This window comes from Pongo abelii, chromosome 4 (genome assembly GCF_028885655.2).
Source record: "Pongo abelii isolate AG06213 chromosome 4, NHGRI_mPonAbe1-v2.0_pri, whole genome shotgun sequence".
NCBI lineage: Eukaryota > Metazoa > Chordata > Mammalia > Primates > Hominidae > Pongo > Pongo abelii.
Window position 1 is genome coordinate 43,951,357 of NC_071989.2, and position 144,179 is coordinate 44,095,535.

Consider the following 144,179-nt stretch of genomic DNA (forward strand, 5'->3'; position numbering starts at 1 on the left):
ACCTGTATTTTTGTATTTTTATGCCCCGCTAATTTTTGTATTCTTAGTAGAGATGGGGTTTTACCACAATGGCCAGGCTGGTCTTGAACTGACCTCAAGTGATCAGCCCGCCTTGGCCTTCCAAAGTGCTGGGATTACAGGCACGAACCACTGCACCCAGCCTTCAGTGCTTTATTTTTAGATTGTAAATAGCCCATATTAAGAGGCAGCCCATGTTATACTGAGTCTGTATAGAGGCTTAGCTGCCATGCCTCTAACCTCTGAAGTTCTTGATGGGAAGTGTACACAGCTACAAGATACCAATTAAAATCTGGGAGCTTTTGGATTCAGCTCCCAATTATCACCTCTAGGAAGAAAGGCAAACCTGATCATGCCATTCTCAGGCTTAAACCTTGCGATGCTTCTGCATTGCCTCAAGGTAAGTTCCTAAGTCCTTAAAAGGTATACATGGTTCTCCAGGACCCAGTTCTGGTTAGCTTACCGACTTCAACTGTTGTCACTCTCCCACCTCAAACACTCTGCTCCTGCGTTTCCTACAACCCCACTGACCAGCTGCCACTCAAGGCTTTTGTAAATGCTATTCCCTCTACCTTCAGGGAGCTTCTCAGCAGTTCTCCATCACCTTATTCACTTTCACCTGAAGACCTCTGTCTCAGCTATTGGTTCTCAGGGAGCTTCCGTGTCTGCCCTAGGGGGACCTCCAAGCCCCTGTGCTTGACCTGACTGCAGCACTACCACCCTATACTGAAATGTCCTGTCTCCCTATCCATCTTCCAAATAGCCTAGGAGATCTTTTAAGATGGGGCCTTGTTTTTTCCACCATTAGAATATTAGTTTTTAATAGAAGGCCTGCTACATAATAGGAACACGTTAAACATTTGTTCAATTGCTAACTGAACCAGTATTCTGTGAGGGCAAATATTGTATTCATTTTCATCAAAAGGGCTATGAACATTCAACTGATAAGACTTTTTTTTTTTTTTGGCAACGGAGTCTCACTCTATCACGCAGGCTGGAGTGCAGTGGCATGATCTTGGCTCACTGCAAACTCTGCCTCCCAGGTTCAAGTGATTCTCCTGCCTCAGCCTCCCGAGTAGCTGGGATTACAGACATGTGCCACCACGCTGGCTAATTTTTGTACTTTTAGTAGAGATGGAGTTTCACCATGTTGGCCAGGCTGGTCTTGAGCTTCTGACCTCAGGTAATCCACCCACCTCGGCCTCCCAAAGTGCTGGGATTATGGTGTGAGCCACCACGCCTGGCCCTGATAAGACTTTTATAAATTAAAAATTTTTTTCATGGAGAATAGAGAAAGGGTTTTTCTAAAGATGCAGTAGTTCTACATGGAGAAAATAAAGGAAAAATACAACCAAAAGTGTTGATATCGAGGGAGAAAAACATATCCCAAGAATGAACTTAACTGACAAGGCAAGTTGCAGGCCATTTCCCCAGAATTTGAGGAGCCCCAGCATTACTTGGACAAACAGCTGGAGAGTATAAAAAAATAGAGCAGGAAGGAATCTTGGGAAGCATCTGGCCTATCCCTCGTTGGCTTAGAACAGATGAGTGACTTCTCCAAAGACACCACGAACACAGCGATGTCCAGGGCATAGTGACTTCAGAAAGTGGTTTCAGGAGTATGGGAGGTGGCCCACCAGCTTGTATTAAACAAACAAAACCACTAACAAACTACAACAACCAAAAATACTGAAGCAATCATAGCAGGTAGAATATAGTAATGGCCTCCAAAGATTCATCCCAGTCCCTGGAACCTGGCAAAAGAGGCTTTGTAGACATGATTAGAACCTTCAGCTGAGGAGATGATCATGGATTATCCAGGTGGGCCCAGTCTAATCACATGGGTTCTTAAATCAGAGAACCTTTCCTGGCTGTGGTCAGAGGAGGGTATGACTATGGAAGGAGGATCAGGGAGACGTGATATGAAAAGGGATTGACCTGCCATTGCTGGCTTTTAAGACAGAATAAAGGGCCACAGGCGAAGGCCTGCAGGTTGTCTGAGTCAGTTTGGGCTGCCATAACAAAGTACCATAGACTAGCCAGGCGTGGTGGCTCACGCCTGTAATCCCAGCACTTTGGGAGGCCAAGGCGGGTGGATAACCTGAAGTCAGGAGTTCGAGACCAGCCTGACCCACATGGTGAAACCCCATCTCTACTAAATACAAAAAATTAGCCAGGCATGGTGGCATATGCCTGTATTTCCAGCTACTTGGGAGGCTGAGGCAGGAGAATCACTTGAACCCAGGAGGCGGAAGTTGCAGTGAGCCGAGATTGCACCATTGCACTCCAGCCTGGGCAACAAGAGCGAAACTCCGTCTCAAACAAACAAACAAACAAAAAAACCAAAACCATAGACTAGGTGGCTTATAAACAACAAAAATTTATTTCTTACAGTTCTCAAGGTTGAGTTTCTGATGAATGTTCTTTTCTGAGTTGCACACACTGAATTCTAACTATAACCTCCCAGGGTAAAAGAGGCAAGAGAGCTCTCTGGAGTCTCTTTGATAAGGGTACTAATCCCATTCATGAGGGCTCTGCCCTACAAATGGCCCCACCTACAAATGCCATCACAGGGGGATTGTATGCATTTTGGGGGGATACACTGAATCTATAGCACAGGTGGTATCCAGAAGCTGAAAAAGACAAGGGAGCAGATGCTTCCCTAGAGCCTCCAGATGGACACTTTCCTGCTGACGCCTTCATTTTAGTTCAGTGAGACCTGTGTTGGATTTCCGACATACAGAACTATAAGATAATAAATGTGTCTTGTTTTAAAGCACTAAGTTTGCAGTCATTTATTACAGCAGCAAATGAAAAGTAATACTGGATACACAGACACAAACTCATACCCTATAACCCCTAAGCAGTCCAAGTAGGCAGAATTCCCCACTTCCATACTTCCTTTCCACCCTTTTGTAGTTTTCAAAGATCCCTTGAAGTTGATTTTCATCTGATCTCACCTGGATTGGTATGTGGAGAAGGAAGCAGAGGGCTTGCAGAGTGGTTTGTCTTAGATGTCACACCCTAGGAATGGGAGAGCCCTTTCCAGGATTTGCCTGGGGCCCAAGCCATCCTCTCTGGAGGCCACATTGCACAAGAGCAACCTATGCCAATCATTTTAGAATCTAGAGAAATGCCAGAGTCTCTGCTGGCCAGGGAACCAGGCCTACCACTGAGAGACTATTGTCAGACATTGAGCAATCAGCTGTGGACCTCCAGGAAGAGGGAACTGTGGTATTTACACATAGCTTTCCAAGAGAAACAGGGCCTCTGCAGCACACAATGTGTTCCTAATAGTACTCTCAGGAATACTTTACAACTGTCATTAAGATATGTTATATATGCCTGTTATGTAACCACTGTCTCACATTTTAGACTTTATTTAGTATCACCCAGATATTTAGGGAAAATTTTCTCTCTGCCTTCCAGTTTATGTGCATGCTGTCAATATCACTCACCTGGAAACTTGGGCAGTGCTCAATATAAGACCAATTAATACCAAATGAGTAAGGGGGTGTGAATTCAGATGACCACCTTCTTTGAAGGCTCACACAGAGGTCTTAGGAAGATCACGATATGTGCTAGACCTCTAAACTGACATTCCCCTCCTATTCAGGCAATTGTGGGGTTGATGGAATTGGAATGCTGCCCAGACCTTGAAGCAACAATATTAATTGCGATACTGGATATGTAAGTCAAACTGACTCCTTGCAAAGTCAGAAGAAATGGTAAAATGCTTCACACACCCTTTCATTATTATTGTTATTTCTGGCAAGTAAGGAAATGCCAAGGAGATGCAGGTGGCAGAACCTTTGATTTATGCAAAGTGCAAAGTAATTGTGGAGACTGATTATTAACATGAGTTTCTCAGATCAATGAAATGGCTGTGAACCTTCTGGCTTGGAATAGATCTTGGTACGTAGCTGGAGTCTGATGAAATAACAAATTAAATAATAAGGACAGCTATGTGGGCTTAATGGAGGTGCTGAATCCGATGTGGAAACAGAGTAGCTTATCAGTAGCTCGGCTCACTGACCCACCAGAAAAATCAGCACCAGTCTGAGGTGTGTTGCAGGGAGAGTCAGGTGCCGGTGTCAGGCCAGACCTGCTCCGTAGACTGAGAATTGCATTTGTGATAGCAAATGGAGATACCTCTATGTCATATAAAAGTATACATGCTTATTGTAAAACATGATACAATATATAAAGTAAAAGCAGAAGTTCCTCATGACCCACTCCCCCAACTCCTGAGGTGACCATTGTAAATTGCCTGGTAGCTAGGTTTCAGAATTGTTTTCTACACTACACACATGTATATGCCTATTTTACAAAAATGGAATCATCTTGTTTTATTACTGGCTTTTATTTTTAAAATATTTCATACAGACATTTTTGCATATAATTACATATATCTACTTCATCCATTAAATGATTTAGCCATTAGTATTCCATTGTTTGCACAATAGCTTAGGCTACTAATCCTCTAGTCAGACTTTCAGGTGATTTCCAGTTTTGTCTCGTTTTATTTTTGCCATCTGAAGCAACCAATATAAATCCCTCTCCTTTGTATACTTACTTGTTTCTTAGAATAAATTCCTAAAATAGAATTTCTGAGTGAAATTGTTTGTACTTTTAAAACATGTTACCAAATTTATCTCTAGCAAAAAAGTGTGACTTTATTGTTTTACCAACAGTACCCATTTCCTTACACCTCTTGCCAATACTATTATCAATCTTTTTAAAATGTACCAAACTGAGAATTTTAAAAAACCCTTGTTGATGTTTTATTTTGCATTGTAGTTACATTAAATATCTTGGGATTTACATTTTAATAGATTGTTTCTATAACACAAAAATTACAATACTTGTAATAATTTGCAATAATCAGAAATAAGCATTTCTTTCTTTCTTTCTTTTTTTTTGATGGAGTTTTGATCTTTTTGCCCAGGTTGGCGTGCAATGGTGCAGTCTTGGCTCACTACAACGTCTGCCTCCCGGGTTCAGGCAATTTTCCTGCCTCAGCCTCCCTAGTAGCTGGGATTACAGGTGCCCGCCACCACGCCTGGCTAGGTTTTTTTTTTTTTCTGTATTTTTAGTAGAGACGGGGTTTCACCATGTTGATCAGGCTGGTCTCGAACTCCTGACCTCAGGTAATCCACCTGCCTTGGCCTCCCAAAATGCTGGGATTACAGGCGTGAGCCACTACACCTGGCCAGAAATAAGCATTTCTTGATGTAACTGAGAAGTTAAAAGTACTCCAATCACAAAATATCTATAAATTCATAACAAAACTAGGTGAAAATCAACCTGTTACCACATCTGCAGATTCCATTAGAATTAACTTCAGTATGTCTTTTCATCACATGAAACAGACATAATGAGTCACATAGAAGAAATTACTAATTAAGATATTCCTTAAGGGCTCTAGCTTTAGAACTTTTGTGAATAAAATTTAGATCAACATTTTCTTTTTTTAAGGTCATGATTTGGGCCCAGAGGAAAAACCATAGGAAAACAAATAGAAAACTTTTGACAGACACATTATTATTATTATTATTATTATTATTATTTGAGATGGAGTCTGGCTCTCGTCACCCAGGCTGGAGTGCAATGGCATGATCTCGGCTCACTGCAATCTTTGCCGCCCGGGTTTAAGTGATTCTCGTGCCTCAGCCTCCCAAGTAGCTGGGATTATTAGGCACCCACCACCATGCCTGGCTAATTTTTGTATTTTCAGTAGAGATGCGTTTCACCATGTTGGCCAGGCTGGTCTCGAACTCCTGACCTCAAGTGATCTGCCCACCTTGGCTTCCCGAAGTGCTGGGATTACAGGCATGAGCCACCGTGCCTGGCCCAGACACATTATTGTTTGGCCATATGTGTATTATATTTTGTAGTTAGTGCATCACAGACCATCTAACATGACAGACATTTGGCAGGATACTCTGGCACACTAGTAAAATCCCATTAAATTCCTCTTTGTCTCCCCCACATGCATGTGTGACAACATTCAGAAGAGGGCACAAAATATATAAAATAGTGAACACTGCTTGCCAAATGATGCATAATTGCTTTCAGTCCCATACATTTCCACTGAGATCCAGCCGTATATGGCGAGGAAGAAACCAGCACAATTGTCAAAAGTGCTTGCTCATGGTACCTAAACTCCTCAGCATGGCACCCACACCAGCCATCAAGGAGTGAGAGTCACTTCTATGCCCCATAAATCAGAAGACTTTACTGGTTTCTAATTTGTGGGGTAGACATTTACTCATCATATTTGCATTTTACTGCTTCATAATCTGGTATATGAAATAGATTGCTAGGTGGCTAAGTTTGCTTTTCAGGGAGAATTTAAAATGCAACACAATATACATCATTATCCACGCTCAGGAGGCCATGGCACTTAAAATATGGCACAGTTATATGTGAAAGATTCTACAGACGTCCACACTAAGAGGTTTGAGTATGTCACCTACTCCATCATCCTGATGTTTTGCATTGTTGCCATAAAATTGTGCAAGGTGCCAATGAGCCTTATAGTTCTATCACAAATCAGACTGTATGTGCAGACTATGCATACAGACAATGTGGAAAAAAAAAAACCTTTGTGTTTTCTTTGGAGCAGGATATAAAAAGCAGAAAGAATCTGAAATTCTCTTGAAAGCTGTAAAAGTAGGCTTGACAGTCACTGGGCTCATCCAATTTGAAGGCAGAGCACAGGACTGAATGACCTCACTCATCATTCTGTAGCTCTGGGAAACGGAGTCCATCAACTGAAACTCTTAGTAAAAAAGTATATCCTTCAATAAAAGTCCATAGGATGGATTGAAAAATACCCCCAGCTTTCATATAAGTTGAAAACATAAGCCGGGTGCAATGGCTCACACCAACACTTTGGGAGGCCAAGGCAAAAGGATCATTTGAGGCCAGGAATTTGAGATCAGCCTGGGCAACACAGTGAGACCCTGCATCTACAAAAAAAAAAAAAATTAAAAAATTAGCTTGGCATGATATTGCACCTGTAGTCCCAGTTACTCGAGAGGCTGAGGTGGAAGGAGTGCTTGAATTCGGGAGGTCAAGGTTGCAGTGAGCTGCAGTCATGCCACTGCACTCCAGCCTGGGTGACACAGCAAGGCCTTGTCTTAAAAAAAAAAAAAAAAAAAAGAAGAAAAGAAAAAAAAAAAAGGCCGGGAACGGTGGCTCATGCTCGTAATATCAGCACTTTGGGAGACCGAGGCGGGTGGATCACGAGGTCAGGAGATCGAGACCATCCTGGCTAACATGGTGAAACCCCGTCTCTACTAAAAATACAAAAAAATTAGCCAGGCGTGGTGGTGGGCGCCTGTAGTCTCAGCTACTTGGGAGGCTGAGGCAGAAGAATGGTGTAAACCCAGGAGGTGGAGCTTGCAGTGAGCCGAGATCGGGCCACTGCACTCCAGCCTGGGCGACGGTGCGAGACTCCGTCTCAAAAAAAAAAAAAAAAAAAGGAAAATGTAAACCTTTACCAGTTCTGCATACTTTGTGGCTTGTGCTGTCTGCTTTCTCTTCTCTAAGGTTCTAAGGTGCTTTCTCTTCTCTAAGGAATTAGTCAAAACTTCTTTATCAGGCCATCTCCAAAGACTCTAACCTGCTGTTAGTTGGCAACACTTGGGTCAAGGGTCAAGGGCACCCTCTTGTGGTATGTCAGTGTGGGGGAGGGAAGAGAATAGAGTGGGGTCATGAAGCCAGTATGATCAGTTATGCTTAAGCACCCACCCAAGTCTATGCCACTATCAGAAAGCTGTGGTGTAGCAGACATTCCGTGTTACAATATTACACTACAATGTTCAGTAGTGAGCAACACATTATCAAGCACCTGGCTGAAGCTAGATTGCATGAGTTGTAGTAAGCCAAGTCAGCATGCTTCCATAACTACTTCAAAGACATATGGCCTAAAGTAGAACTGGGAAGAGCCCTCTACATAGACTATTCTGGATTGACTAATTGTATGATACACGAGGAAGTGCACAGTAATTTACACTGTACTGTATATTGCACTGATGGGTGACTGAACTTATACCACTGTACAGGTAGGGTCTTGGCAGAGTTAAATGTACCCAGCAGAGGGCTGATGGACTTGGTGATGAGGGACATTTAAGAAAAATTAAAGATATCGATAAGGCAGAGCAGCTGGCTCAATTAAAAAAAGAGAGATGAGGAAAATGAAGTTAAAGAAGCAGGATGGGTCTGGAGTAGTGCTCTTCAAAATATCATTCCTGAACAGCAGCATCGACATCAATTGGAAATGTGTTGGAAATGTAAGTGATCAGGACCTACCAAATCAGAACTCTGGGGATGGGTCCCAAGCAGTCCAGGTTTTAATAAGCCCTGAATGTGATTGTGATGTATGGTAGAGTTTGAGAACTACTGGTCTAGAGAAAGGAGACAAAGCTTAAGATCTCAGAGGTGACCAGTATCATCTAAGAAGGAGGTACAGGGGCCCACTGTACTGATAAGTGGCTGATGTGATGTGGCAATGAGAGTAGTGGCATAGAATAGGGGAATGCACAAGTCCAGGTTTCAGGCAGGTTATCTGCAACTGGGAAAGATAAAAGCAAGGGTTGGAATAAAAGGAAAAAGGGGATCCTTTTTGCTCATATCATCGAAGAAGGGGAAAGTGAGTCTTAGAAGGTGAGGAAGATTTGAAGTGAGCAACATAATGAGCTATCAAATGAAAAAAACTGAGAACTCTGACAGTGGTGAGCAAAGACCAGTTGGTTAAATGGGCCAAACTAAGTAATCGTTCCACCAGCCAAAAGAAACAGGAGCCAAGGGTGTCTACCTAAGGGTCAGTGTGGGAAGGCTGCTGCCTCAGAGAAAGGGCCAAGTTAAAGAGGTGAAAATAAAACGGGGAGTTTTGACCGGGCACGGTGGCTCATGCCTGTAATCCCAGCACTATTGGGAGGCTGAGACAGGTGAATCATTTGAGGTCAGGAGTTCGAGACCAGCCTGGCCAACATGATGAAACCCCATCTTTACTAAAAATAAAAAAATTAGCCGGTTGTGGCAGGTGCCTGTAATCCCAGGCTGAGGCAGGAGAATCTCTTGAATCTGGGAGGCAGAGGTTGCAGTGAGCTGAGATCATGTCACTGCACTCCAGCCTGGGCGATGGAGAGAGACTCCATCTCAAAATAAATAAATAAATAAAATAAAATAAAAAAGGGAGTTTTTACCCATTCACAACAGGGATTCTTTTTTTTTTTATTATTATACTTTCAGTTCTAGGGTACATGTGGACAACTCGCAGGTTTGTTACATATGTATACATGTGCCATGTTGGTGTGCTGCACCCATTAACTCGTCATTTACATTAGGTATATCTCCTGATGCTATCCCTCCCCCTCCCACCACTCCACAACAGCCCCTGGTGTGTGACGTTACCCACCCTGTGTCCAAGTGTTCTCTTTGTTCAGTTCCCACCTATGAGTGAGAACATGTGGTGTTTGGTTTTTTGTCCTTGCTCAGAATGATGGTTTCTAGCTTCATCCATGTCCCTACAAAGGACATGAACTCATCCTTTTTTATGGCTGCATAGTATTCCATGGTGTATATGTGCCACATTTTCTTAATCCAGTCTATCACTGATGGACAGCTGAATTGGTTCCAAGTCTTTGCTATTGTGAATAGTGCCACAATAAACATACATGTGCATTGGTCTTTATAGCAGCATGAATTATAATCCTTTGGGTATATGCCCAGTAATGGGATGGCTGGGTCAAATGGTATTTCTAGTTCTAGATCCTTGAGGAATCACCACACTGTCTTCCACAATGGTTGAACTAGTTTATGGTCCCACCAACAGTGTAAAAGTGTTCCTACTTCTCCACATCCTCTCCAGCACCTGTTGTTTCCTGACTTTTTAATGATTTCCATTCTAACTGGTATGAGATGGTATCTCATTGTGGTTTTGATTTGCATTTCTCTGATGGCCAGTGATGATGAGCATTTTTTCATGTGTCTGTTGGCTGCATAAATGTCTTCTTCTGAAAAGTGTCTGTTCATATCTTTTGTCCACTTTTTAATGAGGTTGTTTGACTTTTTCTTGTAAATTTGTTTAAGTTCTTTGTAGATTCTGGATATTAGCCCTTTGTCAGATGGGTAGATTGTAAAAATTTTTCTCCCATTCTGTAGGTTGCCTGTTCACTCTGACGGTAGTTTCTTTTGCTGTTCAGAAGCTCTTTAGTTTAATTAGATCCCATTTGCCAATTTTGGCTTTTGTTGCCATTGTTTTTGGTGTTTTAGTCATGAAGTCCTTGCCCATGCCTATGGCCTGAATGGTATTGCCTAGGTTTTCTTCTAGGGTTTTTATGGTTTTAGGTCTAACATTTAAGTCTTTAATCCATCTTGAATTAATTTTTGTACAAGGTGTAAGGAAGGGATCCAATTTCAGCTTTCTACATATGGCTAGCCAGTTTTCCCATCACCATTTATTAAATAGGGAATCCTTTCCCCATTTCTTGTTTTTGTCAGGTTTGTCAAAGATCAGATGGTTGTAGATGTGTGGTATTATTTCTGAGGGCTTTATTCTGTTCCATTGGTCTATATCTCTGTTTTGGTAGCACTATCATGCTGTTTTGGTTATACTACAAGGTTGTAGGGTTGTAGTATAGTTTGAAGTCAGGTAGTGTGATGACTCCAGCTTTGTTCTTTTTGCTTAGGATTGTCTTGGCAATGCAGGCTCTTTTTTGGTTCCATATGAACTTTAAAGTAGTTTTTTCCAATTCTGTGAAGAAGGTCATTGGTAGCTTGATGGGGATGGCATTGAATCTATAAATTGCCTTGGGCAGTATGGTCATTTTCACAATACTGATTCTTCCTATCCATGAGCATGGAATGTTCTTCCATTTGTTTGTGTCCTCTTTTATTTTGTTGAGCAGTGGTTTGTAGTTCTTCCTTGAAGAGGTCCTTCAAATCCTTTTTAAGTTGGATTCCCAGGTATTTTACTCTCTTTGTAGTAATTGCGAATGAGAGTTCACTCATGATTTGGCTCTCTGTCTGTTATTGGTAGAGGAATGCTTGTGATTTTTGCACATTGATTTTGTATCCTGTGACTTTGCTGAAGTTGTTTATCAGCTTAAGGAGATTTTGGGCTGAGACGATGGGGTTTTCTAAATATACAATCATGTCATCTGCAAACAGGAACAATTTGACTTCCTCTTTTCCTAATTGAATACCCTTTATTTCTTTCTCCTGCCTGACTGCCCTGGCCAGAACTTCCAACACTATGTTGAATAGGAGTGGTGAGAGAGGGCATCCCTGTCTTGTGCCAGTTTTCAAAGGAAATGCTTCCAGTTTTTGCCCATTCAGTATGATATTGACTGTGGGTTTGTCATAAATAGCTCTTATTATTTTGAGATGTGTTTCATCAATACCGAGTTTATTGAGAGTTTTTAGCATGAAGGGCTGTTGAATTTTGTCGAAGGCCTTTTCTGCATCTATTGAAATAATCATGTGGTTTTTGTCTTTGGTTCTGTCTATATGATGGATTATGTTTATTGATTTGTGTATGTTGAACCAGCCTTGCATCCCAGGAATGAAGCCCACTTGATCATGGTGGATAAGCTTTTTGATGTGCTGCTGGATTAGGTTTGCCAGTATTTTATTCAGGATTTTTGCATTGATGTTCATCAGGGATATTGGTCTAAAATTCTCTTTTTTTGTTGTGTCTCTGCCAGGCTTTGGTATCAGGATGATGCTGGCCTCATAAAATAAGTTAGGGAGGATTCCCTCTTTTTCTATTGGTTGGAATAGTTTCAGAAGGAAGGGTACCACCTCCTCCTTGTACCTCTGGTAGAATTTGGCCGTGAATCTTTCTGGTCCTGGACTTTTTTTGGTTGGTAAGCTATTAATTATTGCCTCAACTTCACAGCCTGTTATTGGTCTATTCAAGGATTCAACTTCTTCCTGCTTTAGTCTTGGGAGGGTGTATGTGTCGAGGAATTTATCCATTTCTTCTAGATTTTCTAATTTATTTGCGTAGAGGTGTTTGTAGTATTCTCTGACAGTAGTTTGTATTTCTGTGGGATCGGTGGTGACATCCCCTTTATCATTTTTTATTGCATCTATTTGATTCTTCTCTCTTTTCTTCTTTATTAGTCTTCCTAGCAGTCTATCAATTTTGCTGATCTTTTCAAAAAACCAGCTCCTGGAGTCATGGATTTTTTGGAGGTTTTTTTGTGTTTCTATCTCCTTCAGTTCTGCTCTGATCTTAGTTATTTCTTGCCTTCTGCTAGCTTTGGAATGTGTTTGCTCTTGCTTCTCTAGTTCTTTTAATTGTGATGTTAGGGTGTCAATTTTAGATCTTTCCTGCTTTCTCTTGTGGGCATTTAGTGCTATAAATTTCCCTTTACACAGTGCTTTAAATGTGTCCCAGAGATTCTGGTATGTTGTGTCTTTGTTCTCACTGGTTTCAAAGAACATCTTTATTTCTGCCTTCATTTTGTTATGTACCCAGTAGCCATTCAGGAGCAGGTTGTTCAGTTTCCATGTAGTTGAGTGGTTTTGAGTGAGTTTCTTAATCCTGAGTTCTAGTTTGATTGCACTGTAGTCTGAGAGACAGTTTGTTATAATTTCTTTCTTTTACATTTGCTGAGGAGTGCTTTACTTCCAACTATGTGGTCAATTTTGGAATAAGTGTGATGTGGTGCTAAGAAGAATGTATATTCTGTCGATTTGGGGTGGAGAGTTCTGTAGATGTCTATTAGGTCTGCTTAGTGCAGAGCTGAGTTCAAGTCCTGGATATCCTTTTCAACTTTCTGTCTCGTTAATCTGTCTAATGTTGACAGCGGGGTGTTAATATCTCCCATTATTATTGTGTGGGAGTCTAGGTCTCTTTGTAGGTCTCTAAGGACTTGCTTTATGAATCTGGGTGCTCCTGTATTGGGTGCATATATATTTAGGATAGTTAGCTCTTCTTATTGAATTGATCCCATTACCATTATGTAACGGCCTTCTTTGTCTCTTTTAATCTTGTTGGTTTAAAGTCTGTTTTATCAGAGGCTAGGATTGCAACCCCTGCCTTTTTTGTTTTCCATTTGCTTGGTAGATCTTCCTCCATCCCTTTATTTTGAGCCTATGTGTGTCTCTGCAGGTGAGATGGGTCTCCTGAATACAGCACACTGATGGGTCTTGACTCTTCATCCAATTTGCCAGTCTGTGTGTTTTAATTGGAGCATTTTGCCCATTTACATTTAAGGTTAATATTGTTGTGTGTGAATTTGATCCTGTCATTACAATGTTAGCTGGTTATTTTGCTCATTAGTTGATGCAGTTTCTTCCTAGCATTGATGGTCTTTACAATTTGGCATGTTTTTTGCAGTGGCTGGTACCAGTTGTTGCTTTCCATATTTAGTGCTTCCTTCAGGAGCTCTTGTAAGGCAGACCTGGTGGTGACAAAATCTCTCAGCATTTATTTGTCTGTAAAGGATTTTATTTCTCCTTCACTTATGAAGCTTAGTTTAGTTGGATATGAAATTCTGGGTTGAAAATTCTTTTCTTTAAGAATGTTGAATATTGGCCCCGACTGTCTTCTGGCTTACAGAGTTTCTGCTGAGAGATCTGCTGTTAGTCTGATGGGCTTCCCTTTGTGGGTAACCCGACCTTTCTCTCTGGCTGCCCTTAACACTTTTTCCTTCATTTCAACTTTGGTGAATCTGACAATTATGTGTCTTGGAGTTGCTCTTCTCAAGGAGTATCTTTGTGGTGTTCTCCACAACAGGGATTCTTAAGCTTGCCATTAAAGAAAGTTGGGCTTGGGGATGAGTAGAACATAGTTCAGTGGCAGAAATTGTCCAGAAGCCAGCATGAATAACACAACTCAAGAAAAGAGAATGGTAGACTGGGAGGTTGGATCAGTGAAACAGCAAAGAGAGAAACACGAGGTGAAGGAAGTTAGTCTAGAGGATGGAGAAAAATGCACACGTGCAAATAAGGTACAATCTAACTTTCAAACACAACGTTGTATTGACACACATTCTTTCACTAGAAGCAAAAACAAAAGTGCGGGCATGGGGAGGTGGTTGCTGGTTTTCCAGACATTACAATCACAACTTCTGGGGTCCATTTAGAGCAAGGGTCCCCAACTCCTGGGCTGTGGACAGGTACTGGTCCATGGCCTGTTAGGAACTTGGCCACAGAGCAGGAAGTGAGTGGTGGGTGAGTGAGCATTATCACCTGAGCTCTACCTCCTGTTAGATCAGCTCCAGCATTAGAGACCCATAGGAGCAGGAAACCTATTGTGAACTGCGCATGCGAGGGATCTAGGTTGAAAGCTCCTTATGAGAATCTAATGCCTGATGATCTAAAATGGAACTGTTTCATCCTGAAACCATCCGCACCCCCACCCCGCCCCTGCCATCTGTGGAAAAATTGTCTTCCACCAAACTAGTCTCTCCAGTCTCTGGTGCCAAAAGGCTGGGGACTGCTGATTTAGAGGACAAGGAAGATTTCCGATGGTAGAGGTAGGAACCAAGATGAACCCACACATAAAATGTGCAGTATTGTTTAAGCAAGGAGTTATGTTCAAAAGTGAATTCTCATTCTAATAAAGGAAAGTTATGACAACCCAAAAAATGCCTATGTAGCATTCTTATTTATTTATTTTATTTTTATTTTTTAAGACAGTCTCCCTCTGTCACCCAGGCTGCAGTGCAGTGGCCCCATCTCAGCTCACTACAACCTCCGCCTCCCAGGTTCAAGCCATTGTCTGCCTCAGCCTCCCGAATAGCTGAAACTACAGGTGCACACCAGCACGCCCAGTTAATTTTTGTATTTTCAGTAGAGACGAGGTTTCACCATGTTGGCCAGGCTGGTCTCGAACTCCTGACCTCAAGTGACCTGACTGCCTCGGCCTCCCAAAATGTTGGGATTACAGGCGTGAGCCACTGTGTCTGGTCACTATGTAGCATTCTTAAATAAGGCCCTATATTTTTAATAATATTTATTTGTTTAATATGAAGAAAGAAAAAGTAGAAAAGGTTTTGCAATTTAGTCAGGAATTGTTACACAAGATACAGACTTTATTTCCATGGATTTCTGAAGCCAGATGCTTAAAAAAAAACTCAAATCAAATTTACCCCCACTATATAATATTTACCATTATACCAACCAAACTTATACAATAATTACTCTTGAAAAATAAGTAGACTGTAATATCTAATCAGTTGCAAAATATAATAGATTGCAACCAATTTGTTAACAACAAGAAAAAAAACTCCCCTAAAGAGCTTGAACCTTCACAATAATTTACAGAATTCTGTTTAACTTAATATACAAGAAAATCTGCTGTGGATAAGGCATTGCTTTATGAACCCTCCATCTTTCCTCAGAGAATAAGGCACCGATCACTAGCATTATAAATCACAAAACTGTAAGAAAATCTGAAGACAGCAGATGCCACATATGCCACAAAGAAAAGCAGGTACCTTTAGGGCACTGACTTTAATAAACTGTGCAAATATAAGATGTATAGCAACTAAATTTTCCTTCTCTAATAAAGAGGAATCATTTTAATAGAAGATCAACCTGAAAGAAAAAGGAAAAAGCAAATTTCCTAAAACTTTATTTTGAAAAAAATATATGCTGTCTTTCAGTATCAGGCAGAGTAAAATATTTTAGAATAGTATATAAAATAGTATATAAACAAACTGATAGCAACTAAAACAATTTTAATGGTACATTCAGGAATTTACATTTGAAATGACATTTCTGGTCTTTTTTTTGCATGAATTCAAATGTTATGGTTATGATCCAAATATCAATATTTTGTTAATGTTACTTATTAACAAATATTACATTTAGTTATGTTTTTCAAAACAGTTAAAACTAACACACGAGATTCTAGGCTACAGATACTAAAAAATACTACTTCAGTAAAGTGTAACTGTAGCCAACATGTTTTAATAATTATTTCCTAAATTAATTTCTGAAATAATAAGCTAGATTTAATGTTAGCTACTGGATATTATAATGATGTGTCACAAGTGCTCTGAAGGTTTTGCCAGTAATCATAACTCATAAAGCATTCTGCAAATTAAATTTCACTCAGGATGAACATATATGAAAATACATGTTAGCATTAACTATACATTTGTATAGTTAAATTATTCATATCATTTATTTGGCGATTTCACTATTTCAATAGCTCAAGAAAATTGGATCCAAATATAATGTTAACTCTTTACAAATTAGTTACCCTAAAATTTGAGCTGTTTTTCATTAGGAAATGGACTAAATTCCAGGTATACTTCCAGAAAATGAACTGGATGTTAATCTAAAAGAACTACTAGTAAAGCCAGATAAACAGAAAAAAACAATAAAAATATATCGTGGAATAAATGAAACTCTAACATTGCACTAGAGTTGTCATAGAAGAGAGAAGTAGAATAATAACAAGTATAATTTTAAAAAAAGTTGTACATGCTTCCTGAGCAAGGGGATTCCAGAATTATAATAACTAAATAATATAAACACCTAACTGTATTTTTAAATATTAACTTTAACGTTGGCTACTCTTAATTATCATCATGTGAGCCATTTGCTTCTCTAAGACTGCCGTGTGGTTACCTCAGACATCAATACGAACTCCATGTTTTGAAGACATCATTTGTCTGGTTCCTGTTAAATACATAACGAATGAACAGATGTGAGGTAAAGATGATGTGATTATTACATAAAACCAGAATGGCAAAGGAGAAGTTTTTCCAAATGGGCATATCCACAAACCATGACGAATCCCATCTCGGATATGATGTGAAGTCCAGGATATAAATAACATCCAGGGAAGAAAGCACCATGAGTCTTTGAGCTTGAAAAGGTGCATAGTAAATTTCAGGGTAAGAACCACAACGGGTATCACAGTAGAACAGTGAAGGAAAGGTCTTCGCGGAAGAGTCAAAGCAGCCTGAGGGAGCAAAGTAATAGCGAGTATCATTTCCTTTCTAGCAAAACAAAACTTTATACACGCTTCTTAATATTTTAAAATATTTTCCAGAGTCTATTGGACATGCAAAACAAACATGTTCTATGCCACTTCAGAATACATATACCAAAATTATATATACATAAAAGAATATAAAAGTGTGAGCAGGATATCCTTTACATTAAAAATAAAATCAAGGTCTCAGGAATACGGTGATTAATTTTTTAAGTTTCCCATTATTTGCTTAGAAAATTCACAATATGAACATAATTTATAATCTAAGTGTACGGTTTGTGTAATTTGGAGGTTTATATAATTATCCAGGGCCTCTAAGAGCACTGTAAAAATATCTCACAACCAAATAAAACATTCTTTTGTTAAGGCAAAAGAGGGAAACATTTTTGTTATATCCATTTTATATTAGCTATAAACACTTTTGGAATTTATTTACAACACTTAGAAAAATTATATTATTTTAAATACGTATTCTAAAATTGAGTTAAATAAACTTTAGTAAATTTCTTTTTTTTTTTTTTTAGGTGGAGTCTTGCTTAGTTGCCCAGGCTGGAGTGCAGTGGCACAATCTCGGCTCACTGCAATCTCTGCCTCTCGGGTTAAAATTCTCCAGCCTCAGCCTCCCGAGTAGCTGGGATCATAGGCACCTGCCACCATGCCCGGCTAATTTTTGTATTTTTAGTAGAGACGGGGTTTCACCATGTTGGCCAGGCTGGTCTCGAACTCCTGAACTCAGGTGATCCACCCACCTTGGCCTCCCAAAGTGCTGGGATTACAGACGTGAGCCATGACGCCTGGCAAACTTCAGTAAATTTCTAAACCACTACCAAAATGTATACTCAATATCTGAACCAATAAAAATTTCAGGCTTAATCCCTGAATGATTGATTCATGAGTAGGGTTTTGTTCTCACCTGCTTTAAAGACTAATTTGCAGTGAGATAATCCCTAAACAAAAATAAAGCTGAGGATAGTTATGATTGTCTAAATCTGAATCTCTGCACATATCCTCTAAAAGTTTATAAAACATGAAGGACAAATAAAACTACACAAAATCTCAAACCCTCAGCATAAACAGAAGCCAGAGAATGCCCATATTTGAAATTACCCATAAGTATTAAACTAAACACCAAATCAGTGGGTTCTCTCTCTCACACTTCCATTCAAGTCAGGAAAAACTATATTGAAGAGAGAAGAGGGGAAACCTAAGATTGATGTAAAATTACCACTAGGAAGTTCAGTTTAAGTGTGAAAATACTGAAGAGTGTCCTAGTAGGTCAGAGCACTAACTGCAGGGAAAGGACTTAAGAGTGGACCTTCAAGACTCTGAAAGGTATTGATTCTGGGGGAGACAATGGTAAGAAAGGGAGAGACACCCTTTGGAGATTGGATGGTGAAAAGGAAAATAAGTAGTAAAAGGAAGAAATGTAGTTTCCTGTCCAAAAAACACAAACAAAAATCAGACAATGTTCCGACCACATGAAAAAAAGTTACTTATTAAAGAGACTCTACCTTGTCCCACTGTCAAATCAGACCACCCTTGAACAAGGAATCCTATAAACCCTCTCCTCAAACAAGTATTCTTTAACTCTCACCTATGGTCTGAATATCAAAGAGTTTATTTTACGCTCCTCTTTCCCTGCCTTCTCCTCCACATTTTGTTTGACTTCTACTTCATCAGAGAACATGTACCATTTCTGTATTATTATTCTACTTTTGTCTTCACCTTTGTTTTTAAATTCTATATCCACAATATGTTAAGTTCATCATCAGTCCTTTTGCTAACACTGCCTTAATCAAGAATATGTTAGAATAAAGAATCATGTAATATCATGAAATAAACTGATAAAATATAACAAATCTATAAAAAGCTAGTATACGAGGAAAATCAGAAATAGAATAAAAATATCAGGCCGGGTGGGGTGGCTCACGCCTGTAATCCCAGCACTTTGGGAGGCTGAGGCGGGCTGATCACCTGAGGTCAGGAGTTCGAGACCAGCCTGACCAACATGAAGAAACCCCATCTCTACTAAAAATACAAAATTAGCTGGGCATGGTGGTGCATGCCTGTAATCCCAGATAATTGGGAGGCTGAGGTAGAAGAATCGCTTGAACCTGGGAGGTGGAGGTTGAGGTGGGCTGAGATCATACTGTTGCACTCCATCCTGGGCAATAAGAGTGAAACTCTGTCTAAAAAACAACCCCCCACCAAAAAAAAAACAAACATCTCTTGAACCCTGTTCCTAGTAACAAATACAAAACAAAAAAAAAATTTTTTAAACTACGTAAAACATAAGAAAATTATATCACAAGACTCCAAAGTAAGTTAAATCTGAAACAACCATATGGGGACATAAAAAAATCTTGAATCAGAAATTCAAAAATGGAAAAAAAAAAGATTAAAAAAAGATAATAATTGATTAAACTCAGTGTGGAGAAAAAACAAAAACAATCTAATAAATGACTATATTGCAATGTATCCAAGGGAGAATAGGTCAAATGAAAGTTTAATAAGGCACATTGAAAAAATTAATACAAAAATTAGCTGGGTATGGTGGTGCATGCCTGTTATTCCAGCTACTCAGGAGGCTGAGGCATGAGAATCCCTTGAACATAGGAGGCAGAGGTTGCAGTGAGCTGAGATCGCACCACTGCACCCCAAACTGGGCAACAGAGTAAGACTCTGTCTCAAGAAAGAAAAGAAAAGAAAAAATGCAGGAAACCAACCAAGAGAATAAAAATGAAATGAGGAAAAAAGTAAAAACAGTCAGGTAGAAAATAGCTGAAATAGAATACAGGCAAAAAGAAACAACATATATATAACTGAAGTCCCTAAAGAAGAAAAACAAAGAAATAGAATGGAACTAGTATTTAAAGCTATGATCCAAGAAAACTAAAAATAAAAACGTGAACCTATTAAAAGAGCCCATCTTAAAAAACTGACTCAATGATAAGCTTCAAGACAATTTAGTACAGCTATTACTGTAATAATGATAAAAAGAACAGTTTTTAAGCCCTCCACGCAAAAGATAAAATAACTTGCAAAGGCAATAGTATTACACTGGCATCAGATTTCTCCCCCCAACAAAAGCACTTTTATGTACCATAGTAATAAAGGTTTAGTTTGTAATCCATATTAGTAAAGTATAAATCATAGAACTGATTGGAAAGACTGGAGACACCTTTAATAGGAAGTACAACATTTTCAACAGGATGGGATTAAGGAGCCTATGGCAATCACTTCTTGCAAGAAAGCAATAACCTGATGTTGAGTTATGCTCTGGATATGTTTACAGCCATACTGATTCTTTACACTCTTATTTGTGAATTAACATCTATTTATATTAATAGCTGCTAAAAAAGAAACTGGAAATTCTTGTTGTTGGCTGATGTCTAAAATGTCAATGTAGCGTTTTTTTGTTTGTTTGTTTGTTTGACGGAGACTTGTGCTGTCTCAAAACCCAGGCTGGAGTATAGTGGCATAATCTTAGCTCACTGTAACCTCAAACTCCTGGGCTCAAGTGATCCTCTTGCCTCAGCCTCCTGATTACATGGAACTATAGGCATACATCACCATGCCTGGCTAGTTTTTTATTTTTTGTAGAGGTGGAGTCTGGCCCTGTTGCCCAAGCTGGTCTTCAGCTCCTGGCCTCAAGTGATCCTCCCATCTCAGCCTCCCAGTGTTGGGGTTACAGGCATGAGCCACTGTGCCTGGCCTTTGATTTTTTTATTAATAGAAAAACAATGAATAATGAAAGAAAATGGAATTATCATAGAATCATAGAAGTAGAAATAGATCACTGTCATGAATACTTATTCAGTTTTGATATTTATTACTGATAATCACATACCACCTTATGGTGGATGTAAAATATTTTAATACTTAATTCAAAAATAATGATTAATACTAGCACTATGCTGTACTTTATGTGCACTATCTCATTTGATCCTTATAACAACTCTGTATGGTAGGTAGCATTTTACAGCAGAGGAAACTGAGGCAGTGAGGCTAGTTACTTCCCCCATACTGTGCAGTTAATGAGTGGCACAGCTGGGATTTGATCCTGGGTCTGTCTAACTCTATAGTTCATATTCTTAACAATAGTGCTTCTAAGTGAAGTAAAGGATAAATACGTTATGCAGCCTAAATGCTTTTAAAAATTATAATAAATTCTAGATGAACACATTTATGAATCACATATTTTATAATGTTTCATAGCTTATCCCAATCTCTAACATTTATTTATTTATTTATTTATTTATTTTTGAGACAGAGTTTCACTCTTCTTGCCCAGGCTGGAGTGCAATGGTGTGATCTTGGCTCATTGCAACCTCCACCTCCCGGGTTCAAGCAATTCTCTTGCCTCAACCTTCCAAGTAGCTGGGATTACAGGCGTCTGCCACTATGCCCGGCTAATTTTTTTTTTTGTATTTTTAGTAGAGACGGGATTTCACCACGTTGGCCAGGATGGTCTCGATCTCTTGATCTCGCCTCAGCCTCCAAAGTGCTGGGAGATTACAGGCGTAAGCCACCGCACCCAGTCCATTTACTGTTAATATTTACCAGGCCATGTCACTTATCATGCTTACTTAATCCTCACAACAACCCCACAAGGTAAGTAATGTTATAATCCACATATCACAGATGAAGAAATTAAAACTTAAAGAAGAAAAGGGAACTTAATTAAACTAAAGAGCTTCTGCACAGCAAAGGAAATAATCAATAGAGTAAACAGACAACCTACAGGATGGGAGAAAGTAGGGTTCATTTGAAAAAGGGCTCATATCCAGAATCTACAAGGAACTCAAACAACTCAACAAGAATAAAACAAATAACCCCATCAAAAAGTGGGCAAAGGACATGAACAGACATTTTTCAAAAGAAGACACACAAGCAGCCAACAAACATGAAAAAACGCTCCATATCACTAATAATCAGAGAAATGCAAATTAAAACCACAATGAGATGCCATCACATACCATCAGAATGGCTATTATTAAAAAGTCAAAAACCAACAGATGTTGGCAAGGATGCAGAGAAAAGGGAACACTTATACATTGTTGGTGGGAATATAAATTAGTATAACCTCTATGGAAAACAGTATGGAGATTTCTCAAAGAGCTAAAAATAGAACTACCTTTTGATCCAGCAATCCCACTACTGAATATCTTCCAAAAGGAAAATAAGTTATTATATAAAATTAATCATTGCCAGGCACAGTGGCTCATGCCTGTAATCCCAGCACTTTGGGAGGTTGAGGCAGGAAGATCACTTGAGCCTAAGAGTTTCAGACCAGACTGGGCAACACAGGGAGACCCTGCCTCTACAAATAATTTTTTAAAAATTAGCCTGGCATGGTGGCGTGTGACCATGGTCCCAGATACTCAGGAGGCTGAGGTGGGAGAATTGCCTGAGCCCAAGAGGTTGATGCTGCAGTGAGCCGTGATCACACCATTGCACTCCAGCCTGGGCATCACAGCAAGATCCTATCTCAAAAAAAAAAAAAAAAAAAAAGAAAAGAAAAGAAAAGAAATCATTATATAAAAAAGATACCTGCACTTGTATGATTATGACAGCAGTATATACAATAACAAAGTCATGGAATTAACCTAAGTGTCCACCAGTGGATGACCGGATAAAATGCGATTGATATATAATCACACCATGGAACACTACTTGCCCATACAAAATAATAAAATCATGTCTTGTATAGCAACATGGATGGAACTGGAGGCCCTTATCCTTAGTGAGATGATGCAGAAACAGAATGTAAAAAACCACGTGTGTTCTCACTTGTAAGTGAGAGCTAAACAACGGGTACACATGGACATACAGAGTGGAATAATAGACACTGGAGACCCCAAGAGGGAATACTACTTGGCCATACAAAATAATAAAATCATGTCTTTTACAGCAACATGGATGGAACTGGAGGCCATTATCCTTAGTGAAATGATGCAGAAACAGAAAGTAAAAAAACCACACATGTTCTCACTTGTAAGCAAGAGCTAAACAACGGGTACACATGGACATACAGAGTGGAATAATAGACATTGGAGACTCCAAGAGGTGGGAGAGTGAGAAGAGGTGAGAGATAAAACACTATTTGTACAGTATTAGAGTGATGGGTACACTAAAAGCTCAGACTTTACCGCTATGCAATACATGCACGTTATACAACTGTGCTTGTGGCCCTAAATCCATAAAAATAAAAAAAATAACTAAAAAAAAGAAAAGTACTCTACTAACACCAAACAACCAGGATTCAAACTCAAGTCTTCTCATTTCAATCTTAAACAAAATGTTATGCTAACTCTACTTATAGCACAAAAGTTTGTCTTTAATTAGCAATTACTGATTCTTTACTGATTAAGTTTCTAAATAAGTGAAACAATTTCTGAGAAATACCTGGTACTTGACGCCTAATAGGAAAAAGTGAATATTTCTCATTCATTCCACAAATATTTCCTGAATATCTACTAGGTAAGCCAGGCATTGTTCTAGGCCAGGGGTGAATGAAACAGAAAGTCCTTGCTCTATGAGTTTAGATTTATTTCCTGAAATGTTTATAGATCATAAACACGTAAAATGTAGGCAAATCTTCTGACATTTAGAAAATATTATCTGAACCAACATTTTAAGTTTAGTTCATTTGTGAACTATATAACTGAACTCCTGAATGCCTCAGTGAAATTCCTCAGTTTCTCCACAAGGGACTGTGTTCTAGCCAGTCCAATTGAAATACATGCCTTTCGCCCCAAAAGGGACTGGGAGAATTAATCTGTTCAAGTCATTCCTCAGGACTGGGAATCATCTTAAAGCTATTCAACTTTTATGGAGTACTTAGGAGCTGCATACTAACTGTAAAACATAAAGAATAAGGGGGAAATGTTAAGTGTGCTCCTGAAGAAAGTACACTGATACAAAAAGAACTAGGACAGCCTTGAGAATCACCCCTGTTAATTTAAACCGGTTTGCTAATACTTTCTTCAAGACCTGGCTAAACACATCCTCTGTAAGCCAGCACTGAACTCTTTAGGTACAGTTCGTGGGTCTTTGCTCTATGTGAATCCGTAGCAGTTTGTGATGGCAAATAATTTGATTAGTAACATGTCTGTGTGCATCTTTAGGGAAGTACTAAGTGGTCAAAAAGGTTAAATGAATGTGCTTTCCTATTTTAAGACAAATCCTCTCTAGTTCTAAATGATGCTATAAAGATCAGCAAAATAGTGCTAAGGAAATTAAAGATCAGAAAAATTAAGCCTATGCTTTTTACCTTTAAAGACATGGATCCAGCTAGAAAAAAGTGGTCTACATCAATTACAGAGGCTAAAAATCCAGCTAAAATGATTTCTCCGAAGTCAGTCTTCTTCTTGATTCCAATGACTACCGCCCATGACCACATGCCAATTACACAATGTACTGCATTATCTGAGAGAGCACGAAGCCAGTCATTTTGCTGAATTGTGGAAAACTGAAGAAGTCTGTCAGCTACGAGGCAAAATACCCCCAGACCAAGGCTGGAAATAAGAGATTCAGTGCTACAAGTCTGCAGTAAAGCATGGGTCTTTTCAGTCTCGGATGCCATGACAAACAATATGTTAGTACAGACTAAAAGCCATCAGGAATGAACAGTCTATTCTTGTTTACATTTCCAGCACCCTAAAGGAGAAAGTAGAGAAAAATATGAATGAAGATTATGGACTACCATATAATATTTAAACAAAACAGTATCAGCAATAATTTCACAAGCATAAAACCAAGATGTAAATATTGGCAACTTTTACATGTTATATATAATATGCCACACAGCCCAAGGAGAATAGTTTTTTTTTTTTTTTTTTTTAGGAAAAGCAGGGTACATGGCATGTATCAAGGAGAATTTCAGAAAGCCCACCAACTGCAATCTATTGCTTTAAGGTCATCAAATAGTTCTGTCTCTCAGCTGTGTGTAGTACATGGTGGTGAATATCCGTTGGGTTTGTGTACCCAACAACTACTTTCCATACTTCTGACAACAGTAATCCCTTCCTTTGGGAAAACTTTCTCACATTAAACTCCAGAGCTCACCAGTTAGAGTTTTCCATTTCCCTAATAATGGTGACTAATTTAGTAATGAAAGTGGCCCAGGCTGAGCCAATCAGATTCCTTTCCAAAATTTGTCTTGTGGTAGAGAAAGTTCGTCTTCTTGGAGGCTATGGGCTCCACTACATGCAATAACCTAGGAAAATAAAATCCCAGAGAGACACAAGGAGAAAGGCTAATAGAATCATGACGACAGTGAGTACTTATGTCCAACGTCTAAAGGTTCTCAGAGCTACCTTAGATCTTGCAGCTCCCCCTCCACTTCAATGAGCTACCCCAGCATTTTCCCAATAAATCCCCTTTACATTTCTGTTGCCTTGAACCAAATAACCTTAACTGATATAAAAATGCAATCATAATTCTATGCTGAGTTCTCACATGGCACAGAATATTGACATTATTTACCTAGCTAGAAAATATCTGTCTACCTAAAGTGTGACACATGAAATTTTTTCTTTTACATTGTTTTGTTTTAATCCTGAGACTAAAGAATAACTGATTTATTGATAATGACTCAACTTCTATTCTGCAATAAAAGCTATACATAGCTCATTATATATATTCTAAAACTGCAGAGGATCTAGAAGAATAAAACAATTTTGAAAAAGAGAAACTAAGTTGGAGGACTACTTATACTATCTTATTTTAAGTTTCATTATAAAGCTACAGTAGGCTGGGCACAGTGGCTTACACCTGCAATCCCAACACTTTAGGAGGCTGAGGCAGGAGGATCACTTGAGGACAGGAGCTCGAGACCAACCTGGGCAACATAGGGAGACACTGTCTCTACAAATAATAAAAAATTAGCCAGGCATGGTGGTGTATGCCTGTAGTCCCAGCTACTTGAGAGGCTGAGGTGGGAGGATCACTTAAGCCCCGGAGGTTGAGGCTGCAGTGGGCTGTAGTCATGCTACTGCATGCCAGCCTGGGCAACACAGAGACCCTGCCTTAAAAAAAAAAAAAAAGCTACGGTAATCAAAACAATGTAGTATTGGTATAATGACAGACATACAGACTAACAAAACAGAATACAGAGTGGGATCAGAAATAGAACCAAACATACCTAGTCAATTTTATTTATTTATTTATTTATTTATTTTTTGAGATGGAGTCTCACTCTGTCGCCCAGGCTGGAGTGCAGTGGTGTGATCTTGGCTCGCTGCAACCTCCGCCTCCTGGGTTCAAGCAATTCTCCTGCCTCAGCCTCTCAAGTAGCTGGGATTACAGGTGACCACCACCATGCCTGGCTAATTTTTTTGTTTGTATTTTTAGTAGAGATGGGTTTCACCATGTTGGTCAGGCTGATTTCGAACTTCTGACCTCAAGTGATCCACCCACCTCAGCCTCCCAAAGAGCTGGGATTACAGGCATGAGCCACTGTGCCCAGCCAATTTTTTTTTAATTTAAGACAGAGTTTTACTGGAGTGTAGTGGCATAGTTAAGGATCACTGCACCCTTTACCTCCCAGGTTTAAGAGGTCCTCCTACCTCAGTCTCTTGAGTAGCTGGAGCCACAGATGTGTGTCACCATGCCTTTTTTTTTTTCAAAGAGACAAGGTCTCCCTATCTCTAGAGAGGCCTCGAACTCCTAGCTGGTCTCGAACTCCTGGCCTCAAGTGATCCTTGGCTTCCCAAACTGCTGAGATTACAGGCATGAGCCACCATGCCCAGCCTGGTCAATTAATTTTTGATAAAGGTGCAAAGATAAATCCATGGAGGAAGAATATTCTTTTCAACAAATGGTGTGAGAACAAATGGATATCCATATGCAAAAATCATAAACCTGAATCTATATCTTACTCCATATACAAAAATTATCTCAAAATGAGTCACAAATCTAAATGTAAATAAAACATAAAAAGATAAAATTTCTGGAAAAAAACATAAAGTATTTTTGTGTCCTTGGGTCACGCAAAGAGTTATTAGATACAATACCAAAAGCTTGATCCATTAAAAAATTGGTAAGTTGAACTTTATCAAAATTAAAAGCTTCTGGTCTTTGAAAGACAATGTTAAGAGAAAGAAAAAACAATTTTTAAATCTTATATCTGATAAAGGACTTACATCCAGAATATATAAAGAACTCTCAAAACAGAGTAATAGGAAAACAAACCAATACAAAAATGGACAAAAGATGTGAAAATGGGTACCTTACCATTGATGATATTCAGGTAGCCAATAAGTATAAGAAATATGTTCATCACCATTAATTATTAGGGAAATGCAAATTTTAAAAATGAGATATCACACACTTGTTAAGATGGCTAAAATTAAAGACTGACAATCCCAGATGTTGACAAAGACGTGGAGCAACCAGAACTCATACACTGCTGGTCGGAATAAAAAACAGTATGACTATTTTGAAAAAACAGTTTTCCAATTTCTCAGAAAGTTAAACGTACTCTTACCATATAACCCAGTCATTCCACTTCTAGGTATTTTCCCAAAAGCATATGTGTACACAAAGGCTTACACATGAATGTTCATAGCAGCTTTATCTGAATTTGTTCCAAGTTGGAAACAACTCAAATGTCCATAAACATGTGAATAAACAAAAGGTGGAATAAAAAGGAACAAACACGTGATACACATAAAAACATGAATGAATCTTGAAATGATTATAGTAAGTGAAAGAAGTCAAACAAACAAAAATTACACAGTTAAAACCCATAGAACTGTGCAACACAAAGGATGAACCCTAATGTAAAGTATGGACTTTAGTCAATAATAACATATCAATATTGGTTCCCTACTTGTATCAAATATACCGCACTATTGCAAATGTTAATAATGGGGAAAATGTATGCAGGGCAAAGGGCATCTATAAGAATTCTCTATAATATTGGCTCAATTTTTCTGTAAACCTAAAACTACTGTTTAGGTTTATGTATTAGTCTGTTATTGCATAGAACTACCTGAAACTGGGTAATTTACAAAGAAAAGAAGCTTAATTGGCTTACAGTTCTGCAGGCTGTACAGGAAGCATGGCTGAGGAAGCCTCAGGAAACTTACAATCATGGCGGAAGGTAAAGAGGAAGGAGTCACGTCTTACGTGGCCAGAGTAGAAGAGTAAAGTGGAAGGTGCTACACACTTTAAACAACCAGATCTCATGAGAACTCACTCACTATCATGAGAACACCTAGGGGGATATCTAGGTGTTCATGAACCAGTCACCTCCCACCAGGCCCCTCCTCCAACACTGGGGATTACAATTTGACATGCGATTTATAAACCATATCAGTTTATAAAGTCTATTAATTAGAAAAATTTACAAAAACTTAAAAATAAAGTCAATTTATTTTTAAAAATTAAATAAATGAACTGCCAACAAATATTACAAATTTAGGTAATAGATGTACTGTAGTTCATTATATTTTTCTCTATTTTTCTGTATGTTTGAAATTTTCATTTAGAAATGTTTTTATTAAATTTATTTATTTTGAGGACAGGGTCTCACTGTGTTGCCCAGACTGGAGTGCAGTGGCTTGATCTTGGCTCACTGCAACATTGACCTCCTAGTCTCAGGTGATCCTCCCGCCTCACCTCCTGAGTAGCTGGGACTACAGGCATGAGCCATCATGCCTGGCTACATGTTTCCATTTCTATTTATTTAATTTAAAGAATTCTTTCTTTCTTTATTTTTTGAGACAGGGTCTTGCTCTGTTGTCCAGGCTGGAGTACAGTGGTGTGAATATGGCTCACTGCAGCCTCTACATCCTGGGCTCATGAGATCCCCCTGCCTCAGCCTCCTGAGTAGCTAGAATTACAGTCACAGGCCACCATACCTGGCTAATTTTTAAATTTTTTTGTAGACATGGGATTTCACCATGTTGCTCAGGCTGGTCTGCAACTCCTGGCCTCAAGCAATCTTCCCACCTCAGCCTCCCAAAGTGCTGGGACTACAGGCGTGAGCCACTGAACCTGGCCTAGAAATATGTTTTTAAAAAGAGTACATAGTATAATTCTACTTATTTAAAATTCTACAAAATACAAACTAATTTATAGTGACAGAAAGCAGATCCATGGTTTCCTGAAGACAGTAGAGGCAGGAATGATTAAAAAGGAGCATAAGGAAACTTTGGTAAGGGACGCATATGTTCATTATCTTGACTGTGGTGATAGTTCCACAGTTCAAAGTTTCATACATATGTCAAAACATATCAAACTGTATATTTTAAACATATACAGTTCATTACATGTCAATTATACTCCAACAAAGATGTTAAAAAGTTAGGAAGGTACACTTCATTGATTATAAAACAGCAGGCTTTTGTAAAAAAGGAGAAATATGAAAACAAGAAACTATGGAAATGAAAAAGTTGATTACCCAAATAAAAACTCAATGCAAAGTCTACTATGCACTGAAGCAATGCACAGTGGCGTGAATCTTTCAAACATCAAAATTAGTAAATGAGAACATTTGCAAAGAATTTTTCCAAAGCTTAAGGGGAAAATATAAGACAAAGAGTTGGGCATTGAAAAAAATTTCCAAAAATAAAGAGAAAACCTTTAGAGTTTCTATGTAAAAAAAAAAAATTATCTTCAAAAGAAAGAGAATGTGATTATCATCAACCCTAAATGTCAGAATATTGTGAGGTAACATTTACAGAACTCTGAGAGAAAAAGATCATAGACTGTAGCATTCTACACATAGCTAAATTATGACACCTATGTAGCAACTGTGAATTTTAAAAGTTTTGCCTTAGAAATTATACACCCATGTATGATTTTAGGGGGTAGGGGAAACTGAGCAGTAGAACTTCTCAATCTCTAGCAGGAAGGAAGACAAATAAAGAAAATTTGATCAATACAGCAAGACAGAAAAGAAAAAAAAGAAAACCTTACTTCCCTCCAGCTCACCCCCACCCTGCAAAAAGCAATAGGGACCAAATAAAATACAAATGCCACAACAAATGTGAATGTGTTAAATTTCTCTATAAAGAGACAAACAATCAGATTGGGGCAAAAGAAAACATCAATAAATTATTGCTCAAAACAAAACACCTCAAACAAAAAGTCTTAACAATATAGAAAATAAAGAGATGAGAAAATATATGTCTAAGAAATACACACAAAATTAAGTAGCAATGGTAATATTAACTGCAAACACAGAATTCAAGGTAAAAATGATTAATTAGAACTGAAAAGGATAAAATATTCACATCACAGTAAAGTTCTATGGGGTAAGAGGATGCTTACATGTCAAACAACATAGCAGTAAAAAATTAAGTGGTCAATAAAAGGCATAATCTGAATAATATAATTTATAAATGTTATTTCCTACTCAGGTGTACAACTTCATATGCTATGAAGCAGTGGTCCCAGTCCTTTTTGGCACCAGGGACTGGTTTTGTGGAAGACAATTTTTCCATGGACTGGGGAGGGGGATGGTTTTGCAATGATTCAGTACATTACATTTATTGTGTACTTTATTTCTATTATTATTCCATTGTAATATATAATTAAATAATTACACAACTCAACATAATGTAGAATCAGTGGGAGCCCTTAACTTGTTTTCCTGCATCTAGAGAGTTCCATCTTAGGATGATGGGAGACAGTAACAGATCATCAGGCATTAGATTCTCATAAGAAGCACATGACCTAGATCCCTCGCATGTGCAGTTCACAATAGGGTTCACTCTCCAATGAGAAGCTAATGCTGCCACTGTTCTGAAAGGAAGTGGAGCTCAGGCAGTAATGTGAGTGATGGAGAGTGGCTGTAAACACAGATGAAGCTTCACTTGCTAGCCTGCCATTTACCTCCTGCTTTGTGGCCTGGATCCTAATGGGCCACGAACCCATACTGGTCCATGGCCTGGGGGTGGGGACTCCTGCTATAAACAGTACACATTCTTTTCAAATGTTCATGGAACCCCCATAAAAGTTAACCACATATTTGAATTAGGGAGGCAGAGCAAAATAGCAGAATAGAAGGCTCCACCAATCATCCCCAAACACAAGTTAACAACTATCTACGCAGAAAAAAAACACCTTCATAAGAACCAAAAATCACGTGAGACTCATAGTACCTGGTTTTAACTTCACACCACTGAAAGAGGCACAGAAGAGATTAAAAAACAAACACAAAAAAGCAAAAAACAGTCCTGAATCACTAACACCACCCCTCCCCTACACCCCAGAAGTGGCAGAGTGGGGCAGAGAGTATCTCTGGGCACTGAGGGAGGGAGAACACAGCAGTTTTGAGGCACTGAACTCAGTGCTGTCCTGTTAGAGCAGAAAGGAAAACCAGACTAAACTCAGTTGATGTCCAGCCACGGAGGGAGCATTTAAATTAGCCCAAGCCAGAGGGGAAATGCCCATTCCATTGGTCCAAATTTGAGTTTCTGCAAACCTCGCCACTGAGGGCTACAGTGCCCTCTGTCTCCAGGTAAACTTGAAAGGCAGTGTAGGCCTTAAGGACTGCAACCCTTAGGTGAGTCCTAGAGCTCAACTAGACCCAGAGACAGTGGACTGGGTGGGCACATGACATACTGAGACCCCAGTTGGGGCAGCCAAAGGCGTGCTGGCATCACCCTCACCTAACCCCATGCTGCACATCTTGAGGCTCCAAAAGAGACCCCTTCTTTTTGCTTGAGGAGAATAACAGCTGAACCACAGCAAGACAGGACACTGGTCAGAGTCATGAGGCCCCCATTCCAGGCCCTAGTTCCCAGATGTCATTTCTAGACATACTCAGAGCCAGAAGGGAAACCCCTGCCTTGAAGGACAGGACCCAAAACTGGCAGCATTCATCACCTGCTAACTGAAGAGCCCTTGGGACCTGAACAACCAGCAGTGATACACAGGTACTACATTAAGGGCGTTGTGTGAGCCTCTGAGACTTGCTGGCTTCAGGTGAGACTCAGAACATTATCAGCTGTGGTGGCTATGGGAAAAAACTCCCTCTGTTTGACAAAAGCAGAGGGAAAACTAAAGGGGACTTTGTCTTTCACCTTAGGTACCAGCACAGGCATAGGAGGATAGAGCACCAAGTGAGCTCTTGGGGTCCCTGATTCCAGGATATGACTCTTGGATGGCATTTCTGGACCTCCCCTGGGCCAGAGAGGAGCCCACTGCCCTAAAGGGTGAGTCTTAGGCCAGGCAGCATCCACCACAAACTGACTTAAGAGACCTTGTGCCTTAAGGGGCATCAGCAGTGTTCTGGCAGTACTCTTTGTGACCTGGGGTGGTGGTGGCTATGGAGTCAGGCTCCTCTATCTTTGGAAAGGGGAGGGAAAAGTGGGAAGGACTGCATCTTGTGGTTTGAGTGCCAGCTCAGCTGCAGTGCAATAGAACATCAGGTAGACGTCTAAGGTTTTTGACTCTAGTCCCTGACTCCCAGATGGTACCTCTAGACCCACCCAGGGCCTGGGGGACCTCACTGCCCTCAAAGGAAGGACATAGGCCTGGCTGGCTTTGCTACTGATTGTAGAGTCCCAGGGCCTAGAGCAAACATAGGCAGTAGCCAGGAAGTGAATATAGCAGGCATTGTGTGAGACCAAGTGCCATGCTGGGTTCAGGTCTGACCCAGCACAGTCATGGTAGTTGTGGCCACAGGGGTGCTTGGGTTACTTCACCCTAGCTTTAGATGACTCAGAACACAGAGTGAGACTCTTTGTTTGAGAGAAAGTAAAGGAAGAGAACAAGAGTCCTTGCCTGGTAATGCAGAGAATTCTCCCATATCTTGTCCATGACCATCAAGGCAGTACCTCTACGAGTCTGCAAGAACCACAGCATTACTGGGCTTGGAGTGCCCCCTAAAGCAGATATAGCTTAGATTATAACACCAACGTCCTTTCAAATATCTGGAAAACCTTCCCAAGAAGGCCGGGTACAAATAAGCCCTGACAATGAAGACTACAATAAATACTTAAGTCATCAATGCCCAGACACTGAAGAACATCTACTAGCATCAACACCATCCAGGAAAACATGACCTCACCAAATGAACTAAATAAGGCACTAAAGACCAATCTTGGAAAATGAGATATGTGACTTTTCAGACAGAGAATTTAAAATAGCTGTGTTGAGGAAATTCAAAGAAATTCAAGATAACACAGAAAAGGAATCCAGAAGTCTATCAGATAAATTTAACAAAGAGATTGAAATAATTAAACAGAATCAAGCCGAAATTCTGGAGCTGAAAAATGCAATTGGCATACTGAAGAATGCACCATAGTCATTTAATAGCAAAACTGATCAAGCAGAAGAATTAGTGAGCTTGAAGCCAGGCTACTTGAAAATACAGTCAGAGGAGACAAAAGAAAAAAGAATAAAAAACAATGAAGCACACATACAGGATCTAGAAAATAGCCTGAAAAAAGCAAATTTAATAGTTATTGGCCGTAAAGATGAGACAGAGGAAGAGATAGGGGTAGAAAGTTTATTGAAAAGGATAACAGAGAACTTCTCAAACTTAGATATCACTATCCAAGTACAAGAAGCTTGTAGAACACCAAGCAGATTTAACCCAAAGAAGACTACCTTAACGCATTTAATAATAAAACTCGCAAAGGTCAAGGATAAAGTAACAATCCTAAAAGCAGCAAGAAAAAAGAAACAAATAACATACTATAGAGCTTCAATTATATACATCTGGCAGCAGACTTTTCAGTGGAAACCTTTTCAGGCTAGTAGAGAGTGGTATGACATCTTAAAAGTGCTGAAGGAAAAAAAACTTTTATCTTAGAATAACATATCTGGCAAAAATATCCTTCAAACATGAAGGAGAAATAAAAACTTTCCCAGACAAACAAACACTGAGGGACTAAATCAACACCAGACCTGTCCTATAAGAAAAGCTAAAGGGAGAACTTCAATCAGAAAGAAAAGGATGTTAATGAGCAATAAGAAATAATTTGACGGTACAAAACTCACTGGTAATAGTAAGTACACAAAAAAACACAGAATATGATAACACTGTAAATGTGGAATGTAAACTACTCTTATCCTAACTAGAAGGAATAAATGATGAGCCAATCAAAAATAATGCCTACAGCTTTTCGAGACATAGTCAGTACAATAGGACATAAATAGAAACAACAAAAAGTGAAAAAGTAGGTGGGGGGGATAAAGTTAAAACAGAGTTTTTATTAGTTTTCTTTTGCTGTTTATTTGTTTATGCAGACAGTGTTGTTATCAGGCAAAATAATGGGCTGTAAGAGTATCTACAAACCTCATAATAACCTCAAACCAAAAAACATGCAATGAATACACAAAAAATAAAAAGCAAGAAACTAAATCACATCCCCAGAGAAAATCGTTTTAACTAAAGGAAGACAGGAAGGAAAGAAAGAAAGAAGAGGTCAGACACAGTGGCTCATGCCTGTAATTTCAGCACTTTGGGAAACCAAGGTGGGTGGATCATTTGAGGTCAGCAGTTTGAGACTAGCCTAGCCAACATGGTGAAATCCCGTCTCTACTAAATATACAAAAATTAGCTGCGTGTCATGGCACACGTCTGTAGTCCCAGCTACTTGGGAGGCTGAGGCAGGAGAATTGCTTGAACCTGGGAGGTGGGGGTTGCAGTGAGCTGAGATTGCGCCATTGAACTCCAGCCTGGGCAACAGAGAGAGACTCTGTCTCAAAAAAAAAAAAAAAAAAAAAGAAGAAAAGACCATAAAACAACCAAAAAAATAAACAACAAAATGGCAAGAGTAAGTCCTTACTTATTAATGATAACATTAAATATAAATGGACTAAACTCTCTAATCAATAGCCATAGACTGGCTGAATGTGTGAAAAACAAAGACCTATTGATCTGTTACCTACAAGAAACACACTTTACCTATAAAGACACACATAGACTGAAAGTAAAGGGATGGGAAAAGATATTCCATGTTAATGGAAGCCATAAAAGAGCAGGAATAGCTATACCTATACTAAACAAAATAGATTTCAAGACAAAAAGTATAAGAGACAAGGTCACTGTATAATGACAAAGATGTAATTTCAATAAGAGGATATAACAATTTTAAATGTATGTGCAACCAACACTGCAGCACCCAGATATATAAAGGAAATATTATTAGAGCTAAAGAGAGAGATAGGCCCCAATATAATAACAGTTGGATACTTCAACATCCCACTTTTGGCATTGGACAGATCTTCCAGACAGAAAATCAACAAAGAAACATCAGACTGTGAAAGGAAAATATCTTGGGTCCTTTCAAGCTGGGAACCACTCAGGGCAAATCTGCCTCTCATTCTATTCAAGTCATCCCTTTGCTCACAGAGATAGATACATATTCTGATTGTCTTCTTGGGAAAGACTTATCAGAAACTCAAAAGAATGCAACCGTCTGTCTCTCACCTACCTGTGACCTGGAAGCCCTCAGTGGGGGGGGCCTTACTTTGAGTTGTATCTGCCTTTCTGGATGGAACTAATGTACTTCTTACATATTGATTTGTTGTACCCGAGCGAGTTAGAAAAACACCACACTTTGAGACGAATTAAGAGTCCTTTATTAGCTGGCGACCAAGAGACAGCTAATGCTCAAAATTCTCTCGGCCCCGAGGAAGGGGCTTGATTAACTTTTATACCTTGGTTTAGGAAGGGGAGTGGCGGGGGTCTAGTTAAAACAATTTTACAGAAGTTGGCAAAAAGTTAAAAGGATAAATGGTTACAGGAAAGTAAACAGTTCCAGGTGCAGGGGCTTTAAGACTATTACAAGGTGATAGACGCGGGGCTTTGGGCGTTATCAATCAGATGAATTCCTGGGAACTGCGGATATAGCTTGCCACAGTATCTTATCAGTTAATTGGATTCTTGGATGTGCTGGGAGTCAGCTTGCACAAGTTAAGTCCTTGAGGAAGGGGCTGCCAGTGAAAGAGCCAAGATGGAGTCTGTCTTGTTCTCTTAGCTAAGGGAGAGTCCATTCGGGTGGAAACAAGGCTAAGTGATTAAAGGAAAAAGGGAGAGTCTAAAAACAGGGTTAGTAAAAATGAGGTTGGGCATTACAGATTGATGTCTTATGTCTCCCTAAAATGTAAAAAACCAAGCTGTGCCCTGACCATCTTGGGCACATGTCATCAGGACTTCCTGAGGCTGTGTCATGGGTGCATCCTCAACCTTGGCAAAATAAACTTCCTAAATTAACTGAAACCTGTCTCAAATTTTCGGGGTTCACAAGACTTAACTACAGACCAAATCGATCTAATAAATATTTACAGAACATTTCATCTAAGAGCTGCAGAATATACATTCTTTTCCTCAGCACATGGATATTCTCAGGGATAGACTATACAAAACAAGTCTTAAAACATTAAAAAAATTGAATTAATATCAAGTATCTTCCCTGACCACAGTGGAATAAAACTAGAAATTAATAACAAGAGGAATTTTGGAAACTATACAAATACATGGAAATAAAACAATATTCTCCTGAATGACCAGTGGGTCAATGAAGAAATTAAGAAGGAAATTTAAAAATTTCTTGAAACAAATAATAATGGAAACATAATATATCAAAACCTATGGGATATGGCAAAAGCAGTACTCAGGTAAGTTTACAGCTATAAATGCCTACATCAAAAAAGAGGAACTTCGTATGAACAATTTAACAGTGCATCTTAACTAGAAAAGCAAGAGCAAAGCAAGCCCAAAATTAGTAGAAGAAACAAAACAATAAAGATCAGAGAAGAAATAAATGAAATTGAAATAAAAAAATACAAAAGATTAATGAAACATAAGGTTGTTTTTTGGAAAAGTTAAACAAAGACACACAAAAAAAGAAAACTAAAGGCCAATATCGCTGATGAATATTGATGCAAAAATTCTCAATAAAATACTAGCAAACTGAATTCACCAATACATTAGAAAGATCATTCATCATGACTAAGTGGGCTTTATCCCTGGGATGCAATGATGCTTCAACATATGCAAATCAATCAGTGTGATACATCATATCAACAGAATGAAGGACAAAAACCATATGATCATTTCAATTGATGCTGAAAAAGGGCTAGGTAAAATTCAACATTTGTTTTAAAAACCCTAAAAATAACTGGGTATGGAAGGAACATACCTCAACATAATAAAAGCTGTATATGACAGATCCATAGCTAGTATCATACTGTCAAAGGAAAATAAATGTCGGGACCCAGAAATCACTAAGTCAAGAGAAAAGTAAACTTGGGAACTATGTCAGGTAAACCTGCCTCCCATTTTATTCCCAAATAAGATAGCTACAAAGATAAAAAGCTACATACCTCCCTCATAATTTGCCCAGAAGGAAATTCCTTGTGGATCTCAAGATCTTTACCCTGAAACAGTTACACTGAATTTCAACCTGGCAATGTAAACTGATGGCTTATCTTCACAGGTGCAGGACAGTAAATCATCCCCCTGCTCACCTGAGACAAATGGATATCTGATTGCTTCCTTTGCCCTAATTTATGTAAAAATGCAGATTCACTGAGCCAGACAAAATTGTGTATTCAGTAAAAGGCTGGGCCAGGACTCAAAATAATGCAATCTTTTGTCTCTTATCTACCTATGACCTGGAAATCTTCCCTTTGAGTTGTCCCGCCTTTCCAGAAGGAACCAACATACATCTTTTTTGTTTTGTTTTTTTTCAGATGGAGTCTCGCTCTGCCACCTCAAGGCTGGAGTGCAGTGGTGCAATCTCAGCTCACTGCAACCTCCACCTCCCAGGTTCAAGTGATTCTTGTGCCTCAGCCTCCCAAGTAGCTGGGATTACAGGCACACACCACCATGCCCAGCCAATTTTTGTATTTTTAGTAGAGATGAGGTTTCACCATGTTGGCCAGGCTGGCCTCGAACTCCTGATCTCAAGTGATCCACTGCTTCAGCCTCCGAAAGTGCTGGGACTACAGGTGTGAGACACCATGCCCGGCCCCAACATACATCTTACACATACTGATTGATGTCTCATGACTCCCAAAATGTATAAAAGCAAGCTGTACCCTGACCACTTTGGGTACATGTCATCAGAGCCTCTTGAGGCTGTGTCACGGGCACATCCTTAACCCTGACAAAATAAACTTTCTAAACTGATTGAGAGCTGCCTCAGATATTTTATGTTCACAACACCGAATGGGGGAAAATTGAAAACTTTTCCTCTAAGATCTGGAACAAAATAAGGATGATGCCCATTGTCATCACTGTTATTCAGCAGTAATAGACATCCTAGCTAGAGCAATCAGATAAGAGAAAGACATAAAAGGCATCCAAATTGGAAAGGATGAAGTCAAATTAGCCTTGTTTGCGGATGATATGATCTTATATTTGGAAAAACCTAAAGACACGACAAGAAAACTATTAAAACTATTAAACTAGAAAAGCATGAGCAAACCAAGCCCAAAATTAGTAGAAGAAAAGAAATAATAAAGATCAGAGAATAAATAAATAACATTGAAATTAAAAAATACAAAAGACCAATGAAACACAAGGTTGGTTTTTTTAAAAAATTAAACAAAATTGGCAAAACTTTAGCCAGACTAAGAAAAAAAGAGGGAAGATAAAAGAAGATAAACAACTTCAGTAAAGTTGCAGAATACAAAAGCAACATAAAAAATCACTAGCATTTCAATATGACAACATTGAACAATGTGAAACAGAAATTTTTAAAGTAATTCCATTTATAATAGCCACACATAAAATTAAATACCTAGGAATTAACCAAAGAAGTGAAAGATTTCTATAATGAAAAGTATAAAACAGTGAAGAAAGAAATTGAAGAGGACATCAAAAAATGGAAAAATAATCCATGTTCATGGACTGGAGGAATCAATATTGTTAAAATGTCCATACTACCCAAAGCAATCTATAGATTCAATGCAATCCCTATCAAAATACTAATGACATTCTTCACAGAAACAGAAAAAAAAAATCCTAAAATTTATATGGACCCACAAAAGACCCAGAATAGCCAAAGCTATCCTAAGCAAAAAGAACAAAACTGGAAGAATCACATTACCTGATTTCAAATTATACTACAGAGCTATAGTAACCAAAACAGCATGGTTCTGACATAAAAATAGACACATCAGCCAATGAAACAGAACAGAGAACCCAGAAACAAATCTGCACACCTATAGTGAACTAATTTTTGACAAAGGTGCCACGAACATACACTGGGGAAAACACAATCTATTCAACAAATGGTACTGGGAAAACTAGATATCTAAATGCAGAAGAATGAAAGTAGACCCCTATCTCACACCATATACAAAAATCAAATCAAAATGGATTAAAAACTTAAATCTATACTTCAAACTATTAAACTACTACAAGAAAACATTGGGGAAAATCTCCAGGACATTAACGTGGACAAAAATTTCTTAAGCAATCCCTCAAGCACAGGTAACCAAAAAAAAAAAAAAAAACAAAAAATGGACAAATGGGATTACATCAGGTTAAAATGCTTCTGCACAGCAAAGGATACAATCAGTAAAGTGAAGAAAAAAACACAGAGAATGGGAAAAAATATTTGCAAATTACCCATCTGACAAAGGAATAATAACCAAAATACATAAGAGCTCAAACTGCTCTATAGGAAAAAAAATACAATAATCTAATAAAAAATGGGCAAAAGATTTGAATAGACATTTCTCAAATGAAGACATAGAAATGGCAAACAGGCATATGTAAAGGTGCTCAGTATTTTTGATCATCAGAGAAATGCAAATCAAAACTATAATGAGGTATCATCTCCCCCAGTTAAAATGGCTTATATCCAAAAGACAGGCAATAACGAATGATGATGAGGATGTGCAGAAAAGGGAAACCTTGTACTCTCTTGGTGGGAATGTAAATTAGTATAGCCACTATGGAGAACAATTTGAAGGTTCCTCAAAAAACTAAAAATTGAACTACCATATGATCCAGCAGTCCCACTGCTGGGTATATACCGAAAAGAAAGGAAATCAGTATATCAAAGAGATATCTGCATTCCTATGTTTGTTGCAGCATTGTTTACAATAGCTAAGATCTGGAAGCAACCTAAGTGTTTATCAACATATGAATGGATAAAGAAAATGTGGTGCATATTCACAATGGACTACATTCAGCCATAAGAAAGAATGAGATCCAGTTATTTGCAACAACATAGATGGAACTGGAGAACATTTTGCTAAGTGAAACAAGCCAGACACAGAAACACAAACATCACATGTTCTCACTTATTTGTGGGATCTAAATATCAAAACAACTGAACTTGTGGACATAGAGAGTAGAAGGATCATTACCAGAGGCTGTGAAGGGTGGTGGGGGGTCTGCAGGGTGAGGTGGGGATGGTTAATGGGTACTAAAAAAATAGAAGGCCGGACGCGGTGGCTCACACCTGTAATCCCAGCACTTCGGGAGGCCGAAGTGGGCAGATCACAAGGTCAGGAGTTCAAGACCAGCCTGATCACCACAGTGAAACCCTGTCTCTACAAAAAATACAAAAATTAGCCGGGTGTGGTGGCGTCTGCCTGTAATCCCAGCTACTCAGGAGGCTGAGGCAGGAGAATCACTCGAACCCAGGAGGCGGAGGTTGCAGCGAGATGCGATCACGCCACTGCACTCCAGCCTGGGCTACAGAGCGAAACTCCATCTCAAAAAAAAAAAAAAAAAAAGAAAGAATGAGTAAGACCTAGTACTTGATAGTACAACAGGGTAACTACAGTCAGTAATAACTTAATTGTACATTCAACATAGTTCTGGCCAGGGCAATCAGGCAAGAGAAAGAAATAAAGGGTATCCAATTAGGAAAAGAGGAAGTCAAATTGTCTCTGTTTGCAGATGACATGATTGTATAATTAGAAAACCCCATCGTCTCAGCCCAAAATCTCCTTAAGCTGATAAGCAACTTCAGCAAAGTCTCAGGATACAAAATCAATGCATAAAAATAACAAGCATTCCTATACACCAATAACAGACAAACAGAGAGCCAAATCATGAGTGAACTCCCATTCACAATTGCTACAAGGAGAATAAAATACCTAGGAATACAACTTACAAGGGATATGAAGGACCTCTTCAAGGAGAGCTACAAACCACTCACTGATCAAGGAAATAAGAGAGGACACAAACAAATGGAAAAACATTCCATGCTCATGGATAGGAAGAATCAATATCATGAAAATGGCCATACTGCCCAAAGTAATTTACAGATTCAATGCTATCCTCATCAAGCTACCATTGACTTTCTTCACAAAATTGGAAAAAACTACTTTAAATTTCATATGGAACCAAAAAAGAGCACGCATAAATAGAAAAGACAATCCTAAGCAAAAGGAACAAAGGTGGAGGCATCACGCGACCTGACTTCAATCTATACTACAAGGCTACAGTAACAAAAACAGCGTGGTACTGGTACCAAAACAGATATATAGATCAATGGAACAGAACAGAGGCCTGAGAAATAACACCACACATCTACAACCATCTGATCTTTGACAAACCTGACAAAAACAAGCAATGGGGAAAGGATTTCCTAGTTAGTAAATGGTGTTGGGAAAACTGGCTAGCCATATGCAGAAAGCTGAAACTGGATCCCTTCCTTACACCTTATACAAAAATTAACTCAAGATGGATTAAAGACTTAAACGTAAGACCTAAAACCACAAAATCCCGAGAAGAAAACCTAGGCAATTCAGGACATAGGCATGAGCAAAGACTTCCTGAGTAACACACCAAAAGCAATGGCAACAAAAGCCAAAATAGACAAATGAGATCTAATTAAACTAAAGAGCTTCTACACAGCAAAAGAAATGATCATCAGAGCGAACAGGCAACCTACAGAACGGGAGAAAATGTTTGCAATCTATCCAACTGAAAAAGGCCTAATATCCAGAATCTACAGAGAAACCAATTTACAAGAAAAAAGCAAATAACCCCATCAAAAAGTGGGTGAAGGATATGAACAGACACTTCTCAAAAGAAGACATTTGCCAGGCACGGTGCTCATGCCTGTAATCCCAGCACTTTGGGAGGCTAAGGCAGGCAGATCACCTGAGGTCGGGAGTTCGAGACCAGCCTGACCAACACGGAGAAATCCCATCTCTACTAAAAATATAAAATTAGCCAAGTGTGGTGGCACATGCTTGTAATCCCGGCTACTCGGGAGGATGAGGCAGGAGAATTGCTTGAACCCAGCAGGCAGAGGTTGCGGTGAGCCAAGATCACGCCATTGCACTCCAGCCCGGGCAACAAGAGAAAAACTCTGTCTTGAAAAAAAAAAAAATGAAAAAAGGCTCATCATCACTGGTCATTAGAGATATGCAAATCAAAACCACACCTCACACCAGTTAGAATGGCGATCGTTAAAAAGTCAGGAAACAACAGATGCTGGAGAGGATATGGAGAAATAGGAATGCTTTTACACTGTTGGTGGGAGTGTAAATTAGTTCAACCAATGTGGAAGACAGTGTGGCGATTCCTCAGGGATCTAGAACTAGAAATACCATTTGATCCAGCAATCCCATTACTGGGTATATACCCAAAGGGTTATAAATCATTCTACTGTAAAGACTCATGCACACGTATGTTTATTGTGGCACTGTTTACAATAGCAAAGGCTTGGAACCAAATGCCCATCAATGATAGACTGGATAAAGAAAATGTGGCACATATACACCACAGAATACCATGCAACCGTAAAAAAGAATGAGCTCATGTCCTTTGCAGGGACATGGATGAAGCTGGAAACCATCATTCTCAGCAAACTAACAGAACAGAAAACCAAACACCGCATGTTCTCACTCATAAGTGGGAGTTGAACAATGAGAACACATGGACACAGTGAGGGTACACAGGGAGGGGAACACCAGGGCCTACAGGTGGGTGGGGGGCTAGGGGAGGGATAGCATTATGAGAAATACCTAATGTAGATGACAGGTTGATGGGTGCAGCAAACCACCATGGCACGTGTATACCTATGCAGCAAACCTGCACATTCTGCACATGTACCCCTGAACTTAAAGTATAATTTAAAAAAAAAATTCAGAAACAGTATAGCTATTATAACACTGTTCTGGTGGTTTTAATCAATGTAATGAGGAAAAAGAATAAAGGCAGGAGAGGGAGGGAAGAAAATGTATCATTACATTATCAGGAAGGAAAAGATGATTACATTAGTTTGCAGGTAAAATGACTGCCTACCCAAGAGAACCAACAGAAAACTGTTGGAATTTAAGTTGAAAAATGTGGTTAGTTCAAGATATGAACTAAAACAATTTTTCAATATAATAGCAATAATCATAAGAAGATGGGAAAATGAACATTCACAACAGCAACTCAAAATGCCAAGAATTAAAATAGCAAGAATGAAACAACAAAACTCTATTAAAAGATGAAAAAGATCAATTAACTAGAGCTCTAATGGCTTTGTACTGTATCAACTCAGCTAACTCGGACTTAAAAACATTTCCCAGAATTCCCTTCCTTATATTGTTCTGGGTACTGTTGGCTATAGGAGACATTATATGGAACTCACAAATGAAGCAAGTCATATTTTTTACACCGTGAAGGTCAATGCAGAGCACACTGTGAAGCTTGCATGTGCTGCTGATCTGTTAGCTCACCTTGCTGGCATGGGGAAGAAGCTGGACCTGCAGCTCCTTCAATTCCCATCAGACCTTCTCTCCACTTCTCCAAATCCTGGGCCCACAAGTGCAGCTCTGACATGAAAGTGTCATCCTCTCCTGCAGGTTACTCAAGCATCAAAACTAGGGTTGGTGAGAGGCTGATGCAGGTTCCGTTTTGTCCCCAACGGTTTCAGTTTGTCCTTTCTCTCATCTACAACCAGTATCCCTGTCTGACTGCCAGTCTAGTTGATCTGCAGCAACTTCAGGCTGAACAAGAGACTCAGAGGCAAGTCTGCAGACCACTCTACCACCTCCCACAATTCCATAGGTCTTTAGCTCACAAAGTGGTTCTGCTCCTTTGATGGATCCTAACTGATACACAAGCCAGACCTTTTTTTTTCTTTTTTGCATAAGAAGACAACACTGATGGTGTTATTCTCTCCAAATTAATCTACAAATTTAATGCAATTTTAATCAAAATCATGAAGGGATTTTCTTCTAGGAACTTCGCAACATAATTTTAAATTTCATTTGAAAGGGTACATGCTAATAAACTTTTGAAAAAAAAGTAGCATAATGTGAGTACATAAAGGTGAATACAAAATCGAGAACCAGACCCAGTATGTATATGGTGGGGAGAAATGTGTACATAGTTCTGAATTGGTAGAGGAATGATGTAATATTTGACCCAGATCTCGTTATCAGCTATGGTTCCAAGTGCAAGGAAGGGCAAAAACGGTTTTGTATTAAGTAAAAAAAAAAATTATTAAAATGTTTGAGGCCAGGTGTGGTAGCTCACACCTGTAATCCCAGCACTTTGGGAGGCCAAGGCAGGAGGATTGCTTGAGGCCAGGAGTTTGAAACTAGCCTGGGCAACACAGACTGTACTAGAAAAAAAAAAAAAAATAGCCAGGCGTGGTGGTGTACACCTGTAGTCCTAGTTACTCGGGAGGCTAAAGTAGAAGGATCACATGCGTCTAGGAGTTCGAAGCTGCAGTAAAGAACTACGATCGCCCTACTGCACTCCAGCCTAAATGACAGGGTGAGATCCTGTCTGAAAAACAACAACAACAACAACAAATAAGGAAATTGGGAAATCACAGACTTGTCAGGTTTTGAAAACCAGGCTTCAAAACTAACCCTCAAGAACAAGAACTTCAGTTAAAATGACACCAGACACAGGCCGGGGGCGGTGGCTCACGCCTGTAATCCCAGCACTTTGGGAGGCTGAGGCAGGCAGATCACGAGGTCAGGAGTTCAAGACCAGCCTGACCAACACCGTGAAACCCCATCTCTACTAAAAAAAAATACAAAAAAATTAGCCGGGCATGATGGTGTGTGCCTGTAATCCCAGCTACTTGGGAGTCTGAGGCAGAAGAATCGCTTGAACCCAGGAGGCGGAGGTTGCAATGAGCAGAACGCACCACTACACTCCAGCCTGGCAACAGAGCGAGACTCCGTCTCAAAAAAAAAAAAGACACCAGACAACTGGTCTGATGAAGATCTCCCTGCCACCAAGCCCAGCTTGCACTGCCCAAACTCCTGTCACCAAGTATTTCCAATGGCATTGCTGCCAGTCCTGCCCTGTCTGCTGCTGCTATAAAAGATTCTTGGCAGTATTTGTTTCCTTGCTCTCAATACAAAATTCGGAGCGGGGTAAGGTATGTGTCTGATTGGCTAAGTCTAGGTCATATGACCACACTCAAGCTGCAAGGCTGGAGAAGACAGAACAGTATGTGGCCTTTTCAGTATATACAGATGGTTTCAACCTACGATGGTTCAATTTATTATTTTTTTGACTCTACAGTGGGTTTGTGGGCGTTAATGTATTTTCAACTTATGTAATTTTTGACTTACGATGGGTTTATCAGGACATGGACACCATCATAAGTAAACGAACATCTGTATAGAAGAACATGGGTTCTATCTTCCTTCACAATGGATTTGAAGAGGAACCTCCCAAATATATTACATTGAACAGGAAATGACCTGTCCATACTGGTAATCAGTAGGTAGAAAAGGCTATAATTACTAAATACCACTGAAGAAAATCAATCATCAGACAAAACCTAGTTTGGATAACCAACTTTCAGTCTGTATAATGTAATTTTATATAAACAACTTTAGATTTTAAAACGTCACACCCCATGTTTTACAATATAGACTATTTCTCTGATTAAATTAAGAAAGGGAATCAGTTTGGTTGACTAGCTGCCTGGAAAACTTCCATGGTTAGATAGCTTTTGTAATCAACTGGGTTATCAAATTTAGGATATTTATATGAATTTGTCAACAGAATTCTACATAGTCCAGCTAACTAGAGGAGCTCAAAAATATTTTTAAAAATCTGATGGGCATGACTATACAATAATGTGAAGCTTTTAGCTAGAAGAGCTCAAAATTATTTTTAAAAATCTGATAGGCATGACTACACAATAAAGTTTCTGCATGGCAAAGTTAAAGACAAATAAATGGAGGAAATTTAGAACATTTATGACAGAGAAAGATTAGTAGCCCTAATGTATTAAGGGATCTTAAAATTAATACAGAAATAAGCATCCCAATAATAATGTGGGCAATGTACATAAAAAGACAATTTGGAAAAGAAATACAAATGGTCAAAAAATATGAAAAGATTTCAATTTTATTAGTAATCAGTTGAATTCAAATTATAACAATGAGATTTCAACGTAAGACTGACAAAAGATTACTAATACTCTGTGATAGTAGGAGTAGGGAAATACTGATCACTCTCAAAGGTTATTGGCAAGAGTGTAAATTGGTATAAACCTTCTCGTGGTCAATTGACTATGTATCAAAAACCACAAAAAATAAGCAAACACTTTTGATGCTACATTTCCAATTCTAGGAAAATAAGGAAATAATTAGATAAATACGAACAGCTATATATGAATGTTCAGCATAGCATTGTTTACAAGAAAAATTTTAAAATAATGTATATGTATGAAATATGGCACTAGTGAAATAAATTCCACAAATATGCAGCCATTAAAAAATACTTATTCTCATATTTACTGAAATAGAAAGATGTTCATTAAGTATTAAAATGTAAAAGATAACCTACAAAATAATATGTAAAAAATTACATTTTTGTTAAAAAAATATATACAGGTCTATTAAAAAATCTGGAAGACTGTTCATTTGGTTTGTTTCTCAGTGGTGGCCTTACAAATGTAATCATTATTTTTCCTTTTTTGAATTTTTGAAAAATTTCAATGTCTTACTATTATGACCATAAAACCAATAAAGCTACTTTGAAAAGTTAAAGCCAGAAGTAATTAAACAACTCATACTTGATTGTTAAAGTCAGCCTCTTAAAAGTGTAATTTTAAAAAGGTAATAAAAAGGTATAACATTATAAATATATATTAATATGCACATTAAATATATAACACTAATTGGTATTAATAAAATTACATCCAATCTCATAAATCAAATTTATTGTATAACATAAAAACAATTTGTTCATTGTTATGTAATAATAGACACAAGAAATAACTTATGCAGATTCCTTATGTGAAGCATACTTACTTTGCAGATAACAACTATTTTTTAAATGATAATGGAGTCTACAACAATGCTCATTCTTGATCATTTGCAATAATGAAAATTGTTCTCTAAAGCATTAAGATGGATTATTTTTTACAGATTCTTCCAGGATCTGGAAATAATGATTTCCAGGTACTCTCAACCAAGAGATGTGACCAAAATACAAAAAATGCAAAGCATACCTCCATTACAAAGTCATGAATCATTTCTATAAACCTCAGGATTTACAGTGTCACAAATTATGAATCATTGTCTCCTTTAGAAAACAAACATTCAACACCTGAATGGATAAAGAAGTCAACATATTTAAATATTTAATGCATATAACTTTAAAGTTGATAAAATGTCCCTTTCAACTAAAAATAAATGCCCTTATCCACTTAGCTGGACTGAAACAGGGACAATGAAAACTTGAATTAATGGCCAACCCAGAGCAGCAGCAGCAGCAATATTCCCCTCCTTCAGTAAAGTATGGCCTGTAAGTTAGCCCTAAGGAGAAAGAAGACCATTCAGGTATGAGAAGAACCTAGGCTGGGCACAGACTACACAGACGCCTAACACAAAAGCTCTGCTGCCACTCAATCTTTGTTTATATATTATCACAAATTTTCTTTTCTTTTTTTAGAGACAAAGTCTTGTTCTGTTGCCCAGGCTGGAGTGCAGTGGCATGGTCCTAGCTCACTGTAGCCTTTAACTCCTAGGCTCAAGCAGTTCTCCTGACTCAGTTTCCTGAGTAGCTGGGACTACAGGCAAGTGCCACCAAGCTTGGGCAATTTTTTCTTTTTTTTGAAGAGACAGGGTCCCTCTATGTTGTCCAGGCTGGTCTCAAACTCCTGGCCTCAAGTGTTCCTCCCGTCTCAGCCTCCCAAAGCACTGGGATTACAGGACTGAGCCACTGAGCCTGACCCAATTACAAATTTATTTTCAACCCTCATTCCAGAAGGAAGACAAAAATAAAAAGCCAATATCCACTTAACTGCAAATTTCATGATGTCCTTATAAAGCCAGTGCATTATATTTTCTTTCACTCATGAAGCAATTTTTAATAATCACAATATATATTTAAATGTTAATAACCTTACTTTTTTTTTTGAGATGGAGTCTTGCTCTGTCGACCAGGCTGGAGTGCAGTGGCACGATCTCGGCTCACTGCAAGCTCTGCCTCCCGGGTTCACGCCACTCTCCTGCCTCAGCCTCCCGAGTAGCTGGGACTACAGGTGCCCGCCACCACACCCGGCTAATTTTTTTGTATTTTTACTAGAGACGAGGTTTCACCATGTTAGCCAGGATGGTCTTGATCTCCTGACTTTGTGATCCGCCCGCCTCGGCCTCCCAAAGTGCTAGGATTACAGGCGTGAGCCACTGCGCCCGGCTTTTTTTTTTTTTTTTTTTTTTTTTTTTTGACAAGGTATCTCTGTTGCCCAAGCTGAAGTGTAGTGGCACGATCATAGCTCACTGTAACCTTGAACTCATGGGCTCCTGCTTCAGCCTCCTGAGTAGCTAGGACTACAGAAATGCACAACTATACTTGGCTAAATTTTTGTTTTTAAAGTGTTTTGCAGAGATGGGGTCTCACTGTGTTGCCCAGGCTGGTCTTCAGCTCCTGGCCTCAAGTGATCCTTCCACTTTGGCCTCCCAAAGTGCTGGGACTACAGGCAGAAACTACCACATCGAACCTACTAACCCTACATTTTACATGATGAGTTCAGATTTTAAAAGGATTAGTTTGCTAATAAAGTGTCGTGAGCAAAGTGAAAAATCAAAAGATTACTTGAAGTATTTACATGACGATCCAAATTTAAAGCGACCTCAACAAGCAAAATTTACTGTTTACAAATAACTGTATCACGGTTTACGAATAGGAACACATATATTATACATGATGGGTATAATGCGAATGCATTTTATCAACGGAAAGTACAAAACAGCTTGCTGATGAAAGAGGACGGAAAAAGCTCACAGTGAACTTGGAAGCAGATCCTTCAGCCCCAGTCAACCCTTCAGATGTCCGCAGCCACTGCTGACATCCTGACTGCAACTTCATGAGACCCTGGGCCAGAACTGCCAGCTAAGTCTTGACCCCACAGAAAGAATGCAACTACTGTCTTTGTTTGTTTGTTTGTGTTTTGTGTGAGATGGAGTCTCGCTCTGTCACCCAGGCTGGAGTGCAGTGGCATGATCTCGGCTCACTGCAAGCTCCGCCTCCCGGGTTCACGCCATTCTCCTGCCTCAGCCTCCCGAGTAGCTGGGACTACAGGCGCCCGCCACCACGCCAGGCTAATTTCTTGCATTTTTAGTAGAGACGGGGTTTCACCGTGTTAGCCAGGATGGCCTCGATCTCCTGATCTCGTGATCCGCCCGCCTTGGCCTCCCAAAGTGCTGGGATTACGGACGTGAGCTACGGCGCCCGGCCCCTACTGTCTACTGTTTTAAGCCTCTAAGTTTTGGTGTAATTTATTACACAATAGATATGTAGAAGAGTACTATTTCTATTTTTAAGGAAGGTATAATTGCAGTTCCAGAACCCCACATTTCTGGCATCTATTCTACTCCAACTTTTGGTGCAGATATTTAACATCAGAGTCTGAGTATTAGAAAAAGAGAAATTTACTAAGTGTTCCTGTATTACTTATTGTCTCTGAATAATACACCTAAGGGTACCCATTTTTCTTCTTAAACTTTTTATTTCTTAACTTTTCTTAAACTTTTTATTTCCTTTTCCACTTCCTATTCCTCACCCTACAAATAACACGGACTCCCGAACCTCCTAAATTCATAAGCTTTATTTTACATATTCACTTTTGTTGATAAGGTTCCTTAAGAGTAGTGATCTCTTTTAAACTTGTCATGCTTAAAATCCAATGTGCTCAAGGTATTTAATAAATATTCCATTTTACTAATACAAGAGATAATCACATAATAAATCCTCAGCCTATGAACTAAAGATACTGTTTGGGATAGCTTCTCTGACATAACTGACATATCATAAATTCCTCCCTATGACTCGCAGAAGCCACTTTCTGCAATGCCCAAACTTTGTCACACCCCATCCCCCTTATAGCAAATACCACTAACTTTGGGGTCTTCAGAGTATACATAGCAGTACTTTTCTCCTTCCTGAATTCCACAAACATATAATTAGCTGGTCACTTTAATTATACGCTATCAGGTATTGTTTGCTAATAATCTCTTAGACATTATTTCTGTCAAAACAAATAAGAGCTGATACATTCTCTAAGTAAGTGTCATCTGTTTTAACTTTCCCTCTTCCCCACCAACCTTACATATTATATGCAAAAACCCAAGGTCAAAACACGGTCCAAATTCCAGAAACCGCCTTTATTATGCTTTACCAGTAAGTCCTCTTCACTGAACTGTAGTTGCTGTAAACTTAATATATTTAATTTCTTTAATGGAAAAATAACAAAAGCAGATGCCAAATCTGATGCAACTAACTGACAAAGAAAGGAAACACAAATCTTGCTTACTTTCACTGAAACTTTTTATAGCCATCAGATGTCTGCACTTAAAATGTTTAGTTCCTACGCCCATTACGAATAAAACAAAATCCTGTATTTCAACATGTTTCAAGCCTCAGAAGTTCCCAGACATCCTTTTCTGAGTCTGGTATGATGCAATAATTTTTTAAATGTCATTTAAAAAAACTGGCCAGGCTGCAGGGAAAGGACCATGTCACACTCTCAACATTCAAGCCTCAAGAGCTCCGGGGCGCAAAAGGCTCTTACAACCGGTTAAGGACGGCAATGGGATCCTTCGGCAGGACTCCCGGAACCCTATCCTGGGCCAGAAAAAGGCCAGGGGCGCGGAGCGTAGGCGGAGGGCTGGGGCTCTAGGGATCTAGAAAAAGCGCGAAGCCGGAGGGCGGCGCCAGGGCTCCTCGCAGACCCCAGGGCCGCGGGACAGTGCCAGCTCGTGGGTCACACGCAACCAGCAGGCTCCTGGCTCCCGCGTGCCGGCTGTTCCAGCACGCCGTCCGACCCGCAACCGGACCCTCCAGACATCAGACTCAGTGGTCCCCACCTCCGGTCTCCCACCTCAGGACGCAGTTCCGCGGCGTCCACCCGGCCCCCTCCCCTCAGTCCCTCGCAGCGGCTCCGCCGTACCCACCCCGGGTTCTCTGAGTTCAAACCGGCAGCAGCTCGAGCAGCGGCCCCGCCCCTGTCCTCCGCCCCTCGGTCGGAGCCATAGAGACGTCGGCTGCCGGCCAGAGTGGCTTCAGACCGCAGCGTCGGCCGAGAGGACGCCGGGATACTGGCCAGCTCCAAGTCGAAAGGAAGCGACGAATGAGTACTGTTTGGTGCGGTGGGTAGATACTTCGAGTTTCTCCTCGCCCACCGTAGGCCCCGACCCCTAAAAAGGAAACTTTTGGGACGTCAGAGTGAGAGGAGAAAAGTGCCTTTTTAGTTTACTTTTGTCAAACCTGAGGATTCGTTTTTCAGTTTAGCCGGAGCCGTGCCGCAAACGTAGCTGCAGACATCCCCACGATGCACCCAAGTAGTGGCCCGGAAGCTGGGGACAGAAAAGTGGCCTCACCGAATGCCAGGCACACAGGCCTTACTACCAGAAGCTTGAGCTAAGAGCCTCGGCCTTCGCGTCTCTAAGGTGCAGCGATACTGCCAGCTTCCTTCTGCGAAGCCCTCAGGGTGGGCAACGGAGCTTTTCGCCAGACTGAGGGACCGGGCGACCTGGCCGACCAGCGGCTCATCACCGCCCCCTTGGGGATTTCTTGATAATTCTTTGCCACGATGCGGGCGGATGTTGTGGAGCTACTGTTTGTAGATCGCAGTAGCGTGACAACACTTAATCATGACTACTAAATCCTCAGAAGTCGAAAAAGCAAGTCCATACAGAGTAGTTTGACCCTAATTAAGTCGCGCTTACAAGATACAGTTTGTTTACTGGGACTTTCGCTAGGTCCCATCCCGTATCTGCCTCAGAGTGGTGGTTGCTCTCTTAGCACCAAGGAAATACCAGCTTGACATCTGACTCTAGGAAGCACAGGCCCAAAAGAAGAGGCCCAAGGAGGGACATTCTTCTTTCCCTTTCCTACCTACAGTTTCTCAAACCAAGTGTCAGGTGAAAAGCAAGGGGTGGTATCATCGTAATTATACAGTTGACCATAGAAAATAAACTTCAATCTCAAAGTAAACTCCTAGGCCAACCCCAGAATCTTAGAGTTTCTCAATCATAGAACTAATTTCTTGTCACACTCTTGGTTCTTAGCCAATGTAAAAGACCCAACTGACAGGGAAAATTAAACACCTTTTAACTCCCACATACCTTAAATGAGAATTTAAAGTATCTCTCAGCAAATGTATTTATAATTTTGAGTGCTTTTAGCCATGTTAAGGACAAATTTTCTCCTTCTGAATGCAGTAATAATTTGGCATTACCCTTTTGGCAGTGTGGTACAAAGTCTTATAATCTAGGCCTTATGGAGCTATTGAGGAACAACATAGATGGCTTCATGCAAACCCAAACAATGTAATAGTAGTTCTTTTCTCTGTAGTCAGTCTACTGCCTGTAGATCCTTATTCTTTTTTTTTTTTTTTTTTTGAGACAGGGTCTCCCTCTGTCACCCAGGCGGCAGTGCAGTGGTGCAATCATAGCTCACTGTAGCCTTGACCTCCTGGGCTCAAGGGATTCTCCGGCCTCAGCCTCTGGAGTAGCTGGGACCACAGGCACATGCCATCATGCAGGTAATTAAGTTTTTTGTAGAGATGGGCATCTCACTATGTTGCCCAGGCTGGTGTTGAAGTCCTGGGCTCAAGTGATCCCCCCTCCTTGGCTTCTCAAAGTTTTGGGATTACAGACGTGAGCCACTGTGCCCAGCTAACTGATTCATTTATACAAACAAGAGTGCTCTCAGTGTGCTACAGAATGACTATGGAGCTCAAGTTCTAGTGGAGGATGTGAGCCACAAGGAAACAAGCTGGACAGATTGTAATAAGTACTATAAAGGAAGTAAATAGGGTGATGTAATAGACTTGGGAGATGCTAACTTTAGTCAGGTAGTAAGGAAGGCCCTTATGAGGAAATGGTACTTGTTTGAGAATTGAAATGTGAAGGAATCCAGTGTCAGAGGAACTAAAAAAAAAAAGGCATTGTGCCCCTTTAACTTAGTGACATTATCATTCCTGATCTACACTCTTCTCCCCATTTTTCTCGTTTTCTCTGTTACTGCTTCCCGTTTATTTGAAGAGCCAGGTCTTTTATAGAAATCAGAAAATTAGAACATTTCTGGTTGTGTTTGGTGTAATCTTGACGTCTTTATAGATACGTGGTTTTGTTCTTTCCTAATAGACAAGCTTATAATAAATAGCACTTTTGGTGAGCTCATTTCTGTTAAACACTGCAGCATAAATCTTCCTGTGTTCAAAAGAAAGTATCTGGTTCATGAGACAGTTTAGATATACAGTCTTTGCCAAAGTGCCTGATTTTTAGTTTACAATGTTGCTTGTCTCCGTTTTTGTTTTTGAGATCTAGTTCTTGTCTCATAGCTCTATTGAAAAATACTTGGAGTAAAGGGACCAAATAGCAAGTGAATAAATGCACAATTCTGCATATTAAAAAAAAAAGAGGCTGGGTGCAGTGGCTCACACTTATAATTCCAGCATTTTGGGAAACGGAGGCAGGAGGATAGCTTGAAGCCAGGAGTTCAAGACCAGCCTGGGCAAGATAGGGAGATTCCTGTCTCTACAAAAAATATTTTTAAAAATTAGCCAGGCGTGGTGGTACATGTCTGTGGTTCCAGCTACTCGGAAGGCTGAGGTGGGAAGATCCCTTGAGCCCACAAGTTCAGGGCTGCAGTGAGCTATGATTGCACCACTGCGTTGCAGCCTGGGTGACAAAGCAAGACCGTATCTCAAACAGTAAAAACAAACAAAATGAAAAAACCTGAAGATTAATAGTGAATGTTCCACAAGATAAAAACAGCAACAACTTTATAATGTTACAAATTTTTTTCTTGTTAATCTGAAATAAGAATTAAATGAGAAAGTTCAAAACTTCAAAATTGTTATTATTAAAATATAAATACATATTTAAAAATGTACAAGTTAAATAAAAATACCTTCAAAGTTAAATGTCAGTTCTTTCACAATCATTATGCAGGGGTAATACATACAATATCTTGGCTTACTAGTAATTTTATACCAGTCACTTGAAACAACATCCTTAAACTGTAATAATATGTTGTAATAATTCCATTTTTCACTTCCTACAGTTTGATAGAAGACAGTCAATATCGTGAAGGATTTCAGAGGTTTTTTTCAATGCTATTGATACTCTATTTTCATTAACTTCCCCTAGCAAGGTTTCTGAAGATCCTGGTTTATAATGATCAAAAGACTGTTCATTTTTCTTGTTAGAAATCTGGTTTAGGATACCACTATTCTCTAGTAGCACTAAGTTGCTTAGTTAAGGAGGTTTTCCCCACATTTTTCACTATATAAATATCTTTATATACAGAAAGCATAGGTTTCATATTAAAATATTTCTCAGCTGGAAGACTTCTTGGATTCATAATAGAGTTGGAACTGCAAGGCTTATCAAGTCTGCTCCTTGTAGATGAAGAAACTAGTTACAGTATAAGGGAGGGGGAAAGAGAATACAGTGTGAATGTGTGTGTTTGGGTGGAGGTTTGGTGGTAAGGCGGAAATGAAAATTTCAGTAACATTTCTTTAAGTGAAGAAATGATATGAGAATTAAAGAGTAGGATGACAGGATTATAAGGAATCTGTGTAGTGTCTATTTTTAATTTAAAAAGATTTAGAGTGAAAAACCTGTTCACTACAGAACTAACTTATTTGAATAAGATTAGAGAAAAACCACAAGAGAAAACAAATTTAGATGAATTGGGTGAGAATGTACAGAATGAAATATTTCATTTAAAAAAAGAGGTCTTAAACAGTTATAATTTTATAATATAATTATGTAAGTGAAAAAGTCTCCAAAGGAGACCTTAACCCTAATTAACTGTTCTTTGCCCAATTTAAACTCAAAGAAAAGTATAAATGTTAACATGCTATACCTTCTATGGACAAGATCCATCTTAAATTACAATCTTAGGTATTTGCTGACTCAATAAAGGTTAGCAATATATTAAGTATAGATTAATATTCACAAAGTACTGAAGTCATGAATTAAGCCTAGAATGAAAGTAATTATGTAGGACAGTGCATTCTGTTTAAAGGATACAGTTAAACTTCTGTATCTTTTCAAGTTCAGAAGCAACAGACCTGTCCAAGGAAAAAGAAAACATTCATTCAGTTGTCTGATTCTTTTGTATTCATGATATTTCAAATAAGCATACCTTTTTTTTTCATAAAGGTTAGAATTTTAAACGGAAGAACGCAGAAGAATTCTCTTTATGTTACCTTTATTTAGCAACAAATCAACTTGACTGAAATGATACTTACTGAGTGCCTTTAAAGGTAAGTGAATAAAAGTCTACCCCTTGTAAATCCACTTCAAGGAATTTGTAATCAAATATTGATGTATGAGGATAATGGGCCTTCCTGTTACTTCTTAGTACTAACCTAGCATACACTCTACTTTCCTCCCTAAAGTTTATTCCAACTTTAAAAACCTATTAAAATCCCATTCCTTCTGTGAAAGAACTGCTCTCTCCTTCCTTGAATTCCTGTAGCATATTAATTAATCACATATTTATTTGTAATATCTTCTCTTGAACTATTTAATATTTAACTTCCTGCTCTTCCTACCTAGATTGTTTCTCTCAGAAGAAAGGATTTTTTATTTTTCTGTACTTGTGCATATATTAAGACCTCATTTATAAGGAACTCTTTGGGAATGGATGGTATGGGAGATCGAAGTTTTTAAATAGTTGAATTACATGTCAAAACAACTATTTTTTATTAAATTCCTTCTGGAATAGACTACCTATTTATTTCATTGTTTTTTTTAAGCACAGAGGGTTAACATGATGAACATTAGCTCTTACCATGTTCTATAGAAAGATAGTGGGACAACTGGTATGGAGTAGAGGGCTAATATATACATCTCCAGCAGAACCCCTAAGTGTGTGTTCTTTATCCTTTTTCTTATCAAGTTAGAATAAAATATGAGCAATGGCATACAGCTGCAAACTGTAACTTGACTAGCTCTCTGCAAAATTAATGAAAACATTAGTCTAAAATATTCAAGTCACTAGAAAAATCTTCACAGTTCGTAGTAGGGTGTGTGACTTGTCTGCTTTATTGGCTTTACTACAACAGATCACATGCACCTCCTTGTCAGCTTGTACTTTTTTCCCTTGTACTCCAGCCTATGGATGGAGAATGAAAAGAAATATTTCATAATTTTAAACACCTGTGGCAAAGAACTTGGATACAACTTACTCCAACAACCAGCTGATTGTTCATTATTGCAAAATATCTTTTTTTTTTTTTTAAAAACCTGACACATTTTTCTGGATGTAAGAAACAATACAACCTTTATTGTTATTGCTCATATAATGAACAAACTTTTTATGAAACATGTACTATTTGTTGACTAAAAAGTTAAATTAATAAGCTAATAATGGAAGGTGTGGCGGAAAAAAAATACTAGAATACAACTTAGGTAGCTTTTTATTGTACAATCTTGTTTCTTCCTTCAACCTACCCTCCTTGATAAGAAAAACCGAAGTGGAGATACCTAAGGCTTTATAGGGGGAATGGAGCTACTCCTCAATTTCTTTATCTTGCCTCTGCTGTTCCTAGGTGCTTTCACCTTTAGCTGCTATCACCAATCTCTACTTGCAGTTTTTAGTGTGTATTGACAGCCTCTTCTCAGCTTTCAAATAAAAAGGCTGATGATATTTTACAAACTGCCAGCTAAGCAATGGTGAAGTGACGGTTTTATACACAAGTACAATTTTCCTTCCATCACAATTGTTTTTTGCTAGTTACTTTAGCAACTTTTCTGCTTCCAAACAGGCTACAGCTAAAGGATGAGGGATCTGCAAAGCTGGATCCTTAGATACCTGAGATATTCAAATAATGCTTACTGATATGATTTGATTTGTTATAAGAAAGGACTTAGGAAAAGGTAACAAAAATTGGCTTAATGTTTACATTTTGTTTCACTACACTATGTTAGGTCACCTCACAAAACTTACTTAAAAAGCTTCCCAAATTGTTCCTGGTATCCCTGTCTTCCCATATATTCAGGTTAGACTCTCAGTGACACTAATCTTCTAATGACCTTTCTTCCTATCATTTTTCGATTTAGGACCTTCTAATTCCATCAGGTCTGAGCTCCTATTTATTATAAGATCCATTCCTAGGCCTCAAAACTCATACTATATACTAATAGATAGCATATGTTTCATAAAAACTATCTTCTATCTCCACAGGCTAAAATATCCTTTTTACTTCTGCCCTTATTTCCTCCCTAAAATGTCTTATATTTTCACAAAAAGTTCCCTTGAAGCCCAGTTCTAGTACCCTGCACACTGAAAAGCACACAGGAGGGACTAAAATACTTGCTTTATTTGATCTGCCAGTTAATTTGGGGGAAGTAACTAATATGACAGAAATTATTTAAAAATCAATGTTTTCTGAAAGCTTATGTTATTAAACCTTTTATTTCCTTCAACATTACTAAAAATTTAAGAATCCCCTTTAAATTTTTCCATAAAGTTTTCAGGATGAATTTGTCACATAAAAAGAGCCACTCGTTTTCATGTTAAGTTTTCAATGCAAGGTTTTCTTACCTTTAGGTAAAATAGAATATGATGAAATGTAATAAATTAGATGTCTGATTAGAAATAAATTATTTTCAAGCTTAAGCTATCAAAAATACTTTAGGAGTTAAACATATTCAAAACTAAGAAAGTTTTTTTGGGGAAAAAAGTCTCAGTTTACCGTTTGACATTTTAATTTTTTTTAAAGTATTAGCTCTTCTAAACAGATTTAAGTTTAAAAGAAAAATACCAATTTTCTTGGAGAACAGAAGATGACAAATGAGTGGGCATCTCTCTGGGACTAGTCTGGGTCAGTCTCCTGCACCATGATGTTACTGTTGTCACATATCTAAAGTGAATACATTAAAAGAAATACTTGAAAAATGAACTTGAATACATTATAAAATTATAAACAAATGTAAAAATAATTAAGACAATTTGGGAAAAAAGGATAAAGAAAAAATGTTAAAGTGAAGCATTTACTGGGCAATTCTCAAAATATTTTTCACTGGTAATAGAAAAGCCAAGTTTTTTGCATTATTCATCAAGAATAAAATGATTTACTTATATTTGTGATTAATACAAGTGACATTTAAGAATCAAAATAAAGGTGATATTTGGATTTCATTTAAAGTTCAACTTTAAATGTTCTAATTCTTTTAGTTTTTCAAAGTAAAATGCGTTTAAGTTTTATCAAAAAATATCGACACATAATAAGACTAAGTAAGCATTTGCTTACTAAAATTTAAACCAAAAAACACCTGCTAATGCATATACACATATGCTTGTATGCATATGTATAATTATATGTAACTTACTACATATCTAAAACAAGTATCAAGTTTAATAAAATGAATGTTCTGAAATGATTGGCTGAATCAACAGAAATGTTTGCTAAAGAAACTATCTTTTTTGAGGCAAATCATTAATAGCAATGAATGAGCACTTAGACTGAAACACAATAAAACCCAACAGAAAAATACATTCAAGAGGTAATAAAAAGCAATTCTTTTGTGAATATTCTCAAGTAAAATCACTAAAATGTGAAGACTATCACAAGTAGAATTACTGTAATAAATTAGATAAACCAAAAGAAAAAACAATTCATAAAAAGCTGAAGAATCTTCCCCATTTTAAGAGTAATCATTGGGTAATTTTATCCACTTTATAGAAATATACACAATTTTAGTTATTTGTGGTTGCAAACCTTATTTCAGATTGGCTAGAGGATTAGTTAATTGTTAACACAGCTGACCATATCCAACCTCCACAGCAAATCAGTATGTCTATAACATGTTTCATTTTGAAAAGTTACTTGAATACAAATGAAATGATTAAAGCTGACCTGAAGGCTGGGCATGGTGGCTCATGCCTGTAATCCCAGCACTTTGGGCAGCCAAGGTGGCCAGATCACCTGAGGTCGGGAGTTCAAGACAAGCCTGACCAACATGGAGAAACCCCATCTCTACTAAAAATACAAAAATTAGCCGGGCATGGTGGCACATGCCTGTAATCCCAGCTACTCGGGAGGCCGAGGCAGGAGAATCACTTGAACCCAGGAGGCAGAGGTTATGGTGAGCTGAGAATATGCCATTGTACTCCGGCCCGGGCCACCAGAGCAAAACTCTGTCTTAAAAAAAAAAAAAAAAAAAAAAGCTGACTTGATCTATTTAGTTATGCTAAACACAAGTACAACTATCAACTCTGAAACGACTGAAATGCCTTCATTATTATCCACATGGAAAAACTAAAAATATATATAACACTTAAATAATGCTTATTGCTTATTCTCTGTTAGTTAAAAGTAAAACATAAAAATAATTTTTAAAATTGCTTTTCAGTACCTTTCATATGGTTCAGGGTGTTCAATTTGAATTAACTGATCTTGTCCATCAGGAAAAGTTAACTTACACCACCCTAAGTTAAGATCTTGATTTACCTTAAGAAGTGGAAAGATAAGTTTTAGCATTTTAGAACTGAAAAAAAGAACATAAACAACTTATTCTAACTTCATTAACTTAAAGAAATAAGTAGAGGAATCATTAAAGATGCAACAGTTTAAATGTTGTTTACATGAGATATGGGTGTTATTTAACCACCACTCATATAGGTAATTATCAAAGCAAATGAAAATACTAATCCCTTTCTCTATAATCAGTTATCTTTAGAAAAATGACTATTTGTCAAATCATTCTGATTTTTGCTAGGAAATCCAAAGAGATCAGTAAAGCTTCTTGACAGATTTATACTTCAAAAAATGAACTGAAATAGTGTGGTACTTTATTTTCTTTGTTCTGTTTTCCACAGATAACCAATAAAAAATAGATCTAAGTCTGAAATATACCCACCTGTCTCTTCTCAATAGGAGAGCTGAAATTCCAATTTAGGGTTAGAGTAATGCCATCTAAAAAGACGGCATGTACTTTGTCATCAGAGTAGGCAAGAAATCTTCCCACGCTGGGTATGAGTGACTCTTTCAAAACCAAAGGCAGTATATTGCTATCATTTATCCCAGGTACCTAAAACCAAGTAAATAAAAATAGCAGGAAATAGAGTTATCTAAGAACAAGATTTAAATGAATATTAATGACTCTAGGGCAATTTTGGATACTTATTCAGAAGTCGAATATTGTAAAATCCTTATATTTTAATTTTTCCAGAAGTGGATACCCAAAACAGTCTTTTTTTCAAGCAGATTCAGTTCTAATATCTTTGTAAAGTCACTGTTCTGCTCTGAACTTTACATCCATTATAGACAAAAATTAGGAGCTTATAGATTTGTAATTAAATTAATATAGATACAGAAATCAAAGTCTGAGAATCACTTCCTCCAAATCAGCATTAAGGAATTTTATTTTTATGGTTATGAAAATATAGAACCTATAATATCATGGTTTATAATGACTAATGTTTTTACATACTTCAAATCCAATCAGTTCCCCTATCCTTTCCTCTTCATGAAAAACAAAAACCATATACAATAAAACTATAACATAAAAGCCTGAACTTTCAGTGTTTGTCTACTAGGTAGGTATTTTTCTGAATAAACCAACATTAATGTTACAAGAATTTCTCACATGACTTAGAGGAAAACTGTTTGAACTCAGAAGTATGGATACAAACAATAAAACAATTTAAAAATATCTTGCTTTTAAAATAATTTTAACATACCATTTTCCAGCAGCATATACGATAGTTATGGCTTAAAGAAAGTCTCATCTTCACACAATGTTGAAGAATTCTGTGAACACAAAAAATACTACTTAAACATTTGCAAATGACATTTTCCAATTCTAGCAACCCATTTTCACCGCCATACAACATTTTAGATGATCAGTAAATCATTTCCACTGAAATGTGTTGGGAACTCTTTTTTTCTCCAGAAATCCTTAAGCCCCTAGAAGGGAACTACTGTTGCTTCCCTTTGTGCTAATCTTACCTACTTAAGGCTATTCTTTTAATTTTTAGCAATGAAATGATTCCATGGACAGAATTTTCAGGAACTCCTTTTTAAGAGGTGATAGATTCACACTGCCTGGAAAGTTTCACATAGCCTAAAAATGGTAGGGATGTGAATCAACTATCCCTAGGAAATCAAATTACAGAATATGCTTCTTCAAATCTGTTTTGGAAACTGCTTGTACATAAATTTATAAAAAGAAACAATAGTCCACTTGCATTTTTCTGGGTGTCATAGATTGAGAGAATTTTAAAAACATATGAACCAAAGAACCAATCTATGCTTTATCATTAGTATATTCTCAGAAATCTATTACTCTGAAGATAATAAAGAAGTATAAAAATTTTAAATGTAACATCAAATCTCCAACTTGATTTCAAGGAACAATAATGATGCCACACTTATGCAGAGAAAGGGCACTTACTTCCTCTCAGCACTTGCTCACCATATATGGATATTTCTCCATATTTAAATTACAAAGCCAGAAGTACTCTTAATAAATGACATAAAAATTACCTTATTTTATAAATTATGACACCAAAAAAGTTGACAAATTTTACCGAAGGCATACATTTCCATTGTACCTGCCAATTCTTAATCTTATCCTTAATCACAAGAAAATGTGCCAAGATGTTTAGACACATAACATTTGATTCAATTGAATGGGAAGAACTTACCTTGTTGCCTGTTTAATTAGAGAACCAACAGAGAATGGACTTCCTGGTCTATCTGGAGGAAGGTTATTTACTGAGTAAGTTTTCTCTTCTCTCTGAAAATTAGTTAAAATGAAAAATTTCATTAATAATAAATTTTGGCCTTTATTACTTAGCTGTTTTTCCTTGAAATATGTTTTTACAATAGTGACAAGATGAGTAGTTATTTTAACAAAATAAAGCCCATAAAACCATGGTATTTTATGATGCTTTTTCATTTTCCCATTTTTTTTTTCTCATTAAACTTTTTTAATGGGCCTCAAAATTCTGTGACCAATTTTTGGTCAAGTTGTTTCCATTAAAAAGTACTGATTTTAAAAACTAATAACTTAAAACTGCCACATGCAAAAAAGAAAACCAAAGTGGTCCACAAAACATTCTCCTGAAGGTTTTACGATGCATTGTTATCATTAACCAGTCTTTTACTACTAAACTTAAATGGCCAATTGAAACAAACAGTTCTGAGACCGTTCTTCTACCACTGCTTAAGAGTGGGGTGGCAGGTATTAGGGATAATATTCATTTAGCCTTCTGAGCTTGCTGGGCAGACTTGGTGACCTTGCCACCTCCAGCAGCCTTCTTGTCCACTGCCTTGATGACACCCACCGCAACTGTCTGTCTCATATCACAAACAGCAAAATGACCCAAAGGTGGATAGTCTGAGAAGTTCTCAACACACATGGGCTTGCCAGGAACCACATCAACAATGGCAGCATCACCAGACTTCAAGAATTTAGGGCCATCTTCCAGCTTTTTACCAGAACGGTGACCAACCTTTTCCTTCAGCTCAGCAAACTTGCATGCAATGTGAGCCATGTGACAATCCAATACAGGGGCATAGCCAACGCTTATTTGGCCTGGATGGTTCAGGATAATCTCCTGAGCAGTGAAGTCAGCTGCTTCCATTGGTGGGTCATTTTTGCTGTCACCAGCAACGTTGCCACGACGAACATCCTCGACAGACACATTCTTGACATTGAAGCCCACATTGTCCCCAGGAAGAGCTTCACTCAAAGCTTCACGGTGCATTTCGACAGATTTTACTTCTGTTGTAATGTTGACTGGAGCAAAGGTGACCACCATACCAGGTTTGAGAACACCAGTCTCCACTCGGCCAACAGGAACAGTACCAATACCACCAATTTTGTAGACATCCTGGAGAGGCAGGCGCAAGGGCTTGTCAGTTGGACGAGTTGGTGGTAGGATGCAGTCCAGAGCCTCAAGTAGCGTGGTGCCACTGGCATTGCCATCCTTACGGGTGACTTTCCATCCCTTGAGCCAAGGCATGTTAGCACTTGGCTCCAGCATGTTGTCACCATTCCAACCAGAAATTGGCACAAATGCTACTGTGTTGGGGTTGTAGCCAATTTTCTTAATGTAAGTGCTGACTTCCTAAACAATTTCCTCATCTCTTCTGGCTGTAGGGTGGCTCAGTGGAATTCATTTTGTTAACACCAACAATTAGTTGTTTCACACCCAGTGTGTAAGCCAGAAGGGCATGCTCTTGGGTCTGCCCATTCTTGGAGATACCAGTTTCAAATTCACCAACACCAGCAGCAACAATCAGGACAGCACAGTCAGCCTGAGATGTCCCTGTAATCATGTTTTTGATGAAGTCTCTGTGTCCTGGGGCATCAATGATAGTCACATAGTACTTGCTGGTCTCAAATTTCCACAAGGAGATATCAATGGTGATACCACATTCACGCTCAGCTTTCAGTTTATCCAAGACCCAGGCATACTTGAAGGAGTCCTTTCCCATCTCAGCAGCCTCCTTCTCAAATTTTTCAATGGTTCTTTTGTCGATGCCACCGCATTTGTAGATCAGATGGCCAGTAGTGGTGGACTTGCCCGAATTTACGTGTCCAGTGATGACAATGTTGATATGAGTCTTTTCCTTTCCCATTTTGGCTTTTAGGGGTAGTTTTCACGACACCTGTGTTCTGGTGGCAAACCCGTTGTGGAAAAAAAAAAGCCATTTTCCCATTTTTTAAAAATATAGAATTACTCCTATTCATTCAAAAGTTTTTTTTTATGGTTTTTTTTTTTTTTGAGACAGGGTCTCACTCTGTTGCCCGGGGCTGGAGTACAGTGGCGCAATTACAGCTCACTGCAGCCTCTGTGGCTCAAGGAGTCTTCCCACCTCAGCCTCCCAAGTAGCCAGGACCATAGGCATATGCCACCATACCAGGCTAATTTTTTAAGTTTTTTGTAGAGGCGAGGTGTTACTATATTACCCGGACTAGTCTCAAACTCCTGGGCTCAAGGGATCCCAAAGTGCTGAGATTACAGGCATGAGCCACTGTGCCTGGCCCACAAGTTACATTCTAATAACTTATAACTTATTGTGCAATTTAAATATTAGCTATATTTACATTAACATGGTAACCAAACTAATTTTCCCACACATTAGCAGGAAATTTATAATGAGCCACCCCTTTCCCTTAAGACAAAAAGAAATGGATATATAGATTTAAAAAAACTATTTTAATTGAAAGAATATACCATTTTGCTACATTAATGGAAGAAATACTGCTACAGTTTGTGGAAGAAAAAATTATTTACAGGCTGAGGTTACTGAAATTTGAAAAAAATTGTTATTTTAAAATTCTTTCCGAATTTCCTCTTCCTCAGACTTGCTAGTGTTTCCCAGGACTCTGTCTCCAGCCTTCTCTTCTGACTTCTTGATTTCTTTTTAGATAATCCTAAAAGAGTACAAAGCTGTGTTCACATTAAATATCATAATAGCAACAGCTAACATTTGTGGAGCAGACACTCTGCTAGGCACTATCCTACTCACTTTACATGGATTATCTCATTTATTCCTCAAAATAATTCTGAGATAACTATTAATGCTTGTTTTTCAGATGAGAAAACTGAGACTGAGGGCTAAGAAACAGTAGAGATCTGATTTAAACCACCAAGAGAGTGCAGTTCATACTCTTTACCATTAGGGGAAGAAGATGGGCTTCGAAGTCAGACAGATGTGGATTCAAATCACAGGTCTGCCTCTTACCAACTATAATGATGGACAGGCTATACAACCTTTTGTAAGCCTCAGTGCCTGCAGCCTGTGAAATGGGGATACTGCCTACCATCCAGATTTATCTGAGGATTAGTGATATAATATACATATGAAGTTCCTGGGACAGAATTTAGTATATAATAGGTACCAAACAAAAGTCTTTGTCCTTTTATTTTGGTCTACAGACCTGACTATCTAAATCTCTATTGGGCTTCTCTTTTGGCTATGAAAACAGACACCTCAACATCACCATGTTAAAACTGGAATTAGCATCATTTCAAAATTTGCACTTTCACTTTCTCTACGCTGTATTTACCTTTGGTATGTCATTTATCACATTGTTCCCTCTACCTAGAACTCAGTTCCCTCCTCCAGCACCTCCCTTTGCCTGGCTAACACCTGTTTTTCCTTCCGTCTCAGGGAAGCCATTGCAGAGGTCTCATAGACTAGGAGAAATCCCCTACTTATGTCCACAAGCACAGTTCCCTCTAATCCTGCCTCTTGGTCTTAATTACAACTTCAATTTAATACTTTTTACTTAATGTCTGTTTTCCCTGTTAGAATGCAGCTCCATGAAGGAAGGGGCTGTGTCTGTTTTGCTCATGTCTGTATCATTATCATTTATTAGCAGAGTGCTTAGCACATGGGAAGCACTCAAAATACCATATTTTAATTATTTATGTCTTTCTCTACTGGATATTGAGTTCCCTCTGGGTTCTTATTTCCAAGACCCTATTTCATCAACTCTAAAATGCTCATTTTTCACAATGTAACCTCTGAAATCTGGATCCATCTTACAATTAAGAGTGTCTTTATAATCTATTAGGCAGGTAGGGTTGAGATATAGTTGAATTTTAATAATCTCAAATCCTTAATTGACATCTCATGGTAGGCGCAAAAGAAAAAAAAAGCCATCATCAAAAAAATTTAGATTTGATAAAAATTTTGGTTTCACACAGTACCGGGCACCACCATTCACTGATTAATAATCTGGCATCCCTTTCAACTCCTTCCTCATCCTCAGTGTCCAGTCAGCAATCAGTTCTGTCTCCTTAATATTTCTTCTCATTTTTCCTACCACTGCCTGGCCTTCACTTGAACTACTACACATGTCTTCTGACTGGTTCTACAGCTTCAAGTTTTACCTCTTTCCCACCCAGTTCATCTTCCTCTGAAATAATCTAACAAAAATCTGATGTCACTTCCCTACTTGAAATCCTTCAATGGTTCCCCAAATGCAGTAAGGTTACTCATGCTCCAGTTATGAGCTGGCCATCTTAGTGATCTGGCTTCTTCTCTGGACATTTCCCCCAGCATCCCATCTATGTTTTGGCCTACCAAACTACAACATTTTCACTTCCTTCAACACTCCACACTTGCTCCAGGCTCTTGTGTCCAGTTAAGTGCCATTTATAAACTGTTCTAAGAACCAGCAATAATAATGTGTTGAATAAGATAGGGCTTAACTCTAGTGTGGCTGATAATGAACAAACATATATCATTAAGAAAATGTCACCCAATTTTCAGTGCTTTGAAGAAAAAAGATGACAATGTCATGATAGGGAGTGTCTTGGGTAGCTTCTTTAATTTGAATAGTCAGGAAAAGCATCTGAGAGGAGATGACATTTAGATACAAATCTGAGTGACAAGCAGCCAGCCATGCAAATAATTGAGAAAGTAAATTGTTCCCTTAGCTATATGCTCCTCCTACCTCCATCTGTCTTTTGTACAACTCCTCCTTTGGAATTATAGATCCTAGCTAAGCCAAGTTTTCCTTCAGGAGTTGTTTCTGGAGCCTCAAACACTGGGTCAGGTGCCCTTTCTTATGTGGTCCCAAAGCACCAAGTTCTTATCTCCATGGAAGTACTTACACTGTGAATACTTGTCAGTCTTTCCTATTTCAATTTTTAATTACACAATAAATAATACATTTTTGTTAAAAAAAAGTTCAAAAAGTATGAAAATTGAGTCCTCTCAGACTTCTCCTCCCTCACAAAATCCCAAACTCTTTCCCAAACGTAGCTACTTCAGTGTGTATTTACCCAGGATCCTTTCTTGTGCTTGTGCATGTGTATTACAGAAAGTACTATATAGGTATAGGGTTTATTTTTTGTTCTTTACACAAAAGATATCATTGTACGTGTTCTAACGCAAGTTTCTTTATTCACTCAACAACCTGATCTTTGAGATCTTCCAGAATCTATTACTCTATGCATCAACATCTACCTCATTCTTTTCAACTACTGCACACCATTCCCGTAATTTGATAATTACAACTTATTTTACCATTTCCCTATTAATGAACATTTATTTAGGTTGCTTCTGATTTTTTGCTGCTACAAATAATGCCACAAAACACACCCTTGGCCATGCTTCTTTGAACACACGTGCAAATATTTTTCTAGGCTAGATACTGAGAAGCAGAATTTCTCATCAATTTCATTTGATGTTATCAAATTGTCCTTTAAGAAAGCCGAACCAATTAACACTTCAACCAACACTATGAAAGCACCCCTTTTCCCACACCCTTCCCAGCAGATGTCATCAGTCTTTTTTAGTTATTGACAATTTGGTAAGGGAAAAATGTTATGTCATTGATATTTTAATTTGCATTTCCCTGATGCAAGTAGTGAAATTGAATATGTTTTCAAATATTATAACTTTTTAATTTACATTATCTTTTCTATGGCTAAATCCATTTTTACCCTTTGCCCATTTTTCTATTAGGGTATTTTGGTTTTTTTGGTCTATTACTGATTTATAGTGTGGAATATCTTCTGGGCCTTTGCTTATCTTTTTAACAGAACTTCTGAAATTTTTCTTTTAATTAAAAAATTTTTTTGAGACTGTCTCCTAGACTGGTGTGCGGTGGTGTGATCTTGGCTCACTGCAACCTCCACCTCCCAGGTTCAAGCGATTCTCATGCCTCAGTCTCCCAAGTAGCTGGGATTACATACAAGCACCACCATGCCTGGCTAATTTTTGTATTTTCAGTAGAGACGAGGTTTTGCCATGTTGGCTGGGCTTGTCTCGAACTCCTGGCCTCATGTGATCCACTAGCCTTGGTCTCCCAAAGTGCTGTGATTACAGGCATAAGCCACTGTGCCCAGCCTAAATATTTATAATTTAACATAAGTTTGAAGATTTCAAGCTTGTCAAACTTTTCTTTTATGCCTTCTGGTTTTCTGTATTCTACTTAAGAAGGCCTCCTTTACCCAGAGATTTTAAACATTGTTCTTCTGTATTTTCTTCTAATACTTATAAAGTTTGGTTTCTTACATTTAGCTCTTTAATTCATCTGAAATTTATTTTGGAGTCTGGGTTAAAGTAAGGAGAAAACAACTTTATCCCCAAAAGAGGGTCAATTGTTTCTAAACCTTTGCACTAAAGCAGACAGAGAAGGGTGAATGTGTTGCACACAAAGGTTGGAGAGTGAAGCCCAAGGCAGTCTACCACAAATGCGTTCTAACCCAAAAGCTCATGCTTCTACTCCATGATATATTTGCTTTAGTATAAAAATTATCACCCCCTCCCGCAACAGCTTTGAGTAGAATTGAAGCTCCAGGAAGATACACTCCTTTTTATCTTGCAATTTTGCAAACCCTCTGATATACGGCAGTCAGCAATGTGACTATGCATACCTACTCTATTTGCTTGCTCACTTGATTGTCTGATGTACTATATACACACACATACACACATATATACGTATACATGTTACTGGGCATGCTTGTATCTCATTTGCTTGTTTGCCTAACTGAACACAAGACTGTGAACTCTTGAGGGCAGGAACTCTTCTTCGTCTTCATCCTTGTCAGTGCTTACCACAATGCCTGCCAAAGAGTTACTGTTCAATTAATATTTATTTACTAAATATTTTCCTAGAAATAGGCCCCCGTTGGGAATCTGTTCCAATATATACTAAAGTATTTATGAAGAAAACAATATTTGGTTGGGATTTACTTAAAAATAAACAGGGAGTGGAGGGAGCAGCAGGAAGTATAAATGAACAAGATGGGTGATGGGTACATAGGGGTCCATTATATTTGTCTACTTTTGTATATGTTTGAAATTTCCATAGTTAAAAAAATCTCAATTTTTAACTCTATTCCCTAGGGATTCTGATAATCTGATTAGTATTTAAATACCCCACTCTGTAATGGAGAGAGAAAACATACTTATTTTGTTCTAGCATGCAAAGTAGTGTGATACTATAGTGATTGCTGTGAAAGGGTGGATGTCAAATATCAGAGGGGCAATAAGCAAATTAAAACTCATTAACAAAATATTGACATTATTAAGACTATGGGCTGGTAATTATACCATGTTATATTTCACTGTTTTCAGCAACAGAGAACAATCTTGTTTAACTGTCTAGTTGTACATAAAGATTTAGAAGTTAAGGTGCTTAAAATACACAATTACATGGTAGGGAAAAAAGAATGTGCTTTTGCTTTTTAATGTACAAATATTAATTCAAAGTAGTTTATTAACTCAAAGTCCTGGTTTCAGCATTTTCCATCAATAAAGTCTATGACAAAAGAAAGTTTCTAATTTAAACACGAACTGCTTAGGCAAATGGAGATAGCAGGTGAAAATACAGTAAAAATAAGGTGGTTAATAATTACTGTACCAATGCTGACAGTAAGATTATATTAATTCTCCAGACTGGGGAGTAGGAAGCAATGTTATATAATGACCAAATTTCCCATATATATTTGGAATTATTTAGAAAGAGCTATACAGCAAAACTCTTCTTGAGTTGAGTTCGTTGTTGGCTTACCTCTTCTGATCCTTCTTGAATGGAATAATAAGTAAAATAGTTCCCAAAATAAGGCCCTTCTGATTTGAAAACAGATCCATCCCCAGAATAAATCTCTATTGAGTTCATATTTTGATGGGTAAGTCTAAGAAAGAGAAATAACCATTAAAATTTTTTTTCCACTTGAGATTAAAACATGCTTGGATAGTCATCAAAAACCAGTAACAACAAAATCTAAGCAAAACAGCACAGTCTTTTTGCCTGTCCAGTGAAGCAGATAATTTCATATTCTGAACCCAACCAGCTAAATTAACTCTTTCACAAAAAGATAAATAGAATTGGTTTATGCATTTATTTCAACAACTAAACTAAAAGCTTCTGGAATTCAGGCATCTTGTCTTATCATCTTCTTGATAATCCCCACTGCTAATCACAAGGCTGGCACATAAGGGTCACCAAAGCAATGTCTATTGCATAGGAGTTAAATACAACATTTCCAGAGCCTGAAAATAAATAGATTAATGAAACTAGTGGAATCAATATTTTATGGATAAGATTAGCCGTCTGCACAAGGGGCTATCCCTAAGAAAAGGTGGCTGTACCTGGAGGAGCCAGGTACAATCAAGGTACTGGGTATATAACAAATAGAAACTTAAGCCAAGTTAATTTTATTAACATATATGTTAGAATATGTTGTTAGAAGGAATAGGTCTTCACATAGGAAAAGGAGAGCCCCCACGCTCTCCAAAAATTTAGCAGTGCTCTTTTAGCATTTTTCATGGAAGTGAAACTCTCAATCTGCTAACACTAGTATTCTAGTCACTAGAAGGGTGTCCTTTGTTGTGGGGTAGGGATAATTCAATAGAACAGTGCTGGCCCAGAGCGGCCACTCAATGAGTATTTGCTTTGTGAATGAAGGCTAAAATCTCCCTTAGGTGATTTAACTTCTCTAATTCCATGCTCAAGCAATTCTGTTTTGACTATTTCAAACAACTTGATCCTCCAATGCTTGGAAGGGGTATCCTAAATAACTGATATGAATGTTACATTCACTAGCAAACCAATCCCTCATTGGCTGTGGAGGTACCACATAAGTCTTATAAAAATGGTTAATGTGAGTGAGTCACAAGACCCTTGTGTGCACTAATAACATTAGTTTTGAGACCTGTAAAACTCAGGATCAAACACAGGAGCACAGTTGGCCCGACAGAACTGTGTCCTCTTCTGAGAGTCTGTCTACGAGGCTAGTCCCATCTTCTCTGTGACATCAATAAACAGCTCTAACTCCAACATAGAAGCCAACATAGGTGCCTTACCTATATGTAACACCTTTGTACCAAACCATTTTCACTAGTTCAGGATAGGAATATTCATCAGATTGTCTCTGTAAAAGTGAATCACAAAAATTCCACCTGTGAAGGATAAAATACAAGCTATTACTTCTGGTTGCTCAATATAATTGCCTTTAGAAGTCAACAAAATGGTGCTACTGTAACAGGATTAATTTCTTGTTTAACTCACTAGATCAAAGAATAAAAATTAATATGAAGGTAATGAAATGTAAAAAGCAAGTCTTTTTCCATGTTTTTTCAGTATTTTCAATAATCTCATTATTGAATCTCAGCACAATTACAGAAATTAAGAGTTTTACTAACATTTAAAATTTAGCCTGGATTCGCTAGGAACGTGGCTCATGCCTGTAATCCCAGCACTTTGGGAGGCCAAGGCGGGCGGATCACGAGGTCAGGAGTTCGAGATCAGCCTGACCAACATGGTGAAACCCCGTCTCTACTAAAAATACAAAAATTAGGCATGGTGGCACGTGCCTGTAATCCCAGCTACTCAGGAGGCTGAGACAGAAGAATCGCTTGAACCCAGGAGGCAGAGGTTGCAGTGAGCTGAGATCGCGCCAGCCTGGGTGACAGAGTGAGACTCCATCTCAAAAAAAAAAAAAAAAAAAAAAAATTTACTAAAATATCTATAGTGGGCCAAGCACTGTGCTATACACACTGTGGATATAACAACCAAAAAAAGGCAGACATGGTCCCTGCCCTCAGCAGGGACGTTAAATAATAAACATTGAGTGTAAAGAAAAGGCAAGTACTGTATGCTATGGAATTGTATAGGACTTAACTTGTTTAGGGTCTTCAGGAAAACCACTCTAAAGAAGTTAGGTTTAAGCTGAAACCTGGAAATGAGCACAAGTTAGCCAGTTGAGAGAGAGAGAGAGCGCTCCTGCAGAGTAGGTGCAGTGGTCACAGAGTGCTTGAGCAAGCATTTTAGGGATTGCTAAAGTCCAGCTTAGCAAGAATAGAGAAAGCAAGGGCAAGAGTAGTGACAGAGTTGAGGATTACAGATACAGGAAGGGACCAGATCACAAAAGACCTGGTAAGCTATGTGAAGGATCATGGATTTCAACCTAAACATCATGGCAAGTTATTGAAAAATCATTACTTTTGAAGCATAATTCCCTTTTGACGTGTACTCATAATACTTGATTCTCATTTTAACCAGATAATCATGACAAGCCTAACAGTCATTCCCATATTTTTGTTTTAAATAACAAATGTATACTCAGAGATGGCCTGAGATCAAATCTCACTTTTACAAGTACTAGCTGTGTACCTTTCCTCAAGTTATTTAACATTTCTGTGTCTCAAGTTCCTCTACATATAGGGATGATACGTTTTTTAACTTCATGGGAATGCTTTGAGAATCAAACGGGTGAAGTCCAACAGTACCTGGCACATAAATGTTTTGTGTTAGTTTTTATCATTATTATTTGCACTGTTTATGCAAAGTTGATGTTACAAATCTACAATCCTTAGTGGAGTTAAAAGTTTTATACTTAGCCTTACAGAAGCCACTCCATGTGTACCCCTTTGGGAAACAGACGTATTTATAGTCAGTGAACCAAAGATGGGGTAGCCTCTGAAGCTAGGTATGGACAAAAGAACAGTGTCTGATACACACTCCAGCAAGCAAGGTCACGGGCTCCAGTGAGTGGCAGCAGATGCTCCCCTGGGCCCACAGAGCCCTGTGCGGACTCCTGTCCCATCATTTAGCATACTTTAAAAATCTTTTTAGGTACAGTGACCTTCACTAGATTCTAAGTTGCTATAAAGCAGGGACTGTGTCTTAGTCATCTCTGCAGTTACTGGACTTAGCACAGTACCTAGTGTAGAGTCAGCGTTCTACATTCAATGCATGGACACAGAGTAAGAAACATAAGCAACACATTTGCTAGGGAAATTATTTACTATCAGTTAAAAGCAAAATTTTGGATGAGATAAACTTTCCTTGTGAATGGTATCAGATAAAAAGAAAATTATCCAGGTTAAGACTGGTTCTGATAAAAGCTTCATGACCAATAGCCATTACTGCATTACCTGTGTAGGTGTGGGACTGGACAGTTGAGTGACAGGGCCCTGGGAAGAACAGAAACCACTTTTCCTCTTTCCTCTGAAATATCAGAAGTTAAAAATCTACTCTGAGTTATATGTGCATCAATTTTAGACATATTGCTGATTTTATTATGAAAATGAAGTGCTAAAGACAAAGGATATTTCCATTCCTCTGGACAGGCGGCCACAGACCAGCACTGCTTGACCCATGTGTATACGCATGTGTGCTTTGTACCAGGCGAAGCCAGCTCTTCCCTCCCTTCAGTTCCATTTACACAACTCATCTTCTTTAAAGTTTCTTTGGATTTCATGATCTGGCAATGAAACTCATTTTCTTTATTCTTCAGTCTCTGTTCTGGTAAATTTCCACGTATACAGATTTTGCCAGCTTTTTCAACTAGTTTATCTTTTGGGGCTTTATTATTTGTTTCTGACAACACTGCAGATGAGTCTGACTTCTGGCTAACTTTACACAAAAAATGTACTGTAAATTCATGCTGAGATCTGGGCAGGCAGAGGTATGCATGACCATCTAAAGATGTTATCTTCACAATGCCACTCTCCATATATATCATGGTACCATCTGTATCAAGACTAGGCCATCTCACTTCTGTTATGTCAGTGAAGATACGCTGCAATGAGGGGGGATAAAGAGATGGTGAGTATTTTCTGTTAACAGTCCAATTTTTCCATACATTCGATATTTAAGTATTGTGTAAGAAAGCTCTTAAATATTTGTGTTTTACTATCTACAGAGAATGAAAAAATGGAGGGCCAGAGCTCAGCCTATATATGATTTTCCAGAGAATATTTGATATTGTTAAGATTATCACCCTTAAAAAAAAGAGATGTGAAACAGACACAAAATGAGAGAAATGGTCATATTTAGTGTTAAATGTATTTTGGTTTTAAATGTACAATGAATTAGAGATAAATGGATTTGTACCCCTCCCCTCACCCTGCAAAAGTTTACTCTGAAAAAAAACTAGAAATAAGGGAAGACCAACACTATGATACATTGTATTAAAAGCAATCATAGCTAAAAATTTTTCTTTAAGTTTTAAATAAAAAAAAATAAAAGCAACCATAGCTTAAATGGTACAGGACTAGCATAAAAATTATTGACAGAACAACTCAGAAAATTCAAAAACAAACTCAATCATATCTTAAAATGTTACATGAGATAACATAAGTTTTTTCAGAGCAAGAGGGAAAAGAGAAAATTATTTAAACTAGTACTAGAATTACTGAACAGCATTTGGGAAATTCTGTCTTGCAGGGTTATCACATGAACTAAATAAGGTAACATGTAAAAAGTACCCATCCTAGGTAGTACCTAGGTAGTACCATACACTAAAATAAATTTCAGGAGGCTTAGAGGAAACTTTAAAAAAGTTTAATTACTCAAAGAAAAATTGATCCTGACTAATAAAAGACTCATAACAAGTAACAGTGTTGGTTGTGTCTTTTCATATAAGATATAAATAGTAGATATTGCGTGAGAGGTTTTTACTGAATTAATTTTCCCAAGCATTTAGCATTTCAATTCCATTTATGTAAAACCTTACATTTACACAAACTATTGTCAAGAAAGCTTCCTAAATTTACCATGCTATCTATATGTACAATGTTAGGACACTAAAATTGAGGGCTGTATTTACTGACAGCAAAGTTGGTTTGTAAGGATGGTCATCAAACTCCTCTTTTAGAATTAGACTATCTAATAATCTTGCTGCATCATCAGCAACAAGCTAGGCAGTTTCAGTGAATAAAGTGACTCAAAAGACACAAAGGAAAATTACCATTCTAGGCTAAGTTACAACTTATAATTTTTTATGGCTCCTTTGCCACAAGACAATATAAAATTACTCAGCCGGCAGGCAAACATCTTGACAGCATAGAAAGGTAGCAGAAAGTAGTTGAGAAACAGAGTTTACAGAGTCAGATAAGACTAGGTTCAAATCCTGACTTTGCCACTTAGAAAACTGCCATAGACAAATTAGGTAAACTCTCTAAGACATAATTTCCTTGCCTATAAAAAGAGGCTGCCAGCCGGGCGCGGTGGCTCACGCCTGTAATCCCAGCACTTTGGGAGGCTGAGGTGGGCGGATCACGAGGTCAGGAGATCGAGACCATCCTAGCTAACACGGTGAAACCCCATCTCTACTAAAAATGCGAGAAATTAGCCGGGTGTGGTGGAGGGCGCCTGTAGCCCCAGCTACTCGGGAGGCTGAGGCAGGAGAATGGCATCAACTCGGGAAGCGGAGGTTGCAGTGAGCTGAGATCGCACCACTGCACTCCAGCCCTGGCAACAGTGCGAGACTCCGTCTCAGAAAAAAAAAAAAAAAAAAAAGAGGCTGCCATGTAGCCAATATACCTGTTTTGATTGGATGGACATCCATTTTGATCAGTATGGTGTTATTAAATATTTCTAATATTGTTCATAGTTGTTGGACATAGTAAACCCTCAGTAAATGACAGTTATTATTCCTAAAAGTCCAAACACAATACTATATAAGCAAAATAATAAAGGTCATACCCATAGTTACATATCTCTACTATACATTAACAAATATGCTGTTACTGAAAATGGTCACATAATTTCTTAATTTTGAGACCTCTGAGAATGAAAAAGTTACCAATCTAAAACATTCTGATTATAATGCTTGGATACAAAGAAAATGGCAAGCGGATACACTATGTAACTTCGATGTTTTATAGCAATGTATCCCCAGGTGTCCTGAAAAAGAAAAAAAGGCTAAATATTAAATTACCTGTTTCTAGTTACTTGTCCTCAAATAATACTAACAAAAATGAAGTTAAAAGAATCACCTTTTTTCTTTCAGATGGTATGATGGTTTCAGATAAAAAAGGGCAAGTAGCTGAAGAGTTTCGAAAATCTAGGGCTCGCTGTAGTTGCTCCTATGAAAAGAAATATAAAATGTAACCTTAATGTAAAATGATTTGAAAATCAATTAAAAATGACAGTACAGTATAATCCATAATACTAATTACTTTTCATATTCTAGCCACGTCAACAGTATTTTGGTATTCAAAGAGTAGTTTCGGCCAGGCACGGTGGTTCACACCTGTAATCCTGGCATAATGGGAGGCTGAGATGGGAGGATTTCTTGAGGCCAGGAGTGTGAGAACCAGTTTGTGCAACATAGCTAGACAATGCTCTACAAAAAATTTAAAAATCAGCCAGATGTGGTAGTGCACATCTGTGGTAGTCCTAGAGTAACTCCCTTGTAAAAGGAGGCTGAGGCAGGAGAATCACTTGAGCTTAGGTGTTCAACACTGCAGTGCACTATGGTAGTGCCACTACACTCCAGCCTGGGTGACAGAGCAAGAACCTGTCTCTAAAAAACAAAAAAGTTGTTTACATGATATCTTTACTTACTCTGTAAGTGCTAATGACAAAATGTGTCCTTTGATGAATTCTTTCTGGTTGTTCTAAAGGATGTGCTGAAACAGGTGGTGACTTTTCAAATAAAAATTCAGAGCCACAGGGAGAAAGTTGCAATGTGGAACCATCAACATATTGTACTTCTACTGAATCATCTTCATAAAGTACCATTCGCAGTTCGGCTGCCATTACTATGGCAGGATAAGATATCCTTCTAAGTCAAAGACTGAATGAAATAGGAAAAACAATAGCACAAATAGTTCTCTTAATGTACAAAAGTTTTATCAAAATAAATGGGTGCATTTTCTAAGAAGATGACATTGCCATTGCATTTACTTTTGTTAAGAATACTAACTACACTTGATAAATCTGAAATGAACATCCTTAACAAAATGCCTTAATTAACCCCTAGAAGTTTACTCTAATGGAGGAACATAACCAAAAAGAGACAACCACAAGTGATAACGGTCTTTATAATTTTAATAGCTTCACTTCTAGTGAAATTTAATTTTTGTAAATTATATGTTCATTATTTAAAAGCTTATAATTTCTAGTTTACTCCAATGCAGGAACATAACCAAGAAGAAACTTAATTTCTTTTTTCTTTTTTTTGAGATGGAAACTCGCTCTGTCACCCAGGCTAGAGTGCAGTGGCGTGATCTCGGCTCACTGTGACCTCCGCCTCTCAGGTTCAAGTGATTCTCCTGCCTCAGCCTCCTGAGTAGCTGGGATTACAGGTGTGTGCCACCATGCCTGGCTAATTTTTGTAATTTAGTAGAGACGGGGTTTTACCATATTGGTCAGGCTGGTCTGGAACTCCTCACCTTGCGATCTGCCTGCCTCAGCCTCCCAAAGTGCTGGCATTACAGACATGAGCCACTGAACCCGGCCTAAAGAAATTTAATTTCTATAAATTATATGCTCATTATCTCATTTTAAATTTCAAATAATAAGCAAATTCCACCTTTACGGTAAGAATGCAGCAAATTGTTTGTAATACAAATTCAAAAGACAGGCAGAAAGTAACTATTAGGCCTACGGGAAAAGGACCCTGAAGAAGAAATCCAAATACCTGGAATCCTGTCTCTACCCTAGCATTAAATAAATAGCTCTTTATTACTACTGAGCAACTTAATCTCCTATTGTCTTGGATTTGTCCTTATTTCGCTGCATTCAGTTTCCTCTTCTCTACCTCTAAAATACTCTGTCTTCACCTACGCTCTCCATATAGCAGTGACAGAAGGGGAATTAAAGAGTTGGGTTTCATTCACACCTTACCATTTACTAGCTAGCTATAAGTCTCAGGTTGTTCCTCATTTGTAAAATGGGAGTAGTAACAGGATTGTTGTGTGGATTAAAAGAGAAAACAAATATGACAGTGACCAGCACTGTGGATGCTGCCTTGCAGGCACTCAATCAATCTTATGAAATGTTTTTATTCCTTTCTAACACTAACCCCATCCCCTTCCACATTATCCCCTTCTACTACCTAGATGATCAAGTTTTACCTGCCAGAAAAAAATAACGTTCTATAGAAAACACTTCCACCACTTTATCCCTATTTCCTACCTATAAACAGCTCAAGTGTAGTATTCACTCACTACCAACCTTCTCTCCTATCAGTCTTCAATTCACTGCAATCCAGCTTTCACCTCTCTTTACTGACATTGTTTCGCAATGGTCGCCAATGTCTTCTTACACCCAATGACTTTAGTCTTCATCCTACTAAACCTCATCAACATGTAACAGCATTGTCTACATTCCCTTGCACCAAACGCTCTTTTCCCCTACTTTTCCCCCCTAATATTGGGCTGCCACAGTTTTCTTCTTCACTTCTACCTGTTTTTAGTTTAATCATTCTTCTTCACCATTCCCTTAAATCAAGGATTCTTCAAGACCTGACCTTAGTCCACATTTCTTCCCTTCTTAACATAACACTCATGTCACTTTTATGCCCCACCTTGTCTTTTTTTTTTTTTTTTTGAGACGGAGTCTCGCTCTGTTGCCAGGCTGGAGTAGAGTGGCGCAATCTGGGCTCACTGCAACCTCTGCCTCCCGGGTTCAAGTGATTCTCCTGCCTCAGCCTCCTGAGTAGCTGGGACTACAGGTGCGTGCCACCACGCTTGGCTCATTTTTTGTATTTTTAGTAGAGACAGGTTTTCACCATGTTGGCCAGAATGGTCTCGAACTCCACACCTCGTGATCTGCCCGTTTTGGCCTCCCAAAGTGCTGGGATTACAGGCGTGAGCCACCGCACCCGGCCCACCTTGTCTTTTTTTAACCTTACCCCCTTTAATGTATGTAATCAGCTGTAGGTGATATCATCTGTAATCTTCTGAGGATATGTCAGGATATAAGTAAATATTTAACCACATGGTCTCTCCTGAGGAGATTCACACAATTTTAATTATTTTCTTTCTCTAGAGAACTTTTAAATGTACCTGACCTCTCACAGAGCTTTCAGGTGGCTGCCTGCTAGACCGCTCTCTATGTCCCTGTCCCATAGATAAATCAAACGCAACATAACTAAAATGGAACTTAATCACTCCTACCAAAAGCAGGCTTCTGTAATATCCCCTAATTGCACTTTCACTCTCATCTCTTCCCTCAAATCCAGTCTGCATACAGTAGTACCCAGAGGGATCTTTTAAAATGAAAATCACATCTATCACTTCGTGGCTTAAAACCCACCAGTACCTTCCATTTCTACTTAGAATAAAATCCAAACTCCTAAACTATGGCCGACAAAGGCCACACAATCTGGTCCTATCTACTTCTCCCAACGTCATTTCTCAACTGTCTCCTACTTCTACAGGGCACTTTAGATACATTGGCATTTTAAATGTTCTTTAAACAAGCTCTTTCCCATCTTTGCACTGTTCTTTCTGCCTGCCTTGTCTTTTCCTTGGCTAATCACAAGGCTGGTTCTTTATCATCATCAAGGTTTCAGCATAAATATAACTCCTACAAGGGCCTAACGACCAACTAAGTTAAAGTTACTCCCAAACATCTCCCAATCATTTGTCATCCCTCTTCAACTTTTTTCTTCATAGAATCTATCATCAAAATTGATTATTTACTTGCTTTTTGTTTTCTCCCACTAGGCTATAAACTCAACCGAAGCAGGGGCCTTGATCAGATAAGGCATCTAAAACAGTATTAAGCAAATAGTAATGGCACAATAAATATTTGAATGATGAAAAATAAGTAAATTGCTCCTCTTGAATTTGAAATTTGAATTAATGGTGTCTCATTGTTAGCAGCCAATATTCTAAAACTTGACTTTTCACTCCATGCCCCTGTAACAAGTCCTGTTGATTTTCTGTCTTCGGAACCTGGCTCTCTCTACCTCTTTCTCTTTTTCAGGCCATAGACTCTCCAACTCCTGCAACTGTCTGGAATTTCTTCTCTCTCCAATCCATCTCTAGTATTGATGACATAGGTAACTTTCCACAAGTCAGACCATACCAACTGCTTTACATCACCTGTTTACGTACTTATCAAATGGCAATATAGATTACAGATATATATATAAACACACACGTATATATCGGATATGTCTACTTGGTATTTTAGGGGAAAAAACGGGTGCTGATACATAGATGAAAGACATTTTCTGATTCCAATTTGGGAAAAATAGTCTATCTTTGGCCAAGTCTTTTTTTCTTTTCTTTTCTTTTTTTAATAGCTTTATTGAGGCGGTTTTCTAATTTTAAATAATCAAGCATACACAACAAACAGTGTAATGACTAAGGTTCTTGGCATACCATAGAAAAGCATAACCCGGCTCCAACCCACACTGGCATTCTCATCTCTACAGTCTCATTCCCGCTTGCGTTCTCATCACCCAGCACATTACGTCAGGGTATGTTTAACACTCAAAAATCCACAAGTCTGTTCTTGACATGAATGAGAATCTCATTTCTTTCAAAATGCTATAGTCTCTAGTTACAGAGGGAGCCTAATCAAAACCACCACCAAAAGTCTTCCACTCACAGCAGTTCGGAGCCGAAAAGTTGCGGAAATAAGGCCCAGCAACGGTCCCTGGCTTTGATTTGCCAAAATGCTCTGGAAGCCGCACCGTCGGCGCCTGCCCACGACTGCTTCTTCAGGGGTTTCTTCAGTTTGACAAATTACCAGCAAGTGATATTTCTTGATGAAAGAAAAAAATCACAACCCTAGAGGAATAAGGTGGCAGGGAGAGTGTTTTGGCCAACACGCCCGCCAGGCAACAGGAAAGCGGAGAGAGCGCCAACTGTAACCACTAAGAGAAAGCGCACACGGAACAAGAGCCGTTCAAAACCAGCGCCCTCAGGGTGCCGCTTCACAGCTCCGCAACAGGGAAGACAGGAAGTCCCGCCCCTCCACCACAGGGAGGGCAGGAAGTCCCGCCCCTCCACTCCGGAGGCTGCTCTCGTTGCGTTCCCTGCGAAGGGCGGAGCAGGAAGTGGCGTAGAAAGGGGACGGATGGTTCCTTGTTCGGAATCGAGTTGGCTGCTCTTTGATTTTTTACTTCTGGTGTCCCACGCAAAAGCGGTCCGACCTGGTTGTATTAATAAAGGCTGTAAGGATCAGCCTTTTTAACGGTCCAGCCGAGAACTAACCACAGAGCGCGTTTTAGTGGAGTGGTACTTTTTTTAAATAAGCTAAAAAACGATTATACTTCAGGAAAGCTGTTAAAAAAAAAAAAAAAAAAAAAACCTTGGCCAAGATGGAGAACTCTTCTTTTCCTAATTTGGTATCAGAAAATAGGTCGTCTATGTATCTGCACCTTTTTTCCTTATAAAATGGCAAATAAACTTGTCTGCTATATTTATTGCCACTAAACAAGTGTTTGTGGAACACTCACTATGTGTTTAGGCGTTGTGGGGATAAAGCAGGGAAGGTGGCCCAGTTCTTTGCAGGTGAGGATCAGAGCTAGAGATTAACTGAAAAGAAAGAATAAACAATCATTTATTACAGTTGTGGTGAGTGTTTCTAAGATAAAATACAGAGGTTTGTGAGAGCATAGAGAGGCATACCTTGTTTTATTGTTCGTTTTATTGTGCTTTGCAGATTACTGAGTTTACTACAAATGGAAGGTTTGAGGAAACCTTGATGGAGCAAGTGTATGGGTGCCATTTTTTTCCAACATCATGTGCTCACTTTGTGTCTCTGTGACACATTTTGGTAATTCCCACAATATTTCAAGCTTTTTCATTATTTTTGTATCTGTTAGGGTGATCTGTGTGATCACTGATCTTTGATGTCACTACTGTAATTGTTTTGGGGGACCACAGATCATGCTCATATATTATAAAATGGCAAACTGAATCTGTTACAGGTAGTTAGGCATGAGCAAGGCAGGAGAGGGCTCTCCCCTGCCACCAACCCACTAGAAATGTTGGGTAGTGGTTCAGCAATTATCACATGGCCTCTCTAAAAATAAAAATTTGGCAGTGCCAGGGAAAGGCCATTTCCTGATGGCCCACACCTGTTAACATCAAAATGTTAATTGAATGCAGGCCACAGAGAGAAGCAACTTCCTGGGCATGCTGGTTAAGAGACAAAAATGATGAAGTATGATTTTTCTGGTACACTCCACCGGAAAAAGGAAGAAAGCCTCAGACGGGCATGTGTATAAATCAATAAAATCACTGTGTGTGCTCACTTCCCAAGGGTAAAGAGGGCTCTGAGCATGCAGGGAGCCCATCCTAAGATCATGGTTAAATGCGGCACTTGACCTTCTCTCTCTCTCTCTCTTTTTTTTTTTTTTTGAGACAGAGTCTCACTCTGTCACCCAGGCTGGAGTGCAGTGGGGCAATTTCAGCTCACTGCAATCTCTGCCTCCCGGGTTCAAGCAATTATCTGCCTCAGCCCCCCACCGAGTAGCTGGGATTACAGGCGCCCACCACCATACCCGGCTAATTTTTTTGTATTTTTAGTAGAGACAGGGTTTCACCATCTTGGCCAGGCTGGTGTTGAACTCCTGACCTCATGAGCCACCTGCTTCGGCCTCCCAAAGTTCTGGGATTATAGGCGTGAGCCACTGCACCCGGCTGGCCTTCTCTCTTTAACCTTCACATGCCCACTTGGGTCTCTTGCATGTGTACCTTCCTTTCTTTCCTGTTCTAAGGCCTGTTTAAATAAACCTCTATTCCTACTCTGGAACTTGCCTCAGTCTCTTTTCTGCTTTATGTCTGTCAGTCAAATTCTTTCTTCTCTGAGGAGGCCAGGCTGCAAGGATAGGCTACTGGTAACTTGGGGTAACTCAGATCTCTTCCACTAGTAACAAGTCGATTGATATATATTGTGTGTGTCTGGCTGCTGTATTCACTGGCCGCTCTCATCTCTCACCCTCTCCTAGAGCCTTCCTATTCCTTGAGACACAACGATATCAAAATTAGGCAAAGTAATACCCCTGCAGTGGCTTCTAAGTGTCCAAGTAAAAGAGGGTTGTATGTCTCTCACTTTAAATCAAAACCTAGAAATGCATGATTAAGCCTGTAAGGAAGGCATGTTGAAAGCCAAGATAGGCTGAAAGCTAAGCCTCTTGTGTCAAACAGGCAAGTTGTGAATACAAAGAAAAAATTCTTAAAGGAAATTAAAAGTACTACTCCAATGAACACATGAATAATAAGAAAAACCAAAACAGCCTTATTACTGATAGGGAGGAAGTTTGAATGATCTGGATAGAAGATCAAACCAGCTACAACATTCCCTTAAACCAAAGCCTAATCCAGAACAAAGCCCTAACTCTCTTCGATTCTATGAAGGCTGAGAAAGGTGAGGGAGCTGAAGAAAAGTTTAAAGCTATCAATAGTTGCTTCATGAAATTTAAGGAAAGAAGCCATCTCTGTAACATAAAAGGGCAAGGTGAAGCCACAAGTGCTGATGTAGAAGCTGCAGCAAGTTATCCAGAAGATCTAACGAAGATCATTGATGAAGGTGGCCAAATTAAACAGCGGATTTTTAATGTAGATGCAATAGCCTTCTAGTGGAAGATGTCATCCAGGACTTTCATAGCCAAAGAGAAATTAATGCCTGGTTTCAAAGCTTCAAAGGACAGGCTGATTGTCTTGTGAAGGTCTAATTCAGCTGGTGACTTGAAGTTGAAACCAATGCTCATTTCTCATTTCAAAATCCTAGGGCCCTTAAGAATTATGTTAAATCTACTCTGCCTGTGCTCTAGAAACAACAGAGCCTGGATGACAGCACATCTGTTTAGAGTATGATTTACTGAATATTTTAAGCCCACTGTTGAAAATGACATTCAGAAAAATAGATTTCTTTTAAAATATTGCTACTTATTGACAATGCAGCTGGTCACCTAAGAGCTCTGATGATGTACAAGGAGATTAATGTTGTTTTCATGCCTGCTAACGCAGCATCCATTCTGCAGCCTAAGAGTCAAGAAGTAATTTTGATTTTCAAGTCTTATTATTTAAAAAATACGTTTTGTGAGGCTATAGCTGCCATACAGAGTGATGTCTCTAATGGATCTGGGCAAAATCAATTGAAGACCTTTGGGAAAAGATTCACCATTCTAGATGCCATTGAGAACATTTGTGCTTCATGGGAGGAGGTCAAAATATCCAATTAAGAGGAGTTTGGAAGAAGTTTATTCCAATCCTCATGGTTGAGTTTGAGGGGTTCAGGTCTTCAGTGAAGGAAGTGACTGCAGATGTGATGGAAACAGCAAGAGAACTGAATGAGAAGGGGAGCCTGAAGATGTGACTGAATTGCTGCCATCTCCTGATAAACCTTGAATGGATGAGTTGCTTCTTTTTTTTTTGAGATGGAATCTTGCTCTGTCACCCAGGCTGGAGTGCAGTGGCACAATCTCGGCTCACTGCAACCTCCACTTGCTGGGTTCAAGCAATTCTTCTGCCTCAGCCTCCCGAGTAGCTGGGACTACAGGCATGTGCCACTATGCCCGGCTAATTTTTTGTATTTTTGGTAGAGACGGGGTTTCACCATGCTGTCCAGGCTGGTCTCGCACTCCTGACCTTGTGACCCGCCTGCCTCGGCCTCCCAAAGTGCTGGGATTACAGGCGTGAGCCACGGCGCCTGGCCTGAGTTGCTTCTTATGGGTTAGCAAAGAAAGTGATTTCTTGAAATGGAAACTACTCCTAGTGAAGATGCTGAGTATTGTTGAAATGACAACAAAGGATTTTGAATATTACATAAACTTGGTTGATAAAACAGCAGCAGGGTTTAAGATGATTGACTCAAATTTTTAAAGAAGTTCTATTGTGGTTAAAATGCTATCACACAGCATTGCAAACTGGATAAATCTTTCTTGAAAGGAAGAGGCAAACCTCATTTTTGGCTTATTTTAAGAAATTGCCACAGCTGTCCCAGCCTTCAGCAACCACCACCCGAATCAGTCAACAGCCATCAACACTGGGGCAAGACCCTCCACCAGTAAAAAGATTACGATTCACTGAAGACTCATATGATCATTTGTATTTTCTAGCAATAAAGAATTTTAAAATTAAGGTATGTACATTTAAAAAGTATGCTTTTGCACACTTAATAGGCCTCAGTATAGTAGAAACATAACTTTTATATGTACTGGGAAACCAAAGAATTCCCAACTTACTTTATTGCAATATTTGCTTTATTGTGGTAGTCTGGAACGGAACTAGCAATATCTCCATGGTATACCTGTAATGAGCAGATTTAACCTAAGATGAGAAAATATTTCCACTGAAGTTTGAAATTTAAGTACATGTTAGCCAGGTAAAGTAGGGGGAAAAGTATTTCAAGCAGAGGTTAAGGTCCCTGTGTTAAGGCTGTGAGGCCCAAGGGAAAGAGCTTTCCCTTTAAAAGGACTGAAATAAAGCAAATGTGGTTTAAGCATGATTAGGGAGGAAAGAGGCCTGAAGGGGAGGGAATCCTGGAGTGGGATATAGAGGTAGGCAGGCAGAGTACAGAACATTAGGGATTTGTGGACTCAAGATTTATATTCTCTGACACCAAATTAGGAAAAAAAGAGGTCTCTATTTTTGGCCAAGTTGTGTGTGTGTGTGTGTGTGTGTTTTAAATAGCTTTATTGAGGTATAATTGTTTATTACAAGGTGTTTAAGTAGGCCAGTCATGGTGGCTCCCATCTGTAATCCCAGCACTTTGGGAGGCCAAAGGAGGCGGACCACCTGAGGTCAGTAGTTCCAGACCAGCCTGGCCAACATGGTGAAACCCCATCTCTACTAAAAATACAAAAATTAGCTGAGCATGGTGGCAGGCACCTGTAATCCCAGCGACTCAGGAGGCTGAGGCAGGAGAATTGCTTGAACCTGGGAGGGGGAGGTTGCAGTGAGCCAAGATCGTGCCACTGCACTCCAGCCTGAACAATAGAGCAAGACTCCATCTCAAAAAAAAAAAAACAAATAAAAAAACAGAAAACAAGGTGTTTAAGCAAACGTGGCAGCACCACAGGATGGGGGGCAACCTAAACCCCTAATTTACCTCTATTTAATAAAGGCTGATATGCAAATTGATATCAATCTTACATGAAGTGTAAATAAAGGCATCCTCAGAAGATCACATTTTCATTGACCTGTAACATCAGTTTGTATTATATAATGCTAACTTAGGTCCTGTCCCACCCCCACCTTTTACCTTCTAAGAACCTCCTATATAGAAATCCTATCTACTACGGAGTTTTGTGACGCTGTTTGTACATTAGAAAGATTCCTGGAACTGCTAAGTGGAGAAAGGATTATAGGATGCAAGGTTGATGTGGATAGCTCAGTAGAAGGTTTTTGAAAAAGCAACAGTAGAGATCATGGCAGCTCGGATGCAGGACCTGGGCAGTGAAGATGATGAGCACAGCTCCAAGAAATATTTAGGAGATTGACTGTATACTTGGTGGTGGTTGAACCTGGGGCTAAGGGAGGGGTAGGAGTCATAGGCAATGCCAGGGTTTCTGGTTGGGACAAGTGGATAGGTGGCAGTGCTACTGATAAGAGGTGGGATGTTAAGAGGAAGAGCAAATTTGGTGATAGCATGATTTAAATTTTGTTAGTCCACCTGATCGAAATGGTAAATTAGTAAAGGTCTGCAATCAGGAGATAGAAACAAATCTGGAGGTCACTGGCTGATAGCTGCTAACTGAAGCTACAGGAGAGGATGAAATAGTCCAAGAGTATTGTGACATGAGAAAAGAATGTTTAGGACTGAACTTTGAAGAACGGTAGTATGTACAGATTAGGTAAAGGAAGAGAAGCCCACAAAAACATTGAGGAGGAACAGCATGAAGATGGAAAGCAAGTTAACTGTGTCCTAAATGCCTAGAGGTTTTCTTTTTCTTTTTTTTTTTTTTTTTTGAGACAGAGTCTTACTCTGTCACCCAGGCTGGAGTGCAGTGGTGCAGTCTGGGCTCACTACAAGCTCTGCCTCCCGGGTTCACGCCATTCTCCTGCCTCAGCTTCCTGAGTAGCTGGGACTACAGGCGCCCACCACCACACCCGGCTAATTTTTTGTATTTTTAGTAGAGATGGGGTTTCACCGTGTTAGCCAGGATGGTCTCCATCTCCTGACCTCGTGATCCGCCCACCTCGGCCTCCCAAAGTGCTGGGATTAGAGGCGTGAGCCACCGCGCCCAGCCTGAGGTTTTCAGTTTTAGTGTCACTTAACAATGTCACATATTGCCACAGGATAAGCTAAGAATGAAGTCTCTCCAGGACTTAGTGTCATAGAGGTCATTGGTGACTCTAGTGAGGGCCACTGTATATAGTGGGGGCAGGAGCCATAGTGGGTTTTAAGCGCAAATAGGAGGTAAGGACATGGAAAACATGGGAAGGCACTTGAGAAGTCTGACTATGAAGCAGAGATAGGACTGTGGTCGGAGACAAATATGAGAAGCAGATTTCTTCTGATGAGAATGGTGTGTTCAACAGTCCATGCAAAGAGCCAATGGGGAAAGAGAGGAAAAATACAGACCAAGTAACAACATACTCCATGAGAGAACGAGAGGAGATAGGATTCCAGTACATGTTGAATAACTGGCCTTTAATAAGAGGAGGGATTCTTCCTGTACAGGAAGAGGAGGGATGAAGTGAATGCAGATGCATTTGTGTACATGGGTATCATGTTTTTTGTTTTGTTTTTTCCTGCGAAGTAATCAGTTAGGGGGTGAAAGGGCCTTTAGAGTGAAAAGGGTTTGAAATAGTTACAGAAGGATTGAAGAGAAACATTAACATTGTTGGCAGTACTGACAGCCTAACTCAATGTGCTGAGCATGAATTTACAGTGATAAAAACCTACCAGAAACATGACCTCCAGCTGCAAGGATGCAGAAGCAGTGTTGGGTTCATCCAGGTCTGGTATTTTGCCAGGCTGACACAATAGAGCAGCAGCATACATGAGCTTAAATTATTTACATCTGCTGAAGTCTAGTCCACCAAACATCACCAGGCTCAAGCCTGTCTTCTGACAAAACCATTTATTGATTTGCAAGCAAGGGAACCAGAAGCAGCAAGCATGGTGCATTCCACAAGAGGGCAGGGGGTGCCATCTTTGGTAAGGTTTGGGTTCCCAATGTAGGGTTCTGAGCAAGCTATAAGGGAAAGGAGACCAGTTCTGGGTTGGATGCTATTTCTGTAGCAAGATTAGATGTGAGAATTAACTAGGGATTGGTGCTGCAATGAGGTGAGGGCAAGTTTAGCAACTGGATATCCCCAGTAGTAGATGGGTTATAGCAAAGTAGGTCTCAGCGTGTCATAGCCAACAAAGCAGTGGTCACATGAGCGAGTCATGATGGCATTTTATAGCTGCTGCAGAACCTAACAGTTTCATGTTAACTTTGCAGCTGCCTTTATCTGCCTGTCCCCTTGACAGTGGTGGAGCTTTTTTTTCAGTTTGAACCACTTTGAGTCCTAGAATTTACTTTCATGCCAAACATCCTCCTCTCATTAAATGTGAATGATTTTTCCCCCTAAAGTACAACTTAATCCATATGCATCTGTCCTCTCTAAAGATTTAATGAAGTATCTAATTATAGAATTAAGCTTGCTTTCTGGCAAGACCCAGCCTAGAGTGAACCTTAAGTTTCAGACCATCCCCCAAATCACCAAACCAAAGCCCAAATCCTATCACAGATTCTAACACACTCTTACTGATGCACCCCACAACTCCCACAAGGTGTATGTTCTCCTTTACTGCAACGATAAGCTCAGGCCGGGCGAGGTGGCTCACGCCTGTAATCCCAGCACTTTGGGAGGCCGAGGTGGGCGGATCATCTGAGGTTGGGAGTTTGAGGCCAACCTGGCCAACATGGAGAAACTCAGTATCTACTAAAAATACAAAATTAGCTGGGCATGGTGGTCCGTGCCTGTAATCCCAGCTACTTGGGAGGCTGAGGCAGGAGAATTGCTTGAACCCGGGAGGCAGAGGTTGAGGTGAGCTGAGATCACGCCACTGCACTCCAGCGTGGGCAACAAGAACAATACTCTGCCTCAAAACAAAACAAAACAAAAAACAAAAAACAAAAACCCAGTAAGCTCAACATGTTCAGGTACAGTATGTTCCTGGTAGTCTATGGCTGGAGAGCATTAACAACATAAAGACAGAGGGTCAGAGTTGATGACGACTTCTAGGTTAAGACCAATATTTGTGTTTTTTTTTTTTTTTTGCCAGAACGCAAGACTATATTTACTAGCAGCTCTGTGTCCTTGCTCATTGGAAAATGATATTTCCTCCAGACTTACTGACACGTTTCTGTTTAAGGCATGACAATCCTAAAGGCCAACAATTGTGGACGGGGGCAACTCTTCCTTTATGTACTGGTGTAGTCAATTATGCAAAGTCTGGTCAACCAAAGACCATCAGGCTCAAGCCATCAGTTTTAAAATATGGCCACATGCTCCTTGATGGCCTATCTGATATGGTTTTAGTGACTCCCTTAGGACCAAGAGAATATAATGGAACTAATGCTGTGTAACTTCCAAATGCAGCTGCTTTCTGGGTCTTTTGAAATGGCCCTTCAGAATCCAAGCAACATGCTATGAGTGTCCAAGCTACATGGACAAGTGTAGATGGTTCTGGTGAACAATTCCAATCTAGTCTTGGCTTTAAGTCATCTCAGTACCATGAATCCAGATGATTATAGCTCTCAGATATTAAAATTACCCTCGGCCCTTAGTTTTCCTTGCCTAGGCCTCAGACATCATAGAATAGAGAAAAGCCATCCCCACTGTGCCCTCTCCAAGTTCCTGAACCATAGAGTCCATGAGCATAATAAAATGATTGTTTTAAGATGCCGGATTTCTGTGCTTTTTTTTATTAAGCATAATACCGGGAACAGATTGATCTTGTTGGTAGCTACTGTGAGTAGAGCAGTAGTTGGTGACAATGAGCTAGTAGACAAATACTGGACGGTTATTCACAGAGCAGCTGCTAGAAGTTTCAAGTATATGCAGTTAGCATTCCTTGTCCCTGGTCTAATGTACCACCCCTTCTCTACACCTCCTCTCCTTCCAATATTTATAGTCAGTGCTATCTTTAGAGAACTGCAGATTATGTTAATAGCTGCCATGTTACAGGAGCCATTTTGAAAAACATTTCTTACTACTACAACTTCCAAAAACCACAATTACGTACATATTTTCTTTATAGAAGGAATTTTAAAGTTTTAATGTTTTATGTTTGCTAGTTTTTCAAGGTAGACTTGTTACTAAATTCTTATTCAGAGAATGAATAAAATATCTTCTAATATGATTTGATTTCAAACCATTAAGTAAATTCATTATGTCATTTAAGTTCAACAGCAAATTATTTAAAATACCAGATGCTACTTCAAAAATTTAGAGGAAACAGAACTATTTAAGCTTTATTTTCAAAGTCTAATTTTAATTCAGACTGAACAAACAAGCAGAAAAGTGAGAAAGCTAACTGTATTAGCAGACACAGATGTACCAAATGTAAAACAGTGGGTTATTAACAGAACTATTTACATGCATATTTACAAGCAATCCTTTTGTACATAGTTTTTAGTTAGCTGGAAAAAGATTTGACATTAGGTAAAAATATTATTTATTAGGGCTGAGGTGTTACCACATTATAGTAAAAGTATTAGAAAAGTGACCCTCAAGGTGTATCAATTATAAAGCAGATGAAAACTTGAATGATAAATATCTAGTAAAATTCTCTAGTAAAAAAGTCGATGCAACCCATGCTACAAAATAAAAGTGAGAAAGCCATATAAATAAAGCAGAATAATGTTCTAGGCTTTAAGGTAATGAAGTTAGTCAGTTGAAAAAACAAAAATAAAAAAGAACAATTCTAGAATTGGAATAAATCTTCAGTGAAGTCTTGGTTGTTTAGCTGGGAGTTCACCAAGCTGGGTGTTTTCCTCCCCATGACATTTAAAAAGCCCTTGGTATCAAATAGCATCTGCATATGTATATATTGTTGTTGATATATTCCAAGACTTTAGTGCTAAAGATTTTCAAGATTATGATTCATATTTGAAATTCATTAGGAGGCTAAATGTCAAACTAAAATGAAAGCTATAATACTCCTACCTAAAAAAGGATGCTACATTTTTGCAGTAATATGTATTTCCAGACGAAGACTTTTTCCCCTCAAGAAAAGTAGAATTTAAAGGATAAGCATCTAACCAACTAGCAAAATTTTCAACATTTCATTTATTTCAAAATCGATTTTATTGCAGCCAAACAGTAGAATTAACTGTACATAATAAACTATTATATATATATACACATTTTAAGTTATAGGGAATAAAGTTTATTTTGGCAGATAGTGTTAAACAAAATTAAAGTTGCATACATTAGTAACATAACTCAACATCCTTAATTTGGTATAGGTGTGACACATTTTCTTGCAGTGTTCTGCTAAATCACCATACCTAAACTGCTTTATAAAACTGATACGCTGAAATTTAACTTTACTGTTTTCGCTTACGCTCTGATTCCAAACAAAACTTTTCATAAGCTTCTTCTATCTCTGGGTCCATCTCATCATCAATATCATCCAAGTATCTGTAAAAGCAAAGATGATTCATAAGTGTAAGGTTTTTCAATTCAGAAAATAAGATGCTAAATCATGAAAAAAATAATGTAATACAACTTTCCTAGACTGAGTTATAATAGAACACAAGCCTAACTTTAGAATTACATTAATGGCAGTCTTCGGACAACCAAATGCTTAATTTGGTAAGTAAAATTTTACAGATTCTGAGTCCCTTGTGTCTGAAATTATAGTAAAGAATATACATACTTTTAGACATTAGTTAAATTCTATAACTTGAAAGTTAATCAAAGGCTTGACATATAAACTTGGGGCTCAAGATTGATATTAATAAATTTACCTTACCAACAATTAGAACATAACTATTAATAGACCATAATTTCAAATATGCCATTCATCTCTAATGATGCACTAATATTTTATGTCTACTTAATAACAAAGTGCTATTCCTGCTATGATTTCTGCTGGGTTATTCCCATGATGACAATTTAGTCACATTCCCATTTATTTGGAATCAGATTTTCATAGGAAGCTACTTTTGAGATCATCTATTCCAGATTTTTTTCCAACTATTAGGTAGTTTAAAATGGTGGAAAGCAAGGCTTCCCATAGTTAAGTATGGGGGGAAAGATTTAAAGTGTCAATTAAGGATTTAATCTACACATTCTTACTGAATGTCCATAGCCATCTTAAAAAGATATGCATTACGATCATCTTCATTTTGGAGATGGAAAATAAAGAGACTCTGGAAGGTTAAATGAACAATGTAAAATTTTAAGTGTGTGGCAGGGCCAGAATTTGACTCCAGGTCTTACCCCTTTTTCCTCCACAACATGATTTTATCAACATCTTCCCCACCCCTCCAATAATCCAATCCCTTCCACCTACAAGCATGAAAAAATAATCTTGCCAATCCTACCAACTGCTGATGAGTCCTTTTCTGCTTCTTCCCCATTTCCAATACAGGGCCATGTGTTGAAATAACCATGAGCTCATTAGGGCAAGAGAATATGATGTTTACCAAATAAACTTAAGAGGATAACCTGAAGTTCAATGCCAAGAACAACTTTATCTTCCAGCGGTATACCCAAGTAGATGGAACTTTCCTAGTTCTGCCTGGGTCCTTAAATCCCTGTATTTTTTTGTTTTCTATTAAACTAGGATATAGAAGTACGGCAACAATTGTATTTCTAGATCTCAAACCGACCCATAATTAAAATATCACTAGAATAAAAGTGGTTCACTTTTTAAAAAAATCTACAACACAGGAGATGAGATATTAAAAAAAAAATAAGTTCAAGATATAATTTATTCCCTCCCATCTCCTACTTAGGAAGAAAAGAAACTAAGTAGCTTGTCCAAATATACACAAGTTGTTAACAGAATTGGGACTAAACCTCACAATTTCCTGGTCCTTCTATAAGAAAATGTAGTGCAATCTGATGGTAAGTGAGTAATATGTTAAAGGGATCTTTAATTACAAAGAGCAGCAGGTGAAGAAACAGATATATAAACAGTCCTATAATTAACATCTTATCAGTTCAAACATTTTTACATAGTAATCTGTTTTCTTTACTCTTAACTTATCCTTTAATAGCTAAGATTTGAGCCTTCTACTGTGTGCCGGAAGGCTAAGTATTTATGTATTCTCATGTAGTTCTCAGAAAAAAAAAAAGACTCAAGGACAGGTACTACTATTCTTATTTTATAGATGGAGAAGTTGCCCAAGATCTTACAGTAAGTTTTAGAGCTTCTTAAAGTCTAAATACAATAGAATCTATTTTTAAAAAATAATTATGCTTAAGTAGACTATATTTTAGTGGTTATTTTCCTCAACTATACATTTTTCAGAACTAGTCTGTGAGTTAATACAATTTTCTGAAAATTTTTAGTACATAAACACTACCACATAGCACCATCAAATCAAAATGTCTTTTTTTTTTTTTTTTTTTGAGACAGAATGTAGCTCTGTCTCCCAAACTGGAGTGCAGTGGCACAATCTCAGCTCACTGCAACCTCTGCCTCCCAAGTTCAAGCAATTCTCGTGCCTCAGCCTCCCGAGTAGCTGTGATTCTGTGATCCTGGCTCATTTTTGTACTTTTAGTAGTGACAGGGTTTCGTCATGTTGGCCAGGCTGGTCTTGAACTCCTGGCCTCAAGTGATCTGCCCTCCTCAGCCTCCCTAAGTGTTGGGATTACAGGCATGAGCCACTGCGCCTGGCCCCAAACACCATTCTTTCACGAGCTACTTTGTCTAATCTCCATCTACAAATTAGACACAGAAATTTCACCAAGTTAGTAACTAAAGAAAACTTACGGATCACCAGCCCCGGATAAATCTGTTCCATTTTCTTCATAATCTGGAAAAAAGTCCTCTCTTTCAAGTAATTCTTGGTATTTCTCTTGGTAATCTGTAAGACAACATACGAGAAAAACTAAATACTGAAAAAATATCGCATGAAATGACCAATCACCCCTAAATGTTAATATTATGACTTTTGCCCCCCTGCATGCTCAGAAATCTTAATTACATATAGTACTATAAATATAAGTTGGAAATCAAAGCCACTGTAGGTGATGTAAATTCATAGCCAATGTATACTGTTTACATCCTCTACTGCTGCTTTCCATGAGACAAAATAATGGTTATATAACTGTTGGGGAAGAACAGTCCTTCCATTGGAAAGATATTAACCAAATACTACTGGTTTCCAGCTCCCTCTGTACTCCTCCACAAGGAAGTAAAGAAAGCTATCTGGTAAAGTAAGCAGGTAACAACAATTGGTCTCTGTTCCTCAGATGAGGTTAACCTACCAAAAGTTTTAACAATGGGGGATCTTCCTTCCCTTTCTTCCCAGAGAGACGGGGAAGGCAGCTACCTGGTAAACGTTTCAGCTCTGCCAACTTTCCTTTCATTGGGTCCTCCACGGTAATACAGGTGATATTACAGCTATCTGCCAATTGTCTTAGGAAGAGTTATTGGGTACCTTTTAAGTTAAGTATTTCTTTATGAAGTCCTAACCTCTGAATAAAAAAATGAATCAGTATATATTAAGACTAGTTACCTTATAGTTTCTTATGAACAGAAGCCAACAGAAATTTTGCAATTATATTAGACTGGGTAAAAGCCATGTTTTTCCAAGACTGTCAGTCTGTATAAAACCGTAACTCCAGCTTCAAGGGCTGGGGACATTTTGATACCCAATTTTGACAATTTAGAGACCGTTTTAACAGTAAAATCTTCCTGCTACAAAAAGACAGACATTCTTTTAAATGTATGGATAAGTTCACAAAAAAGAAAAACCAAGTCATCAGGTCACAAATGAAGAAGGAACTGAAAGTCATATATAAACTGCAGCTGCTGCAGCTGGGAGGCTGACAGATGATGTTGGTCTCGGTAACTAAGGGGCTTGGATTTTAAAACCCACAGAAAGTCAGAAAGCAAGGTCTTGGGCCCCATGTGAAACAGGAAAATGAAATTCATGCTCCATGCCCAACCTCACCTGCACAAACCTGGGACCCTCAAAGGGCTGGTATCTTAAACAAAAGGTGAATCAGGAAAAAAACCAAGAAATACCTCAGTGGTGTTTTATCTTCCCTGCGAGATAGCAGGGAAGCTTGGTCATGTCTGCCTGGGTTTGGAATAGGGACAGAGCACTCTGTAGAAATTGGTGCCCAAGAGAATTTTTAACAATGGGCCTGCACCTCAAATTCCTACTACCTACATAAAGAACCCCTATGACAAGAAAGCAAAAAATTTGTCCAAGTCAGTGATACCTACTCTGTGGCTCCTGGCAGAAGCTAATGTAAAACCATTTTGGACAGAGGTTCCTATAATCCAAGCCACAGTGTTTTTCATTTAAAAAAAAAAAAGAAAAAAAAAAGACAAAGCACTGAAGCATTGAATCAGGGTTATATTAATATGAAACTTCAAATGGTTTAAGAAAAAAAAGTGTGTGGATAAGGTCAGGAAGTCAAGACCAGCCTGACCAACATGGTGAAACCCTGTCTCAATAAAAAAAAAATACAAAATTAGCCGGGCGTGGTGGCATAGGCCTGTAATCTCAGCTACTTGGGAGGCTGAGGCAGGAGAATTGCTTGAACTCAGGAGGTGGAGGTTGCAGTAAGCTGAGGTTGCTTCACTGCACCCCAGCCTGGGTAACAGAGTGAGACTCTGACTCAAAAAAAAAAAAAAGAAAAAAACTGTGTGGAAAGAGCACAAATGATAAAGCAAGTAACTGTTAACAAAAAGTACACCTGGGTAAAAGGTATTCCTTGTACAATTTTACTTTTGTAACTTTTCTGTAAGTTTGAAATCATTTCCAAATAAAAGTTTAAGACAGTTAAGGCAAAAATTTTATGTGTGATGATCAGAAATAACAGAAGGATTATAATTAAGAGATAAAACAAAAATGTAAAACAGAAGTAAGCATGTTTAGAATGATGAGAAAAAATAACTTGAAACTCTGAGAAAAGGTCAAGATTATTTGAACAAAATGCAGAAACAAAATTTAGCTTGATTTTTCTATAAAACTGTAAGATTTCATTTACTGTCATGAAGTATAGCAGATTAAAAAACGCTTAAGAAAAAGAAACTGAGATCCACTGGCTGTCTACAGTATTTCTTTTCCTTGAAAAGAAACTGAAAAACCAAACTGAATTTCTGTAAATCAAACAGTACTAGAAACAATTAAACAGGTTAGACAAAATAAAAAACAATCAAAATAAATCAAGGTAATTTTTAAGAATAAGAGGAAAGATTTGTCTTACCAGACATAGCAAGATTCACAGTAAGGTAAAAATAATTTAAGTGTAGTATTGGCATAGAAAGAGATTAACAGAAAAAAAGATTCACACAAACACAGAAATAAGACACACAATTTGACAGAAGAGTTACATGGTATACAACGAAGGGGGCTTATTATAACTAGGAAAGGAAGGATGGCTTAATACCTATTGTTGAGACAACAGGCAATGGAAAAGATACTTAATTCCTATGATATCATCCTATATAAAAATTGCACTGGTAGATTAAAGACCTAAAAATAAAAAGCAACGATGATTTTCAGAAGAAAATAGAAGTGGTAAGAAAACTTTCTTAAACCACAGAAATTACAAACAAGACTGATAAATTTTGTTCACATTAAAACTCAAAGGTTCTACATGACAAGACATTATAAACAAAATGCAAAGACAGGCAAATACTGAGAAAAAGAAGGTAACCGAAACCCTCAGCTAAGAATCACTTTTTTCTAGACTACACAAGGAATTACAAATCAGTAAGACTGACAAATGATCCAACAGAAATATGAACAAAGAGTATAAGCAGGCAATTCTCAAAGAAAGAAATCAAAAAGGTCAACAAGAACAAGAAAACTTCAATATCACTTGTCAGGGAAATAAAATATCAGCAAGATAGAATTTCATACAATCTGATGGACAAAAATTAAGTTTAATAAAAAGTATTGCCAAAGATGAGGAGCAGGAACCCTCAAGTGCTGCTGATGGGAAGATTAAGTGGCATAATCATGCTGGAAAACAATTTAGTAACATTTAGTGAAGTTTAAGATGCCCATAGTGTGTAACTTAATTCTACTTCCTTGCCCTAAAGAAACTTCTTTGTGCTAGGGACACAGGACAGTCAATGCTTGGAATCCAGAGGAAACAAATGGAAAAATTCCAACCATAAGCTGGTTGCAGTTTGTACCAAATGGGAAAAATTTCTCTTCCTCACTCTATAGTTCCATCTATTACAATTAAGGCAATCTTTCTATAAATGGTCCTCTTCTGGAAGAGGAAATGCACAGAGATTTGGATTTTAATTAACTCTCACATACCAAGTATGAATGAAATGTGTAATTCTTAGTGTAAAGTATTAACCCATATTAATATATGTTGCTGACTATGCAGTCAACTAGAACCATCTTTCCCCTCCATTCTAATCACCTGAAAATTTAAGATTATAAAAAATGTTAGAGGAAATATAAAATTAAAATAGTTGCATTTAATTGAGAATTCTTCCCATCCTCTGTTGTTAAGTGACAAGACATTATATGTGGAATCAGACTTTCATTTGAAATGTTTCAAGTGGTCACTATGAAGACCATTCTATATTAGACAAACCATTACACTGGTATTTTAGAATGATGTGAAGACATCAAAAAGTTACAAATTTGTGCTGGTGAGGATGTGGTTTTCTGTAAATTTACTACTTTACCAAACAACTGGGAGGAGGGAATGACTGTAAGACAACATACCTGGATCAGCTGCAGTGAAAGGAACACCATCAGATGTATAAAATGTTGGTTCATTCTAGGATGAATCAAAGTGATAAAAATATGTAATCATTTAGAATTGATTTTTGTAAGTACAATAATGAAGCATGGCTGATGTCACTCGTCTGCATCTGATAATGCAAGAACAAGCAAAAGAACCTAACTTCCTAGTAGCCATTTTCACTTCACTGAGAAAGTCTATGGTTTTCAGATTTCCATTCTATTATCTCAAGTTCTCGTGGTTCTAATGGTGCTGTCTATTGTCTTTCAGTGAACTGTTCTGTTGTGCATTGTCATTTAGTGTCAGTGCATTTTTAGCTGTGGTTTCCAACCCCACCATTTCTTTTAAGAACTTCCAAGACCAGGGCTGGAGGAACATTTCTCCACAGCTGCTTTATGTTTGTTCATGTCAGGAGCTTCAGGGCATCATTGGCCTAGTAACCATTTTTTTTTTTTCCTGAGACGGAGTTGTGCTCTTGTTGCCTGGGCTGGAGTGCAATGGCATGATTTCAGCTCACCACAACCTCTGCCTCCCGGCTTCAAGCAATTCTCCTGCCTCAGCCTCCCGAGTAGCTGGGATTACAGGCAGGTACTGCCACGCCCAGCTAATTTTGTATTTTTAGTAGAGATGGGGTTTCTCCATGTTGGTCAGGCTGGTCTTGAACTCCTGACCTCAGGTGATCTGCCCACCTCGGCCTCCCAAAGTGCTGGGATTACAGGTGTGAGCCACCACACCCGGCCAACCATTTTTATTTTATTGTTCGTTACTACAACATGCAAAGCAAAAGTCTGAGATGCAGGTCCTTGGTTATAAATTCTCTGGAAAAGCTGCTTCCTGGCATCCCTGTGCTCACTTAAGTCTAAGCCTTGTCAATCTCTCTTGCCATTGGATATATCTTTCTCTAGTCCACCCTTTCACTGGAGAATTCCAGGTCTCTTCTCTTTTTTACCCAGTCTGATGGCTGCCATGTCACTCAAAGCCAGTGAAGACAGTTATTAGGCACTGAATTCTGACAACAGCTTTATGTAGCTCTTCTAATTTCCAAAACGGAATTCAAGCAATAAGTAAAACTTAAAATATAAACACTGGCATACCATAAAGTAGTTAGGATCATTTTCTGGTGTTGCTTCTCTATATGTTGAAGTTGCATGGACTCTACCCCAGTTACTTGACCGGAGTTCTACAAGCTTCAAGAGCATCTGTTTTACATCTCTGTAGACAAAGTTGAAAATGAGTTAGTGTATCCACCATAAGGGCTGTCAGACCCTAAAATATCTCAGATTCCCAAAACTTTATTTCCTTAATTTAACAGGTATATCTGATGCCTTGACTTTCTAGACGTTTCCTATGTGACATAAATTCATTTAAAAAAAATAGCCTTGAATTATGTTCCATGTAACTATGACTATATGGACCTTAAAGGCAGTGGCTATCCTTCAAACAACATTTTTATGTGTCCTACTATACTTACAGTAGTACTTTTATTTGTTGGACAGTTAATATCTGGATTTTATTTTTCATTTAATTCATACCTTAACATAAGAAAATTAGCTTTTTCAATTTCTAAATGTAATTGAGCAAAAATATCTGACACATCTATCACAAAAATGTCTAGTGAGCAGAAACTATAGGTAAAATATTATTCCTTTAAAGAAAAGTATTTTTGTATATCCGTTAGCCATCAACTCACCCTGCTGAAGTATAGCAAATTAAAAAACAATCTCCAAAGAAAAAGCAAGAAATTGAGACGCACTGGCTATTTACATTACTTCTTTTCCTACCTACTGCAGTTAGCATCTAGGACAACGTTTTCAATTCTCTGAATAATTTCTTCCATATCCATCTTTCCTTTTTCCTTCCAAGCATCTTCCAAAACTGATCCTGTCAACTAAAAAAGCAGGTGTCAGTAAAATAAGAAATTCAACAGTGTATTATAGAAATTCTAAAAAGATACCAGTAACAGTTCAAGCATTCCCTAAACGAGATGAATTTAGCAAGTTTAATATTCCTAATTATTCTCTGTCTACCATCTAATAGTCAGTGATCTCTACGCCCTCTGTATTTCTCTTGACTGAGAGAAACTAAAAAAAAAAAAAGATAGCAGAACTTTAATCATGGGTTTTATGTCAATGACTGTTATATTCCCTGTATGACTAAGATGGGCTATTAGATTTTAATGAACATGTCACTTTTTTTGAAATATACAGCATGCAACAAATATAGAAGCTTTGAATTAAAAAGAAAACACAAACACGCATTTCATCAGGAAATAAATCAGTTAAGGATTTAAACAGGTAATTTATAGAAAATAATAAACAAATGGCTAATAAACATGAAGAAATGCTTAAAATCATCTGACAAAACAAAAACCAAGATTGATTATGTCCATCACTATAAGGATGTAGGAAGAGATGTACTCATTCTGCTGATGGGGCTATACTCTGGTTCAGCATTTGGAAGGCAAATTAGCCATTACTTGTCATAAAATACATATGCTCGTTGACCCACCAAATCCGTGTTTAAGAATTTAACCTACAAAAGTATCTGCACATATAAAGACAAGAGGAAAGATTACAAGCAATGCTGCAGTGGCTAAACTGAAGATAATCCAAATATTCATCAGTAAACACTGATAGATATTATGGAACGGATAAACAATGCATATGCATATGACAGAATACTAGGAAGTTATTCAATGAAAGAGGTAAATCTGTGTGCCATGGAAAAATCTAAGATGTTTCATTAGGTGGCAAAAACAAGAACAAAAAGCCAAAACAGAGTAAGATCTTATTTAATAAGAGCACATATACAGAGATAAGAAGGGAAGACAGAATTTGCAAATAGAAATGGCGTAAAGGACTTCCATTTTTCACTTCTGAACTTGCTTCATATATTAAACAATAAGTATATCTCGCTTTTCCAAAATATTCAAGAAAAAAGTTAAATGTCAATATTTACCTTAAAGTAATAACTTAATCTTGAATTCATCTGTATACTATACAGACTAACCTTCCTCTAAATCATAAGTAAATAGGTAAATTAGTTAAATTAAAAAAAAAAAACCTACCTTCAACAATTTTACTGCACAAATTAAATTGTCATCCATAGGATTAGAAAACAGGGCATTCAGCAATTCTCGAAGACCAACCTGAAGAATATCTGCTCTTGTAACCTGTCCATTTGTTCCCTTGATCTTTCGGGACCAAAAAAAAGAACAAAAGGAATGATGCCAAAATATAATACAGATACATAAATGACCTAACAAGGTGTTGGCAAAATAAGCATTTTAGCTAAATCACAAAAGTCACAGGAACACACTCTGATATCTTCACAGAATTTGTTAGAATTACTTTATATGTAACTAAGACCTCTAATAAAACTGGTAAGCTATGGGTAAAATTTAATATCAGAGTCAGCATAATTTAAGCCCACTTTGATGTTACTGCTTCATAAAGCTTTCTTTAGTTTGTTCAACTACCACTTTTTTTTTGAACACACAGCATTTTATTCTGCTTTTAAAATATTTTAAAATATTCTATTTTGCATCAGAGTGGTATATGTATCTTATACCACTGTGTAGAAGAATTTTAGGTGTAGGAACTAAGCTTTATCTTTACATCCCCCATAGACGTAGCATCATTATCTCCATATAGAAAATGCTCAGCAGTATTCTTTAGATCGCTGTCCATATTTTGGCTTAAACAAAAATTAGACTGAAAAAGAACATGGCATAAGATTTTCAAAAAACTAAGTCTACCTGTGGTAAAAAGGCCTAGTAAGTTAGGCTCTGGACTGGACATAGACCTTTTAGATACAATGACTGAGATGTACATTTGATAGATTCACATTGTCTTACGATGTTTCTGATATTATGGCATTTATGATCTTAAGTTCTCAAATCAGGGTATAAGAAGGTATAAGCTTATATATGATATTCACTAATTTAAAAAATCAAGCAGAGGCTGGGCATGGTGGCTCATGCCTGTAATCCCAGCACTCTGGAAGGCTGAGGCGGGCAGCACCTGAGGTCAGGAGTTTGAGACCAGCCTGGCCAACATGGTGAAACCCCATCTCTACTAAAAATATAAACATTAGCCAGGCGTAGTGGTACGTGCCTATAATCCCAGCTGCTCAGAAGGCTGAAGCAGGAGAATCGCTTGAACCCGGGAGGCGGAGGTTGTAGTGAGCCAAGATCACGTCACTGCACTCCAGCCTGGGTGACAGAGTGAGACTCTATCCCCACCAAAAAAAAAAAAAAAAAAAAAAAAATTCAAGCAATTCCATTACACAGTAATAATGCTGTGCTGAATCCAGCACTTCTATTGCCTACTAACAAGCATATACTTAAGTATACCACCCAAATTTATAAATACATTTAGCCGTAGACTTTGTACAAATGCATTTTTACGTGGAAGATTAATATATAAAATAGGACAAAAAAGAACTATTCTTAGGGGTTGGGGTATTGGGGTGATGCTGGTCAAAGGACACAGAATTTCATTTAGGGGGAATAAGTTCAAGAGATCTCTTGTACATCATGATGACTACAGTTAATATATTGTATACATGAAAACTGCTAAAATTTTTAAGTGTTCTTAACACAAAAAAGTATGTCAAGTAATGCATGTTAAATAGCTTGATTTAGCCATTCTATGATGTATACATATATCAAAGTGTTGTGTACCATAAAGGTATAATTTTTGTCAATTAAAAAAAATTTTTAAAAAACTATTTGGGTGAATTAGAGTGAAAAGCCTAGAGAGACTCTAGTCTCTCTTTTCACTCAGAGTTCTGCAGAGTAAACTGCTTTGAGCCACTATCTGAAAGTCAACAAACTAAATGTATTAATATATAAGATGCAAGAACTCAAAAAGGTATCACTGTTGATATCTCAAGAACTTAAATTTGCATGTAAACCACAGCTTCCTAAAAGTACGCAGATTTTCACCTCAGTAATTATTTCCTAACATTCTGCCCATGAGCAAATGTTATGGACAGACGGTCCAGTAAACCACAGACACTAGTAGGTGCCGAAACATGTTTTCTTTCCTCCCTCTTTCATTTCACTCTTAATGTTGTAAAAGTACAATGTGAACACAAATTCCTCATTGAGATCAGCTTATGTTCTCAGGCCTCATTAGTACTTAACAAAAGAAAAACTTCTCACCTCCAGGTTAAGATAAAGTTCTCCCAGAAAGAGTACAAATGCATGAAATCGTTTTCGAGTAACTTCATCCCCTTTTGCAGCTTGATCTTTAACTTCATATTCAGTCCGACATCTAATTAAAGACATATCTTTTATAATCTCACATTGCTTTGCTTTTTAAATAGTCAAACAAGATAACCATTTGTCAGTTTGGTTGTCCACAGCAAGAGGCAAGGACAATGTCCCAACGCTTTTTCTACAATAAAGAAACTGTTCCTGACTATTGAAGAGGCTAGAATATACACCATCTTTTCATACTAAGTCTCCCAGTTTGAAAAAACTGATAGTTTTATTTTCAACGATTTTTATCAAATTTATAATATGTTTAAACAACATAGGTGTAATCTGATTCACAGCATACTGGCAGCCCAAAGAGGGGAGAGAGAGCCTCACCTTGTCTTATAGGTTTTTTACTAAGAAAGCACTGATTTTACCCAAATTGTCTCTGTAAATTTTTTAATACTACAACTTTGAAAAGGATCTTTAAATACACACACACACACACACACACACACACAGCCTCCAACTGAAAATAAAATGAACTGTTTTTAAGTCCATTATTCTTGTAATTTCCATTATACATATCAGAGAAGTACTAATGTGAGGAAAAAATTCCCCCATTAAAACCACAATACAGAAAGCATCGGCCTTGTTCTCTATTTGTAATGAGACTGACAGCTTCAAATAACTGATTTTTCCTTGCTCTCTTTGCCCCTGACTGGACCCATTTGCTTCACACAGATGACAAAAAGAAGAAATCCTCTTCTTGGAGCTTACTGTCAGTCATAGTTCCTACAAGGTAACTAAACTAGGCACAATAACCCTGTCACTGCCTTCATAAGTGAACTACAGTGTCAGATATTGTTACTAAAATAGATTTTTTAAATGGACTGTAAAAGTTTATCATTTTGTTATTAAGTATTTTTAATCTTTATTGATAAGGTGAGAAAACTCTGGGAAAGTAACTTGTTTCACAAGACTGGTTTTGACAGTTTTCCTTTTAAAGACAAAGGGAAAAGCTATGGGTACTGAATGGTTTCCACACAGCCAGTTTAGGTTGACTTTGTAAAAAATTTTTAATAAAGAAAAAATAAATTACCTCTTGTTCAGTAATTGACTCTGGGTCAGTTTGCCAACCACGAAACCCCAGCACAGCTTACTGTGCTTATGTGGCGAATTCCAATGTTTACGAGGTATATTAACTGAGCAACATCTTCTGTTTAAGTCAAATGTGGTAAGATATTTGTTATCACCTTGTACATATTAAATTACTCATCAGAAAGAAGTTGGGATATTTATAGATAGTACATTCTGGTTAATAATGGAAGAGATCAGTTAATTAATGCCAAATCAGTTATTTAAAAACACCTGTTGGCTGCTTTGCTTTCTGTTACAACTTTGTTGGTAAGAGTTGATGAAATAACTTTTTTTTTCATAAAATGCTATGACAGATTGTACATTAAGATATGATTATGTACATGCAAACATAAATACCTACATAATTGACTAGGTGAAAAGTCAAATTTTTAAGCTAAAGATTTTCAATTATAAAAGCATGTTTATTTTGGAAAGGTTAAAACAGAAAAAGTATAAAGAACAAAGTCACCTGTAATACTACTGAAAACAAGAGATAACTGCTGTGAAGGTAACTTCTGTTCCATCTTTTTCAAAGTATGTATATATTTTTTAAACAGGTAGCAGAATTATGCTTTGCTTTTTACCTGTTAGCTCACTAGCATTTCTCCACATTATTATCTTTGACAGGATTACAGTACTACAGAAGCATATATGGTGGGTAACAGTCAATGAGAAGAGTGGGTCTCAATCATAGCTATACAGTAGAATCACTTGGGAAGCTTTAAAAAACCATGTCCTAGCTCTACCTCGTCTAATTACACCAGAATTTCAAAGGGTTCAGATAGGATCTCGGCTTTAAGTATCTAGGTAACTCTAAGGCACAGCCGGGGGTGAGAAGCACTGAAAAACATGAGTGAGCATTCCTGGCGTCCTACCGCCTACAAGTACCCACTCTGAATCTTTACAGAAGCTATAATTTGTGTTTCTTTAATTATAAGTATGGTTAGATATCTTTTTATAACTTTGACATTTGTATTTTTCCAAACTGTATCTATATCTATTTGGGGCCATTCCAAGTATTTTCATCATTATTGTTATTATTATTTTTGATACGGAGTCTGGCTCTGTCGCCCAGGCTGGAGTGCAGTGGCGCGATCTCTGCTCACTGCAAGCTCCGCCTCCCGGGTTCACCCCATTCTCCTGCCTCAGCCTCCCGAGTAGCTGGGCTACAGGTGCCCGCCACCACACCCGGCTATTTTTTTGTATTTTTTGTAGAGACAGGGTTTCCGGGTTAGCCAGGATGGTCTCGATCTCCTGACCTCGTGATCTACCCGCCACGGCCTCCCGAAGTGCTGGGATTACAGGCGTGAGCCACCGCACCCAGCCCATTCCAAGTATTTTTATAAAGATACTAGTTGGCCGGGAGCGGTGGCTCACGCCTGTATTCCCAGCACTTTGGGAGGCCGAGGCGGGCGGATCACCTGAGATCAGGAGTTTGAGACCAGCCCAGCCAACATGGTGAAACCCGTCTCTACTAAAAATACAAAAATTAGCCAGGCATGGTGGCGGGTGCCTGTAGTCCCAGCTACTGGGTAGGCTGAGGCAGGAAAATCACTTGAACCTGGGAGGCAGAGGTTGTAGTGAGCTGAGATCGTGCCACTGCACTCCAGCCTGGGAGACAAAGTAAGACTCCATCTCAAAAAATAAAAAAAAAAAAGAAAAAAAAGAAAAGCTTTTTAATAGCTATTGTATGAATTGTATGGTAATAAGAAGGAACAGAATAAGTGATAAATGGAATGAAAATCCAGAATCAAAACCCAAATAATGCAAGTGTGATAAAAGTGGCAGTTCAAATCAATAAGGAAAAATGGATTATTCACTTTTATTCTAATCTAAATAAAATTAGATCCTTATTCAAACCAAAGCTACCAAAGTAATAAGAATTACATAAGTGTTTATTTTTAAGATCTTGGAAAAGGAAAGGTCTTTCTAAACACAAAACCAAATTCATAGACCATTACAGAAAAAAGACTGGTATATTGAACTAAAAACTTCAAATATAATGCACATAAGAATAGGCTGCCCTATTCTTTCCTGCAGCTTTTTATAATATATGGTCTGAGGAATGGTCAAATTCTAGTATATTTAGAAGTAGTTTTCCTTTAATTTCACATTTACACTGACCTTTGAAGTAGCAATTGGCGGAAGTTGCCACTCTGTGGGCTAATTGTCAGATGATGGGACAGGTAATTACACAGGCGAGCTCCCATATAAGAGAAATTTGGGATAGACGTGGCCTTTTAAAAAGAAGAAAAGTGTCATATGACATAGGTACATCATTATTAATGCAAATACTTAACAGCAACATTCTAAAGAAGAAAAAATTGACTCCCCAAACTGACCATATACACAAGTCTTTTGTCATTGTTAGGCTTAAGGAAATTAAGTTCACTTTCCCTCCCAACCTTACAGCAAGAACCACAATAAGTAGAAAAAAAAGTACAAAAAGAAAAAAAAGAAAAAACCCATCAGTTACCTGAGGCTACCAGAAAGCGAACAGATAACGTCTCCTGATGCTAACCCATTTTTTGCAGAAAATCTGTACATGTCCTCAACTGCACAGTGACAATTATGAATGAGAATCCTGCCAAACTGTTGACCAGTGGGGCTTCTTGGGGCAGGAAAGCACAGACTTTAGTGTTCGGCATTACAGGACAAGATTCCCTGGCATTCTGCTTCATGACTTTGGACATCAGTAAACCTCCCTGAGCTTCAGTTAGACTTTAAAGAGGTGATTAATGGTAACTGGCACAAGCAACTAACACTTAAACACTCCAAGAATGACTGGGTAAAGGGGAAATGAAAACAGCTAAGCTACTTAAAAAAAAAAAAAAAAAAGACAGTAAGAAAACACTACACGTCAAAGATTATTGATATAACCGAAGCAGTGTTCAGCAAGTTTAACTTTAATTGCAATTTCTAAAGAATAGTAGAGAACATAGTTTACCATCTAATATTAGGTAAGAAAACACATATTAAAAGGTTAAGAAGTCGGGCACAGTGGCTCATGCCTGTAATCCTAGTACTCTGGAAGGCCAAGGCCAGAGGATCGCTTGAGGCCATGAGTTCAAGACCAACCTAGTCAACACAGTGTGACCACCATCTCTATAAAAAAACTTAAAAATTAGCTGGGCACGGTAGCATGCACTGTAGTCCCAGCTACTCTGGAGGCTGAGGTGGAAGATCACTTGAGTGCAGGAGTTCAAGGCTGCAGTGAGCTGTGATCACGCCACTGCACTCTAGTCTGGGTGACAAACAAAGCCCCCATCTTTAAAAAAGTTAAGGGACTTGGCCACAAATGTAATTGAACATAGAATCTAGATCTAACAAATGTCCTGCTACCCACCCCTCTGACCCTATGCTGGGTCTACTTACTAACTTTTATTTCTAATTATTTCCTTGCTCACATGGGGCCAGTATATGTCACATTAAGGGAGAAAGAGTGATTTCTCCTGACATCATGTATGTTTAGCAGGTACCCAAGACTTGGTTCATACTTACATTTTTCCCATTATTGGCACTGCATGTTTTCCTTTAGCTTCTTTTTAATGTTATAACACGATTTAAAGACAAGTTCTATAGGGCTTGTCATTCAACAGTTTCCTACTTCCCTACTTACACCCCGGTTTTACTCCCAAAGACAACCACTTTTGACTTCTTCAGCTAAAAATGTTTTAACCCCCATATCTCCGCACTACATAATTTTTCAGTTTAGATGTTATTTCTTATGGCAACTTGAGCATCCCTGTCCAAAAATCTAAAATCCTGCAAAATCAGAAAATGTGAGTGCCCACATAATGCCAAAAGTGGAAAATTCCACACCTGACCTCATGTGACAGGTCAGTCAAAACACAGGTGTACAACACATAATTTATTCAGCATCCCCAAAGGAAAAAAGACCCTGTCAACCCCCTTCAGCTGTAATACTTAGGTACCCTCCCTGAGGTGTCTCATTATATACTGTATATGCTAAATCTGAAAAAATGCTTGAGATTTCAAGCATTTCAGATAAGGGATACTCAACTTACAGTTTCCCATCATGGAAGATGAGCTTTTAGCTTTCACCCTGCTTAATTTCACCCCACTCTACTATTTCCTACTATTACAGTATGGTTATGATTTTATTCATTTGCTGTGTTTTCATTTAAAGCTGAACCATGTATTACACTGCTTTTACTTTTTGCACAACTTTGTTTTCCCTAGACTCAGTTTTTCTTACATTTTTATATTCTTCTCATCGATTGATCCCTAAACTCACTACTCTGTAAATTTCTTCCCATATCTTACAGCACGTGTGCTCATCTTATTACGGCAGTCTTTCCTGGAGCCTTCTGACCTAGTCCAGTGAAGCCTGGCTGCTTCAGACCTACTATGCATGCTGCTATTGTTTTGAGATCTCCTTTGAACCATCATCTGGACAGTTCATGTAGTCTCTCCTGTAGAGTTCCTTTTCCTGGTTTCCATGTCTTCATCCGTGGCATAACTCCTCTTTTCGACAGAGTACGTCCTTTGTTAATTTCATAAGAAGGGTTACAACAAAATTTCAAACTGGCTGGTCAGTGTAAAAAGATCTGGATGGTCTAACTTTTTAGATTCTCAAGCAATCCTTTTAGCCTCATTCCATCCTTATTCTAGAACCTTTTAGGTTTTGCACTGTAAGTCATGGTGATTCTCAGCTTTACCACCACTGGCTTGGAATTCAACTTTAGATCTGCCAAATCAGGTACCACTCACTCACCTGCTTTCTAGTCTTCAAAACTAGTGCTTTTCTTTTCCTCTTCTCTGTCCCTATGAGCTTCCGCCTTTAAAAAATCCCCATAGTGTCATTTTAGTGGTGTTTGGGAGATATCAAAGTTGAATGTGTATTTAATCTGTCTTTTTTTTTTTTTGATTCAGAGTTTCGCTCTTGTTGCCCAAGCTGGAGTGCAATGGCGCAATCTCGGCTCACTGCAACCTCCGCCTCCCGGGTTCAAGCGATTCTCCTGCCTCAGCCTCCCGAGTAGCTGGGATCACAGGCATGCACCACCAAGCCCAGCTAATTTTGTATTTTTTTTTTAGTAGAGACGGGGTTTCTCCATGTTGGTCAGGCTGGTCTTGAACTCCTGACCTCAGGTGATCCACCCGCCTCGGCCTCCCAAAGTGCTGGGATTACAGACATGAGCCACTGCGCCTGGCCTAATCTGTCATCTTTTATACTTCCTCGTTTGTTAGTTGCTATGAGTAAATTTCCATAAATTACGTCAATGAAACTTAGCAGCTATTGATACACCTATGCATCATTGATCATAGAATATTAAAACATTAAATATACTGACTACATATTTGACAATCAGAGAAACAGTTGAAGCTTATCAGGTTACTGATCCTTTGTCCAGCTCTGAATAAGTATAATTACGCAGCCTACTGAATAACTGAAACTAAATAGTAGAGGAAGCCAGAAAGGCAACAAGAAATAAATATATTTGTTTCATTTTCTTATCTCATATCCCTTTTCAATCCATTTATCGGCAGAAAGCAGAAATGAGGACAAACAGTGCAGTTCTGTCTTCCTAACATCTCAGCTACTTCCTCAAACCTGACAGTTGGCTAGGTAATCTTGGGGTCCAGTAACCATCCAGAATAACTTGGAAAAGCAGCCAAATGAAACATTAGGACAGAAAATAATCATTAATTTGCATTATAATCTCCCTTCCATATATTCCAAATTTGTGTTGCTCTTGTAACAGTGACTTAAAGAACCTGAAGTTTATACTTCTGATCATGGCCCATTTTTTTTGACCAGTCTCACACTGACTAAGAAATTTTGTGTTAAGCCAGTGTTGTCTACTGTATTTTTCACTTTTAAAATAGCATTAATGAGGCCAGATGCAGTGGCTCATGTCTGTAATCCCAGCATTTTGGGAGACCAAGGCAAGCAGATCACTTGAGGTCAGGAGTTCGAGACCAGCCCGGTCAACCCGGTGGAACCCTGTCTCTATCAAATATAAAAAAATTAGCTTGGCATGGTGGTGCACACCTGTAATCTCAGCTACCTGGGAGACTGAGGCAGGAGAATCGCTTGAACCCAGGAGGCGGAGGTTGCAGGGAGCTGAGACTGCGCCACTGCACTCCAGCCTGGGAGACAGGGCAAGACTCCATTAAAAAAAAAAAAAGCGTTACTATGTTAATGACCAATATGCCGGCATAAAAACTAAATGTTGTATAATGAAACAATTTCAACTGACTAAATTAGACTTTCAAGGAATTAAGATGAAATACTTAAATTTTAAAAGAAAGCAAAGACAAGTAGAAATGTTAAGACTCAAGACAAGACGTTTTATGGTTTGGCTTTCTTTTTTTAAAGACCTACTTATGAGGCAAGCAAATTCTCTAATATTTTTCCTCCCCTACTCTAATACTACTATTCAATTCAACACATAGGGGAAAAGAATTGCAGTCTTTTCTGGTACTAATTTCAGAGCCTGCAAAACAAGGGGCAGGGTTTGGGGGGGGGTGACACTTATGTAGCCTTCCTTTTCAGTGCCCATATCACCTTCTGTACTATACCGCTTGTATAGAGCTTTGGCTAAACAGGTGAATATTGCCTATACTAAACCTTGACTACACAGGTGAACTTGCAATCCTGTCTGGCTCTACCGTTGGATCCCTAACTATAGGAGTTTTATACATGACAGACTTAGAACTCCCAGAAACTATAAAGAGTTAAGTGTGGAGGCAGGTGATCATGAATCTGGTCTCCCTCAAGGAGTAGCCACTATCCTTGGGCTTCAAGGAAGCTATCTGAAGGTCATTCCATGCTATAAGCCAACATACCTGTTGATAGATGAGTTCCACAAGTTCTTGCAAAGCATCATCTGTTGTAACGCAACCATTCAGGGTCTCTGCAAACTGTTCAATTTCAGTTTCAAAACTGCCAGGCTGCTCTGTAAGATGATTCAAAAAATCTTGAACATATTCTGATAGAGTAGGATAATCCTCACAACCATCCTCATAGGATTCCTACGGATCAAAAATGAAAAAAAAATTTTAATCTATGCTACTGGCTAAAACACACTAGGTGGTATGTCTCTAGCACAAATGCTTTTTTAAAGATCCTTCACATGATAAAAATTTATGTTCATCAATAAAATTGTCAATTGAGCTATTTTTCTTCCTTGCCTAAAAGCTGAAGTGTTATAATTAACAGCAGAAAGGTTCTGTTTAGCTGAATAGGAAATTGTCTTCTCATTCTGGGTCAACTTCTAAGATGGCTGAGGAATAAAGTTTAAACCAATATTTCACTACAATGCCAATATAAAAATTAAGACTCTGATCCACTTACGAATGAAATAAGATCTAGGATTTGCTTCAAAGTGGGAGGGGAAGTATGGACTAGGGATATAAAAACAAGAACGGCCACGTGTAGCTTACTGTTGAGGCCATGAGGATTCATTATACCATTCTCTGTATTTCTGCAAATGTTGACAACTTTTTTATTGGGAGAAAAAAACAAAAAAAACCCCCAAAACCTAATAAGGTTTATCATCTGTTAATCCCCAAGGGCAAAGAAATGCATAAAGCTGCTCGAGTAACTAAAATTTCATCATGGTATAAATGGAAGGAGACCTTTTGGCTGCTACATCCAGGTTACTAACAAAACCTTGATAGCAGCAGTAGTTTCCAGCTAATGTTGTTTCCACCACTGTCACCTTTGGCAGTTTCCAACCTTTTCATTAATGGCAGGAGGCTGAGTGGGCGAGTTTTACAAAAGATAATAGACTTGAGCAGCAACTTTCACATCTCAATGCCTAGAATACCACCCGAAGCGCTTTAAAGTTTACCAAACAGTTAAAATCTAATAATAACTATATTGCTTGTATGAAATTTAACCTTCTCCAAACAGAGTCAAATGAAAAGCCACATAAAAAAGTTATGACTAAAACAGAAGCATTTTGTGAAGGGGTTAAGTTCAAAAATCAGTGAGTGCATAGAGGAAAAAAAAAGGCATACATGGTCAAAACACCCTTAGAAATGCTCCATGTTGGAGAAAGACAGTCTTTTTTTTTTTTTTTTTTTTTTTTTTTTTTTTTTTTGAGACAGTCTTGTTCTGTTGCCCAGGCTGGAGTGCAGTGGTGCAACCTTGGCTCACTGCAACCTCCGCCTCCCGGGTTCAAGCTATTCCTGTACCTCAGCCTCTCAAGTAGCTGGGATTACAGGCATGCACCACCATGCCTGGCTAATTTTTGTATTTTTCGTAGAGACAGGGTTTCACCATGTTGGCCAGGCTGGTCTCGAACTCTGACTTCAGGTGATTCCCCCACCTCGGCCTCCCAAAGTGCTCGGATTACAGGCCACTGTGCCTGGCCCAGGACACAGTCTTAGGAGAAAGACCAACATTGCCAATTGTCCACTTGCTCCTTTACTGTTGGTGCCTGATATGGTTTGGCTGTGTCCCCACCTAAATCTCAACTTGAATTGTATCTCCCAGAATTCCCATGTGTTGTGAGAGGGACTCAGGGGCGAGGTAATTGAATCAATGGGGCTAGTCTTTCCAGTGCTATTCTTGTCATAGTGAATAAGTCTCACGAGATCTGATGAGTTTATCAGGGGTTTCCGCTTTTGCTTCTTCCTCATTTTTCTCTTGCTGCTGCCACGTAAGACGTGCCTTTCACCTCCCGCCATGATTCTGAGGCTTCCCCAGCCTTGTGGAACTGTAAGTCCAATTAAATCTCTTTTTCTTCCCAGTTTCAGGTATGTCTTTGTCAGCAGCATGAAAATGGACCACTATAGTGCTACCACTTCAAATGACCACCATTTGGAGGTCATGTTGTACACTTTTTATTTTATCTTTATTTTTTATTTTATTTTTTTTGAGATGGAGTCTCGCTCTGTCACCCAGGCTGGAGTACAGTGGCAAGATCTTGGCTCACTGCAACCTCTGCCTCCCAGGTTCAAGCACTTCTCCTGCCTCAGCCTCCCGGAGTAGCTGGGACTATAGGCATGCACCACCAGGCCCAGCTAATTTTTTTTGTATTTTTAGTGGAGACGGGGTTTCACCATGTTGATCAGGATGGTCTCGAGCTCCTGACCTCAAATGATCCACCCAACTCGGCCTCCCAAAGCGCTGAATCGATTACAGGCGAGAGCCACCATGCCCGGCCTATGTATCTTCAGAGACTGAAGTGATACTTAGCGAAAGTTGCATGTACTATGAGAGGCAATCAGGAAGTAAAACCAGCTGCAGAAATAGCAGATTCATGTGCCTTTTTCATTCACATATAGTGTTCACTGAATAGAAGGATAAACTCTAATACATTAGATTTTTGTCACGCATTTGAATTCAAGTTAAACATTCTACTATAATAGGAGGTATTAATGTTGATGAATTTATTTACTAATCATAAATATTATAGCTATGACTCTGAGGATTAAGTGAATTAATCAAATTCACCTAGATTGGTGAAGAGCACATAGTAAAGCACAGAATGTTCAACAAATGAATTACATTTTAAATTTCTAGAATACTGAGTCATATTCCAAATGCAACAGCCATGTATTCATACATAAAGGGACTAAAGTATAAAAAGCATCCAAAGTGAATGATAAAAAGCTGTATTTCTTGGCACCTAGGATGGTACTCCAATTAATAAGCTAATAGCCACCAGCTGCATATACGATATGTGATAAACACCATAAGGGCTTTGCCTGCATCTTATTTAACCTAGAACATTTTGAGGTAAGCATTACTATCCTCCCTGCACAGAAGAAACAGGCACAGAGTAGTTAAGTCACTTTGGTTATTCATTCAAAATGGTGTGGCTGCTGAGTACCTACTAAGTGCCAAAGACTGTCTTAGGGGATGGGATACTGCCATGACATGAGTATCTGCCATGAATAAAGCAGACAAGGCTCTCCTCTCATGGAGCTCATACTCCATGATGGAAGACACATTCAGAAGTTGAAATATACTACAAAAAAAAAAAAAAAAGGCAAAAAGCCAAGTAAAGATTCTTAGAGTTAATATATAAACTAAGAAAGAAAAAAAGATCCAGCCATACAAATATCTAAGGAAAGATATTCTCTTTCTATGGGCACAAGAAGCACACAGGCCCCAAGGAGGCCTAATAACTTTGAAAAAGACAATAACTAGAATACAGAAACTGAGGATGGGTGGTAACTAATGAGGTCAATGAGGCAGATAAGGAGATCTTAGAGGGCTTTGGGGGCCAAATTAAGGAAACTGGCTCTTAAGAGAGTAGGAAAAACAGGATGGGGCAAAGAGGGTTTGAACAAGGAAGGACCATGCACCAACTTAAGTGACTGTGCATGGTCACAAACTGATTAGAAGAACTGAGCGCAGAACAAAGCCTATACTTTTAACTTCTATGTGAAACTCTAAATAAATGACAAAAGCTTAAAACCCAATTTTGACTTTATGTACAAAGATGTTCATTGCCAAAAAATCCACGTAACAATCCATTAACAAGGAATTGGTTAAATACATTATCATATAACTGTATAATGGAATATCATATAGCCATTTAAGAACACAAGAGACAACAATACTTACCTCTAGAGTGAGAAAACGTTCCCATTATAAATATTGACATTATAAAATTGTGAAAGCAGTTAGGCATAATTGTACACATTCATATACTTAATGTTAACTACATACATGTGTGAATTTTATAACTAAAAAGTAGTCTTAAGTTTTTGATATACAGTTGCTAGTTTTACAGACTTGTAGTATCCTACCACTATTAATGACAAGGAACAGCAGAAAGGCAAAGGTACGGGTCCCAGCTGAAAGTACTAATTTCCTGTTTCCATCAAATGTCATTCTTTGTGGCAAAAATGCTGCTTAGAGCGCTGATTTGCAATCCTTTTTTTTTTTTTTTTTTTTTTTTTAAGTCAACAGAACTCTCTTTTAAGAAAATGTAAAATCTGATCAGTAAAAGAAGAAAGTAGAACTGCTCTGAATATAGCAGAACAGAGGATCCAGAGCCTGCCATTTTAAGCAAAAAAGGAGGCATAGAGTATTTGGAACAGACAGGCACTCCAACGTGTTTGAATCAAAGCCTGCATTACTTCTCTAGCACCAGATTTTTTAAAGCCACAAATTTCTTCAGTCTTCAATGTGGAGTCAAATGGCTTCCAAACAGGGATATTTTCAAGTTTTATTTTTCTTAGAATTCTATGGGAGATTGGGAGAGATAGAAAATGTGCTTTTTCATGGTATGTACTCTATATACATTGTCAAGAGATGAGAACCTATTACAGAACAGTGGGAATGAAAGAAAACTGATCAGACACTACAGAGAGTGAATATAGTCAAGACTACTTTAGCTAGCTGGATTGAATTAAGGCAAGGGTGTGCAGGAGAGGTGAGTCAATATGCCACCAAGTTCTTAGTGTAAGCAGCTAGTTAGAAAGAAGAGATTCACATGAAATACATAATTCTTACACTGTGTATAGATTTTATACTTGCATTTGAATGTGAGGTCCTCAAGAGGTGGTCAAATAAATGAAAACGTATGCCTAGAGTTCACTAGAGTTCAAAGGAATAATTAGATGTCAGGGTTATTAGCACACAAATACGTGACAGATTCTATGGAATAGGCGGGATTAGCAAAGGAGGTAATAAAATGGAAGAAAGAACATCACCAACCGTCATCTGAGGGGAAAAGGAATGATCTGCAAGTTGGGAGGATAAAGAAAGTACTGCCACAGAAGCCAAAGAGGTAGGAGAGAAGAGGTGCTCATAACAACAAATGCTACAGAATAAATTCATAGGTTGAAATCTGGAAGAGAATAATCATTGCAGAGTCTTGGGAGTGAAGGAGATTATGCTCAGAGAGAAAAAAGAACAAAATTAGTACCTTAAATACTTAGTTCTTATAAAAATGAGAGGGAGCTTCTGATAGACTAAAAAGGTACCTTTGCACCTAGCACAGGACCTGGCATATGGGGATTTATAAACTGAATAGATCCTACAGTGCTCAAAGTTTTAAAATGAGATTTAGGAAGATAAATTTAAAAATCGGAAGAACATCAGTCACAAAAACAGTATCAATACAATTAGGGAGATCAGACTGCAGAGGTTTGAACAGTGAGAGACAGTGAATAATTTTACCTACTGGAGAATGATACTACTGCAAGGCAGAAGAAAAACTGGGAAGTAACTTGAAGAGGGACTCTCTTAGAAAAAAAGCTCATTGTTTTGCAGGGGAGGAAGGGGACTTCTGTCTCTTAATCAATGCTTTATGAATTCCTATGTTAAATTTTTGGCTCTGGTAAGTGAACTGCGACAAAATATTCAAGGCATAATGGTTTGTCTGAGAAGAAACAATGGCCAGGAATAAATGAATATAGCAACTCACTGGTAAGAAGGCTTGGAAAGTAGGAAATTCTAGCAGCAGGATTAGAGGAAGAACTGAAGATAAAAGGGCTTGGTGCCTTGAAAGAGTTAAGAAAGCACAGCAGAAGACTACCATAAAGGCTGTTAGAAAAAGGATACCAGGAAATAGATTTTCATGTGTAGAACAAAAGCAGACTCAATAAATGTCTGGAAACTGAGCCAGAAGACTACTAGAATAGAGACTCCATGAAGACAGGAATTTCTGTTCATTTTGTTTGTTGCTGTATCACCGGGGCTTGACTCATGATAAGTACTTGACTATTGTTGAATGAGTGAATGTAGCTAACTTTGGATTATGGCTACTAAAAGGAAACGTTTCCTTTGCAATAAGAGCTTATCCTAAGAGTCGGGGGGAAAAAAGGATCCTGCTGTTCCGTGACAAATTGGATTGAGAAAAACTCTCTTAGCCTTAACTATGGGTAAAGATTAGGGTAAACTAGTAAGGCTAGAGAATATACCAGAACAAGGGTAGTAAGCCTGAATGCCTGTAGAATTCAGGTAGATTACAAATGAATGAAATAAGCCAGAAAGCAAATTAGAGCTCACAGACTCCATCTAAAGAGAATGCCTCTACTCAGCTCCAACCAATTTTTGCTGTATCAAAATGCCAGTCCACTAAGGCCAGATTTTATGACAAACCAGAACATTCGAGTTTCTAATATCTAATTTAGGTATTGGTTAATTAATTAAAACAACTTAAAGAAAAAAACAAACCCATTCAGGGCTAGAGAAGACACCTGCAGGCCACACAGGTTTCCAGGTTCCAGGCTGCAATCTGTTTTGGTAAATTGAGCACAGAAGGTGCTGATCTATTAGAGGATGGCAAGGAATGCCTAAAAGATGCAGTGGCTCAAAGTAGGTGGACTAACATGACTTTATCTACTGCTCTACAGCCCCAAAGTCACTTGAACCATGTAAAAATAGTTGATACACGATTATTACACACACTAACACACCCCTGTATCCCTCCATCATCATAAAACAGCCCAAGTCAATAGGGAAGAAAATAAATGGGAACCTGCTCGTGGCTGCTAGAACAAGCATCCTTAAGAGTTTATTCAACCTCTTACAGTGCTCTAATGGTTCTTTTCCTCTGTGAGCTAAATACAATTTTCTGGCAAGAACTCAAGATGCTCTCATTTCTACCTTACACGATAGATGGCCTTTTTCACCCCATATCAATTGCTTTTCCTGCTATGCCTATATCTTTTTCTTTCCAATCCCAAAGCTTTTTCCTATACAGCATAAGAATCATGGAGTATCTAAAACATGGAACACAGCTTTTCCATACTTTTACTGTCAAATATGGAAGGAGAGCCAAAAAGAGGTAATAAAAAAGGTGTGTTATTATCAGTTATAAGGGAAATACAATTTAAAACCACAACTAGATACTATATGCCCACCAGAATGGTTAAACAGAAAATACCAAGTGCCGACCAGGAAGTAGAGTAACTGGAAATCATACACTACTCAGAAAGTACAGTGGAACAATCTCTGAAACTACTTGGCAGTCTCTGCTAAAGCTGGCTACCCTAAGTCCCAGCAACTCCATTCCTTGGTATATACCAAACAGAAATAAAGGCATACAGCCAGCAAGACACAAAATGTGCCCTATTGATAATAACCCAAGAGTGAAAGCTACCAACGTTCATCAACAGACAAATGGGATATATTCATGCAATGGAATGTTATAAAAATAAGTCACCTCCAATTATATGCTACAATATGGAGTAATCTTGATATTGAAAGTGAGAAAGAATATATTCTATATGACTTCATTTATACAAACTTTGAACACAGAAAAAACTATCCTATGAAGTCAAAATAGTGGTTATACTTGGACATCAGGAACAACTGGAAGGAGACAGAGTGGGTTTTCAGGATGTTGATAATGTTCTATTTCCTGACTGGGATGCTGATTAGTTGAGTGTTCACTTTATGAGACTGAGCTAACACTTAAGTACACTATTCTCTGCTATACTTCAATAAAACTAAGAAGATAGGAAAGACAGGACTTAAGCTAAAGTATCATCAATCATTTCTCCAATGATTCCCTCCCACTTCTCTACAATTAATCCTTATGCATTTACTCATCTGGGTTTATCCAGTACAACAAATTCCTTTCTACATATTCCAACTGTGCTTTGTACGGCTATTTAAGAAAAGTGACTATTTTTTAAAGTTATATAAGTGACAAAGAAAAACTGAAAGTTTAAACGTTCTTTACACCTATGTAAATACTTTATCACAACCCCGTAGGACATTTCTGCATACAATAATTAGGATCAAAACTATGTCTATTTTAACATAATGGAATAATCACTAGAAACAAGAACACAGATGTGTATCTCAAGCTTACATTCTAATACCTTGAATATAACTACAAAATATATTTCTGAATCAGCTTTGTTTCCTTCTGAGTTCAATAATTCAAAACATTCACAATAAAAATTTTTTTTTTACGTGTAGTACAGAAAGCACAAACATACTCTGATTAACAAAGTAATAACCACATTATTCCACTAAATTAACCCAGAGTTGTAGGAAAAAGGGTGTACTTACTGTGTAATTGGAAGAATAACCTGAAGGGTAAAATTCAGGGGCATTCACTGACAGCTTAGACATTAATACAGGCGCTACAACCACCTGGGGCTTAGCCATTGCTGACTCCGAGTTCTGCTGTGGGATTTTATCCTGTGAACTAGGTGGAGCTCTCAGGGGCCTCGTTTGCTCTGCGAAAGAAAAAAAAACGGGGCGTCAGATGCATTCTTTCCTTTGTACAACAACTTGCTATATACTGAAAAACCATCTGAAAAGCGTCTGTTTTTAAGAGTTAAATAGAAACCATCATGAAATTTATGGTTATCGCCGGGATGTGTACAGACAGCCTACAAAAAGGAACAATAGACTTGCGGTGACTCAGTTACAGGCATACCTGCCTCTCAAATGAGTGCTTGCGAGCTTTTTTCCTCTCTGTGGTTTTAAAGGGGTCGGTGGAAAAGGGGTGGTTACTCGCTAGGGTCTCGCTTTAGAGGGCTGCTGAGGGGAGGCGATTTTTACTTCCTCCCGGGACCGCGAACTCCAAGACCGCGCACCCGGCCCCTCCCCCAGCCAGGCGCACAAAGGATTCCAGCAGACACCTTCCAAACCCGGATCCCGGACCGTCCCTACCCGGTCACGCGGACCTCTCGGGGAATGCTTTCGGGGAACCGGGGGTGAGGACGGCAGACAGCGCGTCGGGCCTCGGCACGCGTGGAGGGCCGTAGGGAAGCGTTCGCCAAGGAGGACTGGGGCCCTTAGAGCTGCTCCGTACCTGGGAGCGCCCCGGGCCGGGAAGGCCGCTGGGGGCTGGCGGGGACCTCGCACTGGGCCCCTGGCGGCGGGGTCGTCCTGGGCTGGCGCAGCGGCGGTGGCTGCAGGAAGCCCGGGGCTTTGGGTTGCGGCGGCTGGTGCCGCACCCGCTCAGCAGGCCCCGCTCCGTTCGGGAAACCGCCGCCCTCAGGCCCGCCCCCTCCGCGGCCCAGGCCCCGGCTCCGGCCCCGACCAGCACCTGGGGCCCGATCGAAACCGTCCGACATGCTCCTCCTCCTCCGCCTCCTCCTCCAGGGGCCGCTGCCGCTGCGCTCGCGATAGGACGCGGGGGGAAGGCGCCGCGGGTCGGCTATAGCCGCCGCGCCTCACTCGGGCCTCATGGAGGAGGAGGGCGACGGGCCCCGGCTCGGCTGCTCGGTGCTTCTGGCGGAGCGGACGGCAGCCCGAGCACCCGCTGCAACAGAGCGCCCGCCCCCCTCGGCTACCCTCGGCTTTCCAATTCTCCCCCAAAACCCGGCTCCCCGCCTTCGGCGTGGCAGGGGCGCAGGCGGGTCACAGCGGCCCCCTGCGGCCCGGAGGCTCGGGACGCGCCCGCTAGGCTCCTCCAGTTCGCGGCTGGCCGGCCGCCGGGCCCCGCAGGCCGCCCGCCGAGTGGCGTCTCGGCCACCTGCCGGCCCGCAGCCAGGCTCGGGCAGGGGCATCTCGGTTCCCGGGGCCAGGCTGGGGGGATGAAGGGTGAGGGGGACGCTTACCACAGGCAGGCCCGACCTACTCGGTAGTTCTCAGGAGAGACGTGCGAGACCGACAGTTGACGCCCGGAAAATAAAAACACGGGGGGAGGGGGCGTGGACCCTGTGCCAGGGTTCGCTGGCGCACAGGTGTGTTCAATGACTCGGCTCCGGCCGAGACCCGCGGACTGCTGTGGAGTGGTCCCTGGGAGACTGCCACCTGGTCTGTTAGCATCGGGGGAAGGGAGTAGAAACGGAATCAAAATATGCGTCCCCCCTTTTTAATTCACACTAGGTGTTTACCACAGTAGGTCACACCTCCGTTTAACAAGCTTCGTTCTCTTTCCTTTAACCTTCCCCTCCAGAAATTTCAAGAAAATGTGCTAGCTTTCAATGTAACTCTCCCCTCTTTTTCATCTTGTATCAGTGCTGTCCAATGAAAATATAATGCGAGCCACAAATGCAAACCACTTATGTAATTTTACATTTTCGAGAAGCCACATTAAATGAGTGAAAACAAACAGGTGTGGCCAGGCGCAGTGGCTCACGCCTGTAATCCTAGCACTTTGGGAGGCCGAGGCGGGCATATCACCTGAGGTCGGGAGTTCGAGACCACCCTGACCAACATGGAGAAACCCCGTCTCTACTAAAAATACAAAATTAGCCGGGCGTGGTGGCACATGCCTGTAATCCTAGCTATTCGGGAGGCTGAGGCAGGAGAATCGCTTGAACGCAGGAGGCGGAGGTTGCAGTGAGCCGAGATCGTACCATTGCACTCCAGCCTGGGCAACAAGAGCCAAACTCCGTCTCAAAAAACAAACAAAAAAAACCCCCCAAAAAACCAGGTGAAATTAATTTAAATTTACTTAATCCATTATGTTCAAAATGGTATTTTAACATGTGATTTAAAATATTAAATATTTTCTCTGTATTTTAGATACTAGTTGAAATCCAGTGTATATTTTACACTTACGGCACATCTTAGTCGGGATTGGCACATTTCAAGGGCTCAGGAGCCACATGTGGCTAGTGGCTACTGCGTTGCACAGCACAATTCTAGATTTTATTACTATGTAAATTGTTGTTTTTGTCAGGCCTGACAGTGTCAATGCCAAATAAAGGATGGATGAATATAAGTAACGACAAGGAAGGAAAAATTGATTTCTTTACTGTTGGATTGATCCATCTCCACAAATTCTGATTTTAGCCTTGTGTTTTAAGCAGGGTTTCATGTTTTTCTATCTTTTCATCTTAAGAATCATTTCAATTAGGGACACAAACTCTTGTTAGCCGTTTTCTCTTCTCATTAATAAAGAAAACAATGTCTTCCCCTAAATGAATGAGAAAATGGCTTCACCAAGGGCAATCATGAATAAATGGTTCATCCTATTGATGTTAGGCAAAATAATGAAGTTAGGGAAGGAAGCCAGCAGTACGTGTGGCTCTTCAGTGTACGGAAAGTTTAGGATTCAGTCTGCCAGAGCTTAGTTGGGATTCCAGTCTTGACTATTGCTAGCTTTGTGATTTTGAGTAAGTAAGGGGTTTAGCGTCTCTGAGCCTCACTTTCGTCATCTGTAAAATAATAACTGTGTGATAACACTCAGCATATATTGCAGAGACAAGATTACAATTTAAAAATTACAATTTTAACATTTTCAAATTCTTTATTGTATGTGGTCACCAGTCACTTCTTGCCTGGACTTTTTTATTATATAGGAAAGACCCATACATAAACTATGCTAAAAAACTAACAATGAGTTATGTTCCACTGAAGTAGATGCCCCAATTCTGTCCCACGCTTTTGTTTGCACTCACCACCCTTTCATTTCCCCTTAAAACTTTTATGATGAATAGCACCTTTTCTAACACCTGGGACTTTCCTATGTGAAGATAAGGCCATTCTGCATCCATGGTGATGTCACGACATCTTCACACCCTCTTGTTAGGAAAATTAGGTAAGATGTCCTTTGCCTTCTCTGTATTTGTTACTGTATAACTTTTGCCCTATTCTTATAATGTGTGGATGGTGGACTTGAGATAACACGAATGGATTTTGCATCATGATGATAAAAATATCTAATATTTATTATGTGTCAGTCACCTTTTAAGAGCTTTTATTTTATCATTTTATTTTATCCTCATATCCTGTGAGATAGACATTCCAATATCTTCATTTTACAGAAAAGGTGCCAAGATACCACAAGGGCTCAGATCCATCTTGGGACTGTTTTAGAGCTAACTGGCAGGTATCGCAAAATGCATACACAGAAACACATGAACGTGTGAGCACCATGTGGAACTCCCTAAAGAGAATCATCAAAGTGCTCCTCATCCATATGTATGCCTTTCTTATTAATTTATGGTGAAAGGAAAGTAGAACTAAATTTGAACAAGTTGGAAAATATGTTGTAATATGGAAAAGGACCTGCTGTGAACTATGAAAAAAATATGTTTCCTTAAACTGTACTTGAAAGACATTCTCCAGTAAGACTTCCCAAGCTGCCTAATCTTAGACTCTCTCCCTTGTGATAAGTATACCCTGGGAAAACTGTCTTGGTACTTAGCATGCCAGATTGTTATTGTTAGTATTTGGTTTATTTAAATGTCTCCTTCCCTAAACTAGCCCTCTGAAGACAGAGGATGCCTTTTAATCCTTTAGGTCCAACCCAGTACTTAGTCCATAATAAGCTTTTAACAGAAATAGGACTCACCTGCAATGGTCCTGCCTTTCCTTAGGTCACGAGTCTAGTGATGGTTAAAAAAAAAAAAAAAAAAAAGACTGTTTTTTAGAACTTATTGACCTCAGGATCATCATTAGACCTTATGGGAGTAGACAGTGCAGCCTTCAAGGCCAGCTAACAGGATAAAATTTTCATAAATATACAAGAGGAAATATTTGCAAACCACATGGTATAGTTTGTATATTTGACCCTCCAAGCCTCGTGTTGAAACTTGATCCTCAATGTCATGGTATAGTTTGTATATTTGACCCTCCAAGCCTCGTGTTGAAACTTGATCCTCAATGTCATGGTATAGTTTGTATATTTGACCCTCCAAGCCTCGTGTTGAAACTTGATCCTCAATGTCATGGTATAGTTTGTATATTTGACACTCCAAGCCTCATGTTGAAACTTGATCCTCAGTGTTGGAGGTGGGGCCTAATGGAAGGCGTTTGGGTCATGGTGACAGATTCCTCATGAATGGCATGGTGCCATTCTCACAGTAATGAATGAGTTATGGTTTTACTAGTTCCCAAGGAGTTTTCCCAAGAGCTGGTTGTTGAAAAGAGCCTGGCACCCTCCCCTGTCCCATGCTTCCTCTCTTGCCATGTGATCTCTGCACACTGTCTCCCCTTCACTTTCTGCCATGCATAGAAGCAGCCTGAACCCCTCACTGGAAGCAGATGTTGGTGCCATGCTTCTAGTACAGCCTGCAGAATAGTGAGCCAAATGAAACCCTTTTCTTTATAAATTACCCAGCCTCAGCTATTCCTTTATAGCAACAAAAATGGATGAAGGCACCACATATTTGACAAAAGACTTGTATCTAGAATATATAAAGTACTCTCAGAACTCAACTGTTTTGAGAGTACTATAGCCAGGTGTGATCCCAGCACTATGAGAGGCTGAGGCGGACAGATTACCTGAGGTCAGGAATTCGAGACCAACCTGGACAACATGTGAAACCCCGTCTCTACTAAAAATACAAAAATTAGCCAGGCATGGTGATGCGTGCTTGTAATCCCAGCTACTTGGGAGGCTGAGGCAGGGGAATCGCTTGAACCCGGGAGGCAGAGGTTGCAGTGAGCTGAGACTGCACCACTGCACTCTAGCCTGGGTTAAGCGTGACTCCGTCTGAAAAAATCCCAAACAAACAAAACACCTAACTCAACTGTAAAAGGACAATTCAGTTAGAAAAGGGCCAAACATAAATGAAAGAACACTTCACTGAAGGGAATATACAGATAGCATAAGCCTATGAAAAATGTTCAACATAACTAGCCAGTAGGAAAATTTTTTAAAAACCACTGAGATTTCACTACCTACTTATTCGAATAGCTCAAATAAACAATAGTGACAATGCAAATTCAAGGATGTAGAGAAACTAGGAACTGTGTTGCTCATATGTTGCTGGTGAGAATGTAAAGTGCTATAGTCACTCTAGAAAACAGTTTGATAGTTTCTTTAAAAAACTATACATATTAAGTACTGTACAACCTAGCAATTGCACTACTGGACATTTCTCACAGATAATTAAGATTTATATTCACATAAAATCCTGTACCCAAATATTTAGAGTGGCATTATTAATAAGAGCCCCAAATTAGAAAGAACCCAAATATCCTTTGATGAATAAATAGTTAAACTGTGGTACATTCATACCACAGAATGCTACTCAGCAAAAAAAGGAACAACTGCTCGTATAAAAATGTTGATGGATCTCAAGGGAATTATGCTGAACACAAAATTTCAATCTCAAGAGCAATTGTATGATTCAATTTATGACAAAATTATGAAGAAGGAGAGCAGATTTGTGGTTGCCAGGGGTTAAGGAGGGAGTGGAATTTAGAGGCAAGTAGATGTGGTTATTAAAGGAGTAGGTAGCATGAGAAAAACCTTGTGATGGAACTGTTTTGTTCTTTACTATAATGATGGTCACATGAGTCTATACATGTGATAACATTGCATAGAAATAAGTGTGCACACATACACACACACACATACACACGTGCATATAAAACAAAGGTTGGTGAACTGTATCACATATCATATTATAGTTATACAAGATGCTACTATTGGGGGAAACAAGGTGAAGAGTAAAGATCTCTCTGTATTATTTCTTATAATTGCATGTGAATCTACAACTAAGTTTTAGAATCCTAACATATAAATAAACTTTGTTCCATCTTATTCCATCACTCCTAATTCTCTCCTAGCTAGTTCAGTTCATTCCTTTCTGCACAAATCATCATGGCAACTTACATATCATTATAAATGAGTGGGGGCATCATTAAGAGAGAAAAAAATTAGCTGATGCATTTGTCCTTGTGTGTCTCATCTGTGTAAATTATCTTCCTCTGGCCACTATTAAAAGTAACCCCAGGCAGTCAGCTCTTGAGACTCCCATCTGGATTAGGGCCCCAATTCATCTTAGAGTCTAAGATAGCCAGGAATGCTGCTTGGAATCTCCTCAATATCTACTGATACTTGTTTAACGTTGATCTCTTAGCTGTACTGTAAATTCCATGAGGCTAATGAAAGAAACCAAAATATTTCACCCCAAAATATATTTCCTTGACATAGTTCAAGACGGTTATTTGGATGGGCTGAAAATATAAGAGTAGCTAAAAACCTGCCTTTTTTGGGGAAGATTGAATCTGTAGAGAAAATCTGCATTGATGCAGTGAGGCTTTCTCTGAGACCCTCACTTGTCCCATCTAGGAAAGATTAACCGAGACTCTGATACCTTTAAAGGTTTATAAACATTCTCTCTGAGGACTGCTACCTGTGAGATTTTGTCTACATGATAAGACCACCTTTGCTAGCCAGTTCTCCTCTTCTCTCTCTCTCTCCCCTACCATGTCTTGCTACTATCACTGATTTAACACCATAATCTGTTTTTGGCTATGTGCTGAGATTCCTCTCTTTCTGTAACTTCAAGATAGTAAGTATATCAGCTTCTGTACCCCATTTGGGTAATTACTTTGTGAGTCTCCTCTGAGCACAGTCATTTCTTTTATTTTTTTTGAGACGGAGTCTCGCTCTGTTACCCCGGCTAGAGTGCAGTGGCACGATTTCGGCTCACTGCAACCTCCGCCTCCCTGGGTTCAGCGATTCTCCTGCCTCAGCCTCCCAAGTGGCTGGGATTACAAGCACACGTCACCACGCCCGGCTAATTTTTGTATTTTTAGTAGAAATGGTGTTTCACCATATTGGCCAGGCTTGTCTCGAACTCCTGACCTTGTGATCCACCCGCCTCGGCCTCCCAAAGTGCTGGGATTACAGGCGTGAGCCACCGCGCCCGGCCTCACAGTCATTTCTTTTAATATACCTTTTGTCAGTTGATTTTACAGTAAAACTTCAGAGAGCAAAGGGGAAGTTCTTCTTTGGCCCCCACAATAGGAATTCATTCATTCACTTGTTAATTCAACAAATACTGATTTTGTGTCTACTTCATGCCAGCACTGTTCCAGGTGCTGAGGATATGCAGGGGTGTGAGATTAGTAGGTTTGAGGCATATGAGACGTGAAGCAGGAAAACAAGTTCAGTGGCTATTGCAGACGTTCTGGTGATAAATGATGGTGTCTAGTAAGGTAGTGGTAGTGGGTTTGGAGAGAAAGGCCACACTGAAGAGATGTTTAGGAAGAAGTTGACAGATTATGTGTGAGGCATTAGTGAGAGGCCAGAGATCAGGGTGAGTTCCAGGATTCTAGCTTTGGTGCCTCAGCCTGTAAGATGGAAAATACCAAAAGGAAACAGATTTAGGGGTAGACGCCAGGAAAGTTTCTGCTTTGGCCTCTGAAGTTTCACTGAAAAATTTGCTGACAAAAGGCAGACTAATTGGAGAAAAGACATACAAATTTCTTAACATGTACATGGGGGAGAACCATAGAGTGATCACTCCAACCCCTAATGGGGTTCAGAAGCTTATATACCATATTGAGGTTACAGGAAGAATGGGGGCTTAGATTGTGAGAAAACAGGTTACAATGGCAAAACAGGTTATGGGAGAGAGAGATAAGAGGAAGCCTGGCTAGCAAAGGTGGTCTTGTTATATAGATGAAACCTAATAGGTAGCAGACCTCAGAGAGGCTAGATGGTGAATAATTTTTCAGACCTTTAAAGTCGTCAGACTCTCAGTTAATCTTTTCTTGATATAGACAATGGAAGGCCTCAGAAAGAACCTGGCTGCATCAATACAGATTTTCTCTACAGATGCAGCTCTCCCCCACAAAAGGCAGCTTTGCAGGGATACTTCTATTTGCAGGCCCTCTGAACAGCCATGGCAAAATATGTCAAATAAATACATTTTGGGGTGAAATATTTTTATTTCCTTCAGTCCTCATTTTGAAACTTTAAGAAGGTTTACGTATTAAAAAGCTGAGTTGATAGCTTTGCAGAAATTTGGATCAGAGGTTGCATTAGTCTATTCTCATGCTGCTGATAGGCATAGCCGAGACTGGGTAATTTATAAAGAAAAAGAGGTTTAATAGACTTACAGTTCCACATGGCTGGGGAGGCCTCACAATCATGGAGGAAGGAGAAAGGCATTCTTACATGGCAGCAGACAAAAGAGAATGAGAACCAAGGAAAAAGGGAAACCCCTTATAAAACCATCAGATCTCGTGAGACTTATTTACTACCATGAGAATAGTATGGAGGAAACTAACCCATGATTCAATTATCTCCCACCACCTCCCTCCCACAACACGTGGGAGTTCTGGGAGCTACAAGATGAGATTTGGGTGGGGACACAGCCAAATCATATCAGAGTTTCTTAGGTATGTCAGAGGCATTCAAACCAGAGAGACTTCGTCTTGAATGAGGGCTAGGAAAAAGCCATCATTCAATGCAGGCCTAGGCTGCATTCACAGGAGGTTAGGCATTCCTAGCCTCTAGATATTTATGGTTAAGGAAACAGATTAATAATGTTTACTAAACAGACCCAGGCCCAGCAATGTCCTGATATCCCCATATCTTGAGAACAAAAGCATTCCTAATTTTGCTTTAAAGATAATATCGATTCTTGTAAAATATAACAATTAAGAAAATTAATCCTTTATCACAAACCCTGTAGTAGAGCATATATCCCTGTGATTTTGTTTTTGTTATCCTATACATAAACAAGTATTGTACTTAGGGTGGGTGCATTCCTCCTCCTACTTTCGGGAATGCCCTGCTCTGTCTATGGAGTAGCTATTCTTTCACTCCTTTACTTTTTAAATAAACTTACTTTCACTTTGCACTGTGGATGCACCCTAAATTATTTCTTGTGCAAGATCCAAGAACCCTCTCTTGGGGTCTGGATCGGGACCCCTTTCCAGTAACATCTTTCTGATGAACCACAAAGGGATTATACTGAAGAGACCCCTGACCCAAAGGAAAATCATCTGTGCACTCCACCAAGTGGCCGACTTTGGGTAAGTGGAGTGCATTTACCTAGGTAGAGGATGGGATTAGGTTAGAGGCCCAATTTAACTCTCTCCTAAAACAGGGAAGGTTAAAGGCCCCTCTTAATAAAAGTCAAAGACACTTGACCGAACTTGGGTTCAGGCCCAACTTAGGAAGGTTGGAGTCCCTCCCAAGGTTTGGGGGGGGGCCCCATTCAGTAAAATCCCTCTTGGCTAAAAATGGGTTTGGCACCATGGGATGTTAACTGCTATGTTTTTTGCATTAATCTGCCTTGTCGTCTTTGCTGCATGAATCAATTTCTTGGTTGCTGTCTCGGTTTCACTGTCATTTTCAGGAAACTTCATTTAACTGGTCTTAGGGATTTGAACTTTCTCTTCCCCTGTGTACCTCCTGATTTCTGTTCACTTGCTTTTGAAACATTGGGAACAAAATGCATTGCAGGATTTGGTTTTATTATATTTGGCTTATTTTAAGACTCTAGCTGCTAAGGTCCCATCTCTAAAATTGCTGATTGAGATTTGGTATTTAACAGGTATGAGCAATAAGATTAGATAGATGTGGTTATGTTTTGCTGCAGCTATGCCCACTAGGTATAATAAAGAATCACTAGGATGGTGATATGGTTTGGCTGTGTCCCCACCCATATCTCATCTTGAATTGTAGTTCTCATAATTCCCACATGTCATGGGAGGGAATGGGTGGGAGATAATTTAATCATGGGGGCAGTTACACTCATGCTGTTCTTATGATAGTGAGTTCTCACCAGATCTGATGGTTTTATAACGGGCTTTCCCCACTTTTGGTTGGGACTTCTCCTTGCTGCCACCATGTGAAGAAGGATGTGTTTGCTTCCCCTTCTGCCATGATTGTGTTTCCTGAGGCCTCCTGAGCCCTGATGAACTGTGAATCAATTAAGCCTCTTTTCTTTATAAATTACCCAGTCACAGGGATGTCTTTATTAGCAGCATGAGAACAGACTAAAACAGATAGAAATCAGGGGACTTTTCTCCTTGCTTTTTTGTTTCATTTGCACACTAAAAGAATTCTTTCCTTTCTTGGATTCAGGTAAATTGGCTTTGCTTGTCCAATCCATGCTACCATTGTTGCCCAGAACATGCTTGCTCTGGTCATCCCCAACTAAATCCTCTTCATTTTGTTTGCCTTATTTGACATTTATTTTGTCAGATTTCATATTATGGTTTATTAAAGATGCATGGCTTAGCTCATTTATGTTATTTGGCTTGTGTGAATAAGAGAATTCAGTTTTCAGCAGGGATCTCCTCATTAATGCAACTGGCCTTAAAACCTCTCTTATCCTTTTCAGTGGAACTTGGCCAGTGGCAAAACAGTCTTGTAGGTTTGGAACTTTTCTTCCAACATCACCTGCCTCCTTCACGGGAACCATGTTGTTGATTCCAAAGGACTCAGTGTTAGAATGTATTCTTGAATGTTGGGACCAGTTTAAATTAAATGGGCTTAAGAAGAGGAAATTGGTGTTTCTATGTAATACTGTTTGGCCTTGATATTATTTGGAAAAACAAGAAAAATGGCCACCTACTGGAACTACAGCCTTGAATACTATACTTCAACTCGATTTTTTTTGTAAGAGGGAGGGAAAATGGGATGAAATGCCGCATGTTCAAGCATTTTTGTTGTTCAGTCAGGAGAAAACCCTGCAGCAGGCATGTGCATGTTTGATGAGAGGAAAGGAAGAAAAAAACTAGCCACAATAGATGATCCCTTGATGCAAGCCCCCCAAGTTAAGTGGGCATTTTTGGGTGGAGCAGAACCTCCTCTGTCAGCTCTGAATATTCAGTGCATTGGCCTCTTCTCCCTTTAGTCCACCTGGAAGTTGTATTGAAGCCCCTTCATCCCCTTCTCCTTACTTGTCTAGTCCTACTTTATACCCACCACCTCCTGAAGAATCTAGTCTTGCAGGTACTAATTGTAGTGAAGCCTCTTTTTAATCTCCAAAGGGAAATCTTTGTCCACTTAGACAAGTGGCAAACAGAGAAGAAGGCACCATAAGAGTACATGTCCCCTTTTCTATGTCTGATGTGGCTCTATGTAAAGAGAAGTTTGGCCATTTTTCTGAAAAATTCAGGAAAATCCATAGATGAGTCTGAATCTTTATGTAACTCTTAAGTATGCTAGACTTTTAATCCAGCTGCCTATCTGCCTGAACCCACAGGCACCCTATATCGTTATTTTTTTATTTTTTATTTTTGAGATGAAGTCTTGCTCTTGTCCCCCAGGCCGGAGTGCAATGGCATGATCTCGGCTCACTGCAACCTCCGCCTCCCGGGTTCAAGTGATTCTCCTGCCTCAGCCTCCTGAGTACCTGAGTACAGGCACCTACCACCACGCCCGGCTAATTTTTGTATTTTTAGTAGAGATGGGGTTTCACCATGTTGGCCAGGCTGGTCTCGAACTCCTGACCTCAGGTGATCCACTCACCTCGGCCTCCCAAAATGCTGGGATTACAGGTGTGAGCCACTGCACCCTGACAATCATTCTTGTATACAAGTTATGGAGCAAATTTATTCCAGCTGGCCAAATTGAAAGGCTAAGCCTCTAGATAATCCTGAAGTAGAATGGCTTATAGATGGAAGTAGCTTTGTGCACCAGGGAAACAGAAAAGCTGGGTATGCAGTTGTCAGTTAACATGAGGTAATTGAATAGAAGCCTTACCAGCTTCTACTTTGGCTCAAAAAGCAGAATTAGTAGCTCTTATTAGAGCCCTGCAATTGGAAAAAGACTTAAGAATCAACATTTACACTTCCTGGTACTTCATGCTCATGCTGCTCTCTGGGAGGAACTGCTAAGGGCTCCCCTGTGCAACATCACTTGGAAAATTTAAATCTATTAGATATTGTTTTGCTGCCCAAGAAGTGGGTGTAGTCTGTTTCAGAATGCATCAAAAACGAGACTGTAGTGTGACAAAGGGAAACTCCTTTGCAGATGCTGCAGCTAAGGCCGCTGCATTAATGGAGCCAGCTGGACTTGTAGGCATATTAGTGCCCACCACCCCAGTAATGAGAGAACTGAGATGTACTGAGAGAAATAAGAATGGGCTAAAGGTCAGGGTTTAATTCAGGATCCTTCTGGATGGATAATCAATGAAAACAACTGTTGATACTGGGTGCTAATCAGTGGGAAATAGTTAAGCATTTGCATGATTCTACTCATTTGGGAAGAGATTCCCAATTTCAGTTAATGTCTCGTCTTTTTTTTTTTTTAGTAAAAGGCTTATTTAAAACAGTAAAGCAGGTAACTTGGGCCTGTAAACTCTGTGCCCAGAATAATCTGAATAACCAATCTTTACCTCCTTCTTCAGTAAGGTCTGTTCAGCTTAGGGGAACATACCTCAGTGAAGACTGGCAAGTAGACTATACTCAGATTACCCCAGGTAAAGGGTTTAATATTTAGTTATTCATCGACACCTTTACCGGTAGGATTGAGGCTTTCCCTACCCAGTCTGAAAAGACAATTGAGGTTTCTAAACTGCTATTGAAGGAAACAATTCCTAGATTTGGCTTGCCTAAGAGATTGCAGAGTGATAATGGCCCATCTTTCATAGTGACAATACTCCAAAACATATCTTCAGGCCTAGGAATTCAGTACTGCCTTCATTTAGTGTGGAGGCCACAGTTTTCAGGGAAAGTAGAGCCAATCAAATGCTAAAAAGGACTCTTGCTAAACTCTAACAGGAAACATCAGCAACCTGGCTGTCTTTATTGCCTGTAGCCTTGTTACAGACTCCAGTGGCCCCCCACGGGAAATCTGCAGCTCAGTCCTTTTGAAATAATGTATGGAAGGCCTTTCTTAACTACAGACTTCCTGATAGACATAGATGCTTTCACGCTACAAAGTTATGTAATCAACTCAGGACAAGTGCAAAAGACAACCCTTGGATATGGAAACCAAAGACTCCTTCTCCTACTAAGGAAGAGAATCCTATTATAACCAAGCTGGGAGATTGTGTCCCATTAAAAGCTTGGGAGGAAGGATCCCCAGCAGATCAACTTTCCCCCAAATGGAAGGGACCCTAGCAAGTTCTTCTTAGTATCCCAACTGCAGTTAAACTTCTAGGAATAAACAACTGGGTCCACTTATCCGAATTAAACTTGTCTCTTATAACGTCCCACAGGCCAACGGAATACAAGAGACTAATACCACTTATTCCTGTGAATCAACCAGTGACCTCTGGCTCCTGTTCAAAATAAACAAAAGGGATTGGTAACACAAAGATATGGATTGGCATCCTACTTTTGGGTATAAGATGGAATCACAGAGAGTAACTTATTTGCTGAGTGGGCACAGACTTTAATTTCTCTACATAATCGGACAAACTGTTGGGTATGTGGAGAATTGCCACTTTCCTCTACTTCTGGTTTGCCCTTGAATATTCAACTGGCCAACCTAAGTTTATGGGGACTTTATTATGATTGGGAAACTGAATATTGTAAACATATTCTCTCTTTTCCCCAGTACCATAGCCACACAGGCCTTAGTCCTTTCCTCTCCTATGGAGAGAAAAAAAGGCACTTTTTAATGTAATTAGGAAACAGCTAAACTCCACCCCAACTTTAGGTTATACTGTACATGATGGACTTAGGCAGATGACAGCTGTTCAAGTACTGGTATCAGGCAAAGGACCTCTGTGTTTTGAAAGGTGCAATAATAGTCACCACCACACTGGAACACATGATATAGGATGGTTGCTGCCTCAACAATGTAATCAGACCCTTCTTTTAACAGACCATATTTGGTTGGGATGGCAACATAATTCACCAAAAATGGGTGCCTACCCTTCCCCTTGGGGATGGTTATGGGCTTGTGGAACCCACAGTTGGCCATACTTACCCCATAATTGGACTGGACAGTGTATGTGGGGTGATCCTTATCTCCCAGGACACATCCTCACCAAATTGGACTCTCTCTCATCTAACTGGGAAATTGTAAAGGCTCAGCATACGTGACAAAAATGGGCATTTTTGTGGTTCTACCTGTTGGCTATATTTTCCCCACAGGCGCCACGATAGATATCGAGCTGCGAGTTGAAGCCCTAGCCAAGCACACGGCTGCAACTTTCAATAATACTTACCATGCCTTACCTTCCTAACTTAAGAAACTTCTCAGATTAGGCAGGTGACCTTACAAAATTATACGGCTGTGGAATTTTAACAGCAGCCTAAGGGGAAACTTGTGCTTTGATCAAAACCGAATGTTGTGTGTATGTTCTGGACGGTTTACATAATATTACCCAGTCTATGAAAGCTTTAGACATTCATATCTCTGTCACTGATGCGCTGTCAGTCGACCCTATATCAGCTTGGTTCCAAAAACTGCCCAGTTCTCGGCAAGCCTTCCTGTTTAGTTTACTTGGGATGATTTCATATATTTTGCCTTGCTGTTGTAAATACATTGCTGTTGTACTTTTTGTGTAGGAATGCAAGATAAGCTTACTCAACGCTTTTTTAAATTGAACACTTATTAATCTTCCAGATATCCCTTTTGCTGGGACTCAGAGTTACAAATGACCCTCACCATACTGACGCTTTCTGACTGAGCTCCTCTCTACCCTGAATATAAGAGACCCTAATAGGTGGGTATGAATATCATTGCCCCTGTTCAGCATGAAGTTACAGAAGATGGATCTTCATTCTTCTGCAACCCTTAGGATTACGGGTCCTCTTGTAAAAGGGATGGGGGAAATATGTCAGAAGCATTCGAACCAGAGTGACTCCATCTTGAATGTGACTCCATCTAGAAGAATAAGGCTGGGACTTGCTGGGCTGGATTCCCAGGAGGTTAGGTATTCCTAGCCTCTAGCTGTTTCTGGTTAAGGGAACAGATTAAAAATGTTTACTAAACAGACCCAGGCCCAGGAATGACATCCTGAGAACAAAGACATTCCTAATTTTGCTTTAAACAGAATAATATCAATTCTTGCAAAATATAGTAATTGAGAAAATTAGTCCTTTATCACAAGCCCTTGTAGTAGAGCACATCTCCCTGTGATTTTTTGTTGTTGTTGTTGTTGTTATCCTATATATAAACAAGTACTGTACTTAGAGTGGGTGCATTCCTTCTCTTACTTTTGGGAATGCCCTACTCTGTCTATGGACTATTTCACTCCTTCACTTTCTTAATAAACTTACTTTCACTTTGCACTGTGGACTCATCTCGAATTTTTTCTTGCGCAAGATCCAGGAACCCTCTCTTGGGGTCTGGATCAGGACGCCTTTTTGGTTACAGAAACAGATAGACAAAGGAGTGGAAAAACAAAAGGGATAAGCAGAAAAGAGCAAATTTGAATATATCATTTTATATCTTTTTAATCAGTCTCTTAGTCCCGAGAATAGATCAGTTCAGTTAAACAGCTATGTCTCATTCCAGGGGGTGGCATTACAGATGGACTAGGACTGAAGCAGGAAAACAGATTTTTAATAAAAGGTGTTTCTATGAAAACAGAAGAAAAACAAAGGTTAATATCTACTGTAGACTATACACTAGTTTTTTGACAGTCTCTATAGTTCTTCAGATTGTAGTGTTAATCTGACAGAGTCTCCTGGTTGTAGTTTAAATCAGGTGTTGCAGTGAACTTTCTGAGTATTCCATACATCAACAAGCATAAAGGCTGTTTATATATGTTGCTGTAGTGATTTTTCCCATAGTTTATTCAAGTTGTCTTGCTCCAGTCTGTGGGGCTTCAAGAAAAGCATAGTTTTAACTTCTACTTATTCCAAGTCAGAAAAATAGGAGAAAAAAATTTAAATGTTAGCTTGGAGACTTGTAGCCAGGAGAGAATTCAAGATTTAGTTCAAATGTAGGCAAATAATTAAAACTTAAAAACAATGGACAAAGCTAGAATCTAACAACAGGTATGCTATCATTTTCTTCTGAAACATAATTCTTCTCTCTCCAGTCCCCCTTTTCTATTAAAGGCAAATCATAGTAGGACCAATTTATTTGCAAAGTAAGTTTTAGTTTTATTATATTTGGCCTGATTATTTGCATAAAGTACAGCAAAAATAGTGATTGACCACATATGGCTCTTTTAAAGTTTGGCTTTGTTGGAACTTTTTCATAAGGAATTTCACATTCAACTTTTAAAAACTCTCAAGGCTAAGAAGCCAAGACAAGGATTCACCATCAGACTGCACTTGTAATTCCTGTATAAATTGGATTCACTACTCTCTTGTCAAGGTCCCCAAAATATCCTGAGGCTCCTGGGCCTGCCAGAGAGTGACATTCTTTACTACCACAAGGTCAGGAATCTTGTAAGGAAACTGTGTAGACAAGGTATAAGGCTAATTTTTCCAACAGGCTTTTTATAGGCTCTATAAAGTCAACTTCAAATCCTCAAAGCAGTCTGGTCATTAAAAAATGATGCCATTCCAATGAAAGCCTTGGCAAAATAATCAGTGTATCCAACTGTGTTCTGTTACAAAAGAAAACAGATTCCTATTGAATTTGTACAAATAACTATATTGCCAAAAGTGGAGAATACTCACAAATACTTTCCAAATTCTGGAGACATCAGGTAGAGAGAAAGGTTAGTGTTTCAATTGTTCTTTATCCAATTACTGTAAGCTACGTACAGCTCAAAAGAAAAAAACAATTTTCTTGACTCTGGAAAACAAAACATAAAAAGTATCAGCAATGTCTCAAACCAAAAAAAGGTTATGAAAATATTATTTTGGCATTTTATCAGTTCAGCCCCATGTAATTAACTTTTATTCTGCTTGATGTTGGATTAGCAATCTTCATTAATTTATTAGATTTTAAAAAATTATTTTGGAAGTTTTTAACTAGTCCAATGGTGTGAATTCCAAAGTTATCAGAAAACTGTGTTTAAGTGTGTGTGCTGTCAGGGCCCTTTCCATGGATTTTTTTTTTTTTTTTTGAACAAGCAGAGTTTAGGCTGTAGCCAATTACAAACCACTTTTGAAAAGAATCCAAGTAAAACAATAATCATAGGTGAATGACGAAAGACTTAGAAGAGCCATGATTACTGATGCAATTGACAAAGAAATTTCATTATTTCTGTGGTATACAATAATTTAACAGGATAACAATTATTACTAATAACATATAATAAGATCTATCAACATTTTAGCAATATGATACAATTTTGGGATGCATATTAATAACAGATTTATACAAATACAACTCAAAGAAAATTAAACAACATTTTTTATTTGATCAGCTTCCTGTATGATTTTAATATACCAAATTAGCCTAATATGTTTCTTTTGGACTTCCAGGGGCCCTATTTGGACTTCCAAGGGCTTTAATGCCCAAAAGTTAGCTTGAGGTAAAAAACATTTAAGTTAGAATTTTAAATTTGATTTTGGAAAGTTTGTCAAATACAAAGGTTCAAAACACTTGATCAAAATAAGATTACAGGTCACTGTAAGATAATAGTTATTCATTTAGCCAAACTGATAATTCAAAAATTTCAAAAAGCAAAAACTTTACTCTTTGACAGAGAGGAGATTCAGTTTTCCAAACAATCAAAAGACATAATAAAAACAGCATTAGAGAAATTCTCTCCTCTTATTACTAATATTTTTTGCAGTTTACTCAAAAGGTAAACAAAAATCTTTTACTATTTCTTATTAATATATACAAAAATCTTGTTCAAAAGAGAAATCCAAATTCTAAGTTTGTGCCAGTGTATTATAAATGCTAAAGCTAATTTTAATAAAGCCTTATAAACAGATCAATCCAATTGCAATTATTTTCTTTTCCTTTTTTTGTTTTTTTTTTTTGAGACAGGGTCTCACTTTGTCACCCAGGCTGGAGTGCAGTGGTGCAATCTTGGCTTACTGCAACCTTTGACTCCTGGGCTCAAGTGATTTTCCCATCTCAGCCCCCCAAGTAGCTGGGACTACAAGTGTGTACCACCATGCCCAGCTAATTCCTTTTGTATTTTTGGCAGTGAGAGAGTTTCACTATGTTGCCCAGGATGGTCTCAAACTCCTGAGCTCAAGTGATCTGCCCATCTCAGCCTCCCAAAGTGCTGGGATTACAGGTATGAGCTACTGCATCCAGCCTGCAATTGGTTTTGACTGCACAAGAAAAAACATAAAAAGGTTCCATGAACCTTTTATAACCTCTTATAATTGTTACGGTTTTATTTCTTTCCTCAATTTTCTATGTTCATTCAGTTTTAGGTCCTTAAAAAAATAGCAGAGATAGTGTAAACCTGTCTGACAAATAGACCCAGAAAAAAAGATCTAAATTAAATTCAGAAAATGTTTCTATTTTATTTTACCCCAAATTTTAAACTATCTTCATTTACCACAGATTACTAATATCTTGTGAACTTGAAAAGCGTTTGGGCTTATTTACTTAATTTATGAGTACTAATTTATTTATGTTAAGTTGGTACCATACAGGCAATCTATAAATATAGACACGTATCCATAAAATATAAACACAAATAAATACTTTATATGATTTTTTCTTTTTTTGAGACAGAGTTTCACTCTTATTGCCCAGGCTGGAGTACAATGGTGCAATCTCGCCTCACTGCAACTTCTGTCTCCTGGGTTCAAGCCATTCTCTCGCCTCAGCCTCCTGAGTAGCTGGGATTACAGGTGTGTGCCACCATACCTGACTAATTTTTGTATTTTTAGTAGAGATGGAGTTTCACCATGTTGGCCAGGCTGGTCTTGAACTCCTGACCTCAGGTGATCCATCCCCCCTTGGTCTCCAAAAGTGATAGGATTACAGGCGTGAGCCATTGCACCTGGCCTACATCTTTAAAATTTTAGCCACGAGACCAGTAAAACTCCTTAGTTTAAAAAGACAGTTGAATTCAAATGCAGCTTTGTAAATGGAAAGGTTACAGTTTGTCTGTCCTTCATGGCTGAAGATCTTACCAAGTTTTAAGAAAAACAAGATAGCAAATTTACATCTCAAAACAGAGAAAATTAAGCGTTTTCAAGAAGAAGTTTGGGTATGTTAGAGAAAGATTAAAAATGGACAACAAGTGATATAGTTTGAGTATTTGTCCCCTTCAAATCTCATGTTGAAATGTTATCCTCAGTGTTGGAGGTTGGGTCAAGTAGGAGGTTTTTGGGTCATGGTGGCAGGTCCCTCATGAATGGCTTGGTGCTGTCCTTGTGGTAATGAGTGAGTTCTTGTTCCGTTAGCTCATGTGAGAGCTGGTTTTAAAAAGAGTCTAGTGTCTTTCTCACCTTTCTCTTGCTCCCTTTTTGGCCATGTGATATGCCTGCTCCTCCTCTTTGCCTTCCACCATGATTGTAAGCTTCTTTTTCTTTTCTTTCTTTCTTTTTTTTTTTTGAGATGGAGTATCACTCTGTTGCCCAGGCTGGAGTACAGTGGTGTGATCTCAGCTCACAGCAACCTCTGCCTCCCAAGTTCAAGTGATCCTCTTGCCTCAGCCTCCTGAGCAGCAGGGATTACAGGCACATGCCACCATGCCCAGCTAATTTTTGTATTTTTAGTAGAGACGAGGTTTCACCATGTTGGCCAACCTGGTCTCGAACTCCTGCCCTCAAATGATCCATCTGTCTCTGTCTCCCAAAGTGCTGGCATTACAGGCATGAGCTACCGCACGCGGCCAATTGTAAACTTCTTGAGGTTATCACCAGAAGCAGATGCTGGCATCATGCTTCTTGTACAGCCTGCAGAATAGTGAGCCAAATAAACTTTTCTTTATAAATCACCAAGCCTCAGGTATTCCTTTATAGCAACACAAAACAGACAAACACACCAATGTAACACAAAATTATAGAAATTCACATAGGATGTTACAATGAAAGATACAAATGAGCAGAGAGGAAATTCAGAAGCCTTTTAAAAATAACTAGCTAAGCCTGGGCAACATGGTATATTACTTTGTCTCTACAAAAGCAACAAAATTAGCCAGACATGGTGGTGTGTGCCTGTAATAGCAGCTACTTGAGATGCTGAGGTAGGAGAATGAGGACATTGCTTAAGCCCAGGAAGTTGAGGCTGCAGTGAGCTGTGATTGTGTGACTGCATTCCAGCCTGGACAACAGAGTAAGACCCAGTCTGATATGGTTTGGATATTTGTCCCCACCCAAATCTCATGTTGAAATGTAATAACTGGTGGGAAGTATTTGGATCATGGGGGCAGGTCCCTCATGAACGGCTAGGGCCGTCCCCTTGGTGCCAAGTGAGTTTTCTGCAAGATCTGGTCATTTTAAAGTATGTGGCACCTCCCCCCACACTCTCTTTCTCTTATTCCTGCTTTTGCCATGAGATGTGCCTCCTCCCCCTTTTCCTTTCACCATGATTGTAAGCTTCCTAAGGACTCTCCAGAAGCAAATGCTGGCACTATGCTTCTTGTACAGCCTGCAGCACTGTGAACCAACTAAACCTCTTATAAATTACCCAGTCTCAGGAATTTCTTTATAGCAACTCAAGAATGGCCTAATACACTGTCTCAAAAAATAAAAACAAAAACAAAACAAAACAAAAAAAACAAAAAACCCCACCAAAAACAAAAACAAAAACAAACACCTAAATGTCAGAAAGTCATATTTTGGAGGCCAATCTAGTCATATAGGTGGCTTCTAATTTAGTGTCTGTTTTCTATTTAGACCACTGAGTTCTGGGCAGAGCCCATTAAGGAACAGGGCAAACAAAGCATTTGCAGTTTTTAGGGCCTAATATTTGTATATGTAAAAAGTAGGCACAGCTGGAAGACAGAGCATCTAGATTTTTAAAAATCAAGGATTCCACTTTTACACTGAACCCTGGGTCCCCCACGAAAGAGGGAAACACCAAAGGACTGGGCTGCACGGTGTTTCCAGAGTACACCTCACTACAAAGATGTCACCCTGAGGCTGGTGGGGGTGCGTGAGGCATTAGTGAGAGTGACAGATTGTGTGTGAGGCATTAGTGGGTGGGGGACCCATACGAATCAGCCCATTCTGTGATCAGCCCCTCCAACATGGGAGTGTTATTCCGTGGTGGTGAGTATTCCCACAGTCTCCATGTATTCAACTATGCCTTTTTTATAGAATAGAGCAAAGAAACAAGTAGCCTACATACAGTAATAACTATTAATTGCAACCACTGTCAGCTACCTCCAAAACTGCAGCCCTCACCAGTGACCCACCAGCCATTGCACACACAAGGTCAAATTCTCTAATAGGTCAAAGTAATTCCTTGAACCCCCAAAGCCAAAGAGACCAGGTAATGCAATGCAAAGGAGAGTGGAGCTTTAGAACTTGCCCATGACTCTTCAGACTCCACAGGAAGACAGAAGATCATTCCCACAAAGTGGGTGAGTAGCAGCTTTTTCTATGTTTCTTACAGGGTCTTTAGATGTTCCCACAGATCCTTTTATGTGGTATTCAAGACAGCAAAGAGAAAGGAGGAACAAAAAGCCAATGAAGTTTTACGCTTTTCTTAACAAAAATCATACCGCAAGAAATGAAGCATACAAAAAGACCAAATATACAATTAAAAGGAGTTTCAGTAAACTAGAAAAATCCTCAGAAATAGGATCCCAAAGAAAAAAGGCAGAAAGGCCTTTAAATATATATATTTATATAAATATATTTTTGCATATTTATATACATGTATTTATATAAATATATTTTTGCATATTTATATACATATATTTATATAAATATATTTTTGCATATTTATATACATGTATTTATATAAATATATTTTTGCATATTTATATACACATATTTATATATTGTAATAATACATTTATATATTATAATATACAATATAAAAATAATATTTATCTATTATATATTTTATAATATTTATATATTATATGTTATATATAATATATAACATATATTATACATTAATAGAATATATAAATAGAATATAATATATAAATATAATATATAAATATATAACCATATATTTATAATATAATATAATATAAATTAAATTAAATATAAATTAAATATATTTCTATGAATATATAGATATATATTCATAGAAATATATAACTCTATATTAAATATATACCTATATATTTAATATAGTTATAATATAATTCTATAAATATATGTATATTATATATTTATGTATATAACTATATATTCAACATATATGTTGAATATTAGCTTTTAATTAAGCTGACTTCTGATCATAGAGCTTTTTAAAAATATATTTTCAGATCTTTTATTATCAGATTTTAGCTGGGACAAATAGCTGATATTCCTGACTTTTAAACTTTTTTATGAAAGGTAACTTTGCAAGTGACCCAACAATTTAACTAAGGACACATGAGGTGTCTCCAAAGAGGTAAAAAGCAGTCCTCACAAGATACAGATGCACTCAAAGACAGTTCAAAGAAAATAAAGTTTCAGTAGCCGCAAACGGGATTCAACCCACATCTGTCCAGCCATATTCTCTAGTGTCTCAACTTCTCAGCTGACTGTCTACACACAAAGGCCCAAAAGCCTCATATGCCCCCACAGATGGAAGGAGGCAGAAAATCAAAAGCTGTCCATGAAAGGGAAAAGGATCAACAACAAATGGGTACCCCAAAAAGCCAAAAGTCACACAAATATCAGACCAAAAGGTACCGGTTCCCTGACTGGTAATCAAACCCAGACCACAGTAGTGAAAGCACAGAATTTTAACTACTGGACTGAAAGGTGGAGCAGCTTTATTGTGAATCCTATAGACAGTTTGAGCACATATGTTATGATTTTCACTTTGTGTTAGGTCAGATTTTTGCTGTTTAATTTTGTCAAGAGAATTTCTAAGGTTAGCCATGATATTATTATATGTCTTTATTTTAATTTGTTCTGTCTATAAACACAAAGAAGGCAATTGTTTAGAACCAAGCAACAAGGGTTGAGATGACAAAAGCCCACAGTGATGGGACTTTTTAAGACAAACTCCCCTGAGAGCTTGACACATTCAGAACACAAAGTGTGCTGCTTAAAATCTTACATGTCTCACGTCCCAGCCATTTTCAGACTGGTCACCTTATATGACCTGAAAATCATGCCTCATAGATGGTGGAGACCAAGAGAGAGTGCTCCCACTTGGTCACCAGCCACACTTTCAAGGATGTAAAACTAGATGAAAGGGGAATCTCATATGGTTTTCATTTTGGGGGCCCACAACAAAGTTTATATGCTGTTCTGGTCAGAACTACAATTCTGACAAGTCCGCAAGGCTGGCTGGAACAATGGGCTTATAAAGGCTTTAGGCCTATGTTCTACCTCATGCTTGGTACCCTTCTTTATGACATAACAACACAGAAAGATAAAGAAAGAAAAAGTTGATTTCTGGGACAAAAAGGATCAAATAATATGAATACTTAAACCAAAAATTACACCAGAGTCACAACACCCAAGACTACTCACACAAATCCTTGTCTCCCATTAATGAAGATTTTGCAGAGAAAAGAGACAAACAGGGATTTTAACTGTCAACTTGATCAGATTCCACAGAAAGAGAGGCCAGAAGCTTGGCTGGTAAGAAATTCTTGTTCTTCCGGCAGCTAGTCAGGTCCTGGGTTCCCTTCACTGTGGCTTAAGAGCAGAACAGTTTTGGTATCCTGCTCACAGCACCAAAACCGTAGGAGCCAAGAAAAACTTCCCCTTTGCCCTCTGAAGGTCCACTGAAAAATCAACTGATGAAAGGCAGCTTAATAGGAGAAATGGCACAGAAATTTATTAACATACCCACAAAGGAGAACCACAGAGTAATTATTCCTCATGTCATTTCTTCTTTTAATCTGCTTTTGTCAGTTGACTTTTCAACAAAACTTCAGAGGGCAAAGGGGAAGTTTTTCCTTGGCCTCTATGATAGGAATTGATTCATTCGCTTGTTCATTCAACAAATATTGATTTTGTGTCTACTTCATGCCAGACACTGTTCCAGGTGCTGAGGATATGCAGGGGTGTGAGATTGGTAGGTTGGAGGCATATGACGCATGAAGCAGGAAAACAAGTTCAGTGGCTATTGTAGAAATTCTGGTGAGAAATGATGGTAGCTACTAAGCTAGTAGTAGTGGGATTGGACAGAAGGGCCACATCGAAGAGATTTTTAGGAAGAAGTTGACAGATTGTATGTGAGGCATTAGTGAGAGGCCAGAGATCAGGATGACTTTCAGGATTCTGGCTTTGGTGCCTCAGCCTGTAAGATTCGGAATACCAGAAGGGAGCAGATTCAGGAAATGAAGGGACTCTCCTTTCTTCCGTTTTGGATATTTCATTTGGTACCTGGAACATCCAAGTGGAGTTCTTCAGAGGAGAGTTAAATTTATGGTGTTGGCACTCAGAGCAATGTTGCTTGAGTTAGAGATTTGATAGCTGAAGCCACAGGAAGAAATGAGATTACTTAGGAAAAGT

General features: G+C 38.8%; 3 protein-coding genes and 1 pseudogene across 11 annotated transcripts; all 4 read right to left on the minus strand.

The window, feature by feature from the left end:
• Positions 1-15,056: 15,056 nt before the first annotated feature.
• On the minus strand, positions 15,057-51,826 carry TMEM267 (transmembrane protein 267). Of its 5 annotated transcripts, none has more exons than XM_054555554.2 (3): positions 51,740-51,826; positions 24,270-24,655; positions 15,057-16,960 (listed from the first exon to the last, which is right to left on the minus strand). In XM_054555554.2, exons 2-3 carry the CDS (start codon positions 24,579-24,581, stop codon positions 16,625-16,627), a joined length of 648 nt encoding a protein of 215 aa, XP_054411529.1. In that variant the 5' UTR covers positions 24,582-24,655; positions 51,740-51,826; the 3' UTR covers positions 15,057-16,624. The 5 variants fall into 5 exon arrangements, with proteins under 5 accessions (XP_054411529.1, XP_054411526.1, XP_009238966.1 ...); XM_054555551.2 differs by having other exon boundaries at positions 51,616-51,751; XM_009240691.3 differs by lacking the exon at positions 51,740-51,826 and adding an exon at positions 51,627-51,709.
• C4H5orf34 (chromosome 4 C5orf34 homolog) lies at positions 15,603-81,049 on the minus strand. Of its 3 annotated transcripts, XR_010139952.1 has the most exons (16): positions 80,666-81,028; positions 77,494-77,559; positions 76,664-76,895; positions 76,093-76,182; positions 73,246-73,892; positions 71,173-71,268; positions 69,878-70,001; positions 62,034-62,125; positions 61,068-61,137; positions 60,245-60,415; positions 59,741-59,835; positions 58,147-58,245; positions 55,406-55,446; positions 51,314-54,612; positions 16,783-16,960; positions 15,603-16,674 (listed from the first exon to the last, which is right to left on the minus strand). XR_010139952.1 is itself a non-coding variant. In XM_054555543.2 (14 exons), exons 2-14 carry the CDS (start codon positions 76,856-76,858, stop codon positions 54,419-54,421), a joined length of 1,968 nt encoding a protein of 655 aa, XP_054411518.1. In that variant the 5' UTR covers positions 76,859-76,895; positions 80,666-81,029; the 3' UTR covers positions 54,210-54,418. The 3 variants fall into 3 exon arrangements, 1 of the variants encoding a protein (XP_054411518.1); XR_010139953.1 differs by lacking the exon at positions 77,494-77,559 and having other exon boundaries at positions 80,666-81,049; XM_054555543.2 differs by lacking the exons at positions 15,603-16,674; positions 16,783-16,960; positions 77,494-77,559 and adding an exon at positions 71,991-72,044 and having other exon boundaries at positions 54,210-54,612; positions 80,666-81,029.
• On the minus strand, positions 62,457-64,047 carry LOC100460489 (putative elongation factor 1-alpha-like 3; annotated as a pseudogene).
• A 10,231-nt stretch (positions 81,050-91,280) lies between the features above and the next one.
• PAIP1 (poly(A) binding protein interacting protein 1) lies at positions 91,281-120,741 on the minus strand. Of its 3 annotated transcripts, none has more exons than XM_024247368.3 (11): positions 120,722-120,741; positions 119,220-119,389; positions 111,074-111,259; positions 106,385-106,497; positions 103,085-103,196; positions 100,985-101,110; positions 99,699-99,805; positions 99,012-99,129; positions 97,899-97,953; positions 93,959-94,052; positions 91,281-91,653 (listed from the first exon to the last, which is right to left on the minus strand). In XM_024247368.3, exons 2-11 carry the CDS (start codon positions 119,316-119,318, stop codon positions 91,560-91,562), a joined length of 1,104 nt encoding a protein of 367 aa, XP_024103136.1. In that variant the 5' UTR covers positions 119,319-119,389; positions 120,722-120,741; the 3' UTR covers positions 91,281-91,559. The 3 variants fall into 3 exon arrangements, with proteins under 3 accessions (XP_024103136.1, XP_003776640.1, XP_002815583.1); XM_003776592.5 differs by lacking the exon at positions 120,722-120,741 and adding an exon at positions 120,208-120,610; XM_002815537.5 differs by lacking the exon at positions 120,722-120,741 and adding an exon at positions 119,971-120,518.
• Between the last annotated feature and the right edge of the window lie 23,438 nt (positions 120,742-144,179).

Bases quoted from the DNA above. Each gene is read 5' to 3' on its own strand.
- TMEM267 (XM_054555554.2), bottom strand. From the start codon at position 24,581: ATGGCATCCGAGACTGAAAAGACCCATGCTTTACTGCAGACTTGTAGC. The intron at 16,961-24,269 runs GTAAAAAGCATA...TTGCTCCCTCAG, and splicing joins CTGGATCCATGTCTTTAAAG to GCTGCTTTGACTCTTCCGCG.
- PAIP1 (XM_002815537.5), bottom strand. From the start codon at position 120,235: ATGTCGGACGGTTTCGATCGGGCCCCAGGTGCTGGTCGGGGCCGGAGC. The intron at 103,197-106,384 runs GTCAGTGTAAAT...GTCTTTAATTAG, and splicing joins CGCCAATTGCTACTTCAAAG to ATGTCGGACTGAATATGAAG. The intron at 97,954-99,011 runs GTATGCCAGTGT...GATTCATCCTAG, and splicing joins ATGATCCTAACTACTTTATG to AATGAACCAACATTTTATAC.
- C4H5orf34 (XM_054555543.2), bottom strand. From the start codon at position 76,858: ATGGCAGCCGAACTGCGAATGGTACTTTATGAAGATGATTCAGTAGAA. The intron at 58,246-59,740 runs GTACTGAAAAGC...TATTCACTTTAG, and splicing joins CACCCTGAACCATATGAAAG to ATATGTGACAACAGTAACAT. The intron at 55,447-58,146 runs GTATTTTTCTTT...TTCCTTGGACAG, and splicing joins TCTGTTCTCCAAGAAAATTG to GTCTGTTGCTTCTGAACTTG.